This window comes from Theropithecus gelada, chromosome 13 (genome assembly GCF_003255815.1).
Source record: "Theropithecus gelada isolate Dixy chromosome 13, Tgel_1.0, whole genome shotgun sequence".
NCBI classification, from domain to species: Eukaryota; Metazoa; Chordata; class Mammalia; order Primates; family Cercopithecidae; genus Theropithecus; species Theropithecus gelada.
The window spans coordinates 31422453-31547700 of NC_037681.1; the positions used below are offsets into that span (position 1 = coordinate 31422453).

General features: G+C 45.8%; 1 pseudogene; it reads left to right on the top strand.

The window, feature by feature from the left end:
• Positions 1-57019: 57019 nt before the first annotated feature.
• Positions 57020-121623, top strand: LOC112604474 (annotated as a pseudogene).
• Positions 121624-125248: the final 3625 nt, after the last annotated feature.

Genomic DNA, 125248 nt, shown 5'->3' on the forward strand with positions numbered 1-125248 from the left:
GCTGTAAGCACACCTGTGTCCCCACGCAGCCGCCTCCCCTCCGCCTCCCAGGGCCCAAGCTGTAAGCACACCTGTGTCCCCACCCAGCCGCCTCCCCTCCGCCTCCCAGGGCCCAGCACCCACTTGGAACACAGCAGGAGTTCACCCAGGGCATACTTGGTTTCATCAGCTGATTCAGTGCCTGTGCGTGAACAGCTAAGATTTTATTCCCGTTTACTAAAGAGGTCATGGAGGATCAGAGAACTTAAATGACTTGTCCAATATCAGGAAGCTGTCACCTGAAGAGGTTGGATGGGCAGTGGGGAAGGGATGCTCAAGGCCATCGTTCCCAGGACCTTCCCTCATCATCTTCCTGTGAACCCCGGCCACAGGAAGGGATCCCTCCCAGCCTTTCCAAAGGAGCCTCAGGCGTCGGACTACAGGATTCCCCTCACAGCCACAGCTGAGGAAGAGCTGCCGAGGTCCCAGCAATCTATGACACAGCTGCTGGGAAACCGCCCCCTACACCTCCTCCAACCACGAAGCAGGCTGCCTGCAGGTTCCCTCCCCCCAGAATGTGACCGTGGAACCCCCACTGAGAGAGGGAATCACAGCTTCTGTGGGAAGTGGAGAGAAACCAAGCAGAGACAAGGCACGGGGCAGAGTTGGGACAAGCAAAAGCGGAAATCGTGAGGGCAGCAGCTTGGGGACCTGAGAAGGGCAGACCTGCACTGCCGCATTGCTGAGGAGCAGGGGATTCCGGCCCCTGCTACAGACTCTGGGAGCCAGGCCCCAGCGCCACTGCCTGCCCTGCCTCTGGGTGCTGCCTCTGGGTGCGACCTGTGCAGCCCCACAGGCCACCTCGCTTGGTTTAAGATTCTGCCGTTGCCATCCTGAAACTCTTTACGGTTTTTGAACAAAGGACTCCACATTTTCGTTAGCTGTGCTTCATAATTTATGATTTATGGCTATAACCCTATTAAAAAGTTCTTAAAAATTATTATTGAGGCAAAATTCATATAACAAAATGTACCATTTGAAACATTTTAAAGTGTACATTTCAGTGGGTTTTAGTGCAGTCCTAGATGTTGTGCGACCATGATCAATATCTGATTCTGGAATATTTTCATCACCCCATAAAGAAACTACGCTCTGTAAAGCAGTCACTCCCCATCCTCTCCTACCCCCACACCCCCATGACCACGAATCTCCTTCCTGTTCTGTGGACTGACCTATTCTGGACATTTTATATAAGTGGAATTATACAACCCATAAGCTTTTGTGTCTGGCTTCTTTCGCTTAGCATGGCGTGTTCGGGGTCCATGCGAGTTGCAGCATGTATCGATATCCATTCCTTTTCATAGCTGAATGAGATTCCATGGCGTGGATAAATCACATTTTGTTTATCCTTTCATCAGTCCATGAACATTTGACTTGTTTCTATTTTTTTGGCTTTTGTGAGTAATGCTGCTGTGAACGCACAGATACAAGTTTGTACATGAACATATGTTTTCATCTCTCCTGGGAATTCACTGAGGAGTGCAATTGCTGGGTCATATGGTATCTCTGTGTTCAATTTTTTCTTTCCAGAACAGGAATGGAAGTTTATTTATAAAGTTTTAGAACAGGAAAGAGGAAGATGCGCTTAGCAGAGATCCAAGTGGGCACCAAGGTCCAAGAGAGAAAAGAAGAGAGAGAGAAAAAAGCTGTGTTCAACTGTGTGAGGAGCTGCCAGGCTGTTTCCCCCAGCAGCCTCACGTTTTCCATTCCCACCAGCACTGTATGAGAGTTCCAATTCCCCACATCCTTGCCAACACCTATCTTCTGTCGTTTTGATTTTAGCCCTCTTAGTGGGTGTGCAGTGGTATCTCGTTGTGGTTTTGGTTTACATTTCCTAATGACTAATACTGTTGAGCATCTATTCGTGTGCTTATTGGTCACTTGTGTCTTCTTTGGGAAAACATGCATTAAAGCTCTTTGCCTGTTTTTGAATTGGGTTATTTGTCTTTTTGTTGCTGAGTTGCATCTCTGGGTTTTGGATCCCCCATGAGGTTTCATCTCCCTTATTCCCCCATCCAGACCCTCACAATAGTACGCTCTCTCACCCTAAAAAGAACACAGAATACCGATGTTTTACCATTTCCACCTTCTTTCTTCTAACCCCCTGAATAGGTGCTAGTTTCTCTTTTGGGTTCTTAATTTAGGTAATCATTATTTCCACCCAGATACTTCCCTTGAGGCAATGTTGCCCTGGCACCCTGGATATTTGGCACCATTTTAAATATATCCATTAAACCTTAGCCAATTAGCATAATGCTGAGACTTCTTCCTCATTGGAATGAAAGGGAGACATTTCCCCCACGCAGCCAGGGACTCATTGAGAAACTCACCAGCAAGAAGTCATTCACGGGGCACTTCCCAGAGAAGGGAAAGTCATGGAAGTGAACAGGACACCAGACACTAAGAGGTGATTCCCTTTCTTCTTAAACCTAACACAGTGTATTTTGTACTTTGAAGATTTGTAGCGCTTCCAACAAGGAATAAAACAGGTGGATTGTAGTCCAGTCTACACTATGTTCCTGGCAAACACGAAGAACATGTGATTTATTCTGACCACGCGCGACAGGGAGTCTTTTTAGCAGGACTCCCCGAGACCTCGCAGAGGCTGGGAGGGAGACCATCCACTCCCCCATCTGCTGGGTTCTAGCAACTCCGTCCATTCAGATGAAACACACAGAATTCTTCATTAACTCATTCTTTCTGCACTTTTGCACATATAAAAATAAGTATGTCTTCCAGCTGTGGCAGATGTTGGAAAAGAAGAAATATAATCAACAAACTTCTGTTGCAGTTCAGGTCAGGACTAAACACCAAAGTGCCAGTGGAAATGGGTTTTGCGGCCCAGCTCCCTCCCCTCTGGGTGGGGTCTCTGTCGTGTGTTCTGGCCGGGGGATGAAGCTTCAGTTACTCACAGTGGTGACTCGCTTGGTGACACACCATGACTGGCGGCCCTCCCCTCCCTTCTCACTTCCTCTCACCCCTTCTGTTTCCTGGGATCACTTCCCAAATGATTTCCCTGCCCCATCCTTGTCTCAGGGTTTGCTTCCGGGGGGATGTCAAATTTAGACAGAGCCAAACCCGCCTCCCTGGGTTCCTCCCTGCTGAGTCTGAAGGCCCCTCTGCATGTCAGAGGAAAGGGAACCTTTGAAGTACTGGGGAAGGGCCTCTTGTTCTGGTTCCCCTGCAGTCTGGGCCCCAGGGGCTCCTTCAGCTGCCCCTTTCTTTTGGTGAATGGTTCCTGCCACTGTCCTCCAATAAACTCCAGGCCCTCCTCACCGTTTCTGTAATGTCACACTTGGGCCAGAACACAAGTTGGCACCCCCAGGGATCCCAGCACAGCATCTCCGGATACCTTGATCTTGACGCTGAAATTGGATGACCTTAGAAAAGGGGAGGGGGTAGGTAAAAGGAAAAAGCTACAAATCTTACTGCTGGCTTATGTGGAGAGAGGAAGAGAAGAAAGGAATACCAATTCTGCCTTACTAGGGGCCGGGAGCTGTACTAAGTGGACCCATATACGGGTTCCATGTAGCCTTGTGGTCTTCCGACCCTGTCTTCATACAGAGACAAGCCGTCATCTGCACACACCACCGCACTGTGGGCCCAGTGTCTGCAGGACACATGCCTGCCACTGTTCACTTCAGCCTTGCCTGTTTCCCACTCTGGCCAACCTACTGCCCTCCCTGTACCAGGCACTGGGGTGAATGGGTTTTCGTTCCCCCTAGAAGTTCCATCTGGGGGAGTCAGACTGCTACAAAAATCACGCGGCCAGCCAGATGGTGACGAGGCTGAAATAGAAGCTCATAGACTGTGGGATCCACAAGCGGGAGAGGCTGACTGTGCCCAGGAGCCGGGTAAGGGCATCTGCCAAGGTGTTTTGGAGGAGGTGAAGAAGGCAAGTAACAATAATAACTCATGTTTATGCCAAGGCTGTTCTAAGCACTTGACACTTTTAAGATAATTTGAGCCTCGCCACAACCTCATGAGGTAGGTACTAATATTCTCTGTCTTTACAGACAAGGAAATGGACACAGCGATGGGACACCATTTGACCAAGGTCCCATGACTTGGAAGTGGTGGACCAAGGTGTCCACTCTGGCCATCTGCTCCAGAACGGGGCTGGGCAGTAGGGCATTCTGGACTCTATGGAAGATCTGAGCAAGGGCCAGGGAGGTGTGGTACACACAGGAGAACCCAGGATGCAATGAGGGAGGAGAGCTAGGAGCTAAGACCAGAAACCTGCACCAGGCCCCAGTCAAATGGAGAAGGTCCCAGAGCGCTGAAGTGAGAGGTAAGGAAGTCATCACCCATCACAGGGACAAGGCACCCCAGTTGAGAAGGAGTCTTGTCTGAGTTGTTGTGTGGCTAGACATGGAAATCAAAAGATACTGAAAAATGACACAGCATCCATACCTAGGATGTCCAGAGCTACCACGGTGACCACAGCCCATGCTCCCAAGTGCCCCCACGGCTAGCAGGAGCTGTGCCCCACCTCTCCCTTGCCTTGAATGACCCCTCTTGTGATGATTGTCTTGGCTTCACTCTGATCCTCTCATGCAGCCAGGAGGAAAGTCCTGTGGCCACAGCAGGATGTCCCTGCCCCATGTGTCTCTTCTCAGCCTCAGGCTGGCCAGCTGGGAGGAGGCCTGAGCAACCCCTGGTGACCCCGCAGGTGGAGGCGGCAGCTGGGGACAGGGAGTGGTTAATTTAATTTGGGTGAGACGTAGCAGAAAGCCAGATTCTGGCCGCAGGTCTGGTCTCCTGCCTTCCAACAACCCTCTTTCCTCCTGGAAAGGCTTCTCATTTCCAGACAGGCTCCAGCCTCCACTCTTGGGCTGCAATCTCCTTGTATCCTTTGATGATCAACAATTCCCATGGCAATATGGACAGGAAAGAGAGGTGAGGAGGTGGCGTCCTCTCAGGACATCTGCGTGCTGGAGGCAGGAGGGGAGCTCCAAAGAGGCAAACTCACCCTCATTCTCATTCTCTCAGCAGCCCTGTGGTGGGGCGGGAGCTGTCCTCCAGGGCTGAGCCAGGACCTCTTCAAATTCCTGCTCAGTACCCATGACATTGATTCTTATGCCGGGCTCCATTTGATCTGATTGTCCTCAGTTTACAGATGAGAGACCCTGCTCAGGAGAGCTGTATTGGGCAAGTCAGTGAGGTCTCTCCATGTGCAAGCCTGTGGTGGGTGATGTGCCCAAGTCTGCCCATCACTGATGCTCACAGGAAAGGAGTGCGGCTGCTCCTGCGTGGGCTGTCTTGGACACGGGTCTGGACCCCGCATGCATCCGCAACATCACAAGCAGGACAGTGACTTCCACTCATTAAACTCACTTTGCAGTGTCTCGCTGAGTCCACACAAGAACGTGAGGTAGATGGTGTTATAGTAAATTCCGTAAAGAAACAATTTCTGAGGGCTGGAACACTTGCTTCATGATGGAGGAGACGGGATATGGACCTCAGGGAGTGGGAAGCTCCGACCCTCTCCACCTCTACATGGGCATGTGGACAGTTCCCACAATGGCCATTCAGTATTTTCACTGGCTCATTTTAGCAATTCCACATTTATTCATTCAGCAACTGTTTGTGTGACTATCTGTTGCTTTGGTGGAGAAAGGAAGAGAGGAGAGAGAGACAGAGGGAGAGATGGAGAGAGGGAAGAAATGAAGGAGAGAAAGTGGGAAGGGAAGGAAGGGAGGGATGGAGGAAAGAAGGAAGGAAGAAAGGAGAGAAAAGGAAAGGAGAGATAGGAGGAAGGGAGGAGAGAAAGAAAGAAGGAAAGAAGGAAGGAGAGAAAGCAGGAAGGAAGGAGAGAAGGGAGGAAGGAAGGGAGAAGGGAGAGAAGGAGTGAGAAGGGGCTAAAGAAATACATTTGCTAGACATTTGCTCCGTGCCTGGCCCAAGTGCCTTATCTGTGGGACCCCACAGTCTGCTCGGGGGGCTCGCAGCCTGGTGGGGAACAGACAGCTGAGGGCATGCATGGCTTTTGTAGCCCTTGAGGCAACCCAAAGGCGGGACCTCTGTGCTCCACCTGGGGAAGCAGGGCATTTCTCCCTGCTGACCCCCTGGGAAGGGCATTCCAGATAGGAGAGATGGGTACAGGACACACGGGCAATGGGCACTTGCCTGCGGAGCCTGCTTTTTAAAGCTGCCACTTCTCAGGTGCCATAGTCTAAGATCAAGTCGGTGTCACTCCTCCAACTGGCTACTGGTTGGAGGAGTGGTCTGAGTCTGGGGTGGATACAGCCTTTTCAATGCGGCTCTCCATCATCCCCTGCGATTACACTCGTTCTCCTGCCCAGATTGATTTCTGAGCCATTCAGACTCACACAGCTGAGCTCCAGGTGCCCAGGGGAGACCTTGAGACGCTGGGGTGGTTGGAGCAAGGGGCTCCAGGGAGGAGCACGAACCTGAGGCTCCCGGGCAGGGCAGCGGCGGGGGGAGCAGCACCCACCTCACAGGCGCTGTGGCCATGCGTCACTAGGCAGGGTACTCCTGCAGGGTGGAGGGGGACATAGGTCAGGAGCAGTGGCCTCAGCAGGGCCAGCAGTCCCAGAACCCCAGATGCATGCTTGGCCCTTCTCTCTGTCCATGGACCCCTGCCGACCTCTCGGCACCCAGTGAGCTGCTGTCCTCTGTTCACACCACTCTGGCAAAGTAAGGTGGCAGGAAAAAGCACCGAAGTCATAGTGTGAAGAAGAATCAAAGCGATGACATTGACAGGAGCTTGTGTGCACTGTCTCATGTAACCCCCAGGCAACTGTCACCTCCTTCTTGCAGCTGAGGAATGAGCATCCCTTGCACAGAGCTGGATGGGGTGAGCTGGGTGTTCATGCTGCGGGGCCAGGCCCCAAAGCACCTGCCTTTCTGAAATGAGTTCTGGGTCTGCTGTAGCCTCGGGGGTGCCCTCGTCCAGACTGGGGAGTGGGCAAGGAGGAGTCTTACCACAAAGGGATGAAGGTGGGATTTCTGGGAGCAGGAGGTTTTTGGAGGTGGGGGCAGGATCTGAGATCACCCCACATGGGCTATTGCCTATGTCACAGCTGCGTGGGACCAGTCCTTTGAATAGATTCCCAGCTGGTCCTGTTCTAGATGACAGTCAATTTAAGTGAAGTTAAAATACTAAAAAGGATGTGGCTGAAGCCTTGCCTGGCCCCTCCTCCTCGCTCAGGACTGGAAGTTGGAATCCGAGGGGACGACTATGGGGGCTGAGCGTGGGGATGGCAAGTTCCCTTGCAGAGGTTCCATTTTCCTTCCTCTGCTGTGTGACGGGCACCTGGCCTGCATTGTCACGTGTCATCCTCATAACTGGGTGGCATCCCATTTCATGGAGGAAGTCACTGAAGCTCAGGAAAAGTAAAGAACTCAGCTGAGGTCACTCAGCTAAAGGAATGGCAGAGCCACGTTTCACACCCAAGCTTCTTGGACTCCAAGAAGGGAGCGTTGGGGAGCAGCACATCCGAGCATCATATAAACTTTTTAGAAAAGTAACTTGGACAAGATTGGCCACTACTTGCTCACCCCCTCAACCACTTGGTATTTTTACAAGGAAATAAAACGCACCCTCCTAAAGATTCACAACTGCTCTAAGAATAACTAGGGTTTGCCAAGGCCCTGGCAACGTTCCTTTTGGTTTTCTCATGGTGGCTTTCGTCCATCTTTAATTTCATATTTAAACTTTTGGATACAGATGATGAGTTGTCAGTGAGGCTCCAGAGGACACTTGCTCCTTGTCCATGCCTGGAAGCGGGGAGGAGAGGTGTGGTCGGCAATGCCAGACAGAGGCAGGGGAGTCATGCTGGCTGTGGCCTGTCCCCGGAGGATGAATCTGTCCTGCCAGGGCATCTGGAGGATGCAGCCGAAGACGGCCCTTAGCACACTTCTGCACCAGGGTGCTACCTGTGTTCTTCCAACACCTGCTCTTGGCTCTGAGCGTCCTCCTCAAGCCTCGCCGGTGGCCAGGCCATGAATTCTCAGATTCGAGTGATTTCTGCTCCTTCCGAGCCAGTGGAGCCTCCCTTCTCCTCCCTCTCTCCCTGCATCCGCAGGACCTGGCTTTGCGTCCACCCATGTGTGTGGCCCATGACCACACACAAATGGACTGATTAAACCTCACCTGCCTCTGAAATCAGTCTCTCTGCAACGTGAGCCTGTGTGACAAGCCCGCTCTGGGTCACAGTTGATGGAAACCCGACTTGGAGTAGCTTAGAGGAAAGCAAGCTTGTCTCACTCAGGCAGGCACCACAGGGCCTCTGCACCCAGACTGCAGACACCAGGAGCGGGACTCAGCCCCAGGCTCTTCTCTCCCTCATCTTCGGCTCCCCTGACTCACCTCTGCCTGCAGAGCACCATGGCCACTGACGTCCCAAGATTCCAGTTGGTTCTGCTTGGTCCGTTAAAGAGTTAATTTTTTTTTTTTAAGAGTAAAACATGACTCTCATTGAAATAGAAAACGAACCAGGTCAAAGATTTTATTTAACTAATTAAGTAATGAGAGAACAAGTAAGGTAGAAAAACCAAGTTCAAAGGAGAATCAAAGGACGTGTGTGTGTGTTTGTGTGTGTGTGTGTGTGTGTGTGTGCAATCAGGACTGCTGAAATGAATTTGCTAATAGAGGCCAACTTCTTTCACAGGGGGTGGTAAGCACTTGCAATTTGAATGGACACCAGTGTTCAAATTTCTATGAATTGAAATAAGGTGCATCAATATCAGCTCTCCACAGCCAACTTATATCTTTAAAAAGTTGAATAATAATCAAAAACAATAAAAGACATAGACTATTACAGAATCAGATAACCCCAGGAGAGTCCTCTAGACAATGTCTAGCAGGCCACTTTAAATATGTATGTATGTATGTATGTATGTATGTATGTATTTTTTGCCCATTTCAAAGTTGCACAACTTTTCTTGGCAGGTGTTATTAGTCCATTCTCACACTGCTATGAAGAAATACCCGAGACCAGGTAATTTATAAAGAAAAGAGGTTTAACTGACCCTGTTTCGCATGGCTGGGGAGGCCTCAGGAAACTTACAATCATGGTGGAAGGCACCTCTTCACAGCATGGCAGGAGAGAGAATGAGTGATGAGTGAAGGGGGAATCCCCTTCTAAAACCATCAGGTCTTGTGAGAACTCACTTAATATCACGAGAATAGCTTGGGGGAACCGCCCCCATGATTCAATCATCTTCACCTGGTGCTGCCCTTGACCCCTGGGGATTATTACAATCCAAGGGGAGAGGTGGGTGGGGACACAGAGTCAAACCATATCAGCAGGTCACATAGCCTGGGACCAATTAACTATGGCTAGAGGAGTTGAGCTCTGGGAGTCACCCAACTTGGAAGAGATGAACATCCCTAGACCCAGCAGTCTTTCCAGAAGACAGGAGCACAGCTACCGGGAGCCCATCTGAGAATCCTGGGGTCTTTCCCAGAGAAGGTGAGATTGCTGTCATCAGGATGCCAGCCCCATCTTGTCCCGATGTTGTCTACTTGCGAGAGTTTACCCTGAAGTCTGTATTTCAATGTCTCTCTGCATTTTTCTTTATATTTCCCACATTTCTTACTTTGAATGCAAAAACAAAACCTGCTTTTAAGCAGTTTACATTCACCCCTGAGTGTCTAATGTTTCTTCTGGATTTGTTTTCTGTTTACCTAGCAGTTTCTAAGATCTTCATACCCACTGATTGTATATCATTCATTTGCTCAACAGATGTTGGCAAGTCCAAACCTGGCTCTGTATCTGTTGCTGGGTGTTTAGCTACAAACATCACGGACAAAATCCCTGCCTCATTGATTCTTCATTTGAGAAGACAGACAGCAAACAAACACATAAATAATATTATTTCAACAGTGTCAAGTTATAAGAAGAAAATAAGTGAGGTAATTGGACTAAAGGTGATGGGTGGGTTAGGGTGGGGTGGTCAGGGCAGGCCCTCCCGGGTGAGGGCACCAGCCCTGCAGAGCCCCAGAGTCCGAGCTCCCGGGCAGAGGGCCACACAGTGTCAGCCAGACACACCCAAATATAGCCATCTCATCAACCGTCAAGCATACACAACATTAAATTCCGACATCTTTCACATTTTACCAAACATACAAGCATAAAAGCAATAGTGTCACACATATTTTTGTCATTTTACAGTTATAAAGTTACCCTGGTCAAGGTGGTAGAATGGTGTGGATTGGATCTAATTGGTTGGCTTGGTGCATAACCTTTAGGTGTGTAGACACACAGTGTGTGGATCTCCCTGTGTGCCTCTGCAGGCCTCCTAATCCAGGGAGAGCACAGAGGGCCCCTGAGGCCAGCCCCACCCTCATTCCTCTGAGATACTGGGCACTAAATGAGACCCTGCAGGAAGGGAGGGCAGCTCTGCCTGTTGCTTCCCTACACCACACACAAGTTCAGCCCATGAGCCCTCACCCAGCTCTGCAGGTCTCCAGGTGGCTTTGCAGCTACTGTAATTCATAGTCCCAGACAAACCAGCCCTGACCCCCAAACAAATCCCATTGTTGCTAAAGGCTGCGACCATGTCTTCTGCAGGGGGGACAGAGAGGGAGGCCCAGCTCTGCTATATTAGCTCCAAAAGGCAAGATAAAATTGAAAAAGCTTCCAGCTCTCTGACAGGCAGGAGGAACAGAACCTAATTCGGCACTCTCCCCTTCAAGCCCTGGGGTAAACGTTCTGGGATGCAGGGTGGGGTTGAGTGCTGGGGACTGCAGGGACAATCTTCCGTGCCAAGCAGAGCAGTGTGTCTGGAGACTCAGAAAGGCATCTGAAAGGCCCAGCGAGAGCCCCTCACTTCTGCAGGGAGACCTCAGTCATGAGCCACTATCAGTCCCTTCAAGCTCATAATTGGATACAACTGTTGCTCCCTGGACAATTAGGCATCCAGTTGTTCCTTAATAACACTTGGATGATGGAATCTGATTCCTCCAGGGCAGGGCATCCTTTCCCTGCAAACCAAGTATCTAATCAGTACCTTCTCCTGAGAGGCAGACAAGTCATTGACTGCCACACACCTTGGCACAAACCATACATTCCCATCACGTGTGACAGCGCTCTTCAGACATGAGCTGACTGCCCAGCAAGCCCGGCTGAGGGGAGGGCACAGGTCCAGGGGACATAGGCTGCCCCCAGTGAGGAGAAACAAGGGCACGGAGGTGTCCAATAGGCCATGCAACAATGACGTTCTGGATGATGGGTCGATGGGCCACGCGGCTGCTCAGGGATGGCAGGGGTTGCCTCTGGCTGGGGCATGGGGGAGCCCAGGGAAGAGGGGATGGGGCACTTGGGTGGAAGCAGCAATGGTCTTCCTCGCTCATCCTTGCCTCTGTGCAAAATCACATCTGTGCTTGGAGGCTGCTGACTGCAGCATGCATGTGAGCTGGGCCCTGCCTGGGGCCAGGCTCTGGCTTCCTGGCTCTCAATGTGTTTAGTGGTCCATGAAGAACAGGTTGGACAATTGCCGAGCTGGTCTCTTTGCGCTCCCAGGGAGTGCAATGATGGCACAAGGCTACCCACGCTGCTGCTTGGGCTTCCGCTCCCAGGAGGGGGCTGACAGCACACTTGGCTATAGGGTTAAAGGCACAGAGCTCAGACTTTCTTCAGTCACTGAGTTCCCCTTTCTACCATAAAACTGTTGCATATCTTTTTTTTAAAAAACCTACTTAGAGTTTGTTTCAAGCATTTTGAAATATTCTGTTGTGCTAAATCATGCATTCTCAACATGAGTGACCTTGCTCCCAAGAGGGCAAAAATTGCTTCTTGGGACGAAAATACCCTTTTTATGTCTAAAGCCCAGATACACATACAGTGCATCCGCAGATACACAGTCTGTCTGTGGGGTTCAAGTTTCACGGGGGCACAAGCAGGAAATGACAGTCTAGAGAGGCTGTCAAGGGGGACAGTGATGAAGGAAAGACTGAGAAACACCACACTCGAAAGAAGGGAGTTTGACAAGCCCTTCTTAAAAAGTCCATTTGGAAGGGCGTTTGAGAGCTACAGAGATTAGAAACAGCACATCTTTTATTCCTTTTTCAATGACTCATGATACATGAACGAGCACCTATTGTATACCGGGTCCGGCTCTAGGTGCTGGCTTAGGAGCAGTGAATAAAACAGTCAAAAGTTCCAAGCTCATGGAGTTTCCACTCCAGTGGGAGGCAACACGAGACAAGGTGAGCCCAGTCGTAGCGTGTTGCCTAGGCCGTTTGACTGCCATCGGGCAAGTCACATACCCGGAGGAGGGAGGATGCGACGCACTTGGTAGGGGCAGTTAGAGTCAGGCAGCTGCGGAAGGCCTCACTGCAGAGGTGACATTGGAGTAAAGAGCTAATGGGGTGAGGGAGCCAGACTGGGGAGGTCTATGCTGGTGCAGGGGAAGGGAGGTGGAGGGGGAGGGATGGGCGATGAGGGTGCAAAGGGAGAGGTGGGGGAGGGGGAGGGACATTCTAGGCAAAGGGAACAGCAAGTGCGAAGGCTCTGAGGCAGGAAGTCCTGGCAATTTTGAGGAACAGTGAGGTGACCAGTACAGATCACGCAGGGCAGGGAGGTCACAGGGAGGGCTTTGGTTGTTACTTTGAGTGACGTGGGAGCCACTGTAAGTTTGGGGCAGGGGAGGGACATGATCTAACGCGTTCTGAAAGGGCCTCTCTAGCTGCAGTGTTGGGAAACCACCTTAGGGGCCTGGGTGGAGGCACGGGCCTGCGTGGAGGGTACGCAGTGGCTCAGCCTGGGACGGTCAGAGTTTGCACAGACATTTGAAGGGACAGATGACAGGATTGGATGTGGGATGTCCACCTGGGGAAAAAGAGATACGGAGTGACTGGAACCATGAATAACTGTCTAAGCGCACTGGCTTCAGGAGCTGGGAGAGCAGTTGTTGGAAAGGAAAAAGTTCTCCTTTTTAGTCAAACGTCGCCATGTCGGGAGGCACGCACACATGGACTTTCTGGGGCTTCCGGGTCAAGATGTGTGATGTGATTTTCAAAAATCCTTTGAAATGACAACAGGCTTTGCCTTCCAGAAACCCCTTAAAAGGGTAGTAAGGAGGCTTAACAGGGAGTAAGTTAGCACAGCGCTGAGACTTCACAGGGGCAAGCAGCAGCCCCCAGTCGTGGCTCATTGCTGGAAGCCAGAAGGATGTATGCTGAAACTGACAGACATATTGGAGTGGAAGGAGCCCAGCTCAGAGCTGGCATGGGAGTGGAGTCTAGGAGTGGGAGCCAGTTTCCATGGCAGAACCACCCAGACTTGGCAAGGGCAAAGGAGAAAACAGGGCAGAGATGGCAGAGTGAGAAGACCCCAGGCTCCTCTACCCCACAGAACAAGCATGTGTGCACACACACCACCCCTATCCCCCACGCCCCCAGGCTGGGGCCACGCAAATGCTTTCACAAAAGAGGCTGGTGCCCCCAGCGGTGAGCTCTTCCGGTGACGGTGACGCATTTCTTAGGGATGGAGGCAAACCCTCCCATATCTACAAGAGTGATCATTTTCATCCAGAGAGAAGCTGATAATGTCAGAGGATTCTACCCCAGCCACTCTTTGTTATTAATCAACTTAGACCGTTATCAAAATATGAATGAAAACAAAACTCACAGGTTACCTGCAGAAAATAGTACAAAAGAGAAGGACCAACATGAACACAAACAAAAGATCCCAGAGAAAAAAGAAATAACATTCAAAGTAATTACAATTAGTGTCCTCAAAAAAAAGAGAGCAAATATTGTCTCAATAGAAGTAAAACAAACTGCTACCAAAAGGGAGAAATTGGAGAACAAGAAAGAGTTTGTTGAAATTTTTTTAAAAAAACTATTACCAAAATAAAAAAACAACAAAAGAAAGGCAGTAAGAAAAACCATGAAAAATCTCCCAGAGCAGAGAGCAAAGATAAGGAGATGAAAAAAAAAAAAAATATATATATATATATATATCTGTGTATTCGTCTGTTCTTGCATTGCTATAAAGAAATACCTGAGACTGGGTAATTTATAAAGAAAAGAGATTTCATTGGCTCACAGTGCTGCAGGCTGAACAGGAAACATGGCAGCTTCTGCTTCCGGGGATGCCTCAAGGAGCTTCCAATCATGGCAGAAGGAAAAGCGGGAGCAGGCATCTTACACGACCAGAGAAGCAAGAGAGCAAGGGGGAAGGTGCCACACACTTGTAAACAACCAGATCTCACGAGAACTCACTCACTCTCATGAGAACAGCACCGAAGGGATGGTGCTAAACCATTCATGAAGGATCCACCCCCATGACCCAGTCACCTCCCACCAGGCCCTACCTCCAACACTGGGGATTACAGTTTGACATGAGATTTGGGCAGGGACACAGGTCCAAATTATGTCACTATGAGAAGAGCTAAGCAACATAGAAGAGTTTGGGACAGACAGAACATAGAGAAAGATTTCTTAATGCTGAAAGCATAATGAATAAAAATGAATACATGAATCAAACTGGTTATACCCTTATGATATTTGAGAGCACAAATATATTTTGACTTTTTTTTTTTTTTTAAATAGAGACAGGGTCTCACTCTGTTGCTCAGGCTGGTCTCAAGTTCCTGGGCTCAAACAATTCTCCTGCCTTGGCCTCCCAAAGTGCTGGGATTACAGCCACTCTACCCAGCTAAAATGTAAAAAATATAAAAAGAGAAACCCAAGAGCTGAAGAGAGAATAATTTTTTTTATAATCTTGCTTGTTGGTATTATTATTATTTTTATTCCTAGCTTTTTGGCTTCAGACATCTCAGCGACAATGAGCACTACAAGACAATGAAAAAATGCCTTAAAATTCAGGCAGAAAACTAGTTTAATACTGGAATTCCAAACACAGCCAATCAACCAATCAGGTGGAGGAGAAGGGTGAAAGCATTTTTAGATATAAAAAGATTTATACAATTTACCTCCCACTCACTTTTCTGAAAAGGTTACCAAAGTATGCACTCTAAAAAGATGAAAAAAGCACCCAGTCTTTGTGTTCTACTCACATATGATTAGGACCAGGTATGGGATGTCTACTTTTAGAGCCTTAGGAAACTATAGAAGAGCTATAATTGCTACTTTAAAAATTACAGAGGCCAGTTGCAGTGGCTCACATCTGTAATCCAGTCCCAGCACTTTGGGAGGCTGAAGAGGGCAGATCAATTGAGGACAGGCGTTCAAGACCAGCCTGGCCAACATAGTGAAATCACCATCTCTACTAAAAATACAAAAAATTATCTGGGTGTGGTGGTACATGCCTGTAATCCCAGCTACAGGAAGCTGAGGCATGAGAATTTATTGAGCTTAGAAGGTGGAGGTTGCAGTGAGTGGAGATTGCACCCCTGCACTCCAGCCTAGGTGACAGAGTGAGACTCTGACTTAAGAAAAAAATAAAATTGCAAAGAGAAGTTAGGGAAAGAGGTGGAGGTGAAAATAATCTAAATATTTTAGTCTTCATGGGTGAGCATTAATAAATATTGCTTCAAAATAATAAAGCAAAAGGAGACATCTAAACATATTAAGATAAAACAAAAACAGTCCAATGATTTTCACTTCTGAAATGTATACTATCATGTACTGCTTGAAATTTTATTTCTGTGTATATTTCTGCTTTTTAAAATAATGGGTATTTTATAATCACTCTCTGGTTTTAGTCAAACCAAAATTTGCAATATCTGAGTAATGCTAAAAGACACAGAGAGAAAGAAATCCAATTTTTCCTTTGCAGAAAGGGACTGAGAATTTAGGGTGAATGCTATAATCTGACAGGTAATATGAATATAGCAGATACTTCATAGGATTGTTGTTGGATTTAAATAAAATATTTCATGTGAAACTTTAAGCACAATGTCTGACACACAGTTAAGTACTGAAAAAATGTTCATGGTTGATCTTACTGTTGTTAAAATTATACTATTAATATGAATAATAATAATATATTGATTAAAGTGGGAAAGGGCCTTTAGATGTTAAGCCACACTAAAATGATGAATTTATATACTCATTTATTAGTTCAAAGAATACACTACTTCAGTATATTTGTATACCTATGCAATGGAAAGTTACGAGGCCATTAAAAGTGATTTCAAAAGATATTGTTTTACTGTCATGGGAGGATAACAATACTGCTTGCTTCTTTGTTTTGTTAACATACTAAATATGATAAGTGAGGGCTAATAAATATTTATTGAATGAATAGGTGACCACACAGACGTACACACACACAAAGTATCCACCAAAATATTAATACTGCCTATCACCAGATGGAAAGATGTAGAGTGGTTTCAATTTTCTTCCCTTTTTAATCTGCATTTTATACACAATCTGTAACCTTTTTTATTACTTTTGTAGTGCAAAGCAAACAAAAAGAGGGAAGGGACAACAGAATGTTATTTAAAGATATAGCAGAAATTCTAAAACCTTGTTCCTATCATGACTTGTCATTTTATCAGTGTATTTTGGCAGAAAATGCATAACTCTCAAAGCAAGAGCAGCTCTGGGCTAAATGACCTTTGTTAGGAAGCCCCACGACCTCCCGTCATCCCTGGCGACAGCTACAGGAATCATTGACCTGATGCCTCAGAGAAAATAATCAAGCTTTGAAGGGTTGGCCTCAAAACCTCAAACTGATGATGAAACAGTACACAGCCGCCTGTCACTCAGTATCCCCGGGGGCTGGCGTGGGATGGGACAGAGAACCACAAAGACGACCCTGCCCCCCTGGCTGGCCGGCTGCTCTTTTGTGCACCTAATTTATCCATGGAGGCAAATCTGATCCTAACTTAAGGTGGAGAGAAATTCTTTAAAATATTAAATATGGGCCAAAGCACTTCTTTTCCTGTGATTGGCTGAAAAGCTTGGTTTAAGTAACTTTGAAATTATCTTCACAAAGGACAGTGATTCCCACACGAATCACTTGTTTGTTGAAGACAGTCAACGCTTTTGTCGTGAATTATTAACATCTCTCTTTTGAGAATTTGGAGTTTTAATTTTTGATATTTTTGTGGCATTAACATGCAGGTCATTTTGAAACAGAATCTGCTATTCCAATGTCTTTACAACTGTGAACTCAAAGAGAGGCATACCATTTTTAAATTATATTTTTCTCTAAAAAGGAAGAGATGATCACTCGTCTCCACAGGCAGAGGAGAAGGGGAAAGCCGGGTTTCGAAGAGCTCTGCCTTCAAATCCTCCAGCCCGCCCTCCCCCACCCCGAGCCTGTTCCTGCCAGATAGGAAATCTATTCTGAATGTGAATCAGAGCCAGTCTCATTACCCGCCAATTTTCTATAATTTTCAAATAATATTTCATCATTTTAATTTTTTTTGAAATGTAATATGGCTGCCAACACCGACCACATTGACTTGCTTGACATTTTTCAAAGGAAGAGCTAGAGTAATGGGCTTAGAAAATAAACGTTCCTTTTTTTCTAATGAAATTGAATTGAAAGCAAAAATAATGGAAGTGGCTTTGCACAGGAGAAAAGCCAGGAGCTGGAAAGCCCTAGGAGACTTTTATCAGAACTTACGGAAATGGAAAAGTTAAACAACAGGAAGGATGATAAGAATAATCATGGCCCCTCCACCAGAACTCTGCGGCCGGCTGAGTCCCTGTGCTTCTCCTGTATTCTCTCACTGAATGCTCGCAGCGACTCTGTAACACACTGTCACCATCCTTGTTATCGGGCCCCTTTTACAAATGAGGGGTGAAGAGAACAGCTGTTTCTACCAGAAAGAAAATCCCAAATGGAAAAATAGGACACGTCTTGCTTTGCTCAGGCCCCGTTTCAGATACCCATCCATTCTCCAGTGTGGTCCTCCTGCACCTCCACTCAATGCAGGCCGGGGCACACTGTACTGAAATTGATGTAGATTTTACCATCCCTGCTCTCCACCTCTGGCCCTGGAAAAGCTCCTGACCTGGATGGGGTGGGGCGGTGGGGCCCAGGGAAAGCCCTGTGGGCTGAGCATATTCTAATTCCCAGGAAAAAGCTCTGACCACCCGTCAGCATGATGGGACTTGAGTTATGGGGTATCAGAGCCAAAAGGGACCTCCAAGAGGACCCAGTGGAACTCCCTGTCTCATTGAGAAAAAAATGGACGTTCAAGGAAAAAAAGTGACTTGCTAGAGTCACCCAGAGAATTGAGGCAGAGCCAAGAAGGGAGCCTTGGGGATGGGAGGGGCGGGAGAGAGGGTTGGGGTCTTATAGTCTGCAGAGCCCACCCCAGCCTCTTGCCTACATAGGATTCAATACATGCTCAGTGACTGTTGTCTTCCAGGTGGTCCGTAGCCTGTCCAGGACCATTAACCCCCACCTTGGGCCACTGCCTGCTTCCCTCATGTACTCAAGAAAACTTAGAAAAAGATGGACTGGAGTGTTATTCCATATCGCACAGCAAACGTGCCGCCACCAAAGAACTCCTAAATTCTGCCCCAAAGCCCACTTCATATGGCAAGGGGAATGTTCCTTTAACACACACTTACTGAGCACCAGCTCTGGGCCAAGCTGAGGGAGGTCATGAGACAGACAAGATTCCTGGTCTCCTGTGGTCCTTCACCTAGGAGAGAGGAGAGAGCTGGGCAGAGCCGTGCCCAGCACTGCCACCTGCGTCTTGAGGGCATTTTCCAGTAGAGGGAAGATGGTACAGTTGACCCGGGGACAAGGGGGTTGAGGGTTTGGCAAGACCTTGGTTCAGTTATCCGCCATGGATCCTGTGCCAGTGAGGGAAGAGGGGGAAGATGGAGTGGGGGTGACAGGTATAAAGGGAAGGGGCATCCCTCTAAGAGGTCAAAGCACAGGTATGATCACAGTGAGGGCAAAGGGACCCAGAAGGTGAGAGACCTGTGGTCAAGACGTGGGTTTCAGGATTTTCAGGGTGATCTGCATGTGGTGATATTCTCCAGCACTGTCCAGCCCCCCATACTAGTGACCTTCCCTGCCAGGGTACTGAGAACCCCAGGAGCCGCCATAGGAGAGGGAAAGCCAGCAGAGCGGTCGATGGCTGCGCTGATCGACCGGAGCCTCACCTTCATCACTGTATTTTTTCTGGCTGTGCTAATTTCTTTAAACCTCCTACAGAGGTTCTTCTCTCAGTAACCTGTTTTGATTTTTCCCTTCACTCAGCCTTTGGATTACCTTAAGGATGTTCGTTCCTTTTTTGGGCAAAACAATTACTGTGCAAACAGACTCATTTTGTCTTGCCAGTTACCTTGAAGTTATCACTTCCACTTAAATAGAATCTGAGCTAAAAATAGGTGTACTGAAGTGGGTTTCCACCTGTCTCATCTTGCTTCCCGACACCTGCGGCCCTCTCCTTTTCAACGCAAAATAAAGCCGTGTGTGGCACGTCAACACCCACCAGCAAACGCAGGTCCATTTAGGCTAATGGACATCAGCGAACAGACGCTTTTATCTTGCCTGTCTCCCCTTCATTTTTCAGAAAGCTAGGGAACAGAAGTATCAGAAATGCCAAACTGCTTTTTTGGCTATAGCTCTGAAGAAAGAAGGCTCTGAAAAGTGGTCGGCCTGTAACATAAAGATGTGGGCTGGATGTGCTGCCTTTTGAAATGTCAGGGTTTTTGTCGAATAGGCATTCAGTTGGATTGGAAAGGTCAAAGCTGACAGACTCGACTCATACTCAGAAAAGCAGCTCACAGCTCCTCTTCCCACAACCTCCCAAGTGGAAGGTTACTAACGTCACCCTGGCTTTCGACACAGCAATTAATGGCTTATGAGCCCAAGCCAAAACATAAAAGATAAACGGGATTAAGAAACTGCTCTGGAAAATGTAATAGCTACTTCATGTCCTTCTCAAACCTAAAGTGGTTCATGGTGACTAGAAGTCATGCCTTCATTAAAGAAATTCTTCGTTTAGGCAAATATCAGAGAAGGTATCAGGTCCCACCAGGCCCCAAGCTCTTTTGCTTTTCCTCATAGATGAAATAACCTGATCCCTGATACAGGCTCAGTTTCAGCTCAGGCACTGGGGTCAACCAGCTGCTGTCTGATGGATCTAGAAGCATCAGATTGGGATCAAACAAGCAACTGAAGATGGGGCCTACTCCATTCAATACACACCAGCCAGGAACCTGCTCTGGGCCCAGCTTGGTGCTTGTTATCGGGGATGGTTAGACTAAAATAATAGAGCCTCTGCTTTCCAGAATGTCTTCGTAGACCAAGGGTAACAGGAAAATAATCAAATAACTGCTGTGCAGGGAGGTGCAGGCTTTGACAGGGCAGCACAGGGTGCTTGGGGAACAGAGGGTAGAAAGGAGTCTTCCTTTGACTTTGAACCAAATCTCAGGAAATGGGGCTCCTGCCAGTCCTCTCCCACTGGGGCTCTGTATTCCAGGCCAGAAGCCAGTCTTATTTTGTTCTGCACATCTAGCTGTTCTCATATCTAGGTGACTGGCAGGTGCTGCCAACCTTCCCACTTTCCACCTATCTCCCCGGTGCTCTGCTCTGGGCACCCCTGGCTCACGCCCTTGGCCACACATTGGAATCACATGGGGGCTTTTAAATCTCTGCTGCCCAGGCCACTTCTTAGACCACTTAAATCACAATCCCGACGGGTGGGACTCAGGCAACTAGTTTTTAAGGCCTTTGTGGTGACACCAACTTGCAGCCGAGACTGAGAACCACCCGTGGCCTGAGTGTCATTGCTCTGACCAACCTACTGCCATAAATACCCCCCAGCCCCTGGTCCTGAGTCCACTGCTGGCTTCCGCCCACCTGAGAAGCCATACCCACCGCCAGGCCCTAGGGCTTCCCACGCTGGGCCATCACCATGTCAGAGGCTCCCGGCACCCATTCGGACAGCTGGAGGCATCAGCAAGATATTCACACTTGCCAAGAGTGGTGGAAGGAAGCTTCTATTACTGGTGCCTAATGAAAGATTTTGGAGTCTGTCAAGCCGATTTACTTTGAATTTCTGCAAAGATTAGACACCAAGAAGAAGCCCATGAGGGTGAACAGATTCGTTACACCAACAGCACCCCCTGTGCATTCCTAGCATTCTAGGTATCAGGGAATGCTCCAGCATCACATCTCGGTGATGTGGAAACAGGCCGCAGGAACCGAGAGTGAAGAATGCTGCTTCTTGTTCCCGAGTGCCTGGAAAGTGCTCCCGCTCTATGGATTCCCATGCAGTATTTCAGTTTTCATTCATCTTAGCCCCATTTTACATGTGAAAAAAACCTGAGGCCCAAAGAGAATAAATGAATGGTGAAGTTCATCCAACTGGCAAATGAAGAGACCAAGGTTTGAATCCAGGCATGACATCAAAACTTGAGTTCCTCCCACAACATTTAGTTAAAGCCAGCAGTGACCACTTCAGTTCAAAGAGAATAGACCCTCGTCCCCAAGTTAGAGGTACGTCCCCGGGGCACCTCCGGTTCCCTGAGCACCTCCTGGGTGCCAGGCTCTGTCCCCAAGGTGCCTTAGACAGACCCCAGCCCTCTGGCTGTTTCCAGGCTGGGGGGAGGAGGCAGGTTTTCCCATGGACAATCGCAGCGAGGCATCTGCATGCCAGCATCGGAAACACCATTCCCTCATCATGAATGTATCCAATGGTTTAGGCTTTCCAACTGGCCTCCTGTGGTCTGGATGTGTAGGGTTGGTGACCAGACTCCAGACCTGCACGTGGGCCCCAGGCCTCGGGAGACCCAGCCAAGCAGACAGCCCAGGAGAACCCACCAGACCCAGGGGGCTTCCAGCAGGAGCATCTGGTCAACTTCTTCCCTGACCTCTCTGAGCAGGCGGCCCTAGCTCCCGCTCTGGAAGCCTCTGCCCCCTGGTCTATTTTTTCCATCTGATGCTAAACTTTTGTTGTTTTTCTTTTTTCTTTTCTTTTCTTTTTTTTTTTTTTTTTTTTTGAGACGGAGTTTCACTCTTGTTGCCCAGGCTGGAGTGCAATGGTGCGATCTCAGCTCACTGCAACCTCTGCCTCCCGAGTTCAAACAATTCTCCTGCCTCAGCCTCCCAAATAGCTGGGACTACAGGCGCCACCACGCCAGGCTGATTTTGTAATTTTTTTTAGTAGAGACGGGGTTTCACCATGTTGGCCAGGCTGGTCTCGATCTCCTGACTTCGTGATCCACCCACCTCGGCCTTCCACAGTGCTGGGATTACAGGCATGAGCCACCGCGCCTTGCCCTTTTTGTTGTTTTTCCCACTGGAATAATGTATGTTTTTGGTTGTTTGTTTGTTTGTTTGTTTGTTTAAGCCGGGACCCAAGTATGCGCAAAATAATATGAAAGACAAATGTAGAGCCTTGTTTGCATTTCCTGGTAGACGCTGGGTGAGGGGCAGTGCAGTGATGAGATGTCCATGTTGATTTCACAGTTATTATTGGTCTTAGGAGATTTTTCAGCAAAATAATTATTTTGCCAATAAAGGACCAAATGCATTGCTTTTATCTTCACACTTTAATGTCTTCTGACCAAAAAATACCACCCCACACAACACTGGGGTTTTGAGAAAGGGCCACTGAAAGGGATCTATGGCTCAGGGGTACAAACATCTCAGAGACTTGGCTTGATTTCAAATCCCATGATTTCTCAACAGTGTGGGCTCCTCACACAGGAGTCCTGTTAAAAATAGGCCAATACAGCCTGCACTGCGCTCTGGCTCCTGCACCCTCGGCACTTTGCAGCTGGGTGCTCAGTCAACAGCCCCCAGCCTGCAGCCCTCCCCAACCTCCCTGCCCTGTCCCCCTGCCCTTCCGCTGAGCAGGCGCTGTGTTCTCGCCTCCCTGAGCTCCTCCATCCTGCTTCCCACTACACTCTGCACTGACGCTCCACGCCAGCTGGTGGCTTAGATGTTTTCTCATTTCAAGACAGGGAGACAGACGGAGTGATCTCTGGAGGACCCTTCCAGCTCTGTGAGTCTAGGAATCAGGGGAAATGACAGTGGCCTCTCTTCCGGGAGACGAATCCAGCTGGAGCCATCTGGTCCTGGCTCGACACATCCCTCCCTCCCTCCATCCCAGGCTTCGGAGGAAGACGCAGAGCTCAGGCTGGGCGACTTCCCCCAACAGCTACTTTTCTGAGCTCTGCTCTTGGACCGAAAAAGTGTTGTGCTTTTTGGCTCTGCAACAGAGAAGCCCCCTTTGAAAGGCAGAGCGCATCAGTCCTGGGAAGTTATCTGCTCGGCCTGGCGACATGAAGCGCTTCTCCAAGGCCACGCTGTTCTGGTGGCTGATGGCAGCAGGACGGCGCCGCAGCCATAGGGTCCCCAAGTCAGGGACAGCCGCCAGGCATTCTGGAGCGGGAGAGGGGTCACAGGCTCTACTCATCCTGGGAGGCCAGCCCTGGAAATAACGCCCCTGGTGGGCTGGTGGCTGTGTCTAGGTGCCACTGCTAGGGAGCCCTGGAAATCTCAAAGACCAGGCAAGGACTCGGTTCTCACTGCTGTCCTGCCCAGCTGTTTGTTACAGAGAGCTAAGACTCAGGGTGGCAGCCATAGGGCTCACTGGAAAAAAGGGCTACAAGGTTATCCAGCCATGAGACAGTGACGGCCCTGCCCGGATACGTGTGGTCAAAGACTGAGCAGTCCCTTGTCACTGGCCCCAAATCCCTCCATGACTTTTGCCCAACAGCACGAAGGTGGAAGCCTCCAGCCCCATATTTGAGGTGCCCCAACATCTGGCCTGCCTGTGTTTCTTTGTTTCCTACCCATACAGTGCCCTCGAAGCATTAGTCCAACTGTTTGCTTCTGAGAGGCAGGTTGGCCCCAGCACCATTCCTTTATTTTTGTCTCAGGCTCACCTTCTTCCAAGCATTCCCTAGAACACTCCTTCTCACCTAGAGTGTCCACGCCACCCTGTCCCCTCTGCTTGAGTGTTCATCTCACACGGCCTTCAAGGCCTAACCCAAAGACACCTGCCTCCTTCTCAGTGCCCGGTCTCCTTGGCTGGCAGGAACCCTGTGTCCGAAGACTTTACCCTTCCTTCCCTTGGAGACAAGTTGTCATAGTCGTGTGTGTCCTCATCTTACACACTGTAGACTGTTAACTTGTGGAGGGCAGCATCAACGTCTAAATAGCCTGTGTATTTCGTGAATGACGGCAATGATAAGGGATTATTCACTGGGTAAGGTGGGAAGGAGCAGCGTCAAGTTTTCTGCAGGTTCCTTTTGAGATTCCAGCCTAAATTAAACTTTCATATTTTGAAGCACCTCCAGATTTTATCTCTAATCATGCATTTCCCATGGTATTTTCCAGAGAACACTATGAGAAGAACTCTTGGAGTTTCTGAGAAATCCTGCCGATAAGAAACCCATTTATTTCGTTTAGTCCAGCACTGCCCAAACTTGCCAGAGCACCAGGCTTATTTCAAGTAATGACCATGAACATCTGGAAGAGTTTGAAAGGAGTACACAGGGTAAAACTGCTCTAACAGAGAAGATTGGTGGAGATCCCTTCCAGAGCGTAGTGGGCCTCTGTTTTTGAAAGCAAGCCTTTATTCATTGGAACCCCAGAGGAATAAGACCAGAGAATGGAGGCGGGAAGCTATTGGACAAAACCACTGCAGCCTTTCATCTCTAAGGTCTTCCAGAACAGTGGACAACCAGCCCCTGCCCACTCCCAGTTTTTATTCCTTTGGGATTGGGAGGCCTTTTAAAGAGATAGAGACTAAAGATTTTTTACACTACGACCCAGTACACATGTATGAAGCCATGGAAATATCTGAATTAAAAGTTGCAGAAAGCAATACTTAGCCTTGCTACATGCAATATAGTCAATCTGATATGTTCAATCTAATTCTATTTCATTTTTTTCTTAAATCCTGGCTGTGATCCACTAAATAGATTACATGAGCCTCTGATGGGCATCAAAGCAAGCCTGTGTCTGAGGGAATGGCAGTGGCCAGCAGGCGACTGCATAAGGAGCTCCTTCTGAAGGGGCAGCTCCTTCTCACACCGACGGCTTCCTGTGAGGAAAGGCAGTCCGTCACCTGCAGAGCCTCGGATTCTTCTAGAGAACCGGAAAAGCAGAATATGCATGTGAAAGGCCTTGGTTTTAAATGTCAGCAAATAATGTTTTAATATATGTAGGCCGGGTGAGGTGGCTCACACCTATAATCCCTGCACTTTGGGAGGCCAAGGCAGGCAGATCACAAGGTCAGGAGTTTGAGACCAGCCTGGCCAACATAGTGAAACCCCATCTCTACTAAAACTACAAAAAATTTGCCAGGTGTGGTGGTAGGCACCTGTAATCCTAGCTACTTGGGAGGCTGAGGCAGGAGAATCACTTGAACCCAAGAGACAGAGGTTGCAACGAGCCGAAATCATGCCATTGCACACCAACCTAGGCCACAGTGTGAGACTATTTTTTGAGACTCCATCTCAAAAAAATAAAAATAAAAATAAAAAATAAAAAATAAAATAAAATATGTAAAGCACCATGAAGGCAACTTCATAGACAAAGGCCGTGTCCAGAACAGAAGTGATGTTTTAGAGGCTGCAGAGTCCATGATGGGTGAAGGGAGCCAGGCGAGGACAGAAGCTGGGACTGTGGTGGGATGGCACATGGGCTGGACTGAGCTCAAGGCAATGAGACTGTGGGGGACTGGACAGAGCCCACAGCCACCAAGGAGGTGGAATCTACACATCCTAAGTGCTGATGAGATGTGTGGTCCCTGGAGGAAGGGAGAAAGGCCACAGGGCAGTGGTGGGGTAGGAGCACCAGGAGGAGAGGGCTTGGGCACTGGGGTTTGTCTTCAGCAGGGCCGGCTGGAAGGCATGCAGTGGATCACAAGGGGGCATGGGCTGTGGGGAGATGACCTGCAACTCCCCCAGGTAGCATGGATAGTCATGGGAGAAGGATGCCTGCCTAGCCCATGCTTTTTGAGATTTCTGCCAAAAGAGGGAAGACAAGAAATTGGGAGTTGGCATCCACACTCACTGAGCCCTTGTCAGGGTCTGACATGAGGAGTTTCAAAGAATTGTCTCATCTACAGAGAACTTAATCTCGCCATGCACTTGTCTGCCAGCATAATGAACTTTCCCCCTAGAGTTCTAGAAAATTCCTCATAAAGTGGAGAGAGTGACCACGTCAGGCAGCAAGCAAGTGGAGAAGGAAAAGGAGCTCACACTTACTGAGCAACCACAATGGTCCAGGACCAGTTGGAATACAACGGGAACAAGAGGAAACATGACCAAGAGTGGCTAACAACTAAGGGTCTCTCTTCCTCATGTAACTTGGGGATAGGTTATCCAAGTCCAATAGCTGCTCAATGAAGCCTTGAGGGTTCCAGCCTCTGTCTCTCTCTTTGTCCTCTATCATCCTTCCACCGAGACTATTGCCCTCCTACTCACAAGTTAGCTGCTGCACTTCCAGACATCACATTTGTTTTCCATGTAGGAAGAAGGCAGAGGGCAAAATCCCTTCTTCTTTCCAGGAGTGAAAGCCTTCCCCAGTAGATCTCCACTTACGTCCTGTTGGCCACAACAGGGTCCTATGGCCACTCTATGGCAGGTGTCTAGAAAAATCAAGTATTTAGCTTTCCGGGCTCTAGAGAAGAATAAAAAATAAAAGAAAAAAGAAACAATAATAAAAAAAAAAAAAACGAAAGAAAAGGAAAAAGACCCAGGAAGTTGGGAGGAGCTTGTGTGTGGCAGGCCCACAGTGTCTGTTGCAGACCCTTGTTAAAGAGACTGCGGGCTAAGCCAGGGGTTTCCACTTCATCCTGTGTACTCCAGAGAGTGGGGGACGGGCCTTTGCTGCTTATGAGCAAGATCAACAGAATGTGCTGAAGTTGAGGGACCAGGGAGAGAGGCTTCCAGGATGACTCTTAGATTCCTGATTTGAGAAACTTTATGAACGATCTTAACACTGGCCTCACTCGGGGCTGAGGGGCACAAGCTGCAGAAGGAAACCAAGCACTCAGCTGTGGACATCTTGAGCCCAAGGGCCCCAGAGGCCAGATGCAGGGACCCAGCAGGCAGGTGGATCTGGAGCCCCACAGAGAAGTCTAGGAGGAACACACTGGAGCCAGCTAATAACTCTATTCTGATTGGTCGACAAGTCAGGAGCAATAGATCTTTTCCAAGTTTTCTGGTTAGAAATCAGTGATGCGCCTACAGGGACCAATCAGGACATGGCAGCTTTTGGGAGTGGGGCCGACCAGCCCCTGCTCACCCCAGGCAGCCCTGTCCCTGCCTTCAGTCCCCTTCTTGGCCTGCTGTGGACACCTCCCCTGATCTATGGTCTCGAAAGTGGGAGTCATACCACAGAGGTTGTACAAGACACCCCATTGAGGAGCAGAATGCAAATATTAAAATCTTAGTGTATTAGTTGCCTACTGCTGTCATAATACATGACCACAAACAAAATGGCTTAAAACAACAGAAATTTCTTGTCTCACTGTTCTGGAGGCTAGAAGTCCAAGATCAAGGTGTGAGCAGGCCGTGCTCTCATTGAAGGCTCTAAGGGAGGGCCTTCCATGCCTCTCTCCTAGTTTCTGGGGCCACCAGTCATTCTTGGCGCCTCAGCTTGTAGCTTCATCACTCTAGTCTCTGCCTCTGGTGTCACCTGGCGTTCTCCCTGTGTGTCTCAGTCTCTTATTATCAGGATGCCAGTCATATGGGACTAAGGGTCCACTCTCCTCCAGGGCAACCTCATCTTAAGGAATTATATCTCCAAAGATCCTGTTTCCAAATGAGGTCACATTCTGAGGTTCAAGGGAGGACATGAATGTTGGGGGCACACTTTCCAAATTAGTACATTCATACTTTATTTTTACTTCATCTATTTTTAACTTCTATTTTTGTACAGAATGTGTTACTAAAAGAGTCCTGGAATATGTACATTTCAATACATAACTACTGCATATATTGGCAATGCATACTCAATTTTTACTGACAATAGTAACAGCTAGAGAGTGTGAAGACCATTTGTCCCTGTGACAATTGTCCATGTGAAGAAACTAAGGTGGCTCTAGGGTCAGACCAAACTGGTCAGGAAATCTGGAGGCAGGGGATGGACCGGATAGCTTCCAGCCCTTCTTGGTAACCCTTCGTAAAGAGAAAAAAATAAAGCTCTGATTCTTCCCATGGTTCACAGAGTCGCATCCCTCCAGACCCACTGGAGAAACAAGGAATCCTTTGGGCATCAAAAACTGCCTGATATTTTGCTAAATGCTGGGGAGGCATCGTCTGCCCAATGCATCTGTTGATATATTCTGTTATTTGAAAGCAAACAAGAGAATAAAAACAAAACCCAGAAAGCCATCTTGTTGATGAGCATCCTTCAGAAGCATCTCCAGACTCACATGTTGATCAACACACATCTGCCTCTTCGTGGCTGCAGTGCTCCAGGAGAAAGGTTAATTCTAACAAAATGGAGAGGTTGTGCTCCCAGCACCCACGCAGAGCTGGATGGGCCCCGCTCCCCTTCTGACCTCCCCTCTGGGAAAAGTGCTCTCTCACCAACCCCCGCCCCTTCACTTTCATATTATCAGATGGGTCGCCTTGGGTACAGCAGACACTATGGTGGCAGGGTGGGTGTGGGTCGAGGCACAGCTCGGGCTGCAGAGGGAATGAAGGCAGGCCTGGCCCAAACTAGAAGACAAATCTTACATATTTCGTTTCCAGAACATCTTGCCCAGAGGTGAGGTTGAACTTTTCTGTTTCAGGCCCTGTCCTCTCTCCCTTAAGAGAGGCATCTTCCTCTCTCCTCACAGAGCCTTCCTTCCTGCTGAAGGCCCAGTCCTGGTGAGTGGAGTTGGCTTAAGCTCCTCAGTCCATCTGTCCAGTCAGAAGTCTCCTGGCTCTGAGGGGAACAGGCCTCCAGGTTCGACTCAGCTGTCTCCCTGCCTCTCGCTTCTCCAGACCCTTCTCCTTTGTTTCTGAGATCCGTGAGCCAAGGTCTTCCTGGAAAGTTCTGGATCCCTCTTCTTGCTGTACTGTACAAGTCAACTTGGCATCACACTCTATTTTATGAATGTAAGAGAAAGAAAAAAATCAAATAAAGACTATTTAAAAAGAAGTGATGGCCACACTTCTGTATTCATGGGGTGGAGCAGGGTTCCTGTGGGAGGTAGATCACTCCTGCTGGAGAAAACATCTGGCACCTGGGCTGGGACAGGTGGGGATATGGTTTGGCTTTGTGTCCCCACCCAAATCTCATCTCAGATGTAATCCCCAGGTGTTAAGGGAGGGACCTGGTGGGAGGTGACTAGGTCATGGGGACAGTTTCCCCCATGCTCTTCTCATGATAGTGAGTGAGTTCTCACAAGAGCTGATGGTTTTAAAAGTGTTCAGCAGTTCCCCTTCATGCTCTGTTTTTCCTGCCACCATGTAAGACGTGCTTTGCTTCCCCTTCGCCTTCAGCCATGATTGTAAGTTTCCTGAGGCCTCCACAGCCATGCAGAACTGCGAGTCAATTAAACATTTTTTCTTTATAAATTACCCAGTCTCAGATAGTATCTTTATATCAGTGTGAAAACAGACTGATACAGGCAGCACCTGGGAGGAGCCCCACGCCTGAGGAGGAAGGCAGACTGCAGAGCACTAAATCATTCTGCAGGATAAAGTACCATGAATTTGGGGATTTCCACTGTCGGCTTCTTAGTGACCAGGGAAGAGGATTGGGGTCTGAATAAGCAATTTGCAGGGAAAGAGAGGCCTAGAAACATAGATGGGAAGCCAGAGTCTAGTGGGGGACCCAGACGAGTGAGAAGTTCCCTTTATGAGGGGAGACCTACCCCTTTGTAGAGACAGAGGTAGTTAATATTCTACTTGAGGTTCTAAATACCGCTCTTCCCCCCTATCTTGAGTGACATCTCTTATAAACAGACGGTAGCACTGACACGGTGAAGGAGAGACGGTGCTATTCATCTCCGGGGGTGGTGAAGGCAGAGAGGGGCCAGCAGCCCCAGGAAGCAGGTGGGCAAATTGAAGACTGAGAATTTAGTGGGAGCAGGAATGTGAAAGAAGAGATGACCCAGGAATCCTTGGACACCGGGAGAAGACCCTGGGCTGGATTAGGGTTCAGGCCATTTTATTTGAATGTTTCATATAGAAAAACCCCATATGGATGGAGGCCTTGAGCAGATCTGAGTTCCTAAACACGGTCATTTCCCCAAGACTGAAGCTGCATCCCACCAAAGACTCTCACTGAGTGTCATGGGTCCTGAATTAAGCTCAGCCAGCCATGTGTGTGAGAGGCACCTGCAGACACTGGCAGGGTGAAGCTGGGGCTCAGGCTCTCACAGGCGGGGCAACAGGAGCATGTGCTAGACCTGCTCCTCACACCCTGCCTGTGCCTGCCGGGTCAGGACCAGCTGGGAGGGAAGAGGGCAGAGCCAGTCCAAGGCCCTTCCTAGTCAGCGAGGCTCCGTCTTCCTTCTCCGTCTGCCCAGGCACACCCTCTGCTCCCCACTGGCTTCCCCAGTGATGACACTGTCACTCCTCATCCTGCCACAGCCACTGTGTCCTTCTCCCCTCAAAAGAAGAGGAAGCACCTTGTTATAGCCTCCCCGGGGGCAGAAGGCTGGGCACCCTGGTTGGCCTTTGCCAGTGTGGGAAGGGGCAGGCCAGTGGTTTTCTGCAGCATTTGACTAGAATAGAGTGATTGTTTCCTGAAGTTTCTGTCTTGCTAGGCTGCCCTCATCCTGGTCCTTCAGCTGAAAAGAGCAGACTTTTGTTCAGGGTTTATCATCTGTGCCCATTGGGATTTTCAGCTCTTCTGCTCAAAATCTGGGATACATGAGGCATCAAAACAAAACAAAACAAAACAAAACAAAAAACCAGGGAACTCACCTTCGTGTCATTCCTTGGGTCCTGAAATTTTAGACAGTATGCCTTCTTTCCACCTTTCAGAGTCTCCTTATCTTTGTTTTTTATATGGTGTCCAGGATTTTTAGCTCACTTAGTGACTTAGTGGGAACAGTAGGGAAAAATGTGTCTACTCCATCTCTCTGGAGGCGAGACCTCATTTGCTGTTCTTCATGGTAATACTTTTGAAGAAAGGTTTTATCTCTTAAAACTAATTTTCTCTACAGCCAGAATATTTTTACTTCAAAGATCTGTGTAGTTAACAAGATTCATCGAGCCAGACAGTCCTGACTGCCCTACTTTTTTCTTATCATCATTTATTTTATTTAAAAAGTCCCTCTATGTTACAATCCTGAAGTCTGAACTTTATGATGAACTTTGATTTGTAAGGTATACATCTTTAAACCTCAAAAGTCAGTTAATAATGAGCAAACTTCTGTTTTTCTGAAGAGGTGGAAGCGGAGGAGGAGGACGAAGAAGAAGAAAAAGAGGAAGAAGAAGAAGAGGAGGAGGAGGAGCCCCAGACTCTCTGGAACAGCTTTTGTGTTGTCTTTTGCCCCCAACTTCCCTGTTCCTTTGGAAATGACCTCTGTTTAAACAGCAATGTCATTTTGTAGATGCAGCCTAGTCAGGTTCCTGAGAGGAAAGTCCTGCCTCCTTTCCCAAAGCCTGTTACTATGACATGCCGCCGGGGAGCTATGGGAATGAGCTGACAGGGAGGAAAGTGAAATCAGGGCTCTGTAGGAAGGAAGCACTGAGGAGTTTCCTGCAGGGACGGAATGGATGGACCCTCAGGTGTCCGGGAGTCAGTGCTGCAGACTGACCCGAGAAAGGCCCCAGAAAGCCCAGGTTAGTCCCCGAGGCTTTGCAGGTCAGGAAGACTCAGAGCAGCCTCCCACGGGGCAGCGGTGTGACTACACCATCTTCCAGAATGGCTGCCCGAGAAACTCCAGAACAGACACCGAGGCTGCTATGCCCAGAAGGCAATTCCCAGTGGAGGCATCATTTGTCATCCCTAGGGGACTTCCATGGGGCGAAGTGCCCCCAGATGCCCTGTGTGGAGGCCACACTGCCCATCTACATTGGACCTTCGTGGCCCACTGAGAAGGTGGCCCATCCTCAGGATCTGCATCCCACTACCTTCAGGGAAGGTTCCACCTTTTCTGCCCAGCGTGTTTCAGAGGACACCAAGGCCTCAAGCCACATCCCACCAGCTCCGCCCACTAGGGAAGTCAGAGGACACAGTGCCCTGCGCAGAGGTGTGCTGCATGGAGTAAGACACTACAGTCGGTCGTAGACTCAAAAATGAAATTTTAGCATAATTGAAAATTATCCTTGGTGGTGGGATTTCAGATTTCTTACATTTTGATATACCATTTGAACATTTCAGTATCCTATCCCCTCCTATGTTATAAATGGTCATGTTCTCTACCTCTCCTCTCCCATCTTGGACAGGTGGCCCGCCCCCTGGAGGATGCATGGTCTAGCAGCTCCAGTCCCTGCCAGCCATGCGGGGCACAGGGGGTGGGTGTCCACCTGCCAGCGCAGCGCTCTCCTTCCAGGCAGTGGCACGGACAGGAAGAACCAGCAGGACATCAACATACACCTAGTGACCCATCCAGAAGGTCTTCAGGGTGCCACAGACCTGCAGGACCTGAATCTCACTCCAGCAGGTGCCTAAGTCCTCCAATTATTCCTGACAACCTCCCTCCTTTGGGCCACAAATCTGTCCTCTGTTAGTTCCAGAGCTTCCTGCCAGGTGCAGCTAACGAGCCCAGAAGTAGCCCTGCTCCTCATGGCTGCCTGGTGACTTGCACATTTCATGCTTTGTTTTGTTTCTTGCAGTCAAGTCATGCGTGAAGGGAGGAGCCTCAGGAACCCCACTGCCAGGGAGCAGGGCGGGAGGTTGGCCTCAGTCCTTCTCCCTGCTTCGTCGGTCTCCAACTTTGCTCTTGGCCCATCTTGCATTGGGGGTCACAAGAGTGTAAACACTGCAATTTTCCTCTCTTCATTTTATTGAAATTCCTGAAGTCACAGACTTCACACATTCTCCTTGTATTTATAGCCCTGGAACATTCATGACCTCCAGTACAAGAGATTTCCTCTCTGAACAATCCTGCCTGCTCAGCCATTGATATAAACAGAGAAAGACAAAAGCATCTTCATTTAAAACCAAAATAAAATACCAACAAAACAAATCACCTCTGCAAATAGCTGAGGCAGTGCCATGGTGGAGAGAAACCCACGTGCTTTTCCTCAATAAATGCAATATGGTCAGCTGATTCTTCAGGTGCACACGGGTGTGTCCCCTGGAAAATGCACACTTTTGTGGACAGGAAGCTGGCTCAATGTGGCAAGAGGCTCGGGCTCAGACAGGAGCGGAGACACAGAGTCTCATGCATGCTCCAGGGCTGCAATCAGTGAGTGCCGAGTGGCAGAGGGTGCTGCTTGGTTGGGGCCCTCTGTGTACAGTTGGATTCTTGGAATTCCCTGTGTTTCTGCTAAACTCCTTTCTTTGTGGTGAGAGTCCCAAGCTTAGCCTGTCTCAGAGCCCACAGAGGAGAGAAGTCTTATGAGGGGGGTGCATGGGGTGCAGGATTTCATGTCCTCCTGTCTCTCTTGTTTCTCAGGGTGTGGACAGCCCCAGGAGGCGTGCTCAGTCCCTGCCCCGCACCAGTGCTGTGACTACATCTGTTGGGTTCACAAAATGGGTTTTTTTCGGCATCACCTGAACTCGCCTGGGTGAGAGGAATTTTTTTTTTTTTTTTTTTTTTTTTTTTGAGACGGAGTCTCGCTCTGTCTCTTTGTCACCCAGGCTGGAGTGCAGTGGCCGGATCTCAGCTCACCACAAGCGCCGCCTCCTGGGTTCATGCCATTCTCCTGCCTCAGCCTCCCGAGTAGCTGGGACTACAGGTGCCCGCCACCGCGCCTGGCTGATTTTTTTCTATTTTTAGTAGAGACGGGGTTTCACCGTGTTAGCCAGGATGGTCTCGATCTCCTCACCTCGTGATCTGCCCGCCTCCGCCTCCCAAAGTGCTGGGATTACAGGCGTGAGCCCGCACCGGGCCCAGGTGAGATTAATTTTTAAAGGGCTTTAAATTCGCAATCTGCTTACTAAACCCAGTGTGATTAGGATTCTAACCCGGTTCTCTCTTCAAGTATCTGCTCGGCGGGCTCCCTTGCTTCCTGAAGATCTTTGTTTAAACATCATCATCACTGTAGCACCACGACCTTCCTGACTTTTCTGTTCAGATTTCAGTCACCGTCCCCCATATCCTCTGCTTTCCCAACTCCCTCCCCAGCTTCATATTTCTCCGTAGAGTGTGTCACCATATGGGGAAGGAAAAAAAAAAAAAACAACTCTGTTTTTCACTTACTTATGTGTCTACTGTCTGTCTCTCCCCTCTAGAGAGAAAACTCAATGAGAACAGAGATTTTGTCTGTTTTGTTCACTCTTTTGATCGGGTCTGTCCCTAGAGTTTCCAGTAAACCAATCTCCCCTTAACAAGGGTCTAGCCTGTTCAGCTAGGGGTGGTTAGCTCATCAGCCTTGATCCTGGCTAAACCTCAAACTTCCTCTTCTACAAAAGCCCTGGGAAAATTTTCACTAGTCTCTAAATCACTTGGAGTCAAACTTTCCCTTGGCAATGAGTTTACTTTTACCTTACAGATACTGAGTCCAGGGACTGATCATGTTATCCTGTTTCTCCACTCCTACTGGCTGCTAGGAAGCTCAGAGCCGGGATGTTGCTGATCTCTAGCAGGGGCTTAGCATTTAGAGGCATGTATTTTGTATGATAATATAACTTCTGGCTTCAGCTCAACTTCCTATACTCATTTTACCTTTTGTGCATTGTTCTTATAACAACTTTATATCTTAAGATACTACCTCCCTCTTTGTAAATGTTCTCCTTTTCTGGAAGGAGGTAGATGATGAATGGATGGATAAAAGGAAAAATGGATAGTTGAAGGGAAGCATGGAGGGAAGGAAGGAAGGAAGGAAGAAAGGAAAGTAAGGAGAAAGGGAAGGAGGGAAGGAAGGAAGGAAAGTAAGGAGAAAGGGAAGGAGGGAAGGAAGGAAGGAAGGAAGGAAAGTAAGGAGAAAGGGAAGGAGGGAAGGAAGGAAAGTAAGGAGAAAGGGAAGGAGGGAAGGAAGGAAGGGAGGGAGGGAGGGAAGGAAGGAGAAAGGGAAGGAGGGAAGGAAGGAAGGAAGGGAGAGAGGGAGGGAGATTGGTGAGAGCGTGAGGGAGAGGAGAGTCCTCCTATGCTAGGGTCTTGATCTGCCATTACCTCTGGCGATGTGCTACAGGACCTGATGTGCTCCCCCAGAAGGTGGGGACACACTGTCCTCCTGAAAGGCCGCTGCCATGAGGCTGTGCATGTGGCATGGAACTCAGATACTACCTCCAGAGACCTCTCATAGGACAGCTGGTCCTATAACTACAGGATCTCTCTTCTCTTGAGTCCCTGCTGAGTCTCTGGGTGCCTCGGCATGCTGCACTGTGTTTGTCTTTCTCTTCGTCTTCATCTACTCTGTTTCACTTATAGAGAGGGGGACATTCTTTTCCTATGCAGAGAGGAAGAAGAAAAGGAGGTCCAACAATGAGCTGCCATATAGGAGAGATGAAATAGAAAGCCAAACCAAACATCTGTGATTCTAGGCATCTTCATGGGATGGCAGCAATCTCAGCCCTTTGGAATTCCATCAAGAAACCAAAATCAAGCAAAGAGGACTTGGGGGGACTGGAATGAAGCCGATGACTTCACCACAGAGACAAGACACTCCGAATTAGCTCTTACTTCAGCACAGTTCGGACAAGCATGGACTCAGGGCTTTCAAGTTCACATTCACAGCTCCCTGACCTTTCTTCTTTGCACTGGTGAGGCCCATTTTTTCTCTGGACCCCATCCCACTAACATCCTGCATCTCACAATCATTCAGTACCAACACCCTGCTTTTCTGAACTAGTCAGTATGGTTTCTTAGTGTTATTTGTGTCCTCCCACCGGTCTGTAAACCAAATGCAAAATAACATCCTCTCCCTCCTGTTTGTAAGTTTCCTATTTCTTTTAATCTTGTTGATAGTTCTTGTTCTTTCTTTTGTAGTTTTATATAAAAGTTAAAAATGCAAATATCTCTTTCATGCCATTATTATCGAGAAAAGTTGTGAGACTTCAAAGGCTTTAGGCCAAAAGAAAGAAAAGAAGCTGAATCCATCCTTAACTTTTGGAATAGTCAGTTCCCAGTTAATGTGCTCATGCATTTCCTGATTAAATGTGAACAGAGAGCACGAGCACCCACCCAGAGGACTCCTCACATCAGACCCGCCCCGTCCCCAGCATCGTCCCACCCCCACGGAGCTCGTCTCAGAGACCGGCGGCAGCGGCAAGATCCCAGGCTTGGCACGTTCCGGCACAGAGGGAAGACTCATGTGCGGAAGGGGAGTGAGAGAGGGGAGAGTGGGAAGAGGTGAGGAGGAGAGGAGGGAAGGGGCTGGTCTCACAGGGACATGAGAGCCCAGTTTGGGGTTCAGCAAAGCAGACGCATAGTTTGCAGCGCAGGATAATAACAACCGTGGCCGCTGTGTGGAGACTGGTTCAGGGAGAGGGTGATGAGGCTCTTGCAGTGACCCGGGGAGAGATCAAGGCGGTCTTTAGCTGGTTATTTGGTTACTTAAGGTGGGCTCATGGCAGTAGATGTGGGAAATGTCATCTTCCCAAGGAGGAACTGACGGGATACTGATGGGCTGGGCAGATGAGGAGAGGGAAAGCTAAATGGAGGGCACTGCCGAGGTCTCTGCCCGGCACTCTGCGTGGACATCGATGCCATCTGCAAAGGCAGAGGAGACTGGGAGAGAGACGGTGTAGGAGCTGCCAGGCAGGCTGCAGGGCACATGACATCTGAACCTCAGGAGAGAGAGACGATCACCCCCATTGCATCAGACCACTGTGGCAGGCACCACTAGAGCCAGCTAAATACCTAGTCTCATCATTTTACTTACTAAAAGAGCCTCGAGGAGGGGCATCCAGGTGACATGGTATTCACTGTGGGTTGAATTGTGTTCTCCAAGAATGCAGGTTATATAGGTACCTGTGACTATGACCAGGTACCCAGGTACCTGTGACTCTGACCTCCTTTGGAAATAAGGTCGCTACAGGTGTGATCGGGTAAGATGAGGTCCTCCTGGAATAGAGTGGGCCCTGATCCAATATGACTTGTGTCTTTCTAAAAAGATAAGAGACACAGAAACTGAAATAGGCTGAAGGACATGTGAAGACAAAGGCAGAGATCGGAGTGATGGGTCCACAAGTCAAGGAACCCCAAGGACGGCCTCCCACCACCAGAAGCTGGCGAGGCAGGAAGGATCCTCCCCAGAGCTTCAGAGGGACCAGGGCACTGCTGACCTCTTGACTTTAGACTTCGGGCTTCCAGAACTGTGAGAGAATCCATTTCTGAAAGCTACCCAGTTTGTGGTGCTTTGGTTTTGGAAACCAATACAGTGTCAAACAATGAAATATAAGCTCAAATCCCTGCAGGCATCCCTTCCCTTGTAGAAAGAGCGGCTCTCAGACCCCTGTGCTTCCCCTTCTACCTGTCTGGGACACGTACAAACAGCAGCAAGTGTGGGGGCCGCCAAAGCCAACAGCCCAAACACAGCAGGGCAGAAACACAGCATGCAGCCTCCAAAATGTTTATCCTGCATTAGAGCCAAACAGTAAGATCTCCAAATTTACACAGCCTGACATTTCTGTCAGACATGATGGTAACAAGTTAGAGTTGGCATCTCTTCCCAAAGAAATGAAAGAGGACATCACTTGAAATCAATAAGAATAAACCAGGATACTGGTTATTATTTTAAAGAAAGCCTTGCCATAAAATCATAATAGGCCAATTAAAGTCACTATCAGGAAACACAAAAATAATCAGCATAGAGAAAATAAATCCAGATTATAGTGAAGGGGATGATTCTCGGGGAAGAAAAGAACCAAGCCTGGGCACAGAGAAGGTTCAGAGAGTCTGTGATAAAATTTGCAATCAGAGTCTGCACCAAGACAGTGTCTCATAAAACTTTTAAACCAGGGAAAAAGATGGAATATTCAGCAATCACCAAGCAGGAAAGACAGGCTACAATGAAAGGTATGACTCATGGCTGCCTTTGATTTCTCCAGTCCTCTCACTTCCCAAAGACAAAAGAAACACATCTATAGGCCTCAGCTCTGCAGAAAAGGATGTGCTCTGAGAATTAGTTACTCAACAAGTTGTCATCCCTATCTGAGGCTACAGAATAGCGCTTTCAGACCCACAGAATGTCCTTGTATGGCTTGTGAATCCATACCTCAGAGCCCGTAATAGACTCTGTTGCGTACAAGAACCTAATACACACTAAAATAAGCAACACCAAACACTAGGGGATAAAAAGTTATTCATTAAATTAAGTTAGGTTAATTTCATAGGGATTTGGAAATTCATTTAACATTATGCCCCAGAATAGACTCCAGATGCTTGAGGGAGTTAAATCGTTTTAAATATGTGAAATTAGAGAGGAACTGGCTAAAAATAAATTTGAGTATTTACCTCAACTTCTAAGAGAGGCGAGCTTCTTCAAAATGGAATCAATAGAAGAAATTTCAGTGAAAAAGAGCATTTGGCTATTTCACTGAAAATTAAAATCAGCAAAACCCAACAAACCTAAAATTTAAAATCATAAAATACTATAATGTGTTAGGTACATATCAAGTGTCAGGTGTGGTACTAGGCACTTCCATGCCCTCCCATTTCATCTTTGAGGCAGCCCCAGGAGGAGGTACGGTGACCCTATTGCACTGGTGAGGGAGAGGGGGGCGTGTGCCTCCCAGAGCCAGGGTTCCCCTGGGTCTGTCGGACACCGAACCCTAGTCCATCCCGTGTGAACAGAACAGACAGGAACTAGGGGGAGACACATTTAACATTTGTGAAAGCTTATTCCAATAAATTAGAGAATCACCAAGATATTCTAATCATAAAGGGTCCACACATGACAGTTCCTGTAGCACAGGTGCCATAAGCAGCTGGACACAGGGGCCTTCCTGAGAGCCCCTAACCCAACATGCCTGGAGAGGGGTCTCTGGGAGATCTGACCACTCTCAGGGCCACAGAACTCAAAAGGGAGCTGAGAGAGGCTCAGGAGACACCCCAAAAGGCCACAGTGTCCCCTGAGATGAGGCCTGGCCCCTGGGAAGGCAAGACAGTGTCTGGCAGACACCACCTGGGTGACCTAAGTGAAGCATGTGGGTCCATCTTCGAAATAAGAGCTGTTGGGAGGGTTAAAGGAGGCCACGGATGACAAGTGCCCAGCACCTGGTAGGTGTTCCAGGGCTCTGTCCTGGTTCCCAACCCTCCTGGCACCTCCTTTGTGTGGGGCTGGAGGAAACCAAGGCGTGCATGCAAGGAGCTTGTGACAAAGTTGTTGAAGCAGTGATGGAGGAAATGGGACAGGGGTGTGACCTAGTGATCAGGAAGCTGCGTCTATTTCTAGGCTGCAGGTGCGAAGAGGGTGGTGGGGTGGGGGTGCTGTGTAGCAATGAGAAGGCCATCAGCACCCTGGCTGGAGGCAACAGCCCATGCACGCACACCTGCACCCACCTTCTAGTCTGATGCAGGGGTCTCCCTTGGCTACTGTAGCTGGAACCTGGCCAGCAAGGGAGCAGGGGTATATATGGCTTCCAGGCTACTAGCCCCAGCAGTGTGTGGTAGGCAAATAACGACTCCTCTAAAGATATCTACATCCTAATCCCAGAACCTGTGGATAGGCTGAGTCACACTGCAAGAGGGAATGAAGGCTGCAGATAGAATGAAGGTTTCTAACCACCTGACTTTAAAGTAGGGAGATTATGCTGGATTATCTGCATGAATCCAATATCCGTGACAGTGGACGAGGAAATCAGAAGAGAACCATCAGAGAGCAACACGAGGACTCATCCAACACTATCAGCCTTGAGGATGGAGGAAGGGGGATGAGCAAGTGCCTCCAGAAGCTGCAAACAGTGAGGCTCCCATTCTCCCCTGCAGCCTCCAGGGAGGGACGCAGGTTGATTTGAGCCCAGTGAGAAGCGTGCTGGATTTCTACTCTACAGAACTGTAAGCTAGTCACTTTGTGTTGTTCCCAGCCACTACCTCTGTGGTAGGGTTAGGGTTAGGGTTAGGGTTTGGGTTATCACAGCAGCCACAGAAAAGAGGGGTCACCAAAAGAGAGGCTGCCTGCGATGGGAAAGCCATGGACCCAGGACCCTGCATTACTGGAGCCAGGTCTCTCTGTTCTAGGGGCCTGGAGACACAGAGAGGTGGTAGCATTATCTCTGCTTTATAAATTAAGAAACCAAAGGACAGAGAGGTCAAAACACCTGCCTCAAGCTACGCGGCACTCTGCGGCGGTTCTGGGATTCGAGCCCAGGCAGTCTGACTGTGGGAGTGTATTCTCATCCACTCCCTGTCACTGCCTACTGCATGATAATTTGGGTGTTGTGTAACTTTTATAGCAAAATACTAGAAACAATCTCATTGTCTAGCACTAGGATTAAGTGTCAATAAATCATCTTAAGGCATCAACTCACTGGGTTTTCTGAAGGCTTTCAAAATAAATATGAGCACCATGGGAAAGTATTGACAAACAACGTGAAATGAAAACAGCAGGATGCAGAATCATGCTTACCTTACGCTTACATGATGACAATATGCCAAGGCCTGAAGCAGGATCATGAAGAAACAAAGACATCTATGAGGGCAGTAGGAGCAAGCGGCCCGCGCGTCCTTTGATCCCCTGCAAATGAAGGTGGCACCGTAGTTAGCAGCATGGGATGCTCAGAGAACAGAGGGAATTTGTTGCCGGACGGATGGACCGGCTCCGCCAGACACCACCTACATTCTGTAAGTTATCAGAGCCGCTGGGTGTCATGTACAATGGGAGCCATAACACCTCCAGGCTCACAGAGTTGCGGTAAGCGTCAAATGACACCATGTTTGCAAAGATGTGATGGTTCTATAAACCTTAGCTCCCCCTGTGTCTCCCTGGCTTTTAAGATTTCATTGTTGTTGTTGTTAACATTGTTACATTTTTAAAAACTAGTCCTCCAAGGTTTATTTTGGAGGATTTCTGAGGCTAACTCAGGGAACAGTGATGAAGGGGTCTCAACGGTCATGATGCCCATGGACCTGTCTTCAGTTCTATTGAGGAGAAGAGGCTGCAGGTGTTTAAAACATACAACGCTGATGCATTTGACACAGTGCGCTCCTGAGGCCATTGCCATGGTCTCAATAACAAATGCCCATCATCCTGATAGTGTCCTGGGCCCTTGTCACCCCCCTTTTCGCCCCCTGCCTGATTCCCAGGCAACCCTCATCTGCTTTCAGCCAAACCGGTGGCTTCTAATCAGCAGTGTTCATTTGTCGTCAGGGATGGTCACTGTCAGAGTTTCTATCTTTCTTTTTGTAATGAAATAGGAATGAAATCATGTCATTAAGCACTGATGAGACAAGGCAATTTAGCTACCAGTGGGTTGCATATTCATAGCTGAGCCCTAATTAAATAACTGTCAGAACAACTCCTTTTCACTATCTCCTCGGGTGTGATGTGTATGCAGATAACCAGCAGATGGGTGAGCAGCTCACAACTCTCCCAGCTGTCCCTTGACAGGTATTCGACATCCAGGTGGAGCCTGTCTGCGTTTATTCATGACCCCAACACTGGGTAGTGCCATCCCTGCTGGCGGGCGCAGGCACTCTGATTTCCACCTCTCTCCTTCTTCTTCCCTGGCCTCTCCTTCCTCCTTCTGCTGCAACTCCCCCGCCGTGGAACATTGGAGAGCCCTCATGCATTCAGCATCTCTCGCTCTATTTAAATGCGGATGGGAAAGAGCAGCTCTCTTTTTGGCCTGTTCTGTGCTAGTCTGACCCTTCTAAGATCAGAGACGGTCCAACTCCAGGGGGCTTGAGGCCATGTCTCTGGGTATTGTTGCTGTGGCTGGAGCAATGTGCAGAGAGTCCTTTCCAGGACACTTCTCCCACCATCCCACAGTTCATCTGTAGCCGGGTGGGGTGAGAGGTGGGGGTGCATGCGGACTCTGACCCTGGTTTTGAGCCTCACATTAATCCTAACTACGCCTCTTTCTTCCTTCTTCCTCAGAAACCCACGTGGTCTCTAAAACAGGTCTTACTCCATTTTTTAAACCAACAACTATGAAGTCCCAGAAAGGTTATGCACATGGCCAATGACACAGCTATTAAGATCCGACATCGGCTGACTCTCATTCCCAGGTTTTCCAAAAGCCAAAATGCCCCAGTAACAGCTGACACTTACATGCCATTTATTTTGTGGGCCCCTCTTGAGTTTCATGAAACCCAAGGAGCGACTAGACGATCCCAGGGGGGCTACTGGATTCTTGTCTCTTGTAGAAGCACAGAAGAAGGTTACCTCTTCTGTCCCTCTGACATGGATGTTCTTGAACTGGGCCTGGATCCAGGTAACTGGAGATGTTGCTATGTGTTGAGAACACATTACTTTCAATGGCAAAAACCACAATTACTTTTGCATCAACCTAATAAATGTTACACACTCTAAACCTTATTGTATACATTATTGTAATAAATAATTGAATTAACTTTTATAAATAATATTTAAATACATTAACAATATTAATATCTACTGTTAATATCTGATACAATCGATGTTTTAAATTAATCATTAAATCTCTAATGAATAGATATTTATATTTGCTGAGCAATAACTTGATCATTGGTGAAGCTGGTGGTGGGTACATGATAGCCTATTTTACTATTCTCCCAATGTTTAAATGTATTTGAAATTTTCCGGAGTAGGGGGTTGAAAAAAAATTAATATGACAAGCCTTTCTTCCTTCCCCAAGGATACATAAAAGTCTTAGAGCTTATGGCTGCACCATCTTTTCTCCCTGGTGTGTTGTAGAGGGACTTGGAGGCCCCGGACAGATGTCCAGATGGTGGGTTCAAGTTCTGCTTAGTTTTCACACCCACACACATATTCACTCACTCCACTTCTATGGTGAAGTTCGACTTGTTGGTTTCCGTTTTTAGGCCCTACATTTTTCTTATTTGGTCGGCTTAGAGGGACAGAGAAGGAAAGAGCATTTCTCATCCCGGAAGCTTGAGGGAGGTGAGGAGCCTTATTCAGCCCACCTCGTCTGGGAAGCCTTCTGGGAGGACATGAAATCTGAGGAGGGCTCTGAGCCGTTTTCTGCGAAGACAGGAGGCTGCTCCCAGAATCCGTAGGCAGAGTCTGTGCAGGCACAGATGCTACGGCAGAAGGAGGAGGCCAAGGGGACACAGGCCTGAGCCCCACTCTTTGCTGCGTGAGACTATGGCAGATGCATCCATTCACATACCATCCACCCAAGCCAATGCCAGATGCTGGGACACAGGGAAAACCAAAGGCTTGATCCTGTGCTCACAGACTCCAGAGCTCTGGGGCAGGCAGCATCATAAACAGCTAGACTAGTGTGATGGCGTTAGGAGAGCAGGAAGCTGGGCGAGGTGTGTGAGGACTGCAGGAGGCAGGCCACGCTCCGGACGGGCAGGCATCCTGAGAGACCAGAGAGGGTGAGACCAAGGGTCAGGGGTGGTGGGAGGGTGGATTCCAGGAAGAGGGTGAAGAAGAAATGAAAGATTGGAGGTGAGAGAGCTCAATGTGTTTCGGCTTCAGTTCGACTGCAGTCTGGAGTAGCGGTGGGCGGGGTGGGTAAAAGAATCAAGAGATGAGGCTGGACAGTTACAGGGGCTCATCGTAGTATAGCCCATTTGAGAACACAAGCATACACTCTGTTTTTATCCCGGCAGCATAGAGGAAAAATAATGGAAAGGGCTAGATTGGAGGCCAGTTGGGCAACTGTTGTAGAATGAAGAAGGAGAAGAGGCCATGGCCCCAGAAAGCATGGGCAGTCACAGTGTGCACAGGCATTGTGGAAGCCCTGGAGGTGGCTGACAGCTCCCACTCTGGGACAACTCTGACGGCATCAGCTGGGTACTGAGAGGAATCATGCTGAATCCTGCTCTCAAGAAAGTCACAATAGCAAAGACAGGGAATCAACAACCCAAATGGCTGTCAAGAGTAGACTGGATAAGGAGAACGTGGTACATATACACGATAGAATACTACGCAGCCATCAAAGAATAAGATCTTGTCCTTTGCAGGAACATGGATGGAGCTGGAGGCCATTATCCTTAGCAAACTAACACAGGAACAGAAAACCAAACACTGCATGTTCTCGCTTATAAATGGGAGCTAAATGGTGAGAACACACGGACACATAGTGTGGAACGACACACACCGGAGGGCGGAGGGTGGGGAGGGAGAGGATCAGGAAAAATAACGAATGGGTACCAGCCTTAGTACCTAGGTGATGAAATCAGCTGTACAACAAACCCCCATAACCCGAGTTTACCTATGTAACAAACCTGCACATGTACCCCTGAACTTAAAAGTTTAAAAAGTGAGAAAGTCACAGCTGGGTGATAAAGCTTCACTGGCATTGCAGGACAGTTCTCCTGGGCCTTGGACTAACCCAGTTCTCCCCCTCTCTCACTTGCAGTGCCGGAGAATAACTAGAACGTCCTGGAGCGCAACATGTTCTGGTTAGATAACGGGGGACTAACCAGAACAGTCTGGCTCTGTCCCAGTTGCCCCTAGAGACAGGAAATTCTTCAACACTTTAGCCTGGCAAGTCATGTTCCCCAGGGTATAAAACCCAGGGCCAGCTTCGACCACTTGAAGACACAACTCTATCCACTCAGACAGCTTTCCCGAGCCTCAGGGGAGCAGCTCCTCATGAATCCCAGGCTTCTGTTGTCTTTTGCTGCCTATCTATAACAAAAAAATCCACTTCGTGTAACTTGCTGTGTTTATTTATTTATTTATTTATTTTTTATTTATTTCTTTTTTTGAGACGGAGTCTCGCTCTGTCACCCAGGCTGGAGTGCAGTGGTGCGATCTCTGCTCACTGCAAGCTCCGCCTCCCGGGTTCACACCATTCTCCTGCCTCAGCCTCCCGAGTAGCTGGGACTACAGGCGCCCGCCACTGCACCCGGCTAATTTTTTCTATTTTTAGTAGAGACGGGGTTTCACCATGGTCTCGATCTCCTGACCTTGTGATCCGCCCGCCTCGGCCTCCCAAAGTGCTGGGATTACAGGCGTGAGCCACCGCGCCCGGCCGTAACTTGCTGTGTGTGTGTGAGTTTCTGTCTCACAAAACTCAGACTAGTTGGTAACCAGTACACAGTGACCCTCCTTCACAGAGGTTAAAGGGAGAAGGTTCATCAGTGATGATTCTGAAAACTAATGGTTCCGAGAGAAGTTAGAGGCTAGGACCACCAAGAACTTACGGCAGGCCAGACATGGTGGGTGGCTCATGCCTGTAATCCCAGCACTTTGGGAGGCCGAGGCAGGCAGATCATCTGAGGTTAGGAGTTCAAGACGAGCCTGGCCAACATGGTGAAACCCCGTCTCTACTAAAAATACAAAAATTAGCCGGGCATGGCGATGCGAGCCTGTAATACCAGCCACTTGGCAGGCTGAGGTGGAAGAATTACTTGAACCCGAGAGGCAGAGGTTGCAGTGAGCCAAGATTGCACCACTACTCTCCAGCCTGGGCAACAGAGCGGGACTCCATCTCAAACAAAACAAAACAAAAAGAGAGAGAAAGAGAAACCTTCCACATGCTGCTAGGGGGTTAGGGGGTGTTAGAGGCTCCCCAACTGTGCTCCCTGCAAAACCCCACCTTGCCCACTTTTCACACTGTGTTACCATCTTGTATTCGCTGATCTGTCTGTACCCTCTGCTAGCTGGGCTCGCTGGAGGGCAGGGAGAGTGCCCTGGGCATAGCGCATGTTTGTTTAGCCTAACTCTCTTCTGGCTGCTCACCCCAAAGAGCTCACGTGGGTCATTCTACCCATGCTGAGACTGGGAGAGACGACTGTAGGCGCAGGTCATATTTCAAGTATGAATAAATGTTTCTTCATTGGCTACCTCGAGTCTAGTCCTGCACTCAAACCTTGAGTGCTTCATTGTTTCAAATTTCTTCTAGGATTAAGCTGGTTCATTAAATATGGTATTATGATCCCAGGACACAGCAAACCATGAACATGAAATGACCATTGAGAAGCTCATGACTTCATCAATCTATCAGACACCCTCCCACCTCTGGGCCTTTGCCTGTGCAGTCCCTTCTGCCAGAATAGCCTTCCGCCCCCAGCCCCTGTGGGTGGCTGGAACACTCTTCCTCATTGATATAGTTTGGTTTGTTTGTTTGTTTGTTTGCTTGTTTATTTTTGGTTTTGGTTTTGGTTTTTGAGACAGAGTCTTGCTCTGTTGCCCAGGCTGGAGTGCAATGACAGGATCTTGGCTCACTGCAACCTCCGCCTCCCAGGTTCAAGTGATCCTCCTATCTCAGCCTCCCAAGTAGCTGGGATTACAGGTGCATGCCACCACGCCGGGTTAATTTTGTATTTTTAGTAGAGACAGGGTTTCACCTTGTTGGCCAGGATGAACTCAAACTCCAGATCTCAGGTGATCCGCCTGTCTCGGCCTCCCAAAGTGCTGGGATTACAGTCGTGAGCCACCGCGCCCGGCCACTAATTAATAGAGTTTGGATGTATGTCCTTGTTTGAATCTCATGTTGAAATGTCATCTCCAGTGTTGGAGGTGGGGCCTAGTGGGAGGTGACTGGATCATGGGGACAGATTTCTCACAGATGGTTTACGACCATCCCCCTTGGTACTGTCCTTGTGGTAGAGAGTGAGTTCTTGGGAGCTCTGGTCGTTTAAAAGTGTGTGGCTCCTCCCCGCCTCATTCTCTCCCTCCTGCCATCCTGTGAACTGCCTGCTCCTGCTTCACCTTCCACCATGAGTAAAAGCTCCCTGAGGCCTCCCCAGAAGCAAATGCCACCACGCTTCCTGCACAGCCTGCAGAACCAGGAGCCAGTTACACCTTTCTTATGAATTACCCCTGTCTCAGGTATTTCTTTATAGCAATGTGAACGAGAATGGCCTCACAGACTCATCTTCCAGATGAAACATCTCTGACCCCAAGGCAGCCTCAGATGCTCCTCCACCTTTGCTCCCTACTGTGGGTCATGGGCCACTGGGCTTGAGAGTGTGGTCTTCCTATCAGACCACCTGGATTCAAAGCATGGCTCTGCTACTTCCTACCTGTGTGACCTTGGGCAGGCTACACAACCTCTCTGTGCCTTCATTTTCTTCTATACCAAATGGGCATAATACTAAAACTGATTTCATAGGATTCTTGAGAGGAGTTCACGATAGGACATGTGTAAAGCACCTGGAATGATGCCTAGGAAACATAGTGTTCAGTGAACGTCAACTGTGATCACTTATACACACCACTGCACTGTAGGCTCCTAGAGGGCAGAAATTCCATATTATCACTGAATACTTTCCAAGGAGAGTGCTGAATGATTACATAAGAGAAAGAGAAGGAAGGGAACAGACAGGAATTATCAAATTATGCATCTGGCATCTCAGATATATAATTGTGCCTAAATCAATAAGGCAATTTCACTACCTTAAATGTAGAATAAATGTCAGAAACAATAACAGGCATTGGCCTTGACCTTGATTGAGCCTACTGAGAAGTCACGGTCATGGTCAAGGTCTGTTGTGGGACACTTGGGACTGGAGCCAAACAGAGTGTGAATCCGTCACTGGTGAGCAGAAAAAGCCTGGTGGGTGGAAAGCGTGTGGGTCTCATAGATGGTGCTTTGGGTTCCTGCTCCATTACTTACAAATTAAGTCGACTGGGGCAAGTTCCAGAAACTCTCTCAGTCTCAGTTTCCTCCCAGGGATGATCCACTTACTCCTGTGGATCAAAAGAACTATACTGATTCCCATAAGTAAAGTGTCTAGGTATTCAGGAAGAAATGAGGTGCTCAATAAATGCTCCCCCTCCAAACAGCTCCAAAATCTCTATTTACTCTTCAAATTGGAAAATTTTTAAAAATTCATGAAACCTAACAGGTGTGCTCTGAAACAATCCTCAGTTCCCAGACATCAGTGCAAGTTGCAAGTGCTCAGGTGACAGCTGATGACCTGTGGCCAACCCCACTCCAAACCCCAGGAACCTGTGACAAATGGCACTTGGAAGGTGACTGTGAGGTGCTCATTGCACATCCAAAAGGAGGCTTCAGGAACAGGAATGGAAGATCGCTGTGCCCCACCTCAAATGCAGAGCAGGGTGCATGGCTGTGGTAAACTGATTATCAGTGCTGGAACTGAAAAATAAGAGAATTTACCCAAGTTCAGTTTGTTTTCCCCTACCTGAAAATAAACTAGTCTCCATGGAGCAAACATCTCATAAATTAAACATGTGGAATTTTCCTTCTCTTCAGTTCAAAGATTTAGCGACTGTCTTATTAACAAAGGAGCTCAAAATGATTTTTAAAATAATCAAATAGAAGTCTAAATTATTGCTTTACATTATTTTTTCCAAGTGTTGGAGGATACCAGATGGCTTGTAGGAATAAGGGATTCTGCAACCACCCTTTTATTCTTGTAAAAAAAAAAAAAAAAGAAAAAACGTGAATTATGAGTGTCCATGAATATTCTGGCTCAGGAACTCAAGCCTTCTAACAGTAATTACTGGCAAAGGGATAGAAAAATCAATGGAACAGAACAGAGAACCCAGAAGCAGATCTATAGATTACAAACTTAGCATATGACAAAGATAATATTCCAAATCAGTAGGAAAAAGACAGACTAACCAACAAATGGTATTGTTACAATGGGCAATCCATTTAGAAAAAAAATGAAGATGGCTCCCTACCTCCCAGGTAAATTCTGGGTGCTTTAAATATCTAAACATATGTCTTTAAACATGGTGAAAAAGACTGTGGTCTTTAAAAGTAAAGGAAGCCAAAGTAGCCATTAGGGGTTCAAAATGAGGCCTCTCCGATGTCCAAGCCTGTGTCTCCCTAATGTTCTGAAGGGGAATTTTTTCCACGGGCTTTCATATATTTTGATGACAAAGTACAACACTTCGGTTCTTACACCAATGCCCCTTCTCACCACCGCCCCCCACTCTAAGCCAAATAGCAAGATGGAAGAGCGAAAATAGAAATTACTAAGACCTTTGGTGAGAAAACAAGCTCCAGCCCCCACTTTCCTATATAGTCAATTTCAGTGCTTCTTAGGAACTTTTCAAATCCTTTTGGATGAGAGGAAGTAGGAGGAAGAAAAACAAGGTTGTACCAAAATGAGAAAACATCTAAGATGTGCCTGCTCGATTGAGGCTTATGCTAAATGCTACTTAAAGAGAAATAACGGAAACCAGGTAAATGACAAAGGCTTCTAGGAGGGACGATGGCGGTTCAGGAAGATGAGGGGGAAACGAAGCAAGCACAGATGAAAGGAAGCTTTGCAGAGAGACAGAAGGTGGAGAGGGAAGGAAGGAAGCCGTGTGTGTTTTTTTCATCTCAGAGAGAGAAAAAAAATAATCAACACCTAAAAACATACCCAACAGATAAAGACTCAGAATAGAACAAGAAAGATGAGCTTCAAAAGGAAATTTGTTTGTATGAATGAACAAGCGTTTAATGGGCGTCAGTGCTTCAGATTTGCCCATTGAGCCTTTATGCCTCTCCACAGCTCTGCAATGCTGCCCTCATTCTTATTCTTATTTATTTATTTATTTATTTATTTATTTTTATTTTTTTGACACAAGGTCTCACCCTGCTGCCCAGGCTGGAATGCAGTGATGCAATCTTGGCTCACTGCAGCCTCAACCTCCCAGGCTCAAGCGATTCTCCCACTTCAGCCTCCTGAGTGGCTGGAACTACAGGTGCACACTACTGAGCCTGGCTAAGTTTTGCATTTGTTGTAGAGAAATCGTCTTACTATATTGTTCAGGCTGGTCTCGAACTCCTGAGCTCAAGCATTCTCCCACCTCAGACTCCCCAAGTGCTGGGATTGCAGGTGTGAGCCACCGCACCCTTATTCTTTACAGAAGGAGAGAAAAAGCCTCTGAAAGGTTAGGAGAGCCGCTCAAGGTCACACATTTACTAACCAAAGTTGCTGGGACATGGACCCGAGCTTCTGACTTCATAGATGGGACCATTGCTATCACTTTACAGCTGCAGCGTTTAAAAATTAAAAGTGAGGAAAAAGGTGAAGTCAGGAATTGGAGAGTAGAACTAAATAATGTGGTTCCCTCGGAAGAGCAAGAGGGACTCCAGGGATCTGTAGCCCTCCATGAAGGAAAAGCCGAAACCTAATTCTGGGAATTCAGTACTTCAAAGCAAATATTACGTATTTGCTGGCATGGTTTCTATTTTTAAAGGCAAACTTTTATGCCAGGAAACTTGTAATTAAAGCCCTTACAAGCAGTATCCATGACTGTATTCCAGTTGCCCAGGGAAATGCCCACTTCCCAGCTCAGCCCAGGCAGCAGGCTCTGAGGGGCTCTCCCACCCAGAGCCATGGAGACAAGATTTCAACGAAGATATTTTTAAGAGATTTCAAAGTGGCATCCCCAAGACCAAATGCTGCTGCTTTTTAACCGTGCTGTCCCAAATCCATCTTCAGAAGGCAAGGAGACCCTGCAGAAACAGCTCACTCATGAGCACTGGAGGGCCAGGGGTTTGTCTGATTCAGCCCAGTTCTCTGTCTACACTGCAGGCACCCTGTGGTTTCAGACCAAACAGCAAGGGCTTGAGTGGAGAGCAGTTTTCAAAATCAGAGAAAAGTTCAGATGACTGAATTTTAAGCTGAGCCCAAAGATCAACACAATTCTTTTCTGTCGGGATCAGACCCCACCTTCTAAGCAAGGTTCTGCTCAAGGAATCCTGCAGGTCTCTGGATGGAGCAGTTGGGGAATACTGGGAAGAACACTGGATTTGGAGTCAGACTAACTGGCTCAGCCAATCCAACCTCCGATTGGCTAGCACCATGCTCGCATACGTGACTATCTTCCTGTCTGAGACTCAGTGTCTTTCCTGGTAAAATAATGCAATTTATAAATTACCCTGAAACTGCATAATTTATAAAGAAAATGAATTTATTTCTCCCAGCTGGATAGAGAGAGATATGAAAAGCAAAAGTTACATAATAGGTGCTCAATAAGCATTAATACCTGTGGGGTAGGTGATAGAGTCTGAAGCTCTGCATTTGAATTCTCTGTTTTGCTCCTTGCCCACTGTGTGGCCCTGGCCAAGGTTCTGACCTCTCTGGACCTTAGTGCTCATCCGTGTAAGAATGGGGCCAATAGTCTCCAGCTCACACGGCTCCTGGGGAGGTGAGAGGAGAGCATGAACAAGACCTGCATGCTGGGGTTTCCACGTCTCTGCTTTCCAGTGTGCAACATCCAACCCACCTATTGAGAAAGGAATTGACCTGGAATGGCTTACTTTTGTATTCATCTGTTCTCGCACTGCTAGTTGGCTCACAATTCCACAGGCTGCACAGGAAGCATGCTGCGGAGGCCTCAGGAAACTTACAATTATGGTGGAAGATGAAGAGGAAGCAAGCACATCTTACCATGGCAGAGCAGGGGAGACAGTGCGAAGGAGGAAGCGCTACCCTCTTTGAAACAACCAGATCTCATAAGAACTCACTCCCTGTCATGAGAATAGCAAGAGGGAAGTCCACCTCCATGATCCAGTCACCTCCCACCAGGTCCCTCCAACACTGAGGATTACAATTCAACATGAGATTTGGGTGGGGGCACAGAGCCTGCTTTCCATGGCTCGCCTCTCTGGGGTAGACGAGGGAGGACCAGAGAGGTTTCCTTATGTGAGGGCCTGTGGCTTCTCTGGCCCAACCTGAATGCCTAGAAGTGCTCTCTGTGTTGCTATTGCTCTTGCTAGTGCTTGCCTGGGTTCCCATGAAGATCTTAAGGGGCTCTCTCCCCGCTCCTCCCAAAATAGTTCATATGGCTCCAGCTCAGTCTCTTTAACCCCAGGGATGGTCCTGCAAGCAGTCAGGCACCAGCCATACAGCTCAGGCCTAGACACCTTCCTCCAAGTCTGCTGAATGCACATTGGTTCAAGTAGCCTTTCCCAGTGGTGGAGATCCAGGCCACGCCACCGTCTCCCCGTCATACCCTGCCATCTCTGCTTCTCTTTTCTCCTGCTCACAGCGTCAGATCAGACCAGTCAGCCAGCAACTGAACAGATGCCCCCAGAAGGCAGAATGCAGTCTCCCCTGCCTGCAGGCATCCCTGGAATTTACAAACGATTCTTGTAGAGACCCCTTCCCTTGGTTTTGGGGAGGAAAACCTGTCAGTTCTCAGAAACAGCAGGTGACTTCTTGCTGTGTGGAAAATCTCAGGGAGCATACAGTCGAGGCTTCAGGTCTGCCCAGAGCAATCCTGCTCACAGCTGTCAGCTCCTCTACCACCTGGCTCGGGAAAAGATGGAGAGGGTTGGCCAGGAAAGGCCGCAGCATGCATCTGGAGGCTACGGAGCACCGTCACATGGTGGAACCCAGTTCCCTCTCCAGCCACACAGTCTCCCTGTCTCCTTCATCCCCCAGGCTGGCTGGGCTGGGCAAGGAACCCCATCTTCACAGGCATACCTCCTTTTTCTTCTTCCTCATGGATTTTTAACCTCTGTTCCCCAGCATTCATTTTTTCCTTCATTCATTCCACAGACATCAAGGGCGTACTTACACTGGATCAAGTCTTCTGTTGGGCCTTGGGAATATGGTGAGCAATAAATGATGCATCTGCCTTCAAGCCCAGTGGAGGAAACAGATAGATGGTAGAACAAACCAGCAAATGGCAGGCCGTCGCCCTCATTAGAGAGAGAAAAGGAAGATAGTCGAATTTAATCAGAATAAGCACATCAGAAATGGGACCCATTTCACCAGGTATCAAAGAGACAAGTCATCAACAACTATGCTGTTCCTCTGGGATGGCAGCCAGGCCAGTCAGGCAGGAAAGAGCCTAAAACTCTATCATTGGGGTCTGTCATTCCAAAAAGGGGCAAACCCAGAGCCAAAGGGAGACACAGCCCTTCCTCTCTCTGAGGTTAGACCATGGTGCCTCTAAGAAATACGAATGCGTGCCCTTGGTAAGGTGTGCTCACTTCTAGTTGACTTTATTAAGCAAGTCAGTTACCACTTTCTCTAAGCAGGAAATGGAACCAGAACTGGAACACTCACATTTCCTTCTGCCCATGGACCTAGAGCCAACCACCCCAGCCTGCTATGCCTGAGCATCTAGGCAGAGAAGAGCTGGAGGTGAAAGAGATAGGTCAGGCGTCAGGGGTGCATCTACTGGTGAATTGTTGTCTCAAGGCAGCACAGGGTACAGTCAGGTAACCAGCACAGCAGTGGTCCTGCTTCAGCCTTGCCATGCCCTCTAGGCTTTGCCTCCTCTCCTTTGGAAAGAAGAGTGTACCTCATCTTGTAATCCAGTGGTACTGACCTGGTACAAGCTGATGGGGCAGGGGCCAGGGTGCGCTTGGGATGGGGCTATCATCCTTGCAAACCTCAGCAGAGGACAGACTGATTGATGGAGCATGTTTCCACTGTCTTAGCCATTTTCTCTTGCTTATAACAGAATGCCTGAAATTGGGTAACTTATAAAGAAAAGTAATTTATTTCTTACAGTTCTAGAGGCTGCAATGTCCAAGGTCAAGGGGCTGTATCTGTCAAAAGCCTTGCTGGTGGGGATTCTGCAGAGTCCTGAGGCAATGCAGGGCATCACATGGTGAAGAGGATGAGTGTCCCAACTCAGGTCTCTCTCCTCTTCTTGTAAAGCCACCAGTTCCCCTCTCATGATAACCTATTGCAAAAGAAAATAAAATCCTAAGTCCCTCAACTGATGGAAGAAACCCCCTCTCAGCCAAGGGGACTGAAGAAAAACCTTAGAAAGACCTGAGCTCCCAGCCATGTCAGGACAGGCGGTTAGGCCCGCCTCTTTCTCCCCGCTCCTTCACTAACCACTTTTCTTTCCTTAGGGATAAACAGAAACCAACCCTTTTGAAAGACGTGCTCTGCTGCTGATGTCAACCAACCTCCTGATACCCATCCTCCATTCTGCAGTTTTAACACAGCACCCGACCAGCATTCCTTTTTGATAAGAGCCCACTGGCCATGGAATGGTTCTGTCCAGTCTGCAGAGCTGCACACAGAGGGTCTTCGTGTCTCCACTTCACCTTTTGATGTATAGGGCCTAATTATAACACATTTAAAAGTTTCTCCCTCTCCATCGCAAAGAGAACATGGGATGTGTGTAACATACATTTTGACTTACTATGCATGTACCCACTTCCCCCTTGTGAATATTCATAGCTCCTCCTATAGCCTGCTGAATAGGTACACTTAGCCCACACGTTCAGCACAAATTCCTGTCTCATAACTTCTTCCCTAAAGGGATTGCTTTTCCGTTCAGCTGTAGGCTCCACTTTCTGCCTGCAGGTCGTGGTACCCTTCTTTAGAAATAAAACCCTCCTTTCTAAGTTTATAGATTTTGTGACCTTTTTAGTTCACACCATAATTCCATCATTCTATGAATGAGTTAATCTATTTATGAGGGCAGAGCCTCATGATCCAAGCACCTCTCAAAGGTTCCACCTCTCAACACTGAGGATCAGGTTTCAACACAAGTTTTAGCAGGGACAAATATTCAAACCACAGCATCCACAATCCCCAGCCCTCTGTGTATAGTGGTGTGGAGTTATCTTTATTAGAGAAAGCCATGAGGGACTCTTCCCCTAGGACCCTGATTAGACCTCAGGTTCTTGGGACAAAAAGACTCTAAATCAAAATTGTCCCCCACCAAGTTATAGGGTCTCATCCTACGGAATGGAAACTGGAATTGGCCGGGGAAACACCAGGGTCATATAAGCAACTCAGTGAAATAAACCTTTGTGTGTGCTCAGACAGAAGTCTACCCAGGGACCTACAGGAAGTCACATTTCCCTGAAGGAATTCCTAAGAATTCTTCCTCAGAGGACATGGCCTACAGCTAGCTGAATCTAGAAAGCTCAGCAGAAAGAGAAGACCATTCCCAACAAAAAGGATACCTTAAATCACCCATTTATTCATTCTCTCAACAAACACCCCTGAGTGCCTACAAGGGACACCATGATGGGTCGGTGTTGGCTTCTATTCTCCAGAAACTCACAGCTTAGTGCGGAGGGATAGGTAATCAGAGTTATCTGGGATGATAGCGTGTTCGTCTGTTTTGCATTGCTATGAAGGAATAATTGAGGCTGGGTAATTTATAAAGCAAAGAGATTTATTTGGCTCATGGTCCTGCAGGCTGTATAAGAAGAATGGCAACAGGATCTACTTCTGGGGAAGCCCTCAGGAAGCTTTTACTCATGGGGGAAGGCAAAGGGGGAGCAGAGGTGGGAAAGGGAGACAAAGAGAGAGGGGAGGGGTGACACACTCTTTTAAACAGTCAGCTCTCGTGTGAACTAACAGAGTGACAACTCATTCATCACCAAGAGGATGGCACCAAGCCATTCTTGAGGGGTCCGCCCTCATGATCCAAATACCTCCCACCAGGCCTCACCTCCAATGCTAGGGATCACATTTCAACATGAGGTTTGGAGGGGACAAATATCCAAACCATATCACATAGGAAGCAGTTTACAATGGAGGCTGTCCATGGTGCCACAGGGAAGTCAAGGGATCAAGCCCCTCCCCTTGCCTGCTCAAGGAATTCAGTACCTTCACCTGCCAGCAGGGGGCTGCAAAGGCTTCACATAGAAGGGTGAAAAGAACCGCTGCAGACAGGGATGAAGAGCAAAAAGAGTCTCGAATGCCAGACTGAAGATTCCGAAGCTGGGAGCCACATGCTCAGCCCTGCATGCTAGAGAGCTCTCAGGCAACTACCTGGAAGGTGAAATGAGGAGAAACAAGATTAGTTAGGAGGCTGTTGTAACAGCTTCCAAAGGAGCTCAGAGAAAATTCAGGATGGGGGCAAATGCAAGAGCAGTGGTGTCACCAAACCCAACTGTGTCCATTTGCACTCACACAACAGAAAGCCAAACACAAAAGCACTGGCTTTTTGCAGTGAGGAAGGCTTACTGTGAGTCAACTGAACAGAAGACATGAGGAAACACTCAAATCTGTCTCCACAAGCTGGGGTTTGGGTTGGATTTTATAAGCATAGGGTAATGAAGTGTGATCTGATTGGATCTTACAATAATGTGATGTCTGGAGGCGTGATCTGACTGGATCATGCGATGGGGTGATCCCAGGGCTCAATCTGATTGGATCCTGGATCTTGCTGCATACCATCTGCTTCTTAATTCAGTCCCTGCTCCTAGGTCCGAGCACTTAGGTTCTGCCCGTGGGTGCATGCTTGGTTCATCCAGGCATACTCAGGTTATGTGACCTTCAACCTGGGTGTCCATGGCAACTGCAAAACAACTCACAACTTTGTTACATAAAGGTTGAACCAAATTGGTCTGACGCGGTGATGGTGGCTGCCCTGCCATGCCACGGCCCACCTGGAGGGTGAGGAACGGTGATTCACAGAGGACTGCTCAGCAGGTGCCCAGGGTTTGCCACTGGGTCACTCATCCCGCCTTCATGGTAACATGGTCAGGTGGACAAGTGGGGTGAACGTCCCCACGTGGACAGAGGCTGAGACGCCAAGAGAAGTGACTCACTGAAACCACACAGCAAGCCAACAACAGAGTCAGGACTCACTGCCCAGTGCCCCTCTGCATCCACCCCTCCGCCCTGCTGAGCCATCTCTGCTACAGAGTGCTAGAAGGTGGCGTGCACCCCTAGGGGACATGAGGTCTCCGAGTCAATGAAGACATTTCTCCTCCCAGGAAATGGTATCCATGCATTTAAATTCGTATCTTTATAATCAGCTTAAGGGCATTTTATTTTAATGTAGCAGCTGAGAGGCAAAATCAGGTCCCACTTTAAGTGCTACTAAAATCTGCTGTGTGGGCAGCTCTCCGATGTGGAAATGAAGCACCCTTAACAGCCACCCACACAACAGCCTAATTTTCACTCAAGAGTCGCTATTGAAAAAAAAAAAAAAAGTGACTCAAAACTACCAGCAACTTTGAATTTAACTTCTGAAAACCTTCAGCTGATGGAATGGGGAGATCGTCCAAGAAGGCAGACTGAAGACCCCAGGGCCGGTGGGACTGGCCCCAGCTGCAGGACTGGCCGAGGTCTTGCATGGGGGTTCTGCAGTCCACGCTACACCTCAGTCACCATCACAGGGATGAGGGGCGTGCGAGGCCAGCCCTGGGCCCACGTCTACACCTGCCCCCGGAACCGCAGTTGTAAAAGCACCATTCTGGCAGGCAGCCGGGCAGGTCCTAGAGGAGGCGAAGTCGGCTACAATGCTGTTCCCAGACCCAGGAGAAAGCCGATTCCTTCTCTGCCTCCACTGCAGCTCTCTCTCTCTGCCGACTCATGGCCTCCTGCCGGGTCACTGGGACAGTTTGTCATGGCCTCCCTGCCTCCAGCTGTCACTGCCAGGCTCCTCTTCACCGAGATGCTTTGGTCCCTGAAGCAGAAGTTGAGCCTCGCGGTTTCCCCAGTCCCTGTGAAGAGTCTCAGGCCCTCTGGACCCGGCCTTCTCCGTGCTTGGCCCCGCCCCAGGTACTGCTGGCCTCTCCGGGATGGCTTCATAGGGGTCAACGGGGCCACATGGCCTAAGCGCTATAAACACACTTTGGAAGTAAAAAATTAAAAAAAAAAAATTAAAAAAAAATTTTTTTAAAAGGCTGTGCAAAGGTAATCTGTTGTTTATTTAGAGAAACAAAGCAAACAACCAGGATGGATCAGAGAACCTTTCCCAAGGTTTTGCAGACGGGTGGCTGCACGTGGGCCATGAAGCATGCTCACACGTGCCAGTGGCCTGCACATGACCCTGAACTGGGCACCACCCTCCGACACGGGGAGACATGCACACAGAATGACAGAAGTAGAAGCAACTTCTGACCCTGGGCTTTTAGCATGCTTTGTGGGTAAGGGACATTCTGACGCTTACTTTGGGATCAGAGAGCCGTCTTGAGGGTCTCCACTTTAACACCTGGTGTGTTGCTGCGCTCTCCCTCGGCCGCCCCATCCCCGCAGCTCCACATTTCAAGAGGCCAGATTTTGAAGGAGACCAACTGCTTTTTATTTTGTAAGATCCATAGGGTGTTTGGGTGTGTGACAGAAAGAGAGAGACAGAGACAGGAAGAGGGAGAGAGAACCATATTCACATATGGTTTTTAAAAATCAAACAATCAGGAGTGATATTTTAAAAATTCAATGTCTCCCATTGTCCCCACCCTCCAGTCTGGTCCCAAGGTTCTTCTGTCCCACCATGACGGGAATAACACAGGCCTGCCTCTGTTTTGTCGGTTACGTCCCCACTCAAAGATGAATCACTTCGCTCACAGCATCTCCTACCTTCCTTATCTTCCTTCCAGAATTGTTTAGTTAGAACAACAGTTTTTGTTTCATTAATTTAATATCTTTAGCTCTAAAAATATACAGAAACCTCCACCTCTTGTTCTACCAATGATACAGGCGCATTTTCTAATTTCCTATTATGTAAGGTGAAGGAAATTATGTTCCCCCACCTGCACCTCCTCCTCCGTCTGCCCAGCCCCCACCCACCCTGGCTTTTCATTTGTCAGGTCTTAGCCTACTCAGTTTTGTTCTGTATCTATCATGGATTCCCATTAATTAGATCGTGAATTGATGACTGAATCGCCTATTGGTTAACTCTAAAAGCTAAAGCCAATAAAGGTTATAATACTATCATTAGACGAGTACTGTTTTCTGCAAAGTAGTGTGATTTGCTTTGTAGAGAAGAAAACATAATTCCATATGTTTCCATTACTAGGTACTTCCCCCAAACAAGGTGGTGACACCATGCTGGGGAGGGACCCCTCATCCCGTATCTCATATTCACTGTCACCTCACACTTGTGTGGCCTCCATCAATGTCTTCCGACAAGGAATCAAGGAAATCTAAAACATGGGTTGAATCTGATACTTAAAATTATTAATACACTGCAGCAGCCAAATGCCATGGGCTTGTTCCGCATCGATGCCTGCAATCAGCTGGACTCAAAGCCCACATCTTGATATTGGGGATTCTGTCTTGTCTGGTGCAATGTCAGGAGCAGTTTTGTATCAGCGGGTGACCCACCCGCCACAACACTTCCTGCTGCCTCCCCTCTGACCCGCTGTCTGGTGGGAGATTCCTGAGCAGGCTGTTGACGCAAAATGGGTCCCAAAATCCCCCTTTTATTTTCTCTTGCAACGCACCGAGTTAGTAGAAGAATGTTAACTGTCATGAACGCAGAAAATTGACTGTGGAGGGATTCACATCCATCAATGAGGATCCTCGTGTGTCACTTGCCCATGAGGGCTTCAAGCCCCACTAAACGATTCTGGAAGGAGAGCATTCCGTGCACACAGGTCAAGTGGATTCCGTCAGTGTCAATGTCACGTCTCATCTTAGATCCACATATTCAAACCACGGTCTTTTTACTTGTCAGGGTTCAGTCCCAGAGAACAAAACCCACTCCGGCTAGTTTAAGCAGAAAGGAATTTGAGACGTGAAATTATGGGCTTACGAAACTGCTGGGAGGGTTGGAAGCCCAGGCTCAAGGCCTAGCTTCCAGAAATGACTCTTAAAGCCAGCCCACCAAGGAAGCTGCCCAGGGAGGAGGGACAACTAGGCAAACAAGAACCAGGAAGCCACTGCCTCAACTCTGAGTCCCCAAGCCGTACTGTCTTGCCTTCTATCTGGGGGTCAGAATCCACTGCGCTCCTTCCATGGGCTATAGGATCTCACTGTCTCATGTACTGTCTATGCCAGCACCACAAGTGGCCCGTACCCAGTCTCTTAACACCCATGAACCAGAGGCCAGCTAGCAGGCCATCTGCCTGCCCCTGCTGCAGACAAACCAATGTCTTTCTGTGTTGGCAGCCAGATCCAGCCTCCCACAGACTCCTCCCATCCACATCGGCAGGTCATGGGCATCAGCCTGGCAGGAGCTAGGCCACAGGATGATCCCAGGTTGTGAGGGAGTCTGGGAAACACTCATAGCCTTCGGCTTTCCCACCTGCAACACACACTTAGGCAGTGGCTCCCAAACTTAAACAGGCGGATCTGGGGTGGGGCTTGGAAATGAGCATTTCTAACCACTTCCCAGGTGATGCTGCGCACCTGGTCCAAGGACCGCACTGTGAGAGCCACTGGACTCCAGGACACAGCAGGGCGGACGGAGCTGGGCAGGCTCACCTGCACCAGCCATCACAACGACCTTGTGCAGATTTTGTTTCCTTGGTTTTCCATTAATAATTCCTTTTTCATTATTGAAAGAAAAATACATGTTTTCATTAACACAGCAATCAGATCTTCCTGTTAGTTATCAGTTTGTTGAACAGAAACTACCTTTGTTCTTTAACTTTTTTTTTTTTTTTTTTTTTTTTGAGGCGGAGTCTCGCTCTGTCGCCCAGGCTGGAGTTTCTCTCCTGCTTTCTAGACCTCCTGCAAGGCTGTAATCCTGACATTTATTTCCCCTGCACACCTGAATTAGTTCCACAGTTACCTGGGCCTCAAGCTTTTGTCTTTAACACGTTTCTTTTCACTCTGCTAGAGGACGTCCTTTAGTTGTGTGTGTGTATATGTGTGTGTTTCTTTTAAGGTGTTGGAAATAAACATTTGTACTACTCCCACGTAGGAAAATATCTTTATTGTCCCTTAATCTTCATGACAGTTTGGCTGGATACAAAATTCTGGTTTCAAAATTATTTCCAATGAAAGTTTTAGCTAAGACCTGAAGAAAATAGACACCACACTCCAAAGGATAGAGCAAGGCCACTGTATTAGTTCCTATTGCTGTTGTAATAAAGGACCACAAATTGGTGCCTTAAAGCAACACAGACATACTATCGTGCAATTCTGGAGGCAAAAGTCCAAGGTGCATCTCACCAGGCTACAATCAAGGCAACAGCAGGGCTGTGCTCCTGGAGGTTCTGGGGAGAAGCTGTCTCCTTGCCCTTTCCAGCTTCTGGAGGCCGCCTGCTTTCCTTGGCCTCTTCTGCCTTCCAGGCCAGCCCTGGCATCACCTGGAACTCCCCTCCTTTTTCATGTCCCCTTCTCTGACCAGCTCTTCTGCTACCTTCCCTTAGAAAGGCTGGTGTGATGATACTGGGCACACCTGGATAGTACAGGATACCCGACCCATCTCAAATTTCTTAATCTCGTCCTCTAAGTCCCTTTTGCCAAGAAAGGGGACATATCCTCTGGCTCTGGGGATTAGGAAATGGACTTCTCTAGGGGGCTCAGGGGAGAAGGCTGTTTATTCTGCCCACCATGGCCACCAAACAAGAGTATTTATTTATTTATTTATTTATTTATTTTTATTATGTTTTTGAGATAGAGTCTTGCTCTGTCGCCCAGGCTGGAGTGCAAAGGTGCGATCTCTGCTCACTGCAACCTCCACCACCTAGGTTCAAGTGATTCTCCTGCCTCAGCCTCCCGAGTAGGTGGGATTACAGGCACGTGCCACCATGCCCAGCTAATTTTTATAAAATAGTAGAGATGGGGTTTCACCATGTTGACCAGTCTGGTCTTGAATTCTTGACCTCAGGTGATCTGCCCGCCTCGGTCTCCCAAAGTGCTGAGATCACAGGTGTGAGCCACCACTCCTGGCCCAAGCAAGAGTTTTCAAAAGAAGATAGAGAAATATGACTTTATAACTCTCAACATCCCTCATCCATAGACACCCACACAGAGAGCTTGAAAGGGTTAGAGGTTGCAGAAGGGAGGAGGCTGTTTCTGGAGTGTTCTTGGTGTGCTGGGAGTCCTTCCTCCTGGGGGGAGCTCCACCCCTTCACCTAAAGCAAAGATAGAAAATAAACTCAGAGGGTTTGCTTTCTGCAGTCCGGGGGACACAGCGAGCCCACCTGGAAAATCAGGAGGTCAAGCACTACCTACTTGGAGAGCAGAGCAAGGTGAGTTCCCTGCACCAGCAGCCTCACACTCCCAAAGTTCATGATGCCTGAGGGCATCCTTGGACCCGCTGGGGCTGGTGCCAGAGAGGGCACTTGGATTGTCATTGGTCCTGTCTGTGAGATCCCCTGGAGGGGTCGACAGGTGCTGGGATCTAAGGAAGGTTTGGGAGATCTGCCAGGCAGAAGCCATGCTCACCCTCGTAAAGGGAATTACAGGAAGAGACCCCTAATAGGGAGGCAGGGGACACCTCCAGCAAACTCACCAACATCGCCAGAAAAGGAGGCATCTTTAAACACCTGCCCAAACCAAACTAAAACTGGATCCATCCAGCCAGGTTAGGACCCTCCTGACTTCCTGGGTCTTCTCCCTCCCCCTGCTCCATTCCCAAAATGTGAGAAACTGCAATGAGCAGGAAGTAGGGAAAGAAAAGCAATGGTCATGCCTCTCTCTCCCGCCTGAGGTCACCTCTGCAGACCTCAGCCCAAAAAAGGAGAAACTAGGCAAATGACCTAGAGATAAGTGGCTGGCGACCACTTATCTCTGACAAGAATAAGAAAAATCGTAAGATTTGCCCTAAGTTTCACTCAGAGACAGGCAAAAAACAACAACAACAACAACAGCAACAGCAACAACAAACCAGCCCCACATCATGAATTCAAGGGGGTCACGTGAGGCTTTTCTGATTCCATCCCTGCTGCTCAGCTGAACGGGGATATCGTAGGTACTGCCTCATTATCTCCCAGCATCTGGTGTTTCTGTGGAGACGCCTGATCCCAGTCTGGATTCCTGTTCGTTTGAAGGTGTAAACATTTGCATGTTTTTCTCTCTGAAGCTTTAAGGCTCTTCCTTTTTTCCTTGATGTTCATATTTTCACGCAGATGTATCTGAGTCTGGGTCATTTGTTTCTTCCTTCTGTTCTGCAGAACCAGGGGGCGGTGTTAAAGAACACAGGGTGAAAAGGCTCCACGAGTAGTAAGTGAAGGCCAAGGCCCTGACTGCTGGCTTAAGAACCAGTCCGTGCGGCCGGGCGCGGTGGCTCACTCCTGTAATCCCAGCACTTTGGGAGGCCGAGGCGGGTGGGTCACTGGAGGTCAGGAGTTCGAGACCAACCTGGCCAACATGGTGAAACCCCATCTCCACTAAAAATACAAAAATTAGCGGGGTGTGGTGGCACGCGCCTGTAATCCCAGCTATTCAGGAAGGTGAGGCAGGATAATCGCTTGAACCCTGGAGATGGAGGTTGCGGTGAGCCCAGATCGCGCCACTGCACTCCAGCCTAGGTGACAGAGTAAGACTCTGTCTCAAACAACAACAAAAAAGAAACAGTCCATGTATCAGAGCCTGCCAGGCATTGTGTGCCTACCTGAGTCCCACGCCTCCATCTCCCTCCCCACAGGAGACCACTGTCCTGAATTCTGTTTATCATCCTTTGCTATTCTTTAGAGTTTGACAATATGCATGTTTCTACACATTGTTTAATTTGCATGTTTTTGAACTTTACAAAAATGATGTCATGCTGTGTGTATTCTTCTGTGAGTGACATATTCTGCTCCAAATTAGGCCGGATTCATCTGTGTTGGTGCCTGCAGCTTGCTTAGTTCATTTTCACTGCGTGCAGCATTGCATCGTATAAATTATGTCACAATTCATTTATTCGTTTTCTTGCCAGTGAACTTTTGAGTTTTTTCCAGTGATTCTTTACATTACATTCAATTTCACTCTGGATATTCTTATACGTTTCCTAGCATTCAAGGGTTTTTATACAAGGGTTTTTCTTTGAAGTAGAATTGCTGAATCTTTGAGTTCATGCATCTTCAATCTATTTATTAAATAATGTCAATTTTTTTTCCAAAGTGATTGTACCGTTTTGAGCCCCCACCAGTAATATAAAGGAATTGTTCCATGTCTCTGATACCACTTTATTATATTGTATTTTAATTTCTTGTCAATGGGTGGGGAACACTAAACAATATCCTACAATGGTTTGAGTTTACAATCCTTTATTTACTAATATGGTTCAGTTGCTTTTCACATATTAATTGGGTATTTGTGCTGCTTCTGCGAAGTGCTTTCTTTTGTATTTTTTTCTATTGGGGAGCTTTTTTATCTTATTAGAAATTTTAATATATTCTAGATCTTTTGTCAGTCATGTGTTGATAATACCTTCTGCTAATTCATGTCTTATTTGAATTTTGTTACAGAGCTTGGATGAACAATGTTTTTTTAATGCTGCAAATGTGTTCATCTTTTCCGTTAGGAGTTGTTTTAAGTAATTCCTTTCTACTCTGAGACCATGAAGATATTCTCCTATATTGTATTCTCTAAGTTTTGACTTCAATATTTAAGTCTTTAATCCATTTGAGATTTCTTTTTACATAACAGATAAAGATCTGATTTCAGTGTTTGCCCTGTAGAAAATCAATTACTCTTCACTAAAGAGTCTGTCCTTCTTCCATGGCCTTCATCGCCAGCTGAGTCAGTAGCCCATTTCTACACACCTGCAAATCATTGGCGAGTTCCTCCAATTCTGTTCTCTGTGCTTGGCCTGCCTGTTTCTGATCCCACACAAAACTGCCTCCTCTATGTGATGTGCTTCTAGATTCAGAGGGCAACCCCCACCTCCATCCTCCTCCAAAGAGTTTTAGGCTGGTCTTGGTCTATTATTCTTCCATATAAATTTTAGAATAAGCTCACTGAGTTTAGTGAAAAATCCTACTGAAGTTTCCAAGTTAGAATTCCATTAAATCTATGAATCATTTTTGGAAGAATTCACATCTTTTTTATATTGGATCTTAATTTTATTTTATTTATCTTATTGAGACAGAGATTCACTCTGTCATTTAGGCTGCAGTGCAGTGGCATGATCATAGCTCACAGCAGCCTCGAATTCCTGAGCTCAAGTGATTCTCTTGCCTCAACCTCTGATGGAGTAGCTAGGAATACAGGTGTATCTCACTACACTCAGCTAACTTTTTTTTAAAATAGAGACTGGAGTCTTGCTATGTTGCCCAAGCTGGTCTGGAACTCCTGACCTCAAGTTGGCTTCCCTCCTTGACCTCTTAAAGCACTGGGATTCCAGGCATGAGCCACTGTGCTTAGTCAATACTAGGTCTTTCTATCCATAACCATGACTTATCTCTGGGTTTTCCTGAATATCACTCAGTAAATTTTACTATTTTTTCCACAAAAATCTTACACATTTGTATTATTTCTGGGTAGCTGTGTTTATTTTTGATTGTTTTGTAGCTATCATAAAAGGTATTTTGTTTTAAATGACATTTTATAACTGATGCATGGTGTGTGAAAATACAATTTTTTAATTAAAAAATCTAGTATCTTGCTGAACTCTTCTATTAATTCTAATAGTCTATCTAATCTCCTGGACTTTCTACATAACAATCATCTCATCTGCAAAGAAAATGACAGTTTCATTTCTTCTTTTCTAATCTTTAAAACTTCCATTTCCTATTCTTATTTATCTGACTAGAAATTATTATAACACATTAAATTTCACTGTGAGGGTGGGTATCCTTGGGTTTTTTTTTTTTTTTCTGTGTTCTAACAGGAATTATTTTAATTCTTCCCCATTAAGTAAAAGGATATCTGTAAAGTTTTTATTTTTTTACAGATATTTTTCTAATTCTTATGTGCTGAGTTTCCTCTCCTTTTTAAAAAAATCACAACTGGATGTTAAATTTTATCAAATGCTTTTAATGCATTTGATAATTATCTATTGGTATTACTGTATTCTACTCTGCTAATGTGCTGGATTACATTAATAGAATTTCTTTGGGGGCAGGAGAAATTAAGGGCTTTAAAAAAAATAAGATATGTCTTATAATCAAAACCTTCCTCTTAAATCTCAGTTATGAATGGCTGACTGGATTGCTTTGCTTTCCCACCTAGAAGGCAAACATATCAAAGCACAATAGTCATGTGATATGGACAAAAACCACATACATCTGATGGCATCACTTCCCTGTTGGAGCAAAAGCTATTGCTCAAAATGTGTGAGTCTGAAAGGAAATTCAGACATCCCAATCCCATCTCATATGTTGCTTGAAGGAAAATATCTCAGGTGCTTAATAAATTTTTGTCAAATTAGCCGGCTAATACTTAAACAATAAATGTTGATTTCTTTGTTCTCTTGGATTAATAACATTAAATATTTCTACCCCTTGGCAAAAAGGCCTGATATGGTCAAGAATCTGAAGTCTCATCATGACCTCAGCACAAATGGACAGTAAGGACCTCCAAACGTCCACTTCCCCATTAAAGTGACATGAACACTGGCAAAAAAATGCTCAAATCAATTTTTTAAAACTCTGGAAACTAACTAAAGGTTCACAGCAATGTTAAAAGTGTTTGTTAAAGAAAAGCAGATGAATCTCAGTAAAAGTAGTGAACTTTGTGGTGTTGAACTTCTCCTACTGCCATCCCCCTCTTACATAGCAGCCTAGAAAACCAAAAGCTCCACAATCCCAGTAAAAACCAGCAGCCTAGCAGCCACTGGAAAGGGCAAAATAGGTTTGGGATTCCCGAAAGCCTCATTATAGAGACTTTTCATTATTTGACCTGTCTGGCAGCTCCCTGGAAAGCCGTACTAGCAGGGCTTGTCTTTATATGACTTGACTTGGCATTCACTCAGCATGAATAGCCTTTTCCCCAGGGACATTTGTGGAAGACAATCAGTGGCAGTTGTTTAACATCACGGCTGCCTGCAATCATGCCACCAGTTGGGACAAACAAGAAGCTAGCCAAAAAACATAAAAGGAAAAGCTGAAGTATCCAAAGTGGGCTTTGGAAAATTCTGGCATGTTCCTAGGAATCTGGAAGGCCTTGTACATGTGTGACACTGTTGCATGCCTGGAATAGTTCTGAAAATGCCCTAAGTTCTCACCTCTGGGTCACCTTGAAGATCAGTATCATCAGAAAGAGAAAGCTAAGAGTTATCAATTGCCTGGATGAATGTTGAAGGTATGAACATATGGTCAACAGAATTAGCAATGAAAACCACAAGGGGATGCCACTTCACACTCACCAGGATGGCTGTTATCAGAAATATTGGCAAGGATGTGGAGAAAGTGGAGCCCTTGTACATTGTGGTATAAAGTGTTGCAGCCACTTTCAAAAACGGTTTAGCATTTCCTCAAAAATGCCAACATAGATAGATTTACCATATTACCCAGCAATTCCATTCCTAGTTATATACTCAAGAACACTGAAAATACATGTCTGTGCAAAAATTGTACACAAATGTTCATAGCAACTTTATTCATAAAAGGCAAAAAGTAGAAACCAGATTCCATCAACTGATGAGTAAACAAAATGTGTTATATCCATAGAATAGAAAATGATTTGGCCATAAAAGGGAATAAAGTACAGATTCATGCTAAGACCTGGGTCAACCTTGAAATGTTATGCTACATGAAAAATGCCAGGCACAAAAGGTCAGATATTGTATGATTCCATTTCCATGAAATGTCTGGAATTGACAAATATGTAGAGACAGAAAGTAGATTAGTTGTTGCCAAAGGCTAGAGCAAACGGCAAATGGAAAATAATTGCCCTTGATTGACAGGTTCCTTTTTTTTTCTTCACTCTTACATGTTCAGCTTATTTTCAATTTTTTAAAACTTTCAATTGCTTTTGGGGTATCAGTGGCTTTTGGTTACATGGATGAATTTTCTGAGATTTTATTGCATCTGTCATCTGAGTAATGTACATTGTATTCAATATGTGGTTTATATCCCTCACCTCCCCAACCACCATCCCCTTCTGAGTCTCCATAGCCCATTATATGACTCTGTATACCTTTGTGTACTCATAGCTTAGCTCCAACCTGTAAGTAAGAATATGTGGTATTTGGTTTTCCATTCCTGAGTTATTTCACTTAGAATAATGGCCTCCAGCTCTATTCAAGTTGCTGAAAAATACATTATTTTGTTCTTTTTTATGGCTGAGTAGTATTTCATGGTGTATATATACCACATTTTCTTTATCCATTCATCAGTCAATGAGCACTTAGGTTGGTTCCATGTCTTTGCAATTGTGAATTGTGTTGCAATAAACATATGCTTGTGGTGTCTTTTTGATATATTAATGACTTTGTTTCCTTTGGGTAGATACCCAGTAGTGGGATTGCTGAATCAAATCATAGATATATTTTTAGTTCTTTAAGAAATCTCTGGACCAGGTGCAATTGCTCACTTCCGTAATCCCAACACTTTGGGAGGCCAAGGTGAGCAGATTGCTTGAACCCAGGAATTTGAGACCAGTCTGGCAATATAGTGAGACTTCATCTCTTCAAAAATAAATTTTAAAATTAGCCAAGTGTGGTGGTATGCACCTGTAGTCCCAGCTTCTTGGGAGCCTGAGGTAGGAGGATCACTTGAGCCTGGGAAGTGGAGGTTGCTGTCCACCTCCCAGGCTCAAGCATTAATGGTGCATGAGCGCACCACCACTGCCTTCCAGTCTGGACAACAGAACAAGACTCAAAAATAAAAAAGAAGGAAAGAAGGAAGGAAGGAAGGAAGGAAGGAAGGAAGGAAGGAAGGAAGGAAGGAAGGAAGGAAAGAAGGAAGGAAATTTCCATATTTTCTTCCATAGAGTTTGTACTAATTTACATTCCTGCCCAGCAGTGTGTAATCTTTCTCTTTTCACCATATGCATGCCAACATCTTTTGTTTTTTGACTCTTTAATAATGGCCATTCTTTCAGGAGTAAGGTGGTATCTCATTGTGGTTTTAATTTGCATTTCCCTGATGATTAGTGATGTTGAGCATTTTTTCATTTACATGTTGGTCATTTGTATATCTTATTTTGAGAAATGTCTGTTCATGTCATTTTCCCACTTTTGGATGGGATTATTTGGGTTTTTTTCTTGCTGATTTGTTTGAGTTCCTCGTAGATTCTGGATGTAAGTTCTTTGCCAGGTGCATAGTTTGCAAATATTTTCTCCCATTCTGTGGGTTGTTTGTTTACTCTGATGTTTAATTCTTTTGCTGTACAGAAGCATTTTAGTTTAATTAGGTCCCATTTATTTTATTTTATTTTGCATTTGATTTTGGGGTCTTAGTCATGAATTCTTTGCCTAGGCCAATGTCCAGAAGAGCTTTTCCTAGGTTTTCTTCTAGAATTTTAATGGTTTCAGATCTTAGATTTTATCTATTTCGAGTTCATTTTTGTATAAGGTGGGAGATAGGGATCCAGTTTCATTCTTCTACATGTGGCTAGCCAGTTTTCCCAGCACCATTTATGAAATAGGGTATTCTTTCCCCAAGTTATGGTTTTGTATGCTTTGTCAAAGATCAGTTGATTGCAGGTATTTGGCTTTATTTCTGGGTTCTCTATTCTGTTCCACTGGTCTATGTGTCTACTTTTATACAAGTACCATGCTGTTTTGGTAACTCTAGCCTTGTAGTATAAATTGAAGTTTGGTCATGCGATGCTTCCAGATTTTTTTCTTTTTGCTTAGGATTGCTTTAGGTATTCAGGCTCTTTTTAAGTTCCATATGAATTTTAGAATTGTTTTTTCTAATTCTGTGAAAAATAGTGTTTGTATTTTGATAGGAATTGCATTGAATTTGTAGATTACTTTGGACAGTATGGTAATTTCCATGATACTAATTCTTCCAATCCATGAGCATGGGATGTGTTTCCATTCATTTGTGTCATGTATTATTCATTTCAACAGTGTTTTGTAGTTCTCCTTGTATGGATCTTTCACCGCCTTGGCTAAGTATATTCCTGGGTTTCTGGGTGTTTTGTTTGTTTGTTTGTTTTTTTACAGCTGTAAGGGGTTGAGTTCTTAATCTGAGTCTGGGCTTGGTCATTGTTGGTGTATAGCAGTGCTACTAATTTGTGTGTGTTGATTTTGTAACCTGATAGCTTACTGAATTCTTTTATCAAATGTAAGAGTCTCTTGGAGGAGTCTTTAGGGTTTCCTAGGTGTGTGATGATATCATTGGTGAGCAGCAATAATTTGACTTCCTCTTTTCCAGTTTGGATGCCCTTTATTTCTTTCTCTCGTCTAATTGCTCTGGCTAGGAATTCCAGTACTATGTTGAATAGAAGTGATAAAAGTGGGCATCCTTGTCTTGTTCCAGTTCTCAAGGGGAATGCTTTCAACTTTTCCCCATTCAGTATAATGTTGGCTGTGGTTTTGTCATATGTGGCTTTTATTATTTTGAGGTAAGCCCCTTCTATGTCTACTTTGTTGAGTGTTTTTATCATAAAGAGATGCTGGATTTTATCAAATGCTTTTTATTCATCTATTGAAATGATCGTATGATTTTTGTTTTTAATTCTGTTTATGTAATATATCATATTTATTGGCCTGCATACATTAAACCATCCCTGCATTCCAGGGGTGAAAACAACCTGATCATGATGTATCATCTTTTTGATGTTCTGTTGGATTTGATTAGCTAGTATTTTGTTGAGGATTTTTGCATCTATGTTCATCAGGGATATTGGTCGGTAGTTTTCTCTTTTTGTTATGTCCTTTCCTGGTTTGCATATCAGGGTAATACTGGCTTCATAGAATCAGTTAGGAAGAGTTCCCTCTTTCTCAATCTTTCAAATAATTTCAGTAGGGTTGGCACCAATTTTTCTTTGAATGTCTGGTAGAATTCAACTGTGAATCCATCTGACCCTGGGTTATTTTTTGTTGTTGTTGTCATTTTTTAAAATTACTGACTCAACTCACTGCTTGTTATTGGTCTGTTCAGGGTTTCTGTTTCTTCTTGATTTAATCTAGGAGGACTGTATGGTTCCAAGAATTTGTCCATTTCCTTTAGACTTTCTAGTTTATGTGCATTGAGGTGTTCATAGTAGTCTCAAATGATTTTTTGTATTTCTGTGGTGTCAGTTGTAATGTCTCCAATTTCATTTCTAATTAAGTTTACTTGAATTTCTCTCTTTTCTTGGTTAATCTAGCTAATGGCATATCAATTTTGTTTATCTTTTCAAAGAACCAGCTTTTTGTTTCATTGATCTTTTGTATTTCTTTGTTTCAATTTCATTTAGTTCTACTCTTATTTATTTTATTCTGCTAGCTTTGGTGTTAGTTTGTTCTTGTTTCTGAATTTCCTTGAGATGTGACATTAGGTTGTTAATTTGTAATCTTTCATACTTTTTGATGTAGGTATTTAGTGCTATAAACGTTCCTCTTAGCACAGCTTTTGCTGTGTCCCAGAGGTTTTGATAACTTGTGTCACTATTATCATTCATTTCAAGGAATTTTTAAATTTCCATCTTGATTTCATTGTTACCCCCAAAATCATTCAGTAGCAGATTGTTTAATTTCCATTCATTTGTATAGTTTTGAAGGCTCCTTTTGTAGTTGATTTCTAGTTTTATTCCATCAAGGTCTGAGAATATATTAATACAATAATAATATAATATATTATTATGATTTCAATATCCTTAAATGTATTGAGACTTGTTTGGGAAGTTATCATATCTATCTTGGAGAATGTTTCATGTGCTGAAGAGAAGAGTGCATATTCTGCAGTTCTTGGGTAGAATGTTCTGTAAATATCTGCCAGGTCCATTTGTTCTAGAGTATAGTTTAAGTCCATTATTTCTTTGTTGATTTTCTGTCTCAATGATCTCTTTAGTGCTGTCAGTAGAGTGTTGAAGCACCCCACTATTATTGTGTTGCTGTCTGTCTCATTTCTTAGGTCTAGCAGTAAATGTTTTATGAATCTAGAAGCTCCAGTGTTAGGTGGATATAAATTTAGGATTATAATATCCTCTTGTTAGATTGATTTTTTTTGTTATTATATAATGAACTTCTTTGTCTTTTTTATTGTTGTTGCTTTAAGGTCTATTTTATCTGATGTAAGAATAGCTACTTCTGCTCACTTTTGGTTTCCATTTGCATGGAATATCTTTTTACATTTCTTTACCTTGAGTTTTTATAAAATCGATGTGTTAGGTGAGTCTCTTGAAGACAGCAGATACTTGGTTTGTGGTTTTTCATCCATTCTGCAAATCTGTATCTTCTAAGTGGGACATTTAGGCCATTTATAGTCAACATTAATACTGAGATGTGAGGTACTGTTCCAGTCATCATATTAGTTGTTACCTAGATACCTTTTTTAATTGTATTATTATTTTATAGGCCCTGTGACTTTTAGGCTTTCAAGAGGTTCTATTCCAGTTCATATCAATCTTTTGTTTCAGGATTTAGAACTCCTTTTAGCATTTTATGCAAGCCTGGTCTAGTAGTGACAAATTCCCTCAGTGTTTGTTTGTCTGAAAATGGCTTTATTTCTCCTGCATTTAGGAAACAGTTTTGCTGGATACAAAATTCTTGACTAACAGATATTCTGTTTAAAGAGGCTAAAGACAGGATCCCAATCCCTTCTGGCTTGTAAAGTTTCTGATGCAAAGTCTGCTGTTAGTCTTCTTTTATGGGTTACCTGGTGCTTTTGTCTCACTGCTTTCAAAATTATTTCAAATGAAGGGTTTCTTTTAGGGGTAATGAAAACCTTTAGATAGTGATATTGGTTGCACATCTTTATAAATATACCAAAAGCTATTGAATTGTACACATCAATGAGTAAAGTTTATAGTATGCCAGTTATACTTCAGTAAAAATAATCTGAATCTCTATTTTCAGATTTCAACCCATGTGTTGCCAAGGTTGGACTATTCCAAGGTGTAACTTTTTGGTGGGTTCCAATATAATTCACACTTTCCTCTGGAGTTTTCTCCTAGAGGAAAATAGAAAGAACTGCCATGGGTTGCCCAGAAGTTCAGCCGTCTCTTTTATGTTTTCCTTTTTTATGGCCTCTGGTTCTTATTTTATGGAAAAAGTATTTTATTAGATAACTCTGAGATACTAATTGTATTTTCTTGAAGTTGTCTTTTGTACATCTCTATTTCTTCCAGGATTTGTTCCTATTGGTGTCTTTCTCTTACATATTTGTTTTACTGAATGTGTGGTGTTATTTAGTGGTCTTTTAGGTTTATGAAAGAAGGCCTTGGTTGAATAATATAAATCACTGGTATGAAGTGCCTCATCTTCCAGGTAGCTCTGTTTCCCCCAGGTGCCTGGGCATGGGGTCAAAGCATGCATATGGCAAACTTTATTTTGACTCAAGATGAAAAACAGGTGAGTTTGGCAATGTCCTCCCCTCCTACCAGAGTTAGGGTGGCTTTCCCTGTGCCAGAACTCACACTGCAAGATTCAGTCTTTCCCTAGTAGATAGTTCATTTTCTTAGTGTTTCTCTTCTCTTAATCTGAGGCCAACTCCATGACTGGTGCACAGTTCTGTGTGGGTCCCACATATCCCCTCTCCTCCCTCCCTGCCTCCTCCTTGATCAGGGGAGGGAACAGCTGCCATTTCTGCTGCAGTCAAATCTGGGCTCTACTCTGCTTCACCCATCAGTACAATCCTCTCTGCCATCCATATTCTCCAAATTCATAAAAATCTCTTGCCTCCTAACAACTGTTCTCCACCCCACTCTTTTGCTGTTATTAATTTTACACTTCTTTACTACTATTTCAGAGATTTGGGAGTCAGGAAAGATAAATGCAGGTGCTCAGCCACTATTTTAAACTGGGACCCATCTTATCACTAATGTCTTTTAAGTCATCCAGGACACTCATCAGAGACAGAATTTTGGGTCTCCTGCTTCCTGCCCCATCCTTCTCTCCTTGGATCTCTGCTTAGCATTTGCCCCATGAGACTGTCAACCTGTGAAGGTGGGGACCAAGCACAGGGCATGGCACAAAAATAACTGCTATGCAAAGTGCACAGATGGCTTTCTGAAAATAAATGTTTGTTAAATGATTGAACAAATGAATTAATATTAACATTATAGTCAGAATTTAAGAATGTACCTGTAAATATATTGGACAAACCCCTTCCTTTTTCTTTCTCATTTAAAAGTTAAGTACAGAATAGGCCGGGTGTAGTGGCTCATGCCTGTAATCCCAGCACTTTGGGAGGCCGAGGTGGGCAGATCACGAGGTCAGCAGATCAAGACCATCCTGGCTAACATGGTGAAACCCCATCTCTCCTAAAAAACACAAAAAATTAGCCAGGCGTGGTGGCGGGTGCCTGTAGTCCCAGCTACTGGGGAGGCTGAGGCAGGAGAATGGTGTGAACCCAGGAGGCCGAGCTTGCAGTAAGCCAAGATCGTGCCACTGAACTCCAGCCTGGGCAACAGAACAAGACTCCGTCTCAAAACAACAACAACAAAAAAATCAAGTACAGAATATTTTTAATTATGAATAATTGATTATTTTCTTATTTCAGTCTTTCAGTGCAGTCCGCACAAGCTCCAGCCAGCACTGCTGAGAAATAATTGACACAGGCCCTCCTGGAAGCTATGCTGTAGTCCAGCCATGAACAATGCCAGGAGGACTCCACCCCTTTCCAATGTGGGAAGCTATTTTTCAAGCCAAAGAAAAATCTTTCAAATATCAAATGTTTTCCTACCAGACTTATAAAATAAAGGCAAAGACTCCAAGAAACCTGGATGTAATAAGAAACTTTAAAAATTGCACCAGAAAATTTCTAGGGCTAAAGCCAACCAAACTTATGTATAATGAATCTCTACAAAGCTCTCATTATCATGTAGATTTAGATATGTAGCAACCAAATTTACCAATTCCTATAACAAAACTTACTCCTGCCCCCACTGTTGCTGTATGTGGTCAAGTCTTCCATAAGACTTATATTCTGATGCTCTGGTGATAGTGTGGACTCTAGATTCGATTGTCAAAGACAGGTAGCTCCTCAGAGAGGAAATCAGAGACCTCCATCTCCAGGGCTCAGACCCACCATTTCCTGCAGGAGCTCCTGCCTCAGCCACATCTTGCAGGAAACATGAAGAAGGGCAGAGCACTGGGCTCAGTACCACGATCTGCTGAGCACTGGGTCTTCTCCCACATGCCAAGCCTCTTGGCCTCCAGGCACCAGCCCTTGCCCCCTTCCCACCTGACCTGATGCACCTGCTCTGACCTGGTGTCTACTCTGATTCTGATCAACTCCCACCTGGCTAGTTCCACTTCAACATGGCAAGCAACAGCCTGGATCTTTGGAGGTGGTCCTGGCTTCCAGTTCTCTGTCCTATAGACCTACAAGGATGTTCAGTGAATGGTCATTATTTGGAATTTGAGTTTGGCCATTGCTCCTTCCAGCTTTTCCACATTTCTGTACTCAATGTTGCACTGAAGCCTGACCTGTGATACCAGCCATCCCATTTCCAAAACTCGACACATTTTGGGAAGTTCCACCCTCCTGATACTCACATCCCTGTATGGCACAAGCTTGGGTTTGTTTGCAACCTACCTAGATGTGTTGACAGAACTCAACTGTCAGCTGACTACGGGCCTTTGCTGGCTACGGGCCTTTACAAGACAAGCTCTGGCACCTATACCCTCATCCTGTGCCCTGGCCCACAGCAGACAACTGAACAGTGGGGCTTTCTATGTCCATCTGTGCCAACAGCATAAGACAAGCCTTTCACCTAGCACCTATGCATTGGGGAATAATGGCTTGGGTCTGTGCCTGCCATTGCTGACCTCTGTTTGCTAGGGCCAGAGACTATGTTTGCTGAGGATGAGGGTAGTTGATGAATATTAACTAAACCTTCAAAGTTCAGGCATCTCACCCCCAGAGTTGAGAGCCTGGTTTCTAAATACAATGTTCCAATAAAACATTGGAACTGCTCAAAAAGCAAAAGGATGGGGTGTGTCAAAGGGACACAGGGCCCCAATGGAAAGAGGTGAAGCTGGAACAATTTGGGCAAAAATATAAACAGTGTGATATTGAAATATAACCTGAAGTATAATCTACAAGGTCTCTACCAGTATAAATAAACATTTGAAGAAATAACTGAATGGGAAAATAGACAAATCTTCCTTACAGAAGAATTTCAAGCAGTATATATAGATGTTGTCATCTAACAGGTAGAGCTTAACCCTCTCCCCTTGAGGGTAGCTAGACTTACTGATGCACTCCTGTAGAGTAGTCTGGGGAAAGGGGAATGAGTAATTTACAATGAAGGAATCTGGCAAACACCACCTTAGCCAAGTGGTCAGAGTTAACATCACCAGTGATGCCATGCAAATTCCATGTACCCCTGATGTGAGGTGATGAGAAAGAAGGGTTCTTAACCTCATAGTCTCTCAAAACACCCAAACAGCCAGTGTAATCATGAGGAAAATACTAAACAAACCCAGAATGGGGACATTCTATAGAATACCTAGCCAGTTCCTAAAGATGGCCAAGGTCATGAAAAGAAGGAAAGTGTAGAAAACAGTTTGGTGGTTCCTCAAAAAGTTAAGCAGAATTGCTATATGATCCAGCAATTTGATTCCTAGGTATATGCCCCAAAGAACTGAAAACAGAGACTCAAACAAGGCTTTATTTTTTTGAGTACCATTATCTGCTACACATGCGATCTTCATTTTATCCAACAAATCTATAATCTAAGTTCTTGCTGTGCAAATGAGTGAGTTTGGGAAGAAGAAAGGTGACACAGATACTCACCCATGGGTGCCCTGCCTGCTGGGAACTGTCCCAGAACAGAGTTGAGGCTACTGTGAGAAATTGCTTCTGACAGGAGTAATAGAGGGGCAAGGGTAGACATGTGCAAGGGCGGGCAGTCCACCGATGCTTCCCGGCCACCTCCTGTGTACCATTAGGGTCCAGAGGCTCTTCTAGAAGCCTGGCCCTCTACCTCCAGCCCGGGGAGTGCCACCCTCTGGCCCATTAGGTTTCTGAGGGCCCAGCTGTGCTTGTCTATCTCTTCATTCGCAGCAGGAAACACAGTTTGGCATAAAGTTAAATTTCACTGAATGAATGCTATTGACTGTGTTTGGGGAGGGTGAAGGAATGTAACAAAACAGCAGAAAACAGAATTACAAATGTTTAGAAAGAGGAAGAAAATGAAGCCAGTATTTCTTGAATCCCATGTGCCATAGTTACTCTGCCCTGGTCCTTACATATGTTCTTTAAATGCACAAAACTCCTTAAAATAGGAACATTATTTGTAAATGAGGAAACAAACCTCGGGAAGATTGATTAATTGTCCCAAAGTCCCTCAGCCAGCAGATGACAAAGAAAAGATTTGTACCCAGCTATGTCTTCCTCTAAAACTTCGGCTCCTTCCACTAAGTCAGCTATCAGTGACAGCTGTTAAGTGAATGCTTGCCTGGTTGAAGAATTGCTAATTTCCCTTTTGGAAAATCACATTCCCTTCACAGGCTTCACTCATGTCATGCATATTTACTGAGCACCTTTCTTGCAGAAGGCCCCGGGGCTGCAGGTACTGGAATGGAGTTAGGAAGCCAGAGAAGACAGGTCCCCTGACCTCCACTATCCCTCTCTTGCACTCCTGAGTCAGGTAGGAACAGCTCAGCTCAATCAACAAGTCTTAGAATTTAACAGGAAAATGAGGATCCAGTTAAATTAGCATAAAAGCAAATTAGCAATTACCAAGCTGTCAAGTCACAGCAGAGGCCCAAGAATTTCAACAACTATCAAGACATCATTTTAAAATATTTAATTCCACTTACATCATTCCAACTGGGGGATCAGATTGCTTCTGCTTGGTTAGAAGTGTTCTTTGGGGGAAAACATTAAAAATGCCAAATGGTGGGGTTTTTTCCACACAATGAGCAAATACACCGAGAGCTGTACAGATGTGGTGGAGCATATTCGGGTGCAAATGGATTTTGTGCTATTTGCTTACTTACCTAGAAGAAGCAATATTGATTCTTACTGTGTGACTTGGAGGTTCTACTGTGTGCATTTGAGATTTAGATGGAATAACAAAGCATTTTTACCTGGCTATCAAAAGACAATCTGAACTTTAATGAAATATGTAAGATTAAAAATTTATCACAACGAAACTTCTCAAAGAACTAATGACATTTACTGTCTGTAGCATTTAACGTCTTAAACATCTCAAAATCTTCCCTTTGCCACACTTAAACTTCTGAATGAGGACTCCACAGACAGAATGTAACAGGCACTTAATGCCTCTTTGGTGGGCGTTCCCAGGATCCCTCTTGATATGGTTCAGATCTGTGTCCCCACCGAAGCTGATGTCGAATTGTAATCCCCAGTGTTGGAGGTGGGGCCTGGTGGGAGGAGATTGGATCATGGGGGCAGAGTTCTCATTAATGGTTCCCCTTGGTGCTGTTCTCGTGATTGTGAATGAGACCTGGTTGTTTAAAAGTATGTGACACCTCCTCCCCACTCTCTTCCTCCTGCTCCAGTCGTGTGAGATGTTCCTGTTTCCCCTTAGCTTTCCACCATGACTGGAAGTTTCCTGAGGCCTCCCCAGAAGCAGAAGCCACTATGCTTCCTGTACAGTCTTCAGGACCACAAATTCTACCTCTTTTCTTTGTAAATTACCCAATCTCAGTATTTCTTTATAGCAATGTGAGAATGAAATAATATACCTCTTTTGATGGGCATTTTCAGGATTCCTCTCTGGTGGGCATTCCCAGCATTAAATCGGCAAAAAAGCGAATTCTCTGTTCTTGTATTTCCAGGAGGCTTGTCTCTGACTGCAGGTCCCACCGTGGTACTGACAGCCCCCTATGTGTGCCAGTGTGCCACCTCCTTCCAGTGCCTGTTCTCTTCTCCCACTGAGAGTGAACCGCAACTTCTCAAATCAAAGGGTCTTTTCCAGGCCAACCCAACCCTTGGCATCCCACAAAGATGATCTAGGGCAGCAGTCCCCAACCTTTTTGGCACCAGGAACTGGTTTCATGGAAGACAATTTTTCCATGGACCAAGGGTGGGGAGTAGCTTCAGGATGAATCAAACACATTAAACTTATTGTGCACTTTATTTCTAGTATTATTACCTTGTAATATATAATGAAATAATTCCACAATGCACCATAATGTAGAATCAGAGGGATCCCTGGGCTTGTTTTCCTGCAACTAGACAGTCCCATCTGGGGGTGATGGGAAACAGTGACAGATCATCGGGCATTAGATTCTCATTAGGAGCTCACAGCCTAGATCCCTCATGTGCGCAGTTCACAATAGTGTTCACACTCCTATGAGAATCTAATGCCACCACTGATCTGACAGGAGGTAAAGCTCAGGCAGTGATTCGAGCAATGAAGAGCAGCTATAAATAGAAATGAAGCTTCCTTCACTCCCTTGTCTGTCATTCACCTCCTGCTGTATGGCCCAGTTTCTAACAGACCACAGACCGGGACCGTTCCATGGCCCAGGGGTTGGGGGCCTCTGATCTAGAAGACAGCAATGGTCAGCGTCTTCCAGGAGTGTCTGTAGCCGGGGCCTGCAAGAAGCTCATGGTCCAGCATCACAAATGAGTCAAGTGAACACTCACAATCGCCTTGCAGCCAACAGTATAATGTTACAGATAAGCCAAGTTACAGATAATGGTCTTATCAAATAGACATCATCTGCATTTTATAGGCGAGGAAACTGAGGAACAGGATGTTTAAGTAACTTGAACAAGTGGTAGAAGCAGTACTCAAACATAATGATTCCAGTTCTACAAAAAGCTCAGTTGAAAAAGCTAATCCCAAAAGGTCACACACTTGTCTGACTCCATTATATAACATCCTTGAAACAACAAAACTATAGAATGAAAAACAGATTGGTGATCACCAGGGGTTAGGGACGGGTGGCAGGGAAGGAAGGCTGCGGGGAGGTGGGCATGGTCATAAAAGTGCAACAGGAGGGATCCTTGTGGAGATGGAACTGTTCTGTGCTTGATTGTCGTGAGGGAGATATGAACCTACCCATGTACTTAAGGCTGCACAGAACTCTATAAACACATACACTAATGGGTACAAGGAAAAATGAGGAATCAGAATAAGCTGGGTGTATTGTACAATGTCAGTATCCTGGTTGGGATACTGTGCCATAGTTCTGTAAGATGTCATTATCAGTGGGAAATGGATGAAAGGAACATTGGCTCTCTCTGTGTTATTTCTTGGAATGGCTTGTAAGCCTACAATTATCTCAAAATAAAGCTTTTAACTAAAAGATACAGTATTCATAAAATATGTGCGTGGTAGAACCTATCAAATTTAGCATTTATCTAAAGAGACATTGAATATGCTGTGATATGCAGAATTTGTTAGTTTTGTTTCAATTTATCTAGTAACTTTTCTTTGGACACGGGGTCTTGCTGTCACCCAGGCTGGAGTGCAGTGGCAGGCTCATGGCTCACTGCAGCCTCAGACCTCCAGGGCTCAAGTGATCCTCCCACCTCAGCCTCCTCAGTAGCTGGGAATACAGGCATGCACGACCACATCCAGATAGTTTTTGCATTTTTGTAGAGACAGGGTGTCACCATGTTGCCCAGGCTAGTCTCAAACTCCTGGGCTAGAGCAATCCTCCAGCCTTGGCCTCCTAAAATGCTGCCATTACAGTTGTGAGTCACTGTTCCTGGCCAACAACTGTTATAAATTGTATTTTAAGGTTTTGTACATTCTGTGAACTTAAACTAAAAAGTGAAAATGATCATAAAGTTAAATCCATTTTAGCTTTGAAAAAAACAGTGTTCAGAAACTCTGAGGGAGAATTCCCTTCTTGCTGGCGGATTAAGACAGGCAATATGATAGGAGTGATGCTTGCACTTGGTCTGGAAGGATGAGCTCTGTTTTGACAGATAAGGTGGAAAAGAGGAGTGTTCCACATTGAGAGAAAAGCAGATGCAAAGCTCAGAGTCAGCTGAGCACAGGACAAATTCAATTTGTGCCTTCAGTAGCTATCCTAGTCCTATTCAGACTGGTGTCACAGTCCCGATCCAAACTGAATTTTAAACTGTGCTCTTTTTTAAAGATTTTTTTTTACATTTTTTAAAAGTTTTTTGAGTTTTAGGGTAAAACTATGTATGGTTTTTTATCTAGTTTTTCTTTAATTTAAAAATTTGCTTTAAGGTCGAGTGCGATGGCTCATGCCTGTAATCCTAGCGCTTTGGGAGGCCGAGGTAGGCGGGTCACTTGAGGTCAAGAGTTTGAAACCAGCCTGGCCAACATGGTGAAGTCCTGTCTCTACTAAAAATACTATATATATCTTATAGTATATATCGCTTTTATATATATATAAAAGCTGGGTAGGGTGGCGGGCGCCTGTAATCCCTGCTACTCGGGAGGCAGAGGCAGAAGAATCACTTGAACCTGGGAGCTGTAGGTTGCAGTAAGCTGAGATCGTGCCACTGCACTCCAGCCTGGATGACAGAGCAAGACTCTGTCTCAAAAAAAAAAAAATTTACTTTAAGTGTACACACTCGTATATATGTACGTATGCATTTGTGTATATATATGTGTGTGTGTGTATCTTCACACTGTTTTTCCCTCGATGCCCTGCTCTCAGCTAGGTGCTCAGGAAACTTGCTTGTGGTAGTGGATAGAAAATGGACTTGACAACTGGGAGGCCTGACTGAGTACTATCTACTATCCCACCATTCACTAGCTAGATGACATTGAGCAAACATCTGAACACCAATTTCTCCCCTTGTAAAACTGAGGGTGATGATACCTACTTTGCAGGGCTGTTATAAACATCAAGGAGCATAGTATACACCCACGCGCTTCGCAAATTGTGAAGTGCTAAAGAGATGTGAATTGCTGATACGAATAAACTAATTCATGCTGAGGTGTACATTACTGATAATGGCTCCATGTTCTTCTCTTTGATGATGATTGCTGTGGGGGATGTCGCAGTACAGTAGCTAAGAGCAGAGGCGCGGAGAAAGGCAAACCCGACCAGATTCTAGAGCTGCCACTGACTTAGAAGGACCTCGTTACCTTGGGTGAACTATTTCGCTTTTTGAGTTCCAGTTTCCTCATCTGTGAATGCAGATATGAGAACCTCAGAGTTGTTGTAAAAATTAACTAAAACAAACAAGATGCACTAAATTAAATCACATAATTGATGTAAAATGGATAAAACATATGTTGTCCATGATTATTATACTCACATTTAAATGAAGGGCAGGCTGCAAACCAAGAAGTGACCTTTCCAGGGGTGGAATGGGCTGAGTTAGAGACGGCACCTGGGACAAGAAGCCAGTGTCATCAAGTGATTGCAGCATCCCCTGGATTGAGTCACCTGGAATGCCTAAGACTGTGCCCTCCTGAAAGCCCTAAGTGGAAGGCAACTGAAGCCCAGCAGCAGAGGCCATGGCAGCCTCACTCCCTCACTTCCCTCCTACCCATGCCCTCCCTCTTGTTCATTTTTATACCAGTTTTACTAGGTTTCTACCTCAATGGCATTCTATTCTCTCAGTACAGTCCAGATACATGAGTGGACTCTGTGTGTGTGCACGTGTGTGTGCTTGGGTGTGTGTATGTGCATGTGTGTGTGCGTGCATGTGTGTGCATGTGTGGGCATGTGTGTGTGCATGTGTGTGCATGTATGTCATGTGGGGTGTGTGTGTGTGCACCCACATACGTGCATGTGCGTGTGTGCGTGCATGTGTGTGCATGTGTGTGTGCATGTGTGTGCATGTATTCATGTGGGGTGTGTGTGCGTGCATGTGAGTGCATGTGTGTGTGCTGGTGGTGAGGGAGTGCTTGAGTCTTCTATTTTTGGCTTTTCTCATTCTATCTCGCATGATCTTAAACCTTCTCCTTTTGCTTCTTATCCACTTCATCATCTGATTTCAAAAGAACACTCTTCCTTCACATTTGCCTTTTTCTCCCCAGAAGCTGTGCATTTTGAAAACCATTCCTCCGAGCTGCATGGAAGTGTCAGTCCCTTGCTTGCAGTCTATGCCGTGATCTACCCAGATACATTTTTAGTTCTTTCAGGTGGGGGTGGACATCATCTTTCTGGTGGTGGTTTTAGATCAACCTTGGTACCCTTCGTTAAACTCCCCTCTTCTCTTTTCCTTCAAGTTTCCCTTGGTCTGCCTTTGCTTGCTACAAAGCCTGCAGCGGGGTGAAGGCAGGCCAGGAGCATGAGCAATTGTGTGCTTGTGTGCTTGGACTTGGTAATTTTTTCCCCCTTTTAACTTACAGTTATTTTGAAGCAGGGGCACTCTCTGTCTTCAAATTTTTCTGAGGGTTGATGTATGCACAGATTTTTCCAGAGCACTGAATGTGAAGAAAAACATCCTAAATCCATTTTATGAAGCATTGATATTACATTGGTAACTCAGCCTAATAAAAATGGTGGAGATATACACACTAACACCACTCATGAGTATCAGTGCAGAAGATGCCAAGTAAAATGTTAGCCAGCAGAATTCAGTACCACTTTCAGAAGGTACTTAAGAAATGAACAAGTGGACTTCATTCCACCAGTGCAGTATTTATAACCTGTGGATCTACACCTGTTGACCACAGGGCTCGAACCTTACAGCATTTGCCAAGGCATTGTGAAAACAATAGAATATCAGTTTGCTGAATAAATGGATGACTACGAATCACACACCTAAAATCCCGCTAGATACGATGCAAACATTCTAGAAGGAGCAGATATTTGTTAAAATGTCTTCATGTAAAAACACCCTCACAGTTGAGAGTGCATTTAAGGCGTGGCTTTGCCCCTTGCTGAACAGCTACACATGCCTTTGTCCTCACGAGGAAGCCCTACTTCCTTCTCTGAATTGTATCATGTATAGAGGAGATGTTGTTATTGGTGCTGATGCAGCTGTTGTTTTCCCACAAAGGCAGGGTCCAGCCATTCTGCAGAGCATCCAACAGCTGCTTTCCCCAGGCTCTGGCCTCCCACAATCTGCACTGAACAGCACCTCAGTCTGGGGACTGAGCCATGCTAGCGGGTTTGTGTAGTCCACCCACAATTTCTCCCTACCATCCTCTCACATCTTATCCCAGTTTCAAAAGAAAATAGGGCACTAGGAGGCGATAGAAAAAGGATAGAGGCTTCCATCCTAGGCCCAGGTGTACCACGCAGTAGGTGTGAGGCTTAAGACAGCCAAACCGTGTCCTCCTACCCCTGTTTCCTCCTGTGTCAAATGGGTCTTCACCTTGCACAGGGCTGTCACAAGGATGGAATGACCTAGTGCTCTGAAAGGAAGAAAGGCCACTCAAAGAAATGCACTGCTGCATGGTCCTGGCTGAGCAGGGAAAGAACCAGCAGAGTCTCTAGTGTAGCTTTCTCCATGAAGTCTGTTGATGATTACAATGAAAACAAATACATACTAATTCTTCTCCCAAAACCTCAATTCATAATTGATCAATAATTGCTTCACCCAGGAAGCTCCAACTGCTTCCATTCAATCAAATAAAATGAATGTTTCATTTCACTCATGCTTTTCAAACACAGCGGATTCCTGGGAACAATTACAGGAAGAAGCCCTGTGACAGAGGCATTTCTCCTGTGACTAATCCTGTGGAATACCTGTCTATCTCCTCCTTGGCTTCCAGAACAATCTTCCCACTGAGAGAACAAAGCCAACTGGCACGCTTCTCCCCACGCAGAGAATACACGGGCTCGTTCTGGAAGCCTGAACACCCACCATCTCCCCAACAAACAAAAGCCTGACATTTGCGCAGGCGCTTTTTTTAAGGTCAGAATACTGAGTAAAGATTGAAGAAGTTTGAATTTAAAATACACAGATTCCTGGTATTTTAGACCAGGATCTCTATCTCAGACCACAAATGCACATTCAGGTCCACAGACATACATATACACACATATATATACACAAACGTATACATATATACACACACATACATATATACACATATATACACATATATGTATATAAATGTGTGTGTGCGCGCATGTGTGTGTGTGTGTCTGCAATTTGGTGAGGGTTCTCCTTACCCACAAAAATCCCTGTTGAAAGACAAGCCTATCTGTGTCTTGCTGGTTGAGTAGGTTACAACAAAGTCTCTTTATTTATTGACCAGGTGCGGTGGGTCACGTCTGTAATCCAGCACTTTGGGAGGCCAAGGCAGGTGGATTACCTGAGGTCAGGAGTTTGAGACCAGCCTTACCAACATGGCCAAACCCCATCTCTACTAAAAATACAAAATTAGCCAGGCGTGGTAGTACACGCCTGTAATCCCAGTTACTCAGGAGGCTGAGGTAGGAGAATCACTGAACCCAGGAGGCAGAGGTTGCAGTGAGCCAAGATCACGCCATTGCCCTCCAGCCTGGGCAACAAGAGTGAAACTCCGTCTCAAACAAAAAAAAATGTTTATTGACTGCCTCTTATGTGCCAGGCACCGAGCTATGTGCTGACAGCCTCGTGCAGAACACATGGATGGTGTGGGCGTCCACAGAAGTCTGACAGTCTCAGGCATTAATCAGACGCAGAATCACAACAATACACTGTTACAAATTGCAATGAAATCAGCAAAGGAAAAGACCAGGTCTGGCTCTATTCTGGGATGAGGGTGGCAAGGAAGGCTGCACAGTCCCCCGCCCTGGGCCTTGCATGCAGTCAGCACTCAGTACATATTGACTGGATGGACATTTGATGAGACCTGAAAGATGAGTGGGAGTTAACCGGGCTAGGGTGGTCCAGGAGGAGGCCACAGCCCATGCAAATGCCCTGAGGCAGGAGGAGAGTGGTCATTTAGAGCCAAGGAAGAAAGGTCGCCAGGCTGGTGGGTGGAGAGCACAGTGCAGACGGTGGAGGAGATGAGGGGAGGAGGTCGTCAGGGGCCACAAAACTCTTTTCTTGGTCCCAGACCCAAGAATTGATTGTGAGTCCTTCCCACTCACCTCACTGTGATCAGTTCCACTTACACGTGTTTTGCTCTGAAAGTACTAGCGCTTCCAGCAGGGATCAAGGAGACCAGGCCTGCCCTAAGGGTTTCGCTTTCTTCAAAATGTACAGCAAGTAGAAAGCGTGCACTCCTGCAAGGGCACTGGGCACACTATTTGCACAGATGAACAATACCTGTGGGGATAATACTGATGGTTTGAGCACTACTCTGTACATACCTGCTATTATTTATGTGGTAACATCCTTGACAGAATGATATGTTCCTATGATATCTCTCAGCAAGTGGAGTTTGTCAGGCTAGCACTATGCCCAAATCCCCAGAAAGACAAGACATACATTAAAATCCCAAAGGAAGAATCTCCTTAGGGCCTAACTCGGATCCGAATATTCTAGGCCAGGCACCTCCATTGGCACAGAAATACACAGAGGGAAAAACCTTGAGTCCCCTGCTGTAGAGGGGACAGACAGTGCCGTCAGGGGAGGCAGGTGATCCAGGGCACACATGTGGGGTGAAGGGCTCTAGAATCACCCACCAGAAGAGCCAGAAGGGACCCCAGAGACAGTGTTCCTCAAAGCCTGTCTTTCTACAAATGAGAAGGCTGAGGCCAGAGGGGCACTGTGCCCTTCATAAGCTCACTCAGAGCCTCCATGGAAAGCAGAATTTAGTAAAATTTAGCATATGGGGCCGGGTGCAGTGGCTCACACCTGTAATCCCAGCACTTTGGGAGGCCAAGGTGGGCATATCACTTGATGCCAGGAGTTCGAGACCAGCCTGGCCCACATGGTGATACCCCATTTCTACTAAAAATACAAAAATTAGCCAGACGTGGTGGCATTCACCTGTGATCCCAGCTACTTGGGAGGCTGAGGCATGAGAATTGCTTGAACTCAGGAGGCAGAGGTTGCAGTGAGCCGAGATTGCACCACTGCACTCCAGCCTGGGTGACAAAGTGAGACGCAGTGTCAAAAAAAAAAAAAAGTATTTGGGCTCACAGTCCAGTGCTCATTCTATACCACCACACTAGCTCCCGGTATTAAGACTGTTTGTACAAAGACAATATATATCAGGCTAGAGAATAAGGTATCTGAGCTGACCTCTCTCACTTTTAACCTTATGACATTACAACATGCATAAAGATCCAGGAAGAAGGGATATGTGGAGGGATTAGGAAAAGGTCACTTTTTCCTCTATTGGTGAGAATGTCGTCAGCTGCAGGAACAAAAATATGTCGTCTTACCTAATAGAACTTTCTACCCAGCCAGGCGCAGCAGCTCACACCTGTAATCCCAGCACTTTGGGAGGCCAAGGTGGGCGGATCACGAGGTCAGGAGTTCGAGACCAGCCTGATCAACATGGTGAAACCCCGTCTCTACTAAAAATACAAAAATTAGCCAGGCGTGGTGGTGCACACCTGTAATCCCAGCTACTTGGGAGGCTGAGACAGGAGAATCGCTTGAACCTGAGAAGTGGAGGTTGCAGTAAGCCAATATCATGCCACTGTATTACAGCCTGGGCAACAGAGCAAGACTCCGTCTCAGGAAAAAAAAAAACAAAACTTTCTACCCAGTTATTCAATGACATTGTCAAAGCCCCCAGCTCTTTTTGCCTTCCAGCTTCGACATGCTTAGCAAGTTCACCTGTCTTGAAGTCAGCTCTCCTCATCATGGCTGCACGGTGGTTGCAGCTGTCCAGGCATCACCTCCAAACCTAGCAATGGCTAGAAGACAGGTTCCCATTGGCCAGAGCTGTTTCTTATCCCAAACCTAAATCCATCGCAGAAAAGGATAATGAGACCTCAGGGACCAGGCTCAACCTTCCCTGAATCACCTGGGGCCTGGGTGGACATCGGCACAAAGTCAGCCAGGATCAAAGGCAGACGGATTTCGAATAAGGAACCGCCTGCCTGCCGAGGCTCCACACGCCTCTCCTTGCCTCTCTGTGCCATTTCATCTGCAGTCCCTCTAAGTGAGGAGTCTAGATGCCAACAGCACAGTCGTCACGAAGGAAGTCGGCTGAACTGAGACAATAGGTGTGTCCCGTGGAGTGAATTATAATGGATTCAAATGCCATTTCATTTTGCTCGGTGGAAAAGTCATATTCGAAACTCACATCTTCCCCCCCTCCAGGGGCCTCTACTGTTCAGATTCATGCCACCAATAAGCACTCCTACAACTTTGTCAGATGATATAAATGAAAATGAGAACAAGAAAGATTTCTGTGCTGTTTGTCCTTAATATCCTGAGGCAAGGCTTGGATTTATTTATTTGGAACAATGCTGTGGCTTGCAAGGCCTCATTAAAGCTCCCCGTGCTATAAAACCATCAAATACATGCAGGTCTTAAAAACAAAATCCATGCAGGAACCAAGTTTCTTTGTTAGTCCATAGCTAGAAAAAAATACAACTACAAACAAAAATTAATGTGATATCTCTAACGTTAATGCATCAGATGGTTTCGTTATCTGTGCTATGACGTCAGATTCTGTTATACAGACTTTGCAGATAGAGCAACAGCTGCTCACTTTGTAAGAGTATTTTTGTATGTGAGAAAATACACATTACTCAAGGACATTCCGACCTCCCCTCTTATTTATAGCGTTGCTTTTAGTCTACTGATGACAATGCTTCATGCTTCTCATCCCCTCCGTGGTGATGTTCACAAGGATCTGGGCAGGGACCCCACACTGCAACTTGCCTCTCAGCCTCCCCTAAGCCTCCACCCCACCCACACACCTGGCTGTCAAGAATCAGATGCGGTTTCTCTGAACATGGTATATTTTCTCACACCTCCATTCCTCTGCACAAGACTTTGCCTGTGTCTAAAATACCCAACCCGCCACCACTTCCTTCTTTGCCTGGATAATTGTGGCTCATCTTTGAAGCCCTCCTTCAGATCTTGTTTCCCATCCACCAGGAGCATGTCCCTGAGCCTGAGCCCTGTGGCATTGCTGGTGACCTTGGGCTGGAGCCCTTGGTGAGACTTCTGTGTCCTGAGTGGCCCCTCATGGCATCTACTGCTTTGCTAAGTCAGCACTGCCATTGGGCGCTGCCCCAAGCCCCAGCCTTAGTGACCTTCCTCGGTCACTCCCCTCCCCATGGGCAGAGGCCAGGGAGTCGTACCAACCTGGGGCCCATGCCCTTGCCCATCTGGACCATGCTCCAGTGGCCCAGCATCCCAGAATTGCTGCAAGGAAGTACTCCTATGAATTTATCATCTCAGGATGAATTTCATCTTATAACCTCGAGAAATGAAACAGCATCATCAGAATGGAATTTTCAAACAGACGCAATTTATATTAATCACCATCCTGGTTAGAACTCACACTGTTTTATGTAATATTTTATCAACACTGTAGAAAGTTCTCAAAGAAAGGCCCCCAAGGAGTTTTGGTGCCCCGGGGCGAAGCTACCTGCTCTGAACGTTCCCCAAAAGGCCCCAAGTCTGCCTGCCTCAGGCCTGCATGGGCCTCCTCCCAGGTCCAGCCTCCCAGAGGGGCATGTGTGGGTGTGCACACCCCCAGGCCTAAGGAGCAGCTGAGGGCGGCTCCTCGTGGGGCTGTGGCTGCCGGCAGTGTCTCATGCCACAGAGAGAGAAATGAACTTTGGGGCCGGGGCGGTCCGGGGCCCACAGCCACCATGCAGCCACCTTTCCATAGGAAATCTGAGGAGCCCAAGTATTCTAAATTCAAACCTTGCTTTCCTGGCACATGTGTCAAGGTGGAAGAATGAGGCCTGTTTCACTGACCAGCGCACAAGGCCAGTGGATAATCTTTAGATATTCAAATGTGGATGTGGGCCCCCGTGTGTGCTCTCACCTCAGCCCTGCAAATATCAGGGGCAGCTCTGGTGTTCCTCCTTGGGAGGCTGGATTTGAACTTTGATTTCTGTGAGTGCTCTTGGCGTGGGAGCACCCCGCAGACTTTGAGGAATTGGCTGAAGTCAGTTACTTTGTGGGGAACGTTCAGAGCAGGTAGCTTCGCCCCGGGGCACCAAAACTCCTTGGGGGCCCTTTCCTTGAGAACTTTCTACAGCGTTGATAAAATATTACATAAAACAGTGTGAGTTCCAACCAGGATGGTGATTAATATAAATTGCATCTGTTTGAAAATTACATTCTGACAATGCTGTTTGATTTCTCGAGGTTATAAGACGAAATTCATCCTGAGATGATAAATCCACGGGAGCACTTCCTTGCAGTGCTCTATGGCGCAATACAATCAGCCGTCTTTGCTGTCACTGGCCTGGCAGCTGTACCCAGTTAGTGACCCGTCTGGTGGTCCCAGTGTTGCAGCTTCAAACCCTCCAGTCCGGTGGCCCCAGATGCTGATGTGGGGTGGGTGGTCTGGCTTCAGGAGGACACGCAGATCGTTAGGATTTTGTGTCTAGTTTCCTAGGTGAACTTAAGGGACAATGAGGCCAGGCACAGTGGCCCACACCTGTAATCCCAGCACTTTGGGAGGATCACCTGAGGTCACGAGTTCAAGACCAGCCTGGCCAACATGGCGAAATCCCATCTCTACTAAAAATACAAAAATTAGCAGGGTATGATGGCAGGTGCCTGTAATTCCAGCTACTCAGGAGGCTGAGGTAGGAGAATCACTTGAACTCGGGAGGCAGAGGTTGCAGTGAACTGAGATTGCACCATTGCACTCCAGCCTGGGCTACAGAGCGAGACCCTGTCTCAAAAAAACAAAAGAGAGGGACCATGAGGACCACCGTGAGGGGGCCATTTTCCCAAAAGAGAAACATGCCCATAGTTCAGTTCAGTAGAGCCTTACTGCACACGAACCACTGTGCTCTTTGATTTTACATGGGACTTTGTTTTCAGACTTTGCAGCAATCCTGTGAGATAGGAAAGCTCCTCTCCAACGGATGAGAAACTGAGATGGAAGAGGGATGGGTGATTCACTGAAGTTCACGGAGCAAGTTAGTGGTGAATCTAGGGCTTAATTAAAGCCTTCTGGCTCGAAGCCCAGCAGTATTTCACGGAAGCACCGGCAAATGGCATGCTTAAGGAATTGCTCTCAGTGCTGGCAAACAGGCTTGTGGCTTAGCTTCCTCTTCAAAGTCGTCAGTTTGTCAGGATAATTCCAAGTGGCTGTGCATTTTTCACATTTAAGAAAAGGTCTGGCAATAGCACTTAGACACTCAGGTACCTCCATCAGTGATGGAATTAGGGCTGGCAAAGAGAAACTGTGGCATTTCTAAAGGCATTGTTTTCTGAAGCAATAATAGACCAGTATTAGAGGGGGAAAATCTCTCATTCCATTAACAACACTGTTTAATGCAAGAGCATAAAAAAGCTTTTAAAGCTTCAAGAGCAAACACACGAATTTTCTCTCTGTCTAAAAAAATACAGTCTTCAAACAATGCTCAGCCCTTAGAACAGTTCCCAAATGATGTTTTTTGTCATTAACTCTGCAGACATAAGTGCATCAGCTTGTTTTCCATAGTTCCTTCGGGAAAACTGATCCACGAACACCGTCTGTTCAAAGATAACTTTAGGAATAAAATCTGCTTTTAGGGACTGCTATAATCCACTCTCCAAATGGCCTCTTCTTTCTGGCAGAAAGAACTCAAGAGTCACCCAATTTCCTTCTGGTCTCTGCATCTTCTGCTGGCCACCCTTCCCTGGTCCTTACCTCCTGTGAGTCTCATAGCTCCGACACCAAGCACAGAGCACCTGTCTTTCCATTCTGATTGTAAATTAACTTTTTTTCTTGAATCTCTCTCCCTCCTGGGTACCCTGATATCCTAGGCGCCTTAATATTTCTGTGGAGCAAAGGGAAGGGTCACCATTATTACATTTCAGCTCTCACCCTAAGATGTTTTTGGGTTTCTCAGTTCTCTCTCCTCCCAAAAGCAACCAGTGTCATGTTTTTCTTGAGAGTCTCCGCATGGATACACATATCTGCATAGACACTTTCTATACACACATGTTTACAAACTATGTAACTAGCCTCACATTATGCTTCTAATTTTTTACGTATATACTTAAAGGGTGTTGATATGTATATATTAATGTTTTTACATAGCCACATTTGTAAATTACCTGATGTTTATATAGATTGTTCTATTGGTTCTTTTGTAACACCTGATAGTAATAATGTTACCTTCTCCTTTCTAATTTGTTTGCCTCATTTCTCTTTCTCAGCTAATTGACATTAGATACTTAACAATGCTAAATAATAATGTGACAGAGAGAACTTTCATAAAAATTAACCATATCTTAAGCCATAAAGAAAACCTTAGTAAATTTCTAACAGTGGAAATTGTACAAACAACATCCTCTGACCATAGGCAATAAAAGTAGTAACATGAGTAATGCACATCCCTAAATTTACACTTAAACTTAACAATCAATGTCTGTTGCAGTGTGGGTTTCCTGGGAAGCGGATGCCAAGGTGGAGTTAAGAGTGCAAAAAGTCAAAGGAAAGGGCAGGAGGCAGATAGGACAGGCAGGACACTCAGACCCCAGTCTCGCTGTCTCTGGCGCAGAGGGCGGTCTGGAGCAAGTGTCGCCTGTTAGAGTCATTCAAGGTTGGGCAGAAATGTCCAGGCTTTTCTACTGGCCTTGCTCAGTCAATAGCCAGTGGCTGCCCTGAGAACAGCATTCCTTTGGCCCAAAGCTGAGGTGGACCCTGACAAAACGGACTGGTGGAGGCTGTCAGCTGACCACCTACTCCCAACAGGGCAGGGTCCTTTCCTGAAGGGAGAGCTGAGCAGTACATTTCTACATCTTCCGCGATGTTGGAAACCTATAGAAAAAAAACCTGGAAAACATTCCTGAGAGAACAGAAGAAATTTTGAACAAATAGAAAGACATCCTACGTTCTTTGATAGGGAAACACGACGTCACTGAGATGTTAGTTCTCCCTAAATTGATATATAGATGTAACACAATGCTAATGAAAATATCACCATTTTTTTTTCTGGAGCTGAATAAGTTGATTATGAGGTTCATTAGATGAAAGAAATAAGCAAAAATAGCCAGGAAATTTCTGAAAAAGAAGAGTAGCAAGAAAGAGCTTTATATACCAATTAAACTATTTTTCATTAAAGAAGTGTGATATTAGTGAATGAATAGATAAGCCAATGGAGCCAAATGGAAAAATTAAATTATAGAGCCACATATAGTATAAAATAAAGACAGAATCTCAAATCAATGGGGAGAAGATGGACTTTTTAATAAGTGAAATTAGTTAGTATAACTAACTAAACATAGGAAAAAAGATGAAATGAAATTGTATATTTTTCATACCACACACCAGGATAAATATTAAATGGATAAGAGATATAACTATAAACATAAAAACCTTGTAAGTGCTAGAAGAAAACATGAGTAAATTTCTCCATAATCTAGGAGTGAGAAAAACTTCCTTAACAATGACTCAAAATCCAGAAACAATAAAGAAAAAGAAGGATAAATTTGACTACATAAAAATTTTTAAAATGTTTTGCATATCAAACAGCAGAAGCAATGAGAAAAGCAAATACCAACTTGAGAAATATTTTATCCTTTGTCACAGGAAAAAATTTATGAAGAGCTTCTAAGAAATGAGATAAAAAATACAAAGCAAACCCTGTAGAAAAATAGTGTAAGAATATGAATAGGAAGTTTACAGAAAAATAAATAAAAATGACTTTTAACAGTATGAAAAGATGTTTAACCTTGCTCATAATAAGAGAAATGCAAACTAAAATTATCTGAGATTCTACTTCTCACCTATTGCATTGACAAAACTCCAAAAATTTGACAACATGCTCTGTTGATGAGGATGTAGGAGCAATGTTGTTTTCATATGTTTGCTGGGGGAATGCAAAATGGTTCAATCCCTATTGTAGAAATATGGTGATATGTAGCAAAATTACATATATGCTTTTTCCCTTTGACCCAGAAATCCCAGCTCTAAAACTCTGTCCCCAAAAGACCAAAAGACAAATGCACATGGCTATTTGTTGCAGCACTGTTTATTATAGTAAAATACTGTAAATGACCCAATGTTGATAGGATTAAACTGGTTTTTTAAATATAGCAAACATACAATGAAATACTATACAACTATAAAATGGCATAAAGATATCTCAATGTACTACTTACTGATTTTCAGGATATTTTATTAAGTTAATAAAAATCAAGATGGAGAAAAATGTGTATGGTATGGTACCGTTTATCTAAGAAAGAAGGGAAATGTGTGTGTTAAATTTTTTAGATGAAAGGATAAACGATAAAATATTAAGTATTGTTATTTATAGGAAAAGGGGAAGTATAGGGTAGAGAGAATAGGTTTAGAAGTTAGATTTCATTGAATATATCTGTCTTATGGATTTGGAATAAATAATTTATGTATCTAAAGCAACGTTAAACTTTAGAAAGCAATCTCTTAGAATCAAAAGCAAAATGAAACAAATTAATCTCACTATGTATCAGGCTGTGGATTATCCTGTAAAGAAGCATCATGCAAGGGACTTTAAGTCACAGTAATTTAATTTCACCCACCTAGTGAGATAAAACCTCTGAACAAAAGAATTTTTCCCATTCCCTCAGAGGGCAAAAAAAAAAGTTTTATGTTGTTTTTTGCTGTTCTTATTGTTGGTCATAGTTTTAGCAGCATTCTGAAACTATTGTGCATGTTCTGTGGGATAAAGAAAACAAGTAATTATGTTAAAGTAAATTAAATGAATTTTTGGAGTAGAACAAAGTGCAGATGTAAGATAAACAAGCTTAACAAAAACTGTGTAGGTCTACACTTTGCTAGTGCTGGCCAATGAAAAAACCAGAAAACAATGACTAATCAAGATAATAGGCACCCCTAACATCTAACTGTGGTCATAAATACCAGTTCCCACTAAAATGAGCCAGGGCTCCTTAGAGAAATAACTAATTCCAAGTCCAGTACAGAAAATGTGAAGGACTGCCTGGAACATTACAAGGCATACAAAGAAATGAAAGTATGGCACATTCAAAGGAAAAAAATAAATCAACAGAAACTGTCTCTGAAAAAGACTTGGTGGCAGATCTACTAGACAAAGATGTTAAAATAACTGTCATAAAGATGTTTAAAAAAATTGAAGGAAGATGTGGAGAAAGGCAAGAAAGCAATGTATGACCAAAATGGAAACATTAAAAAAGAGGATAGAAAACCTCAAAAGAAACCAAAAAGAAATTCTGGAGCTGAAAACTGTAACAACTGAAATGAAAATTTCACTAGAGAGATTCAGAGGCAGGTTTGAGCAGGCAGAAGAAGAAATCATTGGTGAACTTAAAGATAGGACAATAAAAATTATCAAATCTTAGCAAAAAAAAAAAAAAAAAACTGAAGAAAAGTGACCAGAGACTATGGGACCTGTGCAACACTATTAAGCAGACCAACATTCACACTGTAGAAGTCTCAGAAGAGAGACAGAAATGGGCAGAGAGAATATGTGAAGAAATAATGGCTGAACACTTCTCATACAAAGTATAAGGATGTAATTTTGTGACAACAATAAATTAAAGGGGTGAGAACAGAGTTGTAAAGAAGCAGAGTTTGTATATGCTATTGAAGTTAAACTGGTAAAAGTTCAAAATAAAGTGTTATAAGTTTAGGATGCTAAATGTGATTCCCATGTTAACCACAAAGAAAATAACTATAGAACACAACACAAAAAGAAATAAGAAAGAAACTGCATTTGTACTTTTGTATAAAATCAATTTTCCAAATGTGTATAGGTCTATTTCTGGATTCTGTTCTTTCCACTGATCTATTTTTTCCCTGATACCATAATTGTCTTAATAATAACAACTTTATATTAAGTTTGAAAATAAATTCATGCAAGTTTTCCAACTTGGTTCTTTTTCAAAGTTCTTATGACTGTTATAGTTCCTTTTCCTCTTCATACTATTTTAAAATCAGCTTGTTAATATTTATAAAAAGTCCTACTAAAATTTAGATTGTGATTGTGCTGAATCTGTAGATCAATTTAGGGAGAAGACCATATTATTAATATGGAATCTTCCAATCCATGAACATAGAATATCCATTAATTTATTTAAGTCATCCTTGATTTCTTTCACCTCCTCTTAAAACTTTTTAGCATACTGATCCTAAATATATTTTGTTAGATTAATATGTAAGTATTTTATTTTTGAACCATTATAAATGGTACTTTTTTTAAATTTCAAATTCCAATCGTTTAGTGCCAGTATAAAAAAATAATTTTTTGTAAAATGATTTTGCATCCTATGATGTTAATAAGTTCACTTATTAGTTTTAGGAAATTTTGCATACATTCTATGGAATTGTCTACAAACAGTCATGTCATCTATGAATAGAAAATGTTTTATTTCCTTCCTTTATCAATCTAAAAGGCTTTTATTTCTTTATCTTGCCTTATTGTATTGGCTAGGATTTCCAGGACAATGTTAAATATGAGTGGTGAGAGCAGATGTCTTCGCCTTGTTCTTATTCCTAGGAAAAGCATTTAGTCTTTCACCATTAAGTATGATGTTAAGAAAGTTTTCTTCAAACTGTGCTACAAGGCTACAGTAACCAAAACGCCATGGTACTGGTACCAAAATGGACACATAGACCAATAGAACAGAAGAGATCCCAAAAATAAGACTGCACATCTTCAACCTTCTGATCTTTGACAAACCTGACAAAAGCAAGCAATGGGGAACATATTCTCTATTTAATAAATGGTGCTGGGAAAACTGGCTAGCCATATACAGAAAACTGAAACTGGACCCCTTCCTTATACCTTATACGAAAGTTAACTCAAGATGGATTAATGACTTAAATGTAAAACCCAAAACCATAAAAACCTTAGAAGAAAATACAGGCAATATCATTCAGGAATTAGGCATGGGCAAAGATTTTATGATGAAAGTGCCAAAAGCAATTGCAACAAAAGCTAAAGTTGACAAATGGGATCTAATTAAACAAAAGAGCTTCTGCACAGCAAAAGAAACCATTATCAGAGCAAACAGACAACCTACAGAATAGGAGAAAATTTTTGCAATCTACTCATCTGACAAAGGTCTAATATCCAAAATTTACAAGGAACTTAATAAATTTACAAGAAAAAAAAACAACCTCATCAAAAAGTGGTCAAAGGATATGAAGAGACACTTCTCAAAAGAAGATATCTAGGCAGCCAACAAACATATGAAAAAAAGCTCAACATGACTGATCATTAGATAAATGTGAATTAAAACCACAATGAGATACCATCTCACACCAATCAGAATGGCAATTATTAAAAAGTCAAGAAACAACAGATGCTGGCGAGGCTGCAGAGAAATAGAAATGCTTTACACTGTTGGTGGAAATGTAAATTAGTTCAACCACTGTCGAAGGCAGGGTGGCAATTCCTCAAGGATCTAAAGCCAGAAATACCATTTGACCCAGCAATCCCATTCCTGGGAACATACCCAAAGGAATATAAATCATTCTATTATAAAGATACCTGCACAGGTATGTTTATTGCAACACTATTCACAATAGCAAAGACTTGCAACCAATCCAGATGTTCACCAATGATAGACTGGATACAGAAAATGTGGTACATATACACCATCAAATACTATGCAGTCATAAAAAGGAATGAGATTATGTCCTTTGCAGGGACATGGATGAAGCTGGAAGCCATTATCCTCAGCAAACTAACACAAGAACAGAAAACCAAACACCACATGTTCTCACTCATAAGTGGGAACTGAACAATGAGAACACATAGACACAGGGAGGGGAACAACACACACTGGGGCTTGTCGTGGGGGCAAGAGGAGGGAGAGCATCAGGACTAATAGCTAATGCATGTGGGGCTTAATACCTAGGTGATAGGTTGATAGATGCAGCAAATCACCATAGCACATGTTTACCTATGTAACAAACCTGTACATTCTGCACATGTATCTTGGAACCTAAAATAAAATAATTTAAAAAAAAAAAAGGAAAGCACAAAAATCACATTTAAAAAAAGTTTTCTTCTATTCCTACTTAGTTGAGTGTATTTATGACTATTGGATATTTAATTTTGTCAAATGCTTTGCCTGCATCTTTTGTGATGGTCATATAGATTATCTTTTTTAGTCTGTTAATATGATTAATTACATTGATTGACTTTCAAATGTTGAATCAGCCTTGCATTCCTGGGATAAGTTCCATATAATCATATAATCATGCAGTATTGTCCTTTTTATGTATTACTGGATTCAATTTGCTAACATTATGTTGAAGATTTTGTATCCAGGTTAATGAGAGGTATTTGTAGTTTTCTTATAGTGTCTTTGTCTTGTTTGATATCAGAGGAGTAATGCTGGCCTCATAACATGAGTTGAGAAATATTTCTTCCTCTTCTACTTTCTCTAAGCAATTGTGTAGAATTGGTATTATTCTACTTTAAATGTTTGGTAGAATTTGCCAATGAAACCATCTAGTCCTGGACTTTTTTTTTCCAGAAAATTTTAACTATGAATTCAATTTCCTTAATAAATGTTGATATTTATAGTATATTCAGGTTATGTATTTTTTAATGAATGTTGGTAGTTTTTCTTTTTCAAAGCATTCATCAATTTACTACAAGTTATCCTGTTTATAGGCACAGCGTTGTTCACAGTATGCCCTTATTATTTGAATGTCTGTAGGGTCTGTAGTGATATCCTACACTCGGATTTCTGATTTTAGGAATTTGTGTGTCCTCTTTTCTTAAAAAATAGTTTTTAGTTGACAAAAATTGTATACATTTATGGTGTACAGATGATGTTCTGATACCTGTATACATTGTAGAATGACTAAAACAAACTAATGTATTTTACTCACATATTTATTTTTTGTGTTAAGAACATTTCAAATCTACTTTCTTAGCAATTTTCAAGTATATAGTACATTGATATTAACTAAAGTTATCACGTTGTACAATAGATCTGTTGATTCCCTTTTTTGTATTGGTCAGTTTGGCTAAATGTTTATTAATTGCGTTGATATTTTACCAAATACCGATATGGGGTTTCATTGATTATTTTCTATTATTTTTCTATTTTCAGTGGCATTGATTCATGCTGCTATCTTTACTAGTTCCTTTCTTCTTCTTGAATGTAGTCTGTTCTTCTTTTTTCCAATTCCTTAAGGTATAAGCTTAGGTTACTGACGTGAGGCATTTTCCTTTTCTAATATAAGCATATAATGCTGTAAATTGCCGTAAGCATTGCTTTAACTGCATCTCAGAAATGTAGATCTGTTGAATACATCATTCTTCATGTTTGGTTTCCCTCCCCAATCTGCCTTCTATTTTTAACTTTTTGGTATATTTTGTCTGGAGCTCTTAGTTGTAATTGGTGGGAAGGAAAGGCTGTAGTGAGCTTATTTCATCTTGGTTTACACTAGACATCTATACAACCTATTACATTAATTATATCATTTAGTTCTGTATCATTAATTAGCTCTTTGGCTACTTGATTTGTCATTGCTGAAAAATACAAATTAATATCTTCTACTATTAATGTGTTTCTTTTTCTCCTCATATTTTCTGTAATTTTTGCTTCATGGGTGTTGACTCATGTAGCTTTATAATTGGAAAGCATCTTAGTTTGGGTTTCACAAAAGGTATGCTGTATTCAGTTTATAACAAATACCACCAACGGAGTGCATTAAAACAACAGCCTTTTATTTTGCCACAGTTTCTGTTGTTCAGAGGTCAAGACATAACCTAGCTTCTCTGCTCAGGATCTCAAAAGGCTGAAGTCAAGGTGTTAGCTGGGGCTATGATCTCAGGAGGTGGGAATCTTGGGGTCATTTTAGAATTTTGCCACCACGTAGACCCTGAGACAAGAACTTGGGTTGTTTATTTGGAAGGAGATCCCGGGAAACAGGAGTGAGAGCGCGGGAAGTGAGACAGGGGAGACTGCAGCAGGGAAGGAAGAAGCCATGGTCCACATGCATTATTAAGGTCACTGCTGCAGGTGCTCAGAGGGTAACTGGCATCTCTTATGCTAGAGGAAGTCACTTTGGAAACATTATGCTAAGTAAAACAAGGCACACACAGAAGGACAAGTATTGTGTGATTTCACTTACGTAAGGTATCTAGAGCAGGCAAATACATAGAGACAGAAAGTAGAATAGAGGCAACCAGGGGCTGGGGGTGGAGGAGGAGGAATTATTGTTGAATGGGTACAGAGTGTCTATAGGGGATGATGAATTGCTTGGGTATAGATAATGGTCATGGGTACACAATGTAGTGAATGTACTTAATGCCATTGACTCATGCACTTCTGAATAGTTAAAATGATTAATATTATGCAATGTATTTTTACCCTCCTTCCCTCAAAGGAAACAACAACCCACAGTCTAACGGGCCAGGAATGGGCATTTGGTATTTGGTTCAGAAATGGGGATGGGTAGGAAGCTGCTGTGGGGAGGGAGGTGCTTGGGCTTTGAGGACACCTGGAGAAGCCATCCCTTGGAATTTGTTGTTGATCACACGCAGCCTGCAGGTGCCCCCAGAGCCGCTGGGCGCTGACAGCTCACCTTGATGGAGTCATCTTCAAGCAGATGAGGCAAACGAGCAGCCCGGCCTGTTACTCTGCACCAGTGGGTGACAGATGATCATTATTAAGAAGGAAAGCACAGTCCATTTGTCATTTTTGACATTCGAAGTTCAGAAGGTCCTGGTGACCGTGGAGTTCCCTTCCTGCAGGATGTGACAGGCCATTTACAAAGCCAGCCCTGGATCTTTTATAGCCATTCAATTTACGTGAAGCAAGCACAGCTTGGGGCATTGAAGCAGTATAATTTTAACACTTAATTACATTGCTTCCTCATTGACGAGACAGCTGCATCGGATGCAATTTGTCATTTCATTAGGCAATAAATATTGAAAACAGCAAAGCAAAACAATGTTGGCAAGCACAGCCCCAGCCCAGCAGCAGCTGACGGCACTGGCGCACGGGAGTGACAGCAGCGGGGCCACCTGTGCGACCTCACCCTCACCGCTTCCTCAAAATCAGCCACAACCACCACCAATACACAGGCCCACAGTCGTTGGTGATTTTGACGCCAAACTGTCTGTCCTTCATTAGAAAGACACAGAGTTACCTTTTGTGGGCCCCTGGCAGACGACCGAGTCAGAAACCGGAATTGTGGCCCGGCGCAGTGGCTCACACCTGTAATCCCAGCACTTTGGGAGGCTGAAGCGGGTAGATCACCTGAGGTCAGGAGCTTGAGACCATCCTGGCCAACATGGTGAAACCCCGTTTCTACTAAAAATAACAAAAATTAGCCGGATGTGGTGGCGAGTGCCTGTAATCCCAGGTACTCGGGAGGCTGAGGCAGGAGAATCACTCAAACCCGGAAGGCAGAGGTTGCAGTGAGCTGAGATCGTGCCATTGCCCTCCAGCCTGGCAACAGAGTGAGTCTCCGTCTCAAAAAAGAAAGAAATAAAGAAAGAGGGAGGGAGGGAGGGAGGGAGGGAAGGAAGGAAGGAAGGAAGGAAGGAAGGAAGGAAGGAAGGAAGGAAGGAAGGAAGGAAGGAAGGAAGGAAGGAAGGAGAAAGAAAGAAAGAAAGAAAGAAAGAAAGAAAGAAAGAAAGAAAGAAAGAAAGAAAGAAAGAAAGAAAGAAAGAGAGAGAGAGAGAGAGAGAGAAAGAAAGAAAGAAAAGAAAGAAAGAAGGAAAGAAAAAGAAAGAAAAGAGAGAGAAAGAAAGAGAAAGAGAAGAAAGAAAGAGAAAGAAAGAAAGAAAGAAAGAGAAAGAAAGAGAGAGAGAGAAAGAAAGAAAGAGAAAGAAAGAGAGAGAGAGAAAGAAAGAAAGAAGGAAAGAAAGAAAGAAAGAAAGAAAGAGAAAGAAAGAGAGAGAGAGAAAGAAAGAAAGAGAAAGAAAGAGAGAGAGAGAAAGAAAGAAAGAGAGAGGAAGAAAGAAAGAAAGCAAGCAGAATTGCTCTCCTGCATCCCTGCTCGCAGGCAGGGCATCCTCACTGGGTGTGAGATTTGCAGTGGAAGGCAGGCTGGAGTTGTGCATGAGAAGAGAACCTGGGAGCTGCAGACAGAGAGCACAGTGAGGCTGGTGCTGCTAAGGGGCTGGGCTGGGAAGGGCAGGGGGATTGGTGGAGGCAGACATTAAAGCTGGAGGACATTCCAGACCAAGGGAGCAATGAACAAGGAGGAACCATGCATGAGCTGGGGACAGCCGGGAGGCCAGTTGACTAGAACAGAGACACCACTGGAGGCCAGGTGGCTGAGAGAAGCAGGGGCTGGATTCCTGGGGTCTTAGGATCAGATCTGCCTGCAGAGGCAAGGCTTTGAGCACCTCTCCAGATAGGCGGACATTCAAGGAGGCACCCCAGCTCACTTCCCTCCCTGACCTCTGAAGCAGCCTTCCCACCGATGTGGCCTTCAAGAACGTGATTAACGCCCTCCTCCTCATCATGATCACAGTGGTGGTTAGCGCTTGTTGTGCACCTACTATGTGCTAAGCACTGTGCTCAGGGCTTCACGTGCAGCCCCGCTGTCACACTTAGAGACTCAGCTCTACCACGCACTCTCTCGCAGCAGGTTGGGGTCACTGAGGCAGAAACAGGGCCAGGCCGGCCCCTGCCAGGTTCCTGTAGGCTGAGCCATGTGGGGTCAGTGCATGGTAAGATCTGCCTGTGAACCCTACTATGCGGGCACACCTGTAATGGGAAAGGGAAAACCTGCAGCAGACTCCCCGGGTGGCCTGGGCAGAGGGGAGTGGGAGGAGAGCCTTGCATCGCCACGATGGAACACGGACTCTGCAGAGGGGAGTGGGAGGAGAGCCTTGTATCGCCATGATGGAACACGGACTCTGCTCGGCAGCCACATGTCATGGCCTTTATTTCTTTATTTTTTTGAGAGGGAATCTCGCTCTGTCCCCCAGGCTGGAGCACAGTGGGTGATCTCGGCTCACTGCAACCTCTGCCTTCCGGGCTCAAGCGATTCTTGTGCCTCGGCCTCCCAAGTAGCTGGGATTACAGGCACCCACCACCACACCCGGCTAATTTTTGCATTTTTAGTGAGATGGGGTTTCACCATGTTGACCAGACTAGTCTCGAGCTCCTGACCTCAGGTGATCCACCCACCTTGGCCTCCCAAAGTGCTGGGATTACAAGCGTGAGCCACCATGTCCGGCTGTCATGGTTTTTATCTCTGAAAAAGCCATGTAAATATCTTTACCCTTGGAGAGGTTACACCATCTGCCCAAGTTACTCAGCCAGTAAGTGACACAGTGAACCCAGATTTGTACTTTTTCCTTACACTACAGCTGCCTCTTTCAGAACCAAGTAAGCCAACAGAGCTTCTCCAAAACTTCCCCTCTAGGCCCCTTAACTCACTGCGTGACATACTCTCTTCTATGCCCTTCAGACTCAGTGCTCCTTCCACTCTTCCACCCAAAGTCAGTGCACGGTTCTGGTAGTAGTCATTTACACTTTAGTATGAATTTAAGTACCTGTGCTACTTGTCCAATGCGTCATTTGCATGCTATGCCTTCTCTGTAATGAGTAGGAAATCTGTTAAAGAAATCTCAGACATAAGGAGCAGATACAGGAAGACTAACATAGAATTTTTTTTTAATTTTTGAGACAGAGTCTCACTCTTTAGCCCAAGTTGGAGTGCAGTGGCACGGTCTTGGCTCACTGCAAACTCTGCCTTCCAGGCTCAAGCAATTCTCATGCCTCAGCCTCCCAAGTAGCTGGGTCTACAGACACATGCCACCACGCCCGGTTAATTTTTTGTATTTTAGTAGAGACAGAGTTTCACCATGTTGCCCAGAGTGATCTCAAACTCCTGAGCTCTGGCAATCCGCCTGCCTTGGCCTCCCAAAATGCTGGGATTACGGGTGTGAGCCACCACACCCTGCCTAATAAAGAACTTTTGAATCCCTACCAGTGGAGAATCAAATACTTGTCCGAGACATTCAGTTAGCCATTTGTCTAAGCAATGACATAAACTAATCACAAGATGAGATGAGTGATCCAAATGACTTTTGAAACCCACTTTTTGTGTTTTTCTTTTTTTAACTTTCTTTTTGGTGGGGCACGGTGGGTCATGCCTATAATCCCAGCACTTTAGGAGGCCGAGGCGGGCAGATCACTTGAGGTCAGGAGTTCAAGGCCAGCCTGGCCAACATGGTGAAACCCCGTCTCTACTAAAAGTACAAAAATTAGCTGGGCGTGGTGGCACAAACCTGTAGTTCCAGCTACTTGGGAGACTGAGGCCCAAGAATTGCTTGAACCTGGGATGTGGAGGTTGCTGTGAACTGAGATTGTGCCACTGCACTCCAGCCTGGGCGACAGAACAAGACTCTGTCTCCAAAAAAAGAAAATTTAAAAAAAAATGAAAATAAAACACACACACACACACAAAAAAAACTTTTTTTTACATATGCCCACATGCTTAAGTGGAAACATACCATAACTCGTTTTATTGGTTTGGGGTTTGGGGGTATTTCATCTTGTTTTGCCTGTCTTGGCTCTCCCTTCATACCCACTGTGAAGTTTATGTTACGTTCCACTGGACTGGGCCATGGAGAGCTCAGAACATTGCTCTGGCTGTATCTGCGATGTTTAGCATTTGAATCGGTAGTTGTAGGAAAGCAGATTTCCCTCCCCGGTGTGTGCAGGCCTCATCCAATCCATCGAAGGCCTGACATGTGCTCTCACTGTCTGAGCTGAAACTTGAATCTTCTCTGCCTTCAGACTCTGACTCGGACTGGAACTTACACATCAGCTCTCCCAGGTCCCCAGCCTGCTGACTGCAGATCTGGGGACCTCTCAGCCTCCATAACCACATGAGTCAGTTCCTTATGATAAATCTTTGTGTGTGTGTGTGTGTGTGCGTGCGTGTGTGCGTGTGCGTGTGTGTGTGTGTGAGTGTAGGTTCTTTAGAACCAATTTCCTGGAGAACCCAGACTAAAACACCAAGAAAACCTAAGTCATTAACAATTAAGTCATATATTTCCATATGTTCCTCCATGCCTATGTAATCCTTTACAGACCAAAAAATGTATGATGGCATCTTCACTAAAGGTTAAGTTATGAAAGTTTTTTAGAAAAAGGCTATAAAAAGCCCTACCAATTCTAAGTCTTAAATATCTGGTCTACATTCCCATGCATCTCCTCCAGGCAGGGTCCACCCTCACCTCCTCCCCCTGATGCTGTATCTGCTTCCTAACTTGCCCCCTTCCCTAAGATCTGGCCTGGCCTCTCCTCCACCCCACAAATCTCCTACCAACCCCCGCAACACACCTTCTCTGTGCTCCAAAGAACTCTGTCTGTTTTTCAAACACTGAATCATACTTAGCTGTAACTGCTTGTTTCATGTTTTTTATAATAAAACATAAATGTCACTAGGGCAGGAATGATACTTCTCTCAGTCACCATGGTGAGTAAACACCTAGGACTTAGACTGACAGATAGGAGGCGCTCACAGAATCTTTGCTGCGTCGAAAAGTCAGCCAGTTGAAAAGGTCATACAGCTGCTCAGTAGTGGTGTCTAAACACAGGTGTGTGGAACTGGGAAGCCCGGGTCCTTCGACAGCCCCACACACTGCCATCACTTCAACATTTCCCATGGTCCTCCCTGACTTTCTCCGACCCTGTCCGTCTTCTAAAAGATAGATCGGCCAGGTGCGGTGTGCCTCACGCCTGTAATTCCAGCACTTTGGGAGCCCAAGGCAGGTGGATTGCATGAGCTCAGGAGTTCCAGACCAGCCTGCACAACACAGTGAAACCCCATCTCTAGTAAAATACAAAACATTAGCCAGGCGTGGCAGCGCGCACCTGTAATCTCAGCTACTCAGGTAGCTGAGGCAGCGAATTGCTAGAACCCAGGAGGCAGAGGTTGCAGTGAGCCCAGATTGTGCCACTGCACTCCAGCACTCCAGCCTGGGCGACAGAGCGAGACTCCATCTCTAAAAAAAAAAAAAAAAAAAAAAAAAAAAAAAAAAAAAAAAAAAAAAATCTAAGTTTTACAGAAATATATATTAGCACCTGTATTAATCCATTCTCACACTGCTATGAAGATACTCCCTGAAACTGGGTAATTTATAAAGAAAGGAGGTTTAATCGACTCACAGTTCTACATGGCTGGGCAGAACTCAGGAAACTTACAATCATGATGGAAGGTGAAGGGGAAGAAAGGCACGTCTTACATGGCATTAGGAAAGTGAGAGAAAAAGAGCAAGGAGATGCCACACTGAAAACCATCAACTCTCTTGAGAACTCCCTCACTCTCACAAGAACAGCCTCGGGAAAACCGCCCCCATGATCCAATCACCTCCCACCAGACCCCTTCCTCGACACGTGGGGATTACAGTTCAAGATGAGAGTTGGAGCCAAACCCTATCAGCACCCAAAATAAAATGACAGCATTACGTTACCTACTTACAATTCACTGGTAGTTTCCATGCATCTTCAGACATCATGTTTTGCAAATGGAAAAAGGACAAGTGATTTGGGGCTAATTACCCTTCCACCTGACTCAAAATTTATTTAATTGGGAGTAGCTGTGACAAGTGGCAATTTTCTGTACTTGCACATTGCATTACAAGGCAGCCTTACCTCTGATGTACTGTCTGTGTTAGCCTCAAGTTCCTTTCTGCCCTATATGGACTCTTTTGAACTAATGCCAATTGAACTTTCAAATCTTTTTTCCTTTTTTTCTTTCTTTTTTTAGAGATGGGGTCTTGCTCTGTCATCCAGGCTGGAGTGCAGTGGCATGATCATAGCTCACTGCAGTCTTAAACTCCTGGGCTAAAGCTATCCTCCTACCTCAGCCTCCTGGGTGCTAAGACTACAGGCACAGGCCACTACGCTTGACTAACTGAATCACTTCTGCCAAATACTTCCTCTCAGATCTAAGTTGCAACTTCTTTTAATCCCTAAGAAGTTCCCCCAAGGCAGCACCATAATAAATTCAACATTCCCAGGGCATTGCTTCAACAATTACCAGAAAAAGAATTCAATTTACCATCACATTCTTTGGAGCTGTATGTATAAGAAAGAGACAGCTTCTCTGCTTCAAATGATGTAGTATCTCTTATACAAAAGCACTGGTCATGTTAGAGTGAATAAAATGTTGACTTTGGGGGAAGCAAGATAGAATTCAAAGGCTTAGTAATAATGAGTTTTAAAGCACATTTTCCCCTACATAACTACAGTGTGAACCTCTCACTTAGAAAAAGATTGCAAAATTGCACCTGTAGTGAATAAGCCCTGCAGACACATTTTATTTTCAGAACAGAAATTACCCAGAAAACAAGATTTCACCATGCCACCTCCCCTAAAACATTCATTGTCTATACCTTGGCCAAAATAAAACCAAATAAGTAATACAGCAAATTCCAACAAGTTCTATCTTACTGTGTCATTTCTTTGTTTGACTGGTGTAAACTCTGCCAGCTTCTTAATTTTTGTAAGATACTTTTTGACAGTCTTTGTATTTTATTTCTTTTTTCTTTTGAGACAGAGTCTCACTCTGTTGCCCATGATGGAGTGCAGTGGCACGATCTCGGCTCAATGCAACCTCCACCTCCTGGGTTCAAGTGATTCTCCTGCCTCAGCCTCCTGAGTAACTGGGACTACAGGTGCCCACCACCACACCTGGCTAATTTTGTCTTTTTAGTAGAGGCAGGGTTTCACCATGTTGGCCAGGCTGGTCTTGAACACTTGGTCTCAAATGATCCACCCACCTTGGCCTCCCAAAATGCTGGGATTACACGTGTAAGCCATCGCTCCAGGCCTTGTATTTTATTTCTGTGACCACAGAAAGGTCAACATCATACCATTTCATTCTATGTTTATTTGTATTTGCTTTGTGTCCTAGTACGTAGCCAATTTTTGTAAATGTTCTGTATCATGTTTGGAAGTTAAAATGTGAATTTCCTAACTATTGGGCATAGGTTCTATGCAGCTCATTAGATCAAGCCTATTAGTGTATTGATCAACTCTTCTACAATTGTTTTTCTGCTTGAATAATCAATTCTGGAAGCTGGTACTAAGATCTCTCACTATGATTAGCGATTTGTCAACTTCTCTGGAAAAGTATGCCAAATTTTCCTTTACCTATTTTGATGATATGTTTTAGGAACATACAAGTTCAGGATTTTTACCTCTTTCTTGTGAAACTTTTCTCTTACCATATTTAATAACTCTACTAATCCTTAATGATATAACTCAAATCTCGTGTCTAATATTAATATAACTAGTAGCTTCCTTTAGTTATTCTTTTATCTTTTTAATCTTTCCCTGTTTTTAATTTTAATGTTTTTGCCTCATTATTTTCTGGGTATCATAGCACATAGCTGAATTTGGACTTTTTTGTTGTTGTTTTGTTTTTTTTGAGACACAGTCTTGTTCTGTTACCCAGGATGGAGTGCAGTGGTACCATCTCGGCTCACTGCTCACTGCAACCTCCGCCTCCTGTGTTCAAGCAAGTCTCGTGCCTCGGCCTCCTGAGTAGCTGGGATTACAGGTACATGCCACCATGCCCTGTTAATTTTTGTATTTTTAGTGGATATAGGGTTTCACCATGTTGGCCAAGCTGGTCTTGAACTCCTGACCTCAAATGACTCACCTGCCTCAGCCTCCCAAAGTGCTGGGATTACAGATGAGCCGCTGCATCTGGCCTGATTTTTGTCCAAGAGTTTCTAAATGAACTAGAAGATGGAATCTGTTTACTTTTATTATAATTACTGAACTAATCAGAGTTAGGTTTACTATCTTATTTCATACTTCCTACTTAATGTTATTTTTCTTTTTCTTTACTTCTTTTTTCTCTCTTCCTACTTCCTAGCATTTTGAAGAAATTCTATTCTCATTTTCCCCCACGTGAAATTTCTAAAATGCACTAAGATGCAAGTTTTAAGAGCTCTCTTTTGAAAGGTGGCACTTCTATTCAACATTACACTAGAAGTGTTAACTATGCCAGTTAGGCAAGAAAAAGAAATAAAAGACATTCAGATTGGAAAGGAAAAAGTAAAACTATCTCCATTTGTAGATGGCATGATCTTGTACACAGAAAATCCAAACGAATCCATGAAAGAAACTATTTAGAGCTAATAACAAGTTCTTCAAGGTTGCAGGATACAAGATCAATATACAAAAGCAATCGTACTCCTATACATTAGCAATGAGCAAACCAAAACTGAAACTAAGAAAATAATTGCATTTACAATAGCATCAAAAAATGAAATACTTAAGAATAAATTTAATGAAAAAAGTGCAAGGCTTGTACACTGAAAACTACAAAACATTGAAAGGAATTAAAGAAAATCTAAATAAATGGAAAGCCATTCTATATTCATGAATTGTAAAACTTCATATTGTTAAGATGGCAATACCCTCCAAATTGACCTACATATTCAATGCAATCTCTATTAAAATCCTAGCTGCTTTCTTCCTGAGATTGACAAGATAACCTAAAATTCATATAAAAATGCAAGGGCCCCAAAATACCCAAAACTATCTTGAAAAAGTATGTCAACCTAAAAAAACGACATCAGAGAAAAATGTCTCCAAATATGTTAAATTTGGAGGGGAATAGAAAAGAGGATTATAATCTGTAATGCACTATGACAAGTCACAGGTGCACACAGTGAGGGAAAAGGAGTAAGGGAAAGTTTTTATTAGAAAAAAGGGAGACATTCACATAAACTTCTTGGGCACAGAGTTCATTGGTTCTGGTAGCTCAAAGCCAGAGTTGGCATCAGTTCATTGGTGGAGGGCTTACTGAGCAAGTGTTCTTTCAAAAGCATCTTATCAGAATTGTTACAGTCCTAAAGAATGTCTAATGATAAACCACATGTCATAGAAATCTGTGCACACAGCCGGGCATGGTGGCTCACGCCTGTAATCCCAGAACTTTGGGAAGCCGAGATGGGTGGATCACAAGGTCCGGAGATCGAGACCATCCTGGCTAACACAGTGAAACCCTGTCTCTACTAAAAATACAAAAAATTAGCCAGGCGTGGTGGCAGGCGCTTGTAGTTCCAGCTACTCGGGAGGCTGAGGCAGGAGAATCGCTTGAACCCGGGAGGCGGAAGTTGCAGTGAGCCAAGATGGTGCCACCGCATTCCAGCCTGGGCGACAGAGGAAGACTCCGTCTCAAAAAAAAAAAAGAAAAAGAAAAAGAAAAAAAAGAAATATGTGCACACATGCAAAACATACAAGCTGCACAAAGCTGATGTGTGAAGGACATGAAGAGATTTCTTCCAGGGTTTCTAGAAAGTCCTTACAATAGTTCTTATTTCAGATATGTAAACATGAGCCCCTCTCCTTCATGCCTTCCTGGCACTGTATTGTCTGGATCTGACTAAAGTTATTTCATCCTCATATCTGCAACTTTCACAAGTAGAACAAAGTTGGAGAGTTTACACTTTCTGATTTCAAATTTTACTACCAAGCTAGAGTAATTAAGACAATGTGGCACCCACGTATGGATAAATACGTAGATGAATGGAATTGGATTGACGGTCCAGAAATAAACCCATACATCTATGGTCAATAGGTTTCAGACACAACAATTCAAAGGATAAAGAAGAGTCTTTTCAGCAGATGTGCTGGAACCATCAGATAGTCCCATGCAAAAGAATGAGCTTGAACCCTTACCTCACACCATAAACAAAAATTACCTTAAAATGGATGAAAGGCCTAAAAGTAAGAGCTAAAACTATAAAACTGTTACTCCCCCAACACACACAAAAAAGCATAAATCTTTATAGCCTTGGATTAGGGAGTGGTTTCTTAGATATGACACCTAATACACAAGCAGCTGGAGAAAAGATTTGGTAAATTGGACTTTGAAATTAAAAACGTTTGTGCTTCAAAGGACACTATCCAGAAAGTGAAAAGACGACCCATGGAATGGGAAAAAATATTTGCAATCCATATATCTGAAGATACTTAGAATATGCAAAGAACTCTCTCAGCTTAATAAAAAGACAAATACCCCCACTAGAGAATCAGCAAAGGATTTAAATAGACATTTCTCCAAATATTATATAATAATGGCCAATCAGATATGAAAAGATGCTCGACCTCAGTAATCATTAGAGAAATGCAAATGAAAACCATAAAAAGAGACCACCTCACACCCACTAGGATGGCTAAAATTAAAAAGTTATTCACTGCTGTCGGTGAGGATGTGGAGAACCTGGAACCCTCACTCATTGCTAATGGGAGTGTGAAATGGCACAGTCACTGTGGAAAGCAGTTTGGCAGTTTCTTGAAATGTGGAACATGAAGTTACTGCATAGCCCAGCAGCACTTCCCCTCCCGGGTATCCACCCAGGGGAACTGAAAACATGGCCACACAAAAACTTCCACATGAATGTTTCTATCAGCACTATTCTTAATAACCAAAAAGTGGAATCAAACCAAATTTCCATTAACTGATGAATAGATTTTAAAAATTTGGTATAGTCATACAGTGGAAAATTGCCATCCATATAAAGGAATGAAGTCCTGAAACATGCTACAACATGGAGGAACCTTAAATATATGTAATTATATACATATTAATATAAATAAACTATATATATTACATTACATATAATTATATATACATTAATATAAATTTTTTTTGAGACAGAGTCTCGCTCCATCACTCAGGCTAGAGTGCAGTGGTCTTGGCTCACTGCAACCTCTGCTTCCCAGGTTCAAGCCATTCTCATGCCTCAGCCTCCTGAGTAACTGGGATTACAGTTGTGTGCCACCACAACTGGCTTTTTTTTTTTTTTTTTTTTTTTTTTTTTGCATTTTTAGTAGAGACGGGGTTTCACTATGTTGAGGCTGGTCTCAAACTCCTGGCCTCAAGTGATCTGCCTGCCTCAGCCTCCCAAAGTGCTGGGATTACAAGTGTGAGCTATGGCACCCAGCCTAGGAACGCTGAAAATATTATGCTAAGAGAAAGAAGCCAGATACAAAAAGTACATAGTGTATGATTCCATTTATACGAAGCATTCAAACTAGGCAATCCAAAAAGACAGAAAGTAGATTAATAGTTGCCAGGGGCTGCGGGGAGGTAAGAAGGGGAAATGGGAGGGAAGAATGGGAAAATAGGAAAAAGGCTTTCTTGGGGTGATGGGAATGTGAAATTATGCAGTGGTGATGGCTGCCCAGCTTTGTGACTATACTAAAGCCACTGAATTGTGCACTGAAACGGGTGAATCTCAAGGCATGTATATTACAGCTCTCCCTGTTTAAGCAGCTCTTGCTGCCTCCCTCAGCTCCATGCCCATTTGCACAGGCTGCAAAGAGCTCTCCTCGTGCAGTGGAGTCCAGGGAGAAGAGAATGAGGGACGTGACGTGCTGCAAACTGCAGGCAAACAAGGACGTATTCTCTGAAATCTGTGTCTCTGGGAGAGAAGATTAAAGCAAGGAAGGCAATGCAAGCAGACAACAGGCAGCAGAGGCAAACTCAGCAGGTGACATATAAAGAGCCTCTGGAGTCTGGGGGTATGGGGCGAAGGATCGAGGTAGCCAGCACCCGTGCCGGCAACGCCTAGGAGAACTTCCGGCAGGCCTGAGCCCCTGCAGATGCACCTCATCATGTGCAATAAGTGGATTCTTAAAATGTAAAAAAAAAAAAAAAATCAATGCATTGATCAAATCCTGCTTAGAATGTGTTTAGAAGAGCCAACAACTGAAAAAGAATCCCACCGTGAAACAGGTTGTATTATAAATCAGCATTGCCCCGTGGTTTTTCTATTGGATGAAGCCAAATTTTTATTGTAGGATTTATGGTATACCCGGAACTCCCTGGCTTAGCCATTTGAGTCGATTAGGAATTGTTCATTGCACACTGTGTGCCAGGCACTGTTTGTTCTTCACCCACTCAATATTCCTCACCCTTGGGGCATGCAAGGAGCTTTTGGACAGGCCCTGGCCTCCAGGAGCTCACTCCTGTACCTAAACTGCCACCAGGCCATGAGGACAGGGCCAGTCACACTCTGGCTGTGGCAGCAGCTGGACCCCTCACATCTGTGGAACCCATGACACCAGATGCTCAGGAGCACGGACGGAAGGGGCCTCACACTTGCATCCTGGGACATGTGAGATGCAAACATCCCCAAGACAACATGGCTTCCTGGATCACCCCTGAGGTGCTCCCCCAGCTCGGTGCTCAGTGGAGCTGCACAAGGAATCCTGTGGAGGCATGCTTCTGCCCAAAAGGGGCCACGTCACCGGCCCAGAAATGACTCTCCCCATTAAAATGAGCAGAGTTTAAATCCCCTCTCTCCCATCACAAAACAGAGGGCAGAGAGCTGCAGCACTGGGGAACAGAAGGACTAAGTTCTTCCCAGGGTCAGAAACAACCCTGAAGGCTAAGCCATTGAGGAGGGCGCCCTCATTTAAAATCAGCTCACATAATTTCTGTGCTTAAATTAAACTGCAAGGTGTACGAAAGGCACTGGGTTCCCAGCAAGCGTGGATGAGCGGAGGAAGCGCAGAACCTGGGTGTTGCAGGAGGAAACATCCAGATTATTCTCTTTTGCCGCCTGCCTCTGGCCGCAGTCTCACTGGCCCCTTAGTGAGAAGCATCAGGTGCGTGCCAGGCTCCTCCAGAGGGTCTGTGGGGTACGGTTAGGTGTCAGCTAGGGAGGCAGCAAAATGAACCGGACCCTGCTGCAGAGGACCAGTTAGCCACTCCCCAAGCTTTGGCCACCTTCCTCCCGCTTTGTGCTCACAGGCATGATCCAGAAAGCCTCTGCACATCACAGGCAGGTGGCCAATCCCTGTGCATCCCAGGTGTGCGACTTCCTACACCAAGTATTCCCCCAGGTCCACAGCACCAGCAGCCCAGGCCAGCGGGCGGGCGGCTCTCCTCTCGGGGCGAGCAGGATGCTTCCGCACAAGCAACAGGAACCCTGGGAAAGTGGCCGTAGAACACCAGCAGCCTCTTGTCACACATCATGAAAGGTTCAGGGACGGGGGTGTTGGGGGTGGCTGGGTTCAGGGGAACCTTTCCACTCTGCTACCTTCAGCAGAGTCACGGAGCCCCTCAGCTGTCACCTCATGGTTCCAATGTGGCTGCTGCACTTCTGGGCACCACTTGCAGATGTGACAATGTCCACTTAAAGAAGGGGGCACTTCCTCCAGTACATCTCTTTGAATTAGGGAGGGAGAGTTTCCTAAAAGGTCCCAGAGACTCCCTATCAGGTCCCACTGGGCAGAGGAGCTCCCATGCCCAGGCCCTAACTGCAACTGGCGGCTAAGAAAGAGAGTGTCTAAAATGTTCACCTCTGCGACAGGACATGGGTTCTCCTGGACACAAAGAGAAGGGACAGGAGGTTGGGCAGCCAATCCCAGTATGTTCCAGATATGCCACTTCTTGCATAAGAGGTTCAGGAATAAACTCACCATGTGATTTCTGTTGAAAGATGGTCTTGTGCAGCAAAGATGGAACTTTCTCACTGAGATTCTACTAACCTCGTTTTTAAAAAGTTTTAAGTGTGAGCCACTTTCCAAACTGAGATGGGATAAACAGAGCTGCGCCCAAGCAGCTCTTCAGTACTGCATTCGCCGCACTGTCTCATAATTGCATTTTTCTGCATCTCTCCTCCATGTTAGCTTGAGCTCCACAAGGACAGGGAGAGCGCCTTAACACTGAATTCCAACAGGTGAACTTGTGCCTGATACAGGCAGGTAGTCCAGTTTCGGTGTTTGAGTACCATCTATTACCAGGCACGGTTCTAGGTAGTGTATAAAACAAACGACCTACTTTCACAGAGCTTACCTTTTAGTGGGTGGAGATAAACAGGACAGATAAACAGGTGTACACACAAGTATATACATGTAGAATGTCAGCTGACGGGTGATAAGTGCTGCAAAGGAATAAAAGTCAGGATGAGGGGCTAGAAAGTGATGAAGGAAGCTGCTCTCTCAGCTGGATCACTGGGAAAGACTCTCAAGAGGTGACATTGCAGTAGAGAGCTGAACGCAGTGAGGAAGCCATGAGGTTTGTTGAAAAAGAGCATTCCAGGCAGAGGAACAGCAGGTGCAAAGGCCTTACGGCAGAAATCTGCCCGGAATGTTCAAAGGCAGCACGAAGGCCAGTGTGCCTGGAGAAGCATGAATGGGGGAGGTGGTGGGAAATAAGGCCAGAGGGGGCGCCAGGGCCACATCAGCGAGGGACTTGTGGGCCACAGTCAGGACATAGGCTTTACTGACGAACGTGGTTGTCATTGTCCGGTTTTGAGTGAAGGAGAAGCATAATTCAACTTGCATTTACTTTTTTTCTTTTTCTTTTTTTGAGACGGAATCTCACTCTCTCCACCAGGCTGGAGTGCAGTGAGTGGCGTGATCTCAGCTCACTGCAACGTCTGCCTCCCAGGCTCAAGCAATTCTCATGCCTCAGCCTCCTGAGTAACTAGAGATAACAGGTGTGCGCCACCACACCCAGCTAATTTTTGTATTCTTAGTAGAGATGAGGTTTTACCATGTTGGCCAGGCTGGTCTTGAACTCCTGATCTCAAGTGATCCACCCGCCTCGGCTTCCCAGGTGTTGGGATTACAGGTATGAGCCACTGCACCTGGCCTCAACTTGCATTTTAAAAGAAGCATTTAGGCTGGGCAGGGTGGCTCACACCTGTAATCCCAGCACTTTGGGAAGCTGAGGTGGGCGGATCACCTGAGGTCAGGAGTTCAAGACCAGCCTGGCCAACATGGTGAAACCCCGCCTCTACTAAAAATACGAAAATTAGCTGGGCATGGTGGCGCATGCCTGTGGTCCCAGCTACACAGGGGGCTGAAGCAGGAGAATCGCTTGAACCCAGGAAGTGGAGGTTGCAATGAGTCATGATCACGCCATTGCACTCCAGCCTGGGCAACAGAGCAAGACACCACCTCAAAAAAAAAAAAAAAAAAAAAGAACCATTTTGGCTTTACCCCCTGAATACATTGGGAGTAAGCATGTGAGGAGACAGCCTGGGGGTGGGGGTGGGGTGGGGGTGCTGCACCACTTCTGAGAAGCACCTCTCGTTGGGGTGGGGTGGCACCGTGGCTAACAAGCAGGGCTGGGAGCCAGGCTCCCCGGGTCCCAGCCAGAGCTATGACCTAGGACACATTGCTTAGCCTGCTTGTGCCTCATCTGATTCACCATAAAGTGGGGATCATAACATTACCTTCCTCAGTGGTTCTCAAAGTGTGGCCTTGGCCAGCAGCATCGACATCACCCAAGAACTTACTGGAAATACAAATTGTCAAGCCCCAGCACAGATCTGCCACTTCAGAAACCCGGGGGGTAGAGCTGCCAGACAAACTACAGGTCATACCACTAAATCTGGATTTCAGACAGATGATTAATATTATCCATGCAATATTTGGGGCCTGCTTATATTAAATGATAATTTGTTATCTGAAATTCAAATGTAATCAGATGTCCTGAATGTTTATTTGTTAAGTTTGGCAGCCCCGTCTTGGGGGGGACCCCGCAATCTGCATTTTAAGGGGTCCTCCAGGTGATGCTGGTAGCTGCATCGCCTGGAGGTTTCAGAGCGCGGACCTTCCTTGTCGGTGCTGCTGGAGGCCTCTGAGTTTAGCACAGTGCCTGGCTTGTGGCCAGTGCTGGAGGTGGCCACCATTCCACCGAGTACTCACTGATGCCAGGGAACTGAGTGCCTTGGCAGAGGCCCACCGTGGGTGTGGTCTCTTCTCCAGGAAGGTTCTTACCCTACATGGGTTGAGTTCTTGGAGATTTTCAAAGTACACTCACCTGATGACCTGAAATCATTCCACTCCCTCCCTCTGATGGGCATAGGAAGAGAGTGCCCATCCTCCCCGTGGCTCAGGAGTTTGAAATTTCTCTAACTCAGTAACCAAGAAGGAATGAAGTCTAAAATCCAGCTGACTAATGACACTGCAGAGAGCGTAGGTTTCAGTTTCTGAATTGCTCTGGTCCGTTTTGCTGAGCACTTGGACTGAGGGGGCCTGAAGGAGTCACTCTTGTAAATGTTAACTCAGTGGTCGGAACAGAAGGCTGAGGTGTTTTTGTGAAGACCGCAAGGAAAACATACTTGCTGGCTTCCCTGAAAATAACAGACACATATGTCCTAATTATTTATGAAATGAATGAATAATTTGTGTTCATCCTATCATCACCCAACCCATTGGTGCCAATGAATGATGCCAACCTGTTGTATCAATAGAGTCAGAAATTTTATGTGAAATCATCATCCTGAGTGGCTGTCAGGAATATCTGAAAAATACTAATTATCATGTTAGATTGGCCCTGGGAAATAAACACAGAACTTAAGCATCTAGTAAAGTACAGAGCGCACCCCAGCCTCACTTACAAATAAATATCTTCTCAAGATGCCACCGTGTCCTCAGAACTCAATGTGTTCACACACGTGGCTTGTTCCCCAGCAGCAACTTCGCATTCAAGCAAAATTCAAGCAGAGGCCTGGAATTAAAACGTCTCCACTTTTCTTTAACCAAATGGTAGTTCTAATTATAGCTTTCAGACTGGCGCGCGTGTTTATTTGTTCATCTCTCACTTTGGCTTGTAATTAAGAGTTAGTGCATTGTACCTTAGAAATGGGTGACAAATTATTACAATGTGTTCTGGGCTGTGGGTGATTACAGCAGGTGGTTAAGGAGGCTTGGGGTGTTATCCATTTCTATAATTATGTCCTCCTGTTACATTGAATGTTCGTGACCAGGACACAGGGAAGGCAACCTTTAGTCTCGATCCCATCAGAAAAGGCAGCAGTGTCTCCCATGGAAGCATGTGGCCTCCTGAAAGCCCTGAAGGGCAGGCACTGGGAGCCCCCAGTTCTGGTCCTCACGCTGCCCTGACCGGCTGGTGACCCCAGAGAAGCCATTTCAAATCTGGCCAACTCCTCTTTTGTGAGCCTTTATCTGTCCTCCTAGTTTAGCAAACAACAGTGCTCAATAAATATATGTCAAATAAAGTGTGTGAATAAACAAAGTAATTGATGAAAAGCACTCAGCCCCACTTCAAATTTTCCTTTTTTTTTTTTTTTTTTTTTTTTCTGAGACAGGGTTTCGCTCTTTTCCCCAGGCTGGAGTGCAGTGGCACAATCTTGGCTCATTGCAGCCTCTGCCTCCCAGGTTCAAGCAATTATTCTGCCTCAACCTCCCAGGTAGCTGGGATTACAGGTGCCCATCACCACACCTGGCTAATTTTTGTATTTTTAGTAGAGACGGGGTTTCACCATGTTGGCCAGGCTGGTCTCGAACTCCTGACCTCAAGTGATCCACTCGCCTTGGCCTCCCAACGTGTTGGGATTACAGGCATGAGCCTCTGCGCCCGGCCAGAGATTCTGGGAAAAAAAAAAAAAGAAAGAAAAAGAAAAAGAGAGAGAAAGAGAGGAAGGAAGGAAGGAAGGGAGGGAGGCAGGGAGGGAAGAAGCCAGTAGCCAGGCCAGAATTTTCTTTGCTGACAGCATGCCTCTTATTAGGTGGCCTCACAGGGATAATATCCCTGTTACAGAGGCACAGAATTCAAATCCTGCACCCCTTGTATAAGGCATGGCTGCCTGAGCTAAAGAAAATTACATCTCCCAGAGCCTCAGTTTGCCTACTTGTCAAATGGGATGCAATAACATTTACTGCCATGGCTGTTGGGAAATTAAGTGAGGTGACGCGTGCAGACCATATGGTGGCAGTAGGTGCTCAACAGATGATGGTCCCCAGGATTTAGATGGTGCCCTTCACATTCTTCACCCAGCCAATGGTTGTTGAGTTCACTCAAAGCCATCAGAGGTCCACAATCGGTCTGACCTGGCCCTTCCTGCTGTGTCAGGGCACACAGAGAGCCCATTGTCACTGTCACACCAAACTGTCCTTGTTTCTGTGTCACAATGTCCATCGTTCCCTGGCTAGTGCTTGGGCAGAAATGGTGGCTCTCTTACCAGCCCAGTGCCCCTGGCACTGACATGGTAGCTAACATTCCATCCCCCATGTCACGTCCCCCCACCAGCTCAGTGGCACACCTCTCCCCAGTAGGGTTTCAAGGAAGAATCCGGAAAGGCTCTTGTCTGAAACTCAGGAGAAATTCTCTTGGCGCTGGAAAAGCCCAGTGCTGCTCAAAATCATGCACCTCTCCTTTCCTGGGGAAGAACACCCGCTTCTGCGGAAAGTCCTGGGGCCACAGGGTCCTCAAAGGTCCGCTTCCTGCAAGAGCCTGGGCACATCAAGGGCTACTGCCTGTGCCACCTGGTTCTACCCCCCTGGCAGAAAGGCCCTGACCTCCCATTTCTCTTCCTGGCGGCTGAGATTGTCTCCACTCCACATTTGTCTCCTTCCAGGAGCAGGATTTTCCCTAACCTGCCTCCAGGCCCAGACGGCAGTCAGGAATCAGGCTTTAAGGAACGATTAACACCCAGTGTGCTGATTTCAGCTCCTGCTCCCATGACCTCCATATCCCCTGAACTGTATGGCTGCATGATCTAAAGAAAATCACTAAATTTCCCAGAGCCTCAGTTTGCCCACCTGTTCAATGGGATGCAATAATATTTACTGCCCATGGCTGTTGGGAAAAGTTAGTGAGGTGATGCGTGTAGAGCACACGGTGGCAGTGGGGGTGGCTCTGTTTCTCCTTGTTCGCTGCTGCCCTGTGGGGAGAGCACCCCCCGCACTGAGGAACAGAGTGACCTCAGGGCCCGCAGGTCCTGGCCCTACCACCCTACCCTCTGGAAATACAGGTGGGCATGGGAACCAGAGAGAACAGCTGGTCAGTCATTCGCTTTCCTCTTCATTAACTTCACGCACACACAGGGTTCTCCCAAGGCTGCCTTCTATTGGTCATGACTTCAGTGTGCTACAACCAGTGACACTGCACACTGTGAAGAGCATTGACCTCTATTTGAGATGTTTTACAACCAAATCACCTGGTGTATTGCAGTCATCTAAATAACAGCATCGGGTGAAATCAGTATCACTTGGGGACTCACAGCAAAGTCTGGAGCACTGTTTCTCAAAGAGTGTTTCCCACATCTCCAGTGAGGTCCAGAGAGGCCTTACCGGGCTGTCTGGAGTTTTCCAGGAGAACGTGTCTGTGTTTTTGTTTGGTGCTGGCCTGTGCTGGGGGTACAGTGACAGCCTAGGGGAGGTGGAGGTCATGGGAGCAGGATCTGAAATCCTCACACTGGGTGTTAATGGTTTCCTAAAGCCTGATTCCTGACTGCCATCTGGGCCTCGAGGCAGGACTGGGGAAGATCCTGCTCCTGGAAGGAGAAGGATGTGGAGTGGAGAATATCTGAGCCACCTGGGGGAAACCGGAGGTCAGAGCCATCCCACCAGGTAGTGCTGAGGAAGAGTGCGGTAGAGGCAGGTGGCACAGGCAGCAACCCTTAGTGTCCCCTCTTCCCCTGAGGCCACACTCTCCAAGCCAGGAGGGTCACAAAGCAGCATGGGGAAGAGGTCAAAGCAGGGCCACGCCTCGACCTGATTCCCATGGGGACTCCAAGAACACCTGGCCTGCGGCCCCACCCCCATGGCTCTGGGACTCCCAACTTCCACCCAGGCCAGGGCGGCTGGGTAAATACAGAGACTCAAAAAGAGCCCAAGGTGACACTCAGGGCCTGCCCAGCTCCATGTGTTATGGCAGGAACCCCTAGGTACCTATTAGCTGAGGCATGGGGACCTGTCAGAGAAAGTCATTTTCATGGGGGTAAAGTGACTCTGAAGCCAAGGGCGCAATCAGTCAATGGGGCTGTTTGAGCCAAGAATCAAATGGAAGTTCCAGCCAGACCTCAGGGCACCCCCAGAGCAGCCAGGACGTCATCAGCCAGGGTGGACAGCTGAGCTCCCCAGACCACAGATGACAGCAGCCACAGGCTTCTGCAACAGCCCACCAGGCTACCCAGGGGCAGGACAAGACAGACCTACCACCTAAGCCTCCAGCAGCCAGGGCCCACCCAAGGGCAGAACAGTCACCCGCCTAGAGACCAGAGGCTCTCCTTCCCCCACCGCATGCACCGCCCCCACTCAGAGAGGATCAGGGGCTGAGTGGAAGGAGGGAGGTCTGCAGTGCGGACCGGGTGTCTGTGAAGAGACTGTGGCATCCACAAGAGACAATGCCAGCCAGTGGAAACAAAGGGGCTGCATTCTCTTTGCACCGTGGGTGCAGCATGCTTACGTGGGGTTTAAGAATTCATGTAATTAGCACCACAGGCTAATGATAACCCCTCCCTAGATTACAAGACAGTCCCATCATCTCCAGCATCTGGCCCCTTGGAGAAGAGTTTGCAGAAGGAAGAAAAGAAGACCAGAGAACATTCTCTATAAGGCCCTTTGCAGAGAAGAAAGCTCAGCTCCTGCCTTGGAAGCAAAGCTGTAGGAAATCTCTTTCCCATCTTTCAAGAAGATGTGAAAAAGCTGAGAAGCCAGATACTAAGGAGAAGAAACCCGAAGCAAAGAAGGCTGATGCTGATGACAAGGGGAAAAGGGATCACCTCAAGACTGAACAACTCAAGAAGGGGAAGTCCCATTGCAGCCTCAATCCCGTCCTTGTCAGAGGAATTGGCAGGTATTCCCAATCTGCCGTGTATTCCGAAAGGACACGTGGAAGAGGAAGTACTGAGCTGCTAAGTCCAAGGTTGAAAAGAAAAAGAAGGAGAAGCTTCTTGCGACTGTTACAAAACCAGTTGGTGGTGACAAGAACGGTGGTACCTGGGTGGTTAACAAAATGCCTAGATAGCATCCTACTGGAGACGCGCCTCGAAAGCTGTTGAGCCACCGCAAAAAGCCCTTCAGTCAGCTTGTGAGAAAGCTGTGAGCCAGCATTACCCCCGAAGCCATTCTAATAATCTTCACTGGATGCCACAGATGCAAGAGGGTGGTTTTCTTGAAGCAGCTGGCTAGTGGCTTGTTACTTAGGACTGGACCTCTGGTCCTCAATCGAGTTCCTCTATGAAGAATACACCAGACATTTGTCATTGCCACCTCAACCAAAATTGACATCAGCAATGTAAAAATCCCAAAACATCTCACTGATGCTTACTTCAAGAAACAGCAGTTGAAGAAGCCCAGACACCAGGAAGGTGAGATCTTCGACACAGAAAAAGAGAAATACAAGATTACAGGGCAGCACAAGATTGACCAGAGAGCTGTGGACTCACAGAGTCTACCAAAAATCAAAGCTATTCCTCAGCTCCAGGGCTACCTGTGATCTGTGTTTGCTCTGAGGAATGGAATTTATCCTCACAAATTGGTGTTCTAAATTTCTTAAGAAGAACCTAATTAAATAACTGATAACATTTAAAAATAGTAAATCTGTGGGGACAGAGGCCTGGGCCATGTCTGTGACCAGCATGCTGCAGTGGATGTGGGCCAGAAGGAGGAAGCACAGTAAGCCGTGGGGACACCCCGTGCTGTTCACAGAGCCAGGCACCCAGAGCACGGAGCAGAGCGGCTTCCTTCTTCCCCAGGCTGCTGAGCCTGTGCTGAGCGTGTGTGGAGGGCGCAGTGGGCCATTCATTGGGGCTGGGAGCTAGCCCACTCTGCCGCCTCGGAGCAGATACAGCCATCAATTACCCCAGCATGTGCAAGAAGGACGCCACTGTCCACACGCTGGGGCCGGGTTTGGAGCGTACTCAGAGACGGAGATCCGTGACCATCCACACGCTGGGGCCGGGTTTGCAGCGCACTCAGAGACGGAGATCCGTGACTGTCCACACGCTGGGGCCGGGTTTGGAGCGTACTCAGAGACGGAGATCTGGGTGCAAGAGGGTTATGGGGGTGTCCTGGAGACCAGACCCCGCGAGGGGAGAGGGCAGCGGGAATGAGCAGCAAAGGCCTCAGCCAGGCTCACAGGCAGCTCTGAGGCTGGGTGGCTGCACAGTAGCCTGAATCAGGCAGGTGGCCCTGCCGTTACCTGGCATAGCAATCAGCCACTAAAGCAGGTGGCATGAGAGGGGCATGAGCTCATACCAGGCAGCCCCGTCCAGGTGAGTCCTGGGAGGCGATGCCTGTGCCTCTGTCCTGGAGCGGGAGTTTGGGGCGCCCCCCACAGCATTCACACTAGGCGAGGCTTCACGGTCAGGCCTTACACCTGGTGCCTGTGTCAGCCTCCTCTGGATGGGATTTGGAGTTTCAGTGGATACCAACACCCATGTAGAGCCCACGATGACCTGCTTTCCAATTAAGTGAACACCTCAAAGTCCCTTCCAGCGTAAACAATCTCTGATTCCTTGATTTAATCCTCCACAGTTAAAGGAACCTCTGCACTAATGGGCTTGAGTGAAGTCTTTTTGCACAGTAATACGTGGTCGTATAACCCCCACAACATGTCTCTAAACCCACGTAACAGTCACGGCTCTCGATAGTGATTACGGTTGTGCAGGGCTGAGATCTGAATGCTGGTTGCGGTTGTGCAGGGCTGAGATCTGAATGCTGGTTGCGGTTGTGCAGGGCTGAGATCTGAATGCTGGTTTCTACAGCGGATTTGTCACATTCAGGTAACGGGTTTTGGGACTTGAATGTATCTTTTTGGAGGGACACAATTCAACCCACAACACACCCCCTCCTGGGCACCTGCACCCGGCGGTCCACACTGGGGATAAAGGCCCAGCCCTGGGCTCCACTCAGGATGACCCTGAAGGGCTGTGCCAGCTCCAGAGCTTCCTTGGGAACCAGCGGTTAGGGCATCACTGCCCGACAACTCCCTCTACCCCACTGGCCTTTCTTCTCTCCCTTCACAGACCTTAAACCCAAGAGCACTGCCCTGCACAAATAAACACTCTTCTGTCTCTGAGTGAGCTTCCCCAGCGACCCAGCCTGCATCAGGGACTCAGCTAGGTGGGGACACGGGCCTATGCCGACGCGTGGCCTGGGGAACACGGGCCCATGCCGATGTGTGGCTGTGAAACTAACAAACACATCACCCAAGGCCTCCAGGTGAGGGTCCCGACACAGCCACGTTGTGACAGGACAAGTTTGTTGCAGAACGTTTCAGAGGCTACACCTGGGCAGCCACCTCCAGACTCCATTGATGAGCGGTCTTGGGAATCTCCCCCCGCCCCACTGTGCCCCACCCGTGTCTGGTGATCCTCCTGGTCTGTAAACCGTGGCCCAGCCGACTTTAAGCAGCTGTCAGTTATGTACTCACTTCTGCCTCCAAGACGTCGGTCGGCCTCTACTGTACACGCCTCACACTGAGTGCCAAGGACATGCAGCTCACGGTCATGGCCCTGACCTCGAGTGTCTCAAACTCAGTGGGAAGGAAGACAAACGCACAGCTTTCCATGACACAGAGGGATGGGTGTGGGAGAGGCAGCCGCCAGCTGCTGTGGGAACCCAGAGAAATGAGACTTCAACCCAGACCCAGTCCACGTAGGTGCCTCAGAGACAGGGGGACAGTGGTCCCGGGAGGGGCACACTGTGGCCGCTCCTGCACAGCCAGGGAGCTACAGGGGTTTCCACATGGCCAGGTGCAGCAGGGAGGCCCAAGGCAGGCAGGCACCTGATTGTGAAGTGAACAACTATTGAGTTCCATAGGTTACTAAACTAGTTGGAGGCAGCTATCCCCAGTCCTACTCCACGATACAATGCCTGATACATGTGGTGGCTGTGGATGTGTGACTGTGTTTAGCACATGGCCTGGGAGTTAAGACCCTCCCTCTCCCCTTTTCTGGTCTGGAGGGTTCACCTGAACCCTGTTCATTCCACATGGGGGGCCGATTTTTTAATCAGATCGGTCCTGGGTCTTCACCAGCTTATCTGACTGGTCTGCCGACGTTACTTCCGCTTTGATTTATGAATTCCATAACCAGATTTCTCACATCACAGGATTTCCAGTCTTCAGATAAGCGAGGGTGGGTAGAAACCTTTGGGTCACTGTAGTTAGTTTCACACTTTCAAAACTAGAACATTTCTAACCAGGGAAAGTGAAAACGTGAGAGCCTCAGCACAGGTCAAACGCGAAAACACCTAAGAAATCAAGAGAATTAAAAAGAGAGGCCGGGCATGGTGGCTCACACCTGTAATCCCAGCACTTTGGGAGGCCGAGGAGGGCAGATCACTTGAGGTCAGGAGTTTGAGACCAGTCTGGCCGACATGGTGAAACCCTGTCTCTACTAAAAATACAAAAATTAGCCAGGCGTGGTGGGCTCCTGTAACTTCAGCTACTCAGGAGGCTGAGGCACGAGAATTGCTTGAACCTGGGAGGCACAGGTTGCAGTGAGCCAAGATCGCACCACTGCACTCCAACCCTGGGTGACAGAGTGAGACTGCTTTTGAGAAAAAGAAAGAAAAGAAAAGAGGCCAGTAGTCTGAAGACAGGAAATGCCAGCTCGGTTTTCAAAAGCAGAGGAAAGATGAATTCTAAAAACCAGCTACGTGCAGTGGCTCATGCCCATAATCTTAGCGCTTTGTGAGGCTGAGGCAGGAGGATTGCTTGAGTCCAAGAGTTCAAGACCAGCTTGGACAACATAGTGAGACCCCCCCCATCTCTATAAAAAATTAAAACGTAGTAATAATTAACCAGGCGTGGTGATGCACATATACAGTTGTAGCTACCCAGGAGGCTGAGGTGGGAGGATCACTTGAGCCCAGGAGGTCAAGGCTGCAGTGAGCTATGATTGTGCCACTGAATTCCAGCCTGGGTGACAGAGTGAGACCCCATCTCAAAAAATTAAATAAATGAAAAGTAGAAACAAATCAGCAATCCTGACCAATTTTGAGCAAAATTCCAGTATGGAGTAATTTTTTTTTTTTTTTTTTTGAGACGGAGTTTCACTCTGTCGCCCAGACTGGAGTACAGTGGCACAATCTTTGCTCACTGAAACTTCCACTTCCTGGGTTCAAGCGATTCTCCTGCCTCAGCCTCCCAAGTGGCTGGGACTACA